This window comes from Neoarius graeffei, chromosome 7 (genome assembly GCF_027579695.1).
Source record: "Neoarius graeffei isolate fNeoGra1 chromosome 7, fNeoGra1.pri, whole genome shotgun sequence".
Lineage (NCBI taxonomy): Eukaryota > Metazoa > Chordata > Actinopteri > Siluriformes > Ariidae > Neoarius > Neoarius graeffei.
The window spans coordinates 59,826,999-59,968,674 of record NC_083575.1 but is presented as its reverse complement, the minus strand read 5'-3'; the positions used below and the strand labels follow the sequence as shown (position 1 = coordinate 59,968,674).

General features: G+C 41.1%; 4 protein-coding genes across 5 annotated transcripts; 2 read left to right on the top strand and 2 right to left on the bottom strand.

Annotated features, from left to right (window-relative positions):
- The first annotated feature begins 6,136 nt into the window (after positions 1–6,136).
- On the top strand, positions 6,137–58,627 carry cfap43 (cilia and flagella associated protein 43). Its single transcript, XM_060924972.1, has 37 exons — positions 6,137–6,183; positions 6,665–6,918; positions 8,239–8,335; positions 9,624–9,774; positions 10,270–10,423; positions 10,527–10,609; positions 10,760–10,891; positions 11,975–12,091; positions 16,059–16,139; positions 16,274–16,422; positions 16,541–16,644; positions 16,724–16,885; positions 16,986–17,149; positions 18,908–19,075; positions 19,165–19,295; positions 19,422–19,575; positions 22,374–22,475; positions 31,459–31,536; positions 33,307–33,432; positions 36,490–36,594; positions 36,774–36,890; positions 36,989–37,186; positions 37,326–37,532; positions 38,359–38,448; positions 39,353–39,433; positions 39,519–39,644; positions 40,091–40,210; positions 40,297–40,404; positions 40,635–40,721; positions 40,813–40,901; positions 47,092–47,299; positions 47,569–47,681; positions 48,366–48,525; positions 48,658–48,822; positions 50,881–50,961; positions 51,054–51,207; positions 57,420–58,627. The coding sequence occupies exons 1-37, from the start codon at positions 6,137–6,139 to the stop codon at positions 57,581–57,583; spliced, it is 4,827 nt and encodes a 1,608-aa protein (XP_060780955.1). The 3' UTR covers positions 57,584–58,627.
- LOC132889529 (uncharacterized) lies at positions 41,197–42,832 on the bottom strand. Its single transcript, XM_060926128.1, has 2 exons — positions 42,532–42,832; positions 41,197–42,405 (listed from the first exon to the last, which is right to left on the bottom strand). Exons 1-2 carry the CDS (start codon positions 42,592–42,594, stop codon positions 41,746–41,748), a joined length of 723 nt encoding a protein of 240 aa, XP_060782111.1. The 5' UTR covers positions 42,595–42,832; the 3' UTR covers positions 41,197–41,745.
- Positions 58,628–64,984: 6,357 nt separating the features above from the next.
- col17a1b (collagen, type XVII, alpha 1b) lies at positions 64,985–105,720 on the top strand. The gene is made up of 55 exons (XM_060926124.1): positions 64,985–65,147; positions 67,651–67,740; positions 68,782–68,829; positions 68,994–69,101; positions 70,270–70,524; positions 70,699–70,746; positions 71,115–71,144; positions 71,286–71,333; positions 72,774–72,920; positions 75,863–76,039; positions 76,251–76,325; positions 76,434–76,511; positions 76,698–76,850; positions 78,640–78,729; positions 78,945–78,989; positions 79,118–79,264; positions 79,533–79,706; positions 84,019–84,069; positions 84,209–84,235; positions 84,390–84,416; positions 84,515–84,577; positions 84,700–84,804; positions 85,316–85,378; positions 85,596–85,631; positions 85,722–85,775; positions 85,915–85,950; positions 86,057–86,092; positions 87,723–87,785; positions 87,973–88,008; positions 88,093–88,164; positions 88,414–88,440; positions 88,556–88,591; positions 90,134–90,169; positions 90,261–90,341; positions 90,456–90,491; positions 95,743–95,817; positions 95,925–95,990; positions 96,331–96,402; positions 96,522–96,581; positions 96,708–96,734; positions 96,831–96,887; positions 97,123–97,200; positions 97,282–97,329; positions 97,893–98,015; positions 98,129–98,236; positions 98,747–98,836; positions 98,936–99,055; positions 99,172–99,267; positions 99,430–99,570; positions 99,680–99,820; positions 101,579–101,776; positions 101,880–102,041; positions 102,599–102,679; positions 102,888–102,968; positions 105,235–105,720. The coding sequence occupies exons 2-55, from the start codon at positions 67,686–67,688 to the stop codon at positions 105,276–105,278; spliced, it is 4,431 nt and encodes a 1,476-aa protein (XP_060782107.1). The 5' UTR covers positions 64,985–65,147; positions 67,651–67,685; the 3' UTR covers positions 105,279–105,720.
- Positions 105,721–105,893: 173 nt separating this feature from the next.
- slka (STE20-like kinase a) lies at positions 105,894–138,845 on the bottom strand. 2 transcript variants are annotated; one of them, XM_060926125.1, is made up of 19 exons: positions 137,874–138,845; positions 130,206–130,370; positions 128,832–128,880; positions 127,689–127,838; positions 127,363–127,435; positions 126,973–127,167; positions 124,780–124,861; positions 124,542–124,673; positions 123,256–124,407; positions 123,044–123,174; positions 121,170–121,293; positions 118,978–119,157; positions 116,995–117,087; positions 112,265–112,394; positions 111,586–111,710; positions 109,574–109,762; positions 109,359–109,484; positions 107,971–108,084; positions 105,894–107,870 (listed from the first exon to the last, which is right to left on the bottom strand). In XM_060926125.1, the coding sequence occupies exons 1-19, from the start codon at positions 138,021–138,023 to the stop codon at positions 107,724–107,726; spliced, it is 3,507 nt and encodes a 1,168-aa protein (XP_060782108.1). In that variant the 5' UTR covers positions 138,024–138,845; the 3' UTR covers positions 105,894–107,723. The 2 variants fall into 2 exon arrangements, with proteins under 2 accessions (XP_060782108.1, XP_060782109.1); XM_060926126.1 differs by lacking the exon at positions 116,995–117,087.
- Between the last annotated feature and the right edge of the window lie 2,831 nt (positions 138,846–141,676).

Sequence of the window (141,676 nt, the reverse complement as noted above, 5' to 3'; positions counted from 1 at the left end):
CCGTGGCCGGCGAGGGCCTTTCTGTGTGGAGTTTGCATGTTCTCCCCGTGTCCACGTGGGTTTCCTCCGGGTGCTCCGGTTTCCCCCACAGTCCAAAGACATGCAGGTTAGGTTAACTGGTGATTCTAAATTGGCCGTAGGTGTGAATGTGAGTGTGAATGGTTGTCTGTGTCTATGTGTCAGCCCTGTGATGACCTGGCCACTTGTCCAGGGTGTACCCCACCTTTCGCCCGTAGTCAGCTGGGATAGGCTCCAGCTTGACTGCGACCCTGTAGAACAGGATAAAGCGGCTAGAGATGATGAGATGAAAATTTTTATTTCTTTTTCAATAATAAACTTGGCGGCACAGTGGTGTAGTGGTTAGCGCTGTCACGCCACAGCAAGAAGGTCCGGGTTCGAGCCCCGTGGCCGGCGAGGGCCTTTCTGTGCGGAGTTTGCATGTTCTCTCCGTGTCCGTGTGAGTTTCCTCCGGGTGCTCCGGTTTCCCCCACAGTCCAAAGACATGCAGGTTAGGTTAACTGGTGACTCTAAATTGACCGTAGGTGTGAATGTGGGTGTGAATGGTTGTCTGTGTCTATGTGTCAGCCCTGCGATGACCTGGCAACTTGTCCAGGGTGTACCCCGCCTTTTGCCCGTAGTCAGTTGGGATAGGCTCCAGCTTGCCTGCAACCCTGTAGAACAGGATAAAGAGGCTACAGATAATGAGATGAGATGAAAGTTTAGATATTTGATACAATCTAGAAGCAGGTGTTTGACATGGGTGGCATGGTGGTGTGGTGTTTAGCACTGTTGCATCACAGCAAGAAGGTTCTGGGTTTGAACCCAGCGGCTGGCAAGGGCCTTTCTGTGTGGAGTTTGCATGTTCTCCCCATGTCTGCGTGGGTTCGCTCTGGTTTCCCCCAAAGACATGTAGTTAGGTTAATGTGGGGCAGCCTTGGGTTGAGGTGCCCTTGAGCAAGGTACCTAACCCCTGACTGCTCTGGGTGTGGCTGCCCACTGCTCTGGGTGTGTGTTCACTGCTTCAGATGGGTTAAATGCAGAGGATGAATTTCACTGTGCTTGAAGTGTGCATGTGACAAATAAAGGTTTCTTCTTTGACACCACAAGTTGTACATTGATTGGAAGTTTTGTTTGTTTGTTTTTTAAAAGAAATTGTGTATCATTAAGTAGACATTTTCCAAATCTAAGTCTTGTAATTATCCTTTGTTTGTTTCTGTTTTTGTCAGAATATGTGATATGTGTTGTAGTCAGCTGGGATAGGCTCCAGCTTGCCTGTGACCCTGTAGAACAGGATAAAACGGCTAGAGATAATGAGATGAGATGAGGTGTTGTAATATTTGGTTCAAATTGGTAGAAGAATCTACCAGCTTGAGAATTTTCCCATCTGTCTTGCCATATTGTAAAAATAATATCTTTGATATGTTTTGTAATATCAGAAGTGGTAAAAGGGTAATGAATGTCATAATAGGTTTTATTTATTGATCTTTTGGCCAATTTATCATCCATTTCATTTCCTATAATACCCACATGAGCTGGAATCCAACAAAAAACAACCTTACCACCCGTAAGATTAAACTGACACATCAGATATCGGAAATCTAATAATATTGCAAAGATAAGATAAGATAGCCTTTTATTATCCCACAAGAGGAAATTTACATTGTTACAGCAGCAAAATATATAAAGAGAAAAAGATAAGGAGGTGAAGGAGTAGTGCAAAAGTACTAAGTATGCAAAAAAGGATATATAAGAAATAAACTACAAATTTAGAGATAAAAAATAACAAATTTGCCTAAATTAACAAGTTTGCAGATATATAGTTAACATAAATGTATTACAAAGGTGGTATTGCAAGTGTAAGTATTGCACAGGTATTATTACCAGTATTACCCAGAAAGTATTGCACAAGAAAGAACAACTTTATTCATCACACACTTGTGAAATTTCTCTCTCCATTTAACCCATCTGAAGTAGTGAACACACACATGAGCAATGAGCACACACACATACCCAGATCAGTGGGCAGCCATGCTAACAGCGCCCGGGGAGCAGTTGGGAGTTAGGTACCTCACTCAAGGGCACCTCAGCCCAAGGCCGTCCTATATTAGTCTAACCGCATGTCTTTGGACTGTGGGGGAAACCGGAGCACCCGGAGGAAACCCATGCAGACATGGGGAAAACATGCAAACTCCACACAGAAAGGCTCCTGCTGGCCACTGGGCTCGAACCCAGAACCTTCTTGCTGTGAGGCAACCGTACTAACCACTACACCACTGTGCCACCCACAAAAGGAGCATGCAGGTGAGACAGTTTGTGCATGTTCGTTCAGAAGCCACAAACAAAGGCTTCAGAGGTCTCAATGAGATAAGTAAGTCGGTATGTGAATACAGGTCATTCGGCCTGGCTCAGCTTTATCTGATCGCTGCAGAACTTTATCAGATTTGTGGCCAGCAGCTGCAGTGATCGGAGTCGCTGTGTAAACCTTCTCTAACATTACACTGACAGACACAGAGAGAGCTAATCTCCCTATCGGGCTTTAATGGCGCGCAGGAGCGACACCCAGTGCTATATTTGGTCAAGGAAAACCATACAAGGAAAACTATTGCCTCATAGCAAGAAGGTTCTGGGTTCAAGCCCAGTGGCTGACAGGGGCCTTTCTGTGTATAGTTTGTATGTTCTCCCCATGTCTGTGTGAGTTTCCTCACACAGACACGGGGAGAGAGTAAGATAAGTAAGTTGGTATATTGCAAAAGGAACACAAAAGTAGCTCCAAAAAACAAACAAACAAAAAACCTTCACCACCCTGACCTGTGGAAAAACACTTATGAACATTACTTCAATACTGGACGCTTCATCATGTCAGGAATAAAACACCACAGACGACATGCAACAGGGCGTGCTGTTATAGAAATTAATCACTAATGAAAAGCTATGAGCCAGGGTGGTGTAGTGGTTAGCACTATTACCTCATAGCAAAAAGGTTCTAGGTTCAAGCCCAGTGGCTGACAGGGGCCTTTCTGTGTACAGTTTGCATGTTCTTCCCATGTCTGTGTGAGGTTTCTCTGGGTGCTCTGGTTTACCCACAGTTCAAAGACATACAGTTAGGTTAACTGGATGCCCTTCTTGCCACAACCCTCTCAGTTCTGGGCTCTAAATTGTCCACAGGTGTGTGTGAATGGTTGTTTCCCAAGCCCAGAACTGAGAGGGTTGTGGCAGGAAGGGCATCCAGTGTAAAACTATGCTCCAATGAATATGACATGTGGATCAATAAGGTCCACATAGCAGTAACCCCACTCACATAAGTAGAAGAAGCAAGTGAGTGAGAAGCTGAGAGCCATTACCACCCCGAAGTTGGTTATTTTCCTATAACTGCAAGTCCTGAAGTGTTTTATTCCTCAGCAAAGTTTTATTTATTAAAGCAGAACATACCAATACAAAATTATGTATTTGTAGTGAGGATTGGTTCCCTTTTGAGTCTGGTTCCTCTCGAGGTTTCTTCCTCATGTCGTCTGAGGGAGTTTTTCCTTGCCACTGTCGCCACAAGCTTGCTTATTGGGGATAGATTCGGGATAAAATTAGCTTATGTTTAAAGTCATTCAAATTCTGTAAAGCTGCTTTGTGACAATGCTGATTGTTAAAAGTGCTATAGAAATAAACTTGACTTGACTTGACACTTAATGTGATTTGAAAAAAGAAAAGAAAAAAGAAAACCAAAGGCAGCTTGTCATGTTATTGAGAAACTGGAAAGCATAACTCCTCTGTCCTGAAAACTTGTGTTTGTAAACCTACTGATTGTTATGTGTGTGGACACTTGAGACTTTTCACATGAATTTGAAATAAATATCTCCAAACAGAAAGCATCACAACTGTGTGTTTTTCTTTATTAAACAAGTAAAAGATAATGTACTGCAAGCCGGTCATTATCACAAAATAAACCCAGACAGGGCGATCAGTTCAGTTGGTCGGGTTCAATGTCCGAACTGATAATCGCATCATCGGTTTTTCATTGGCTAATCAGACACAAGGTATGCTGCCACTCTTGCCAGAGCAGTTGGGGGTTACGCACCTTGCTCAAGGACACTTAAGGCAGTCCTGCTGGTCCAGGGAATCAAACCAGCAACCTTTCAGTCCCAAAGCAGTTTCTCTAACCATTAGTCCATGGCTTCCCCCTGAATCACCCTGAAGGGGTTTATTTCACGATAATGACAGGCTCACGGTACATTATTCCACTTATTACACAGCCACTTCCTAAAGAAATCAATAATTTGATGCAAAATTTAAGTCAACAAGTCAACATCTTGAACTCTTTGTCAGTGTCCCTCAGACCACTGGTGAACAATATTTGCAGTGTGGCAGGGCACATATCCTGCTGAAAGAGGCCACTGCCGTTAAGGAATACTATTGTTATGAAGTGTGTACTTGGTGTGCAACAATGTTTAGGTACCGTAGGTGATATGTGTCAAAGTAACATTCACATGAATGCCAGGACCCAATGTTTCCCAGCAGAACATTGCCAAGACCATCACATTGCTTCAGTCAGTTTGCTTTCTTCTCATAGTGCATCTCTTCCCCAGGTAATCAATGCACACACATCCACATGATGTAAAAGAAAATGTGATTTATCAGAATAGGCCACAAAAATGGTCCAGTTCTGATACTCATGTGTCCATTGTAGGCACTTGTGGCACCGGACAGGGGTTAGCTTGGGGACCGGTCTATGGCTATGCAACTTCATACACAGCAAGCTGCACTGTGTGCTCTGACCCCTTTCTGTAGCCAGGATTAACTTTTTTCAGCAGTTTGTGCTACAGTAGCTCTTCTGTAGGATTGGACCAGTCAGGCTAGCCTTCACTTCCCATGTGCATCAGTGAGCTATGACCCTGTTTCCGGTTCACCAGTTTTCCTTCCTTGGACCACGTTTGGTATGTACTAACCACCGCATACTTGTCAAAGTTGCTCAGATTCTTACGCTTGCCCATTTTTCCTGCTTTCAGCACATCAAGTTTGAGAACTGACTGTTCACTTGCTGCCTAATGTATCCCACCTCTTGACAGGTGCCACTGTAATGAGATAACCAATGTTATTCACTTAAATTCTCAGTGGTTTTAATGTAATAGCTGATCACTGTAATTAAACACTTCTGAGTGCTTTCTTCACTGACCAATTTTAGCAGTGCAGCGCGAGTCTTGCAATTATAAGGTATTCTATCAATTAATAAACAAACACTACACGAACAGGATTAAGATCATATGCATCCCACAATATATAAAAAGCTGTTTTCTGAAAGCTAGGCTGCTCTCAGCAAACTCAGATCATTTCCATCACATTAGCATTTGGTTCCCTTTTGGCTAGTTTTTTTTTTTTTTTTTTGAATTTTGCAAACCATTTCAGAACATTCTCGGGACTTTTTATTTTGTTTAACAAATTCAATTCCGCCCTGTGATGACCTGGCGACTTATCCAGGGTGTACCCTGCCTCTTGCCCATAGTCAGCTGGGATAGGCTCCAGCTTGCCTGCGACCCTGTAGGACAGGATAAGCGGCTACAGATAATGGATGGATGGATGGATGGATGGATGGAAATTCAATTCCTGAAACACTCAAGTAAACACAACGTTTAAAACACGACGTTCTCCTCCAAACTAACCGGATGTTCAGTGATCTGGGCAGCACATGGGATCCTGGGAGGCGGAAGGAGCAACCAGGCTCCAGGTTCGGGTGTGTGTGTGTGTGTGGGGGGGGTGTCCTGACTCGTCCCTGCTCTGGAGGGCTGATAGGAGCAAACAGCTCGAGTTCATGGCTCAGTTCTCACGTCAAATTGAGTCGCCTCTCTATCCACTGGCAGCCACACGCTCACTACAGGTGCAGGCTGATCATAATCATCTGTCTTCCTGCATTTATTTATTTGAATGATCAGTATGAGAGATCACATATTGGAGTTTATAATAATAATAATAATAATAATAATAATAACTTAGAGTTGTTTCAACTGTAATAGGCCATTATTGCACATAAACTCCATTAATTGGGCGCCATAGCTTGTTCCGGGTTTTTTGCACCACAGCCAATGGGATACGAGCAATGAATGCTGCTATGGCACTCTGATGTTTGGCTTCTGGTTGCCATGGAAACGAAAACATGTCGCCGGAAGGTGCAATGGACGTTTCAGAGAATATCGAAGTGAGGTTAGTAGCTGAAAAAAAAAAAAAAGTCTCCTGGTTATTTTATCGAGTTAAAAAAAACATGGCTTTAGGTCACTAACCAATTTCTATTTCCAACTGGAGCTTTTCTGACATGCTTAAGACCTTTATTAGTGGTTGGATACTGTGCTTGTGGTTGGAAGTAGCGAGCAAGGAAGGAAGAGAGAGAGAGAGAGAGAGAGGTGATGAAAGGAATAAACAACAAAACGAAATAAGAAAAAGAAACAATGTGAAACAAAGGTGAGAAAGAGAGCAAAATGCATATGTAAGGTAGTGTGAGGAAAAACAGAAAGTGAAAAAGAAGGAGGGGAAAGAACATCAAAAAAATCAGAAGAAAGGGAATAAACTGCTACAGTAAATAAGAGTCCAGATCTAGCTGTTAGACTTGAAATGTTCATGCACATTGTTTGCTTCACTCAACATTATTCATAATAGTTGTTCATTCATTTAACTTTTGTCCCACAAGGTGGGTGCAGGGGTTCACCAACAGCAAAGTTGCATTTGTGGATGAAAAAACAGCCTGTTACTGCTGTGGAAATTACATCATCTTCCTCGATGTGGAGACAAAAACGAGAAAAGTGCTTCAGAGCCCTGGTCATGGCATCGGGGCCTTCACAGCAAATGGATTTTGTAAAACTCTTGCTTTTTCTGAGCAGAAACATTTTCCATCAGTTTTCGTGTACAGATATCCTGAGCTTAGTCTGAGATGTGAGCTTAAAGGTGCGTAGGTGTTTTTTTTTTGTCATTTTATCATTCAAAAAAGACAACATGGTGGCACGGTGGTGTAGTGGTTAGCGCTGTCACCTCACAGCAAGAAGGTCCTGGGTTCGAGCCCAGTGGCCGATGGGGGCCTTTCTGTGTGGAGTTTGCATGTTCTCCCCGTGTCTGCGTGGGTTTCCTCCGGGTGCTCCGGTTTCCCCCACAGTCCAAAGACATGCAGGTTAGGTTAACTGGTGACTCTAAATTGACCGTAGGTGAGAATGTGAGTGTGAATGGTTGTTTGTCTATGTGTCAGCCCTGCAATGACCTGGTGACTTGTCCAGGGTGTACCCCACCTCTCGCCCATAGTCAGTTGGGATAGGCTTCAGCTTGCCTGCGACCCTGTAGAACAGGATAAGTGGCAACAGGTAATGGATGGATGGATGGATGGAAAAAAGACAACATTAAATCAGATGAGAGGTCAAGGTCTCCATTACAACTGCTGAGGCATCTTATCTATAAAAGTAAACTATTATGTAATAAGAGAGCACAGCTGAAACAGTTAAAACAGTTGGGTGAATTAATTAGTTAAAATGTCACTTGATTAACTTATTAATCAGCTGATATTAATATTATAATTATTATAAAATTATATACTTGTTCACCAATGAAGAACTGGATTAATACTATAATATTAGCCTACTATATTTTATGTATAAAAAATTTGGTCCTAACCAGGGTGTAGTCTTGTCTTGCACACAATGTTCCTGGGATAGACTTGTGATTGCCTGATCACACATCCATCCATTATCTCTAGCCATTATCTTATCTTGTTCTACAGGGTCGCAGGCAAGCTGGATCCTATCCCGCCTGACTATGGGTGAGAGGCGGGGTACACCCTGGACAAGTTGCCAGGTTATCGCAGGGCTGACATAGAGACAAACAACCATTCATGCCTACGGTCAATTTAGAGTCACCAGTTAACCTAACCTGCATGTCTTTGGACTGTGGGGGAAACCGGAGCACCCGGAGGAAACCCACGCAGACATGGGTAGAACATGCAAACTCCACACAGAAAGGCCGCTGGGCTCGAACCCAGGACCTTCTTGCTGTGAGGCGACAATAGTGCTAACCACTACACCACCGTGCCGCCCTGCCTGATCACACATTTTAACCTTATTTTAATAAGATATTTGACATCCTGTTCAACAATTCAGTCTTCCAAAATCATTATTTTGGAAGATTACATACCTTCAAATGTTTCTGAAATTTAAGGTTAGTGTTATACTTTATTACCATTATTACATTACATGGTTGAAGTGTTTTGTTTTTATTTTCCAGGCGCAGCTAAACTGGCTTACACAGCCCTCGCACTGAGTGACACTGCTCCATATTTAGCTAGCTGCTCATCTTTACCTGATTACACCATCACAGTATGGTACAAGCATTAGTGCTGGTTTATGTGCTATCTACCTTTATTTATATATATATATATATATATATATATATATATATATATATATATATATATATATATATATATATATATAAAACACGCATTCCATGTCTCTTGTATTTAGGCTTTTGTGTAATTTATTTGAACATTATTAGCCATTCGTCGATTTAGCCTGTGGGCAAAATAAATTTCTGAGATTTATATAAGCCTATTAGCATATTTATCACATTTTTAAAAATGCTATTCTTCTATTCCTGTGTGATTGCATGTATTTTGGCCATAGTAACGCATACATTATATGGCCAAAAGTTTATCCCCCTTAGCTGTTATAATAACCTCCTCTCTTCTGGGAATGCTTTCCAGTCGATTTTGGAGGGTGGTTGTGGGGATTTGTGCTCATTCAGTCACGAGAACATTAATGAGATCAGGCATTAACATTCAGTCAAAGTGCCAGTTCATCTTAAATTTGAGGTCAGGGCACTGTGCAGGCCACTCAGGTTTTTCTACTCCAACCTTGGCAAACCATCCCTTCAAGGACCACAATTTAGAGTAGCCAGTTGAACTAATCTGCATGTCTTTGGACTATGGGAGGAAACCCATGCAGGCATGAGGAGAATATGCAAACTCCATACAGGGCCCAGTTGGCTGCGAGGTTCAAACCCGGAACCTTCTTGCTGTGAGGCAATAATGGTAACCACTGCATCATCGTGACACGCCCTTAGCCCTACTGAAAGGAAATTGTAATCCAGCATACAAAGACAGCCTCGATAATTGTGTTCAACTTTGTGACAATACTGTGGGGAAAACTTACATATGGCGTGTCCGCAAACTTTTGGCCATATTGTGTGTGTCTTGTTTTCCTGAATAAAAACAACGATGTTTAGTTACAACTATGAATAAAATCTATCCAATTCAAAATGCAATGTGGAAACATCTTTACAAAGATAAAGGAAATGGAACATACAGCATAACCATTGCTTTATTTGTTTACATGTATGTTTAAAGGAACTTGGAAAATGGAATTTCAATTTGTAGCAATCAGCTGGCTGAAGAGGATGTCACAACCCTACTTTTCAATCCAATATGCTGCCAGCAAATTTGTGTTGTGAATCCAAAATCTCTAACAGTGTGGAATATTGAGAGAAGTAATGACTTCCATATTATGAAGCCCAGGTACATATGGTCTCTGTCCAGCAGATGTCACTTTCATTTGGTTTATAATAAAAATGTGTTTGACTTAAACCTCAATGCTTTTGAATTTGTTTGGCAGTGTTATTGCTCTCCCTGCCATCGATGGCTCTGTAGTTGAGCAGGAGGTCGACGCTTCTTACATCCCCACTGGGAAACTGACATACTCTGGCCCTCAGATGCCCCCTTCAGCTATTGCAGGGCTGATTGGTGACAGAGCAGATAACATTCTGGTACTGAATTCACTCGTAATGAAAAATTAATTTCATTTTAAACCATTTAGATTTTTCTGTTCAGATTAGTTTTATTGGTAATTGATAGGGAGAATATTCAGTTTAAATATTCAGCTGTAGTGCATGTGAATGGTAATCCTGTCACAATATAATGACATATAATAAATGACATATAATATAATGGGATGTTTCATGGATGTGTTGCAATGTTCACAATCATAGCCAGAGCTCTAGGTGGAGGTGCACATGGTTCGTAACCTGTTTTAAATCTCAGAATTTTGTGGGATTTACTTGCATTGTTTCCAAGCAATAGCATTCAAAACCTCTTCATATTGGTTCAGAAATGAGGGAGAATATTTTCCTGAACTCTGTCTCTGCATGTTTCTATAAAATGGAATCTGTATAAATAATTTCTACCAAAGTTATTTTTCAGTTTGTCTGATTCGTCTACTCGCATCACTTTATCAGGTTTTTTTTTTTTAACTGCCTCTAAAGCAAGTGAAGCCTCGACTCTGCCCAAGTGCCATCTGCTGGTCAATTTCCTCAGATCTATATGTTGGGACTAAAGAAGGCTTCCTGCTGCTAGTAAACACTGAAAGTCTCCTTGTCTCTATCCTGTACAACCCTCATATTAAGCAAAGCCCCTCAGGTAAAAAGCAAGTTTTATTGGTTCGTAAACCTGTTAAATATTGAGGTTTTTATATCTCTGTGGTCCTGGAAAAGTTTGGACATGTTTTAACCATATTTTGTAGATGGCAGTGAGAGCCTGCTGATTCAGGAAGGCACTGTTCAGACCTTGGCACTACACAGTAAAGGAGTATTCGCTACAGGACCTGTATGAGCATTTCATTTACATTCAGTATATTCAATTTTTATAAAGGCTATCTTTTGTCATTGTGTGCTCTGGACCCTTTACTTATTCTAAGGTGTGTGTCCATCTAGGACTTTGCCAAAAGTAATTATTTTTCATGATGTTTTGCCAAAGGATGGTGTTTTGAAAACCCTTCAGATTAAAGGGAACCAAGTGGAAGTAGTGGAAACATTGACTTTAGTGGAACCGGTCTCAAGTTTGTGCTTTTCTCCTGATTATGAAACATTGCTTCTGTCCTCAACCGCTGTAAGTGAAATCTGGTTTTAACTCACAAAGTGTTGGCGACTAATTCTATTTTTTAACAGACTTTGGCTTGGTGGGTAATTTGGGAATAAAACGTGACAGGGTGTGCTGTTGTAAGAAAATATGCAATGCACAACCTGCAAAGCCCTCCATCTTGTTGTTTGCCTGTTACAAAAGTCTGACACTGAAGACTCCTTCCAAAAATACTCAATAAACATGTCATTACATCAAACTTCACCACGTCAACAATTATCCTTTTTTTCTTTATGTATAACCTCCACTATAAGTTACAGTGAATGAATTGTTACCATACAACTGATAACATATTTAAAAGAGCACATTAATATAAACCTGTGATTTTTCTTGCAGCCGGAACAACTCTCAGAGCTGCGCTGTTGCAGAAAGTTAGTCAACACCTTCTGACCAATCAGTGGCAGACATGCCACATAGTCTAAGACAAATAATAAACAGGTTAAAAAATATATGTGACAAAGAAAATATATCATCATTGATAAGGTGAAGTTTTCTGTAAGGACACATTTATTTAACATTTATTGAAGAAGTCTTGGGTGTCAGCACTTTGTAACAGCAGTTTTTCTTTTAGCTGTTCTTCAGAACAGAGGATTTTCTACTTTCCTGTTTTTCATTAGTGTAGTGGATTTTTTTTCTTTATTAACTTCAAGAGAAAGAAAAAAGAGTGGTGAAGGAGCAGCCGTTGTAGCATAAGTGGTAACAGGAGCTAAATAGTTTTGGGATTGTTCCACAACATTGAATGTAACTGTAAACAGGTAATATTTTGTTCTTTAATCAGTGAAGCATATAATCACTGGCAAATTACTGTGGTATAAGAGGAATAAGAAAAACTTGGGCAAGCTGTTAGAGTAAAGCGAACAACTCTGGGGTAGTAACATCAAACTCAGTGCACTGCATCACCTCTGGTTGTTTCCTATAACAGCGTGCCTCTTTGTGATTTATTTCTTACCTAAATGTCTGGTGCTTTGCAATATTGCTCATTCAACATAATCTAAGTAAATTACAGTGTTTATAAGGTTTATAAGACCTGTTCTAAATCTTGCTGTTTTGTAGGGACGTATTTACAAGTACAATCCAGGGCTTAAAAATGACGTCGTCAAAGTTCTGGATGTGTTGTGTGGAGACTTTATCGCTGCAGCTCCAGTATACGCTGAAAAGAACCTCTGTGTGGTAAAATGATACCAGATATTTATTTACTCTCACTATATTCATAACTAGTAGAGAACAGTGATGATTATATAGGCTAAAATTGGATCTAGGCTGTCTCACATTTTTGATTATTGCAATAATCTTGATTGCAAAATTTGGTATATACAATTATTATAGACAATATGTTAATAATTCAGTAAGACATTTATTTAATTTTTTTTTCTTTTTAAAGATTACATTTTTACAAACCCAAATCAGAAAAAAGTTGGGCCGGTATGTTCAAATTGCAATTAAAACTGAAAACAATACTTTGTAAACAATCTTAGACCTGTACTGCACTCAAAACAATACAATAGCACATTATTTGATGTTTTATCTCATTAATTTTATTTTATTTTTTCAAAATAAATGCTTATTTCAATTTTGATTTTTGCAACATATTGTAAAAAAAAGTTGGGATAGTAAAGCATTTACCACTTGAGAATGTTGCCATTCCTGTGCACAGCACTTAAAAGATGTTTAGGGACTGAAGACACCAAGTGATGAAGCGTTTCAGGTGTTATTTTGTCCCGTTCTTCCTGCCAACAGGTCTTAAAGTGCATATCACGGGTAAATTCAGGAGCAAGATCAATGTAATTCTCCTATTTTATATTAAACTTTGGTCAAATATCTGTCACATTTTGCATTTTGTGCAATTTTTTTACCTTGAGTAATACCAGAAAAATTCAGTTGAAATCAAGCCATTTGAGGCAAATTGGTCTGCCTCTGAAAAAACTTGGCATTTGGATTTCCCGGCAAACATTGATTTTCGTGACGTCACATGCGGGACGCCTCCCTCTGAATCCTACTGGTTTGTTTATGAGAAAATGACCTGGTGGTTTTCTGCAAATTTCTTCAACGTTATCACATAATTATTAAAATGGTTAACAGATGTATCGTAGGAGGGTGTAGCAACATTACATTCTTCATCCAAAGGTGAAGTAACATTGCGCTCAGGTGACAATTCCATATTTCAATGCAAAATCGCTAGCTGCTAAACTTGGTCTACACAGATTGTGCACTGAAACCATGCAAGCTCTCGCAGCCTGCTGGCGCTTCCGCAGGTGACGTCACGAATCTGGCTCCAGACTCCCTTGGGATTTTTCCAGACGTGTTTTGTTATTTTATTTTTTTCTGCTGTAGACAGATGGCCTTGTGCAAAATTACCCTCCTGGATGAGTGTGCAAAGGGACATTCTTTCATATTAAAAAAAACTGAATTTGGTCCAGGATATGCACTTTAAAGTGTAAGAGCACAGGGTCGTTGTTGTCATAGTTTTCATTTCAAAATTCGTCACACGTTCTCCCTTGGAGACAGAGGGCACAGGCACCCTCTTTTTCCACAGCCATGCTTTTGTAATGTGTGTAGAATGTGGTTTTACATTGTCTTGTTGAAATATCTCTGGAAAAGATGTTGTCTTGAAGGCAGCATATGTTGCTCCAAAATCTCACTGTACTTTTCAGCATTAATGCTGCCATTACAGAAGTGTAAGTTACCTTTACCAAGTGCACTGACACAACCCCATACCATGACAGACCCTGGCCTTTGGACTTGTTGCTGGTACTGTAACGGTCTGGATGGTCCTTTTCGTCTTTGGTCTAGAGAACACAGCATCTGTTTCTTCCAAAAAACACCTGCAATACTGATTTGTCTGACCACAGTACACGTTTCCACTGTGTGATGGTCCATCCCAGATGCCTCTGAGCCCAGGGAAGTCAGCGGCACTTCTGGATACAGTTAATAAAAGGCTTCCTTTTTGCACAGTAAAGTTTTAATTGGTATTTGTGGATGTAACTCTGTATTGTAGTGCTTGACAAAGGTTTGCCAAAGTAATCCTGAGCCCATGTGGTTATATCAGCTATTGAGGTATTTCACCTGACGTCACAGGGTCACGTGACGCCCCGGTGTCCGCCATTTTGAAGGTCAAGCTAGCTAATGTCAACAACATAGTAGCTAGTATGTTACTGTAGCAATGTTTACGTTCAGTCATTTGGATGACTGTTAAAACATTTCAGTCTCAAGTTTTTCCTTTACTGTATTTACTAGTTTACTGTAATTATGATCCGGCAGCTATTTACACCGGATCCAATGTAAATAGCTGCCGGAGCGCGCTCCGGCTTGCTCCCCCTCAAATTAAGCAGCGTGCTCCGGCTTGCTCCCGGAGTGCTCTGGCCGAGGTTCCGGAGCGCGCGCCGGCTTGCTCCCCCTCAAATTAAGCAGCACGCTCCGGCTTGCTCCCGGAGTGCTCCGGCCAAGGTTCCGGAGCGCGCTCCAGCTTGCTCCCCCTCAAATTAAGCAGCACGCTCCGGCTTGCTCCCGGAGTGCTCCGGCCGAGGTTCCGGAGCGCGCTCCGGCTTGCTCCCCCTCAAATTAAGCAGCGCGCCCCGGCTTGCTCCCGGAGTGCTCCGGCCAAGGTTCCAGCGCGCGCTCCGGCTTGCTCCCCCTCAAATTAAGCAGCGCGCTCCGGCTTGCTCCCGGAGTGCGCTGCTTAATTTGAGGGGGAGCAAGCCGGAGCGCGCTCCGGCAGTTATTTACACTGGATCCGGTGTAAATAGCTGCCGGATCATAATTACAGTAAACTAGTAAATACAATAAAGGAAAAACTTGAGACTGAAAGGTTTTAACAGTCATCCAAATGACTGAACGTAAACATTGCTACAGTAACATACTAGCTACTATGTTGTTGACATTAGCTAGTGCTAACAGCTAGCTGCTAGTACACTGCTACAACACAGACACCGACCCTAATAATACAGTTCTTGGTCATTGCCTGGTAACAGCAAATTTATAACGGGCCATGTCTCAACAGACTAAGAAGTTATTTCAATGACATTTAATAACATTTTGTTTATCCTGAGGACCGAAAGTAAATGAAAATGTGAACAAACCTTAGCTGTAATAAGATGGCGACCACCGGCTCCAGGGACGACCCGCTGATGTAGGCATGTTACCCAGCCTGACACAAAATATTTGTAGGCATCCAAACTCTTATACGCTTTCAGATCAATACCTGTGTATGGCGATGGGTTTTTAATGACATAGGTATACAGATCATGTGGGCCGAAGTCAGGTAAAGACGAGGGCTTCGTGTACTTCCGTACGTCAGTAAACAATCCTAGTGGAAGCAGGTAAACGTCGTTCTCTAAGCCTGCTAACCTCAATTTTTGCAAATACCTCTCCCTCTGCTCGCCCTGTAAATGCCCTACGTCGCTGGATAGTGAAGGTGTTTTCTGCATCTCGCTCCTTTTTCTTTTATGTTTTTCGTTTGTCGCCTTCCTCGCATTCAAACTGATTCGAGCCATGACGTCCAAAATGGCAGCCTAACGATGCATCACATGACTTGGTCACGTGGGTGAAAAACCTCAATAGATGAATGATGGTTCTTGATGCCATCTGAGGGATCAGAGATCACGGGTGTTCAGCTTAGGCTTGCGCCCTTGCCCTTTGCGCACCAAAATTCCTCAATATTCCTTGAAACATTTAATGATATTATGCACCACAGAGGGTGAAATATCCAAATCCCTTCATGTATTTATTTAAGAAACATTCTTTTTAAACATTTCGATAATTTTCTCACACCTTTGTTGATAAACTGGAGATCCTCAACCCATCTTTACTCCTCAAAGTCTAGGCCTTTCCGGGATACTGATTTTGTATCCAATCATGATTACAATCCCCGGTTAACATCACCTATTTCAAATCACATCATTATTTAATTGTTTTACCTCATTACTAGCCCTAAATTGCTCCTCACTGTCACAACTTTTTTTGGAATGTGCTGCAGTTTTTATTAGCATTTTCCATACTGTCCCAACTTTTTCTGGTTTGGGGTTGTAGATTTGAAATGTGTATTTTGATGCTAATGTGGTGTGTGTGTGTGTGTGTGTGTGTGTGTGTGTGTGTGTGTGTGTGTGTGTGTGTGTGTGTGTGTGTGTGTGTGTGGCTGCAGTCACTCAGAGAGTCTGGGGAGCTGCAGCTGTGGTCACTGGAGGATGGAGATTGCATTGCATCCATCTCTCTACACACTAATGTTAGTGACATCCTTTGGTTTTATTCCTCCACCCACCAACACACCCATTATTTTCTTATTAATGGCACATATATTTTACACTAAACATCCTGTAAGTGACTTTATGTAATAAATTTCCTGTAATGTGAACACAGGTGACCTGCTTGGCATGTTGCCCAATAGCGCAGTACGTTGCTGTGGGAGCAGTAACAGGCCATGTCCTGTTCGTAGATCTGACTAGAGCACAGAAACCTCGACTGGTTCACACTGTCCATCTGTACCATGTGCCTGTAGAGCATTTAGTGTAAGTGTTGTTATTATATCTAACATTTTAACAGACTGCTTGAAGGTGCACAGATTTTTTTTTTTTCATTTAAAATTATTATTGTGTAGTCTCATTGTTTAATTTTTTTTTTCAACAGTTTCGATCAAGGGGCAAATTTCTTGATTACAGGAGCATTCGATTCACACATATTTTTGCTGGATGCAAGACCATCTAATGCATTTGAGATTATTGGATACACTGGTACATTATAGCTTAGCTATTTTATAAATGTGAGTCTGTCACTGACATACATCTCATTTACTTTTTTCATTCTTTTCAGATGCTCTGGGTGCCACTGTGAGTCTGTCCACCCAGTACCAGAAAGAAAGCAAGCAGGTGGATGTACTGGTGCTCTGTAATAGTGAGAAGAACAGGACAGATAAGGAACATAAAGAAGGGAATCTGCTCATGTTGCTGTCAGTGTCTACACAACAGCTCTCTGGTAGATTTTTCATAAAACAGCACAGTTAAAGAAACATGTAATATTTTTGTTACAGTTTATGTAAATCTCTCAGCGTTATTAAATGACTTCCTGTTCTTAGAGACAGCAAAGTGTGTGGACCCCCGTGGCCTACTGGGAGAACACGTTATCCAAACGTGTGTGTATGAGATCCTACACTCTCTTTCCTCATGTGTTCTGGATACCAAAACAATCTTTGGTTATTGTCACGAGAAGAAAGTTCTGCAAAGATTCCAACTACCACAGGTATGATGTGTAGTGCACTGAACATTTGTTAAGTAAGGGGTAATATACATTGAGTTGGTCATTATTGTGAAATTAAAAAAAAAAAAGACCCTGGTGTGAAGCAGAGAGGTCTTGAATTACCCTGAAGGGGCTTATTTCACAATTATGACCAGCTTGCTGTACATTATCCTACTTATTGTATGGCTACTTACTAAAGAAATCAATAATATGGCACAAAATATTGATATGAAAATAATTTTATTGCTTCTGCTAATTATGCGGTCCACAGCAATGGTCTTTTATACAGGAATAAGAAACAGTAGAATTGGGCAATGAGAATCAAGTATTCAACAAAGTCATGTAATAAGCAAGGAACAGCACATGACAGGACATGCTGTTGTAGGAAAATAATCAATGATGGGGTGGTGTGATATGGCCCAATGCAAAGTGGCCACACTGACTGATATATTATTTTTATCTAATGGTACATCCCAAAGTGGTTTATTCCTCTTATATCACAAATGTGCAGATGATTAAAATTTTTAGTGAATAAAGAATGATATTAATGTTAATGCTGTAGAACAGTCATGAAAAAAGGTAGTTTGCATGATCACTTTCATTATAGCAGCTGTAAACACTGATCTCTTTACTTTCTCTTGAAGTGAATAAGAGAAAAAATATATATCTTTTTTACCAAGAAACCACTAAACACAGAGTCCTCTGTCCTGAAGAATCTCTCGTGATGTACAACCTACTGACTTATACAAAAAGTATAGTGCTGACTATACACTCCTTCCATACCATAGCAAAAATTATATGTTTCTTTGTTAAATAACATGTTTTTAAATCTGTATGACTATTATTAGTCATAGATTATGTGGATGGTCCACCATACTGGTTTCTGTAAATTGTTGTTGTTGTTGCTATAGAAACAAGTGTGTTGATTTGCCTTGCAGCCTGCATTACCATCAGACCTGATGCAAAAATAAATAAATAAAACTGATTCGAGAATGTCAACAGCGCTGTGGTATACATTTATGAATACTGAATACGCATTTCCTGTTCAACACTTACTCAATACTCTATATATCCTTTATCACAACTTTATCTCAAGTATTAGCAATATACACTAAATAATAGTTGTGGACACAAACTCCAAACCTTTTCATACTTTGGGATCCTCCCGTAGAGTGAACATAAGTGTGGGATATAATGAGAGAGGGATAAAAATCTCTCTTTTGTTTCTGATTTATTTTCATACACGTTTGCATTTGTCCATCCATCCATCCATCCATCCATTATCTGTAGCCGCTTATCCTGTCCAGGGTCGCAGGCAACCCGGAGCCTATCCCAGTTGACTATGGGCGAGAGGCAGGGTACACCCTGGACAAGTCGCCAGGTTATCGCAGGGCTGACACATAGACACAGACAACCATTCACATTCACACCTACGGTCAATTTAGAGTCACCAGTTAGCCTAACCTGCATGTCTTTGGACTGTGGGGGAAACCAGAGTACCCGGAGGAAACCCACGCGGACACGGGGAGAACATGCAAACTCCACACAGAAAGGCCCCCGTCGGCCACTGGGCTCGAACCCAGGACCTTCTTGCTGTGAGGCGACAGCGCTAACCACTACACCACCATGCTGCCCACGTTTGCATTTATTTAACACATTTACATGTATCACTTTGTTGACAATGATGTAGCATTTTTTTTTATCATTTTGTCTCAAAACAAACATAGAGGTTAACACAAGTATTTCTCATCTGATTTGCAGAGTGTGGAAACATTGTCCAGTAACCAGAAAGTGGTTAGACTGAGTCCAGAGAAGGAGGTAGAGGGTCATCCTCTTGGCCCTGCATCATTGTATCTCTCTCCTCATCAGAGCTGGCTGGCATCTGTCAGCAGAGACGGGCTGCTTCTCATCCATGACATCACCACTCTGGTCATATCAGAGTTAGAACAGTTTTGCAGACTTTACACATGTTCAGTAGTGCAGTGTACTGACATCTTGCACTGATCTGTTTTGTTCAGGAGAAGTATGTGCAAAAGCAGTGCCACTCTTGGTGGTTGGGAGGAATTCGCTCTCTGTCTTTCACCCCTGACAGTCAAACTTTTATCACGACCGGCTTCCGAGATGGCTCTCTGGTCTGCAGCAGGCTCAGGTAGACATTTTTGCCATTACATAGAAACTGCAAATTGTACTAGGATTGTAAAGCTCTATTTAATTTCTGGGGGACGAAAAATAGTACATCATTTTTCTTAAAGTATGAAAATTCAAATTTGAACAGGTTAAAGATAGCTGCAGCTGCCCAGGATGACCTGTCTATGGTGGCCTCCTTTGAAGATAAAATGTCCCAAGAGAACCCCATCCTCAGTGACATGGCTGACTGGGAACTGCCATCGCAGACAACAGTGGGATTTGCATCATCACATACAGCAGAGGTATAGAACTACAGTGCTTTATTATTCAACTAATGTCTAGCATGTTGTTATTTTTGTAATTCTATGTTTCTCACTGGCTGGCATGGTGGTGTAGTGGTTAGCACTGTCGCCTCACAGCAAGAAGGTCCTGGGTTCGAGCCCAGCAGCCAACGAGGGCCTTTCTGTGTGGAGTTTGCATGTTCTCCCCGTGTCTGCGTGGGTTTCCTCCGGGTGCTCCGGTTTCCCCCACAGTCCAAAGACATGCAGGTTAGGCTAATTGGTGGCTCTAAATTGACCGTAGGTGTGAATGTGAGTGTGAATGGTTGTGTGTCTCTATGTGCCAGCCCTGTGATGATCTGTTGACTTGTCCAGGGTGTACCCTGCCTCTCGCCCATAGTCAGCTGGGATAGGCTCCAGCTTGCCTGCGACCCTGTACAGGATAAGTGGCTACAGTTAATGGATGGATGGGTGTTTCTCACTTCACTGATATTACCATGACGATGTGGCTTTTCATTAAGCTCCTTGCAAATGTATTAAATTTTGCTGGGCAACTGTCTGAAAGGCAGATATCAGAGTGGTTGACTGGTTTGGGAATTTAGTGCTGAAAGTCAAACTTTTTTTTTTTAATTCTGTTCCAGAGCAGAATCAATTACATAATATCTTGGTGAAACAAAAGAGGTTCCAGCTAGAATTGGGCCTTTTTCTGTTCCAAAAACTTCCTTTTTTCTCTTTTAAGCTTTTTGGAGATGCATGTATGCATAAGAATATAACTATTTTTCTAAAAATTAAACTAAAATGTTCTAACTAAAGGTTTTTTATCTCATCTCATTATCTCTAGCCGCTTTATCCTGTTCTACAGGGTCGCAGGCAAGCTGGAGCCTATCCCAGCTGACTACGGGCGACAGGCGGGGTACAGTGCCTTGAAAAAGTATTCATACCCCTTGAACTTTTTCACATTTTTCCACCTTACAACCACGAACTTAAAAGTTTTTTATTGAGATTTTATGTGATAGACCAACACAGAGTAGCACATAATTGTGAAGTGAAACGAAAATGATAAATGGTCTTCAAAATTTTAAACAAATAAAAATCTGAAAAATGTGGTGTGCATTAGTATTGATACCTCTAAATACAATCCAGTGCAATCATTTGCCTTCAGAAGTCATCTAATTAGTTAATAGAGTCCTGCTGTGTGTAATTTACTCTCAGCATAAATACACTTGTTCTGTGAAGGCCTCAGTGGTTTGTTAGAGAACACTGAAGAACAAACAGCATCATGAAGACCAAAGAACTCACCAGACAGGTCAGGGATAAAGTTCTGGAGAAGTTTAAAGCAGGGTTAGGTTATAAAAAAATATCCCAAGCTCTGAACATCTCAAGAAGCACTGTTCAATCCATCATTCAAAAATGGAAAAAGTATGGCACAACTGCAAACCTACCAAGACATGGCTGTCCACCTAAACTGACAGAGGTGAGCAAGGAGAGCACTGGTCAGAGAAGCAGCCAAGAGGCCCATGATCACTCTGGAGGAGCTGCAGAAATCCACAGCTCAGGTGGGAGAATCTGTGCACGGGACAACTATAAGTCGTACACTCCACAAATCTGGCCTTTTTGGAAGAGTGGCAAGAAGAAAGCCATTGTTGAAAGACAGGCATAAGAAGCCATGTAGGGGACACAGCAAACATGTGGAAGAAGGTGCTTTGGTCAGATGAGATCAAAGTTGAACTTTTTGGCCTAAATGCAAAGCGCTATGTGTGGCAGAAAACTAACACTGCTCATCACCCTGCACACACCATCCCCACTGTGAAACATGGTGGTGGCAGCATCATGCTATGGGGATGCTTTTCTTCAGCAGGGACAGGGAAGCTGGTCAGAGTTGATGGGAAGATGGATGGAGCTAAATACAGGGCAATCCTGGAAGAAAACCTGTTGGAAGCTGCAAAAGACTTGAGACTGGGAAGGAGATTCACCTTCCAGCAAGACAATGACCCTAAACATACAGCCAGAGTTAAAATGGAATGGTTTAGAATCAAAGAATATTCATGTGTTAGAATGGCCCAGTCAAAGTCCAGACCTAAATTCCATTGAGCATCTGTGGCAAGACTTGAAAATTGCTGTTCACAGACGCTCTCCATCCAATCTGGCTGAGCTTGAGCTATTTTGCAAAGAAGAATGGGCAAAAATTTCAGTGTCTAGATGTGCAAAGCTGGTAGAAACATATCACAAAAGACTTGCAGCTGTAATTGCAGCAAAAGGTGGCTTTACAAAGTATTGACGCGGGGGGGGCTGAATACTAATGCACACCACATTTTTCAGATTTTTATTTGTTTAAAATTTTGAAGACCATTTATCATTTTCGTTTCACTTCACAATTATGTGCTACTCTGTGTTGGTCGATCACATAAAATCTCAATAAAAAAACTTTCAAGTTCGTGGTTGTAAGGTGGAAAAATGTGAAAAAGTCCAAGGGGTATGAATACTTTTTCAAGGCACTGTACACCCTGGACAAGTCACCAGGTCATCACAGGGCTGACACATAGACACAGACAACCATTCACACTCACATTCACACCTACGGTCAATTTAGAGTCACCAGTTAACCTAACCTGCATGTCTTTGGACTGTGGGGGAAACCAGAGCACCCAGAGGAAACCCACGCGGACACGGGGAGAACATGCAAACTCCGCACAGAAAGGACCTCATTGGCCACGGGGCTCGAACCCGGACCTTCTTGTTGTGAGGTGACAGGGCTAACCACTACACCACCGTGCCGCCCGTTTGTTTGTTTGTTTATTTATTTATTTATTTATTTATTTTAGGTCAGTGGCAGGGGCCAAGGAACAGACAAGAATGAGGGTTATAACAGTCTGCCTTCTCCAACTCCATACAATTCCACATGGCTGGATAATAAACTAAATACTGTAAGTGTCTAATGTGAAACACATTATCAGCATTTCATACATGTCTAATAGAATAACAAAATTATATTCTGAGATCTGTGCAGAATGTTGTAATGTTGCTGTTTCTGCACAAATCACATTAAAGGAGCTTGAAATTTATGGTGACAAATGGACAAAACTGTGTTATGGTGTACATTTAGGGCTTTTTCATAATTTTTGCAGAAATTACTTTTTTTTTGTAGGTTTCAAGCGAGATGGCCTTTCGATTTAATAAAATTGGTGAAGTTTAGTTCCCTCTGAAATTTGGTCATTGTGATATATGTTTATTTCTGTAATAAATAAAAAAACATCATGCCATTCTGTGGCTGGAAAGTTATTTAATTTGAGGGGATTCCTGAGCAAATAATGTGCATGAAATTGCTCGCTTCGTGCAGTCAAGCAGACAGATGAAGTACGTGTGCGCATGTGCAGGTTTACCTTTTTCTTCTTCTTTTGGGTTTTACAGCAGCTAGTATCCACAGTGTTGCCTTACTGCCATTTACAGGTTTACCTTGACCCCACACTGACAGTTACATCATTCTGTAACTAAATGAACAGCTGATCACACCGAGGTGCTCGCTGACCACCGATATTTATTAGTTTGGTCCTGCGTTTCCTTTCCTTCGCAACATAACATGTTTTCTTCTCACTTTCCATTACTGTAGTCGGTCTTTCACATTTCATTCGCACACTCATGCCCTCCATTTTTCTCTCCTGTTTCAAATTTGTATCCCACAATGCCTTGCGCAAACAGGGAAAGCCCACCACATGATGCATGACGTAGTATCTTGAATTGGGTCATGGTGAAGCAGGAAAAAATAGCGGAGAATTTAGGGCCACTTGGCTTTAAATTCATTAATTGTTCTGTTTTTAAAAAAAAAAATTATAAAATTGGAAGTCTGTGATTTGAATTCAGCAGCTTTCAGTCCACTAAACAAAATAATTGGGTGTCAGGGAAAATTCTTTTTATGACCTACACTTGAAAAATCTGAAAGGCAGTATAGTCAGGCTGCCAAATGGCCAAAATGGGCCAAACCATACATTAAGGTATGGGTTTTTTTTTTTCGCAGATTTGGGGTGTCTGATATCTTGGGAAGCAGAATCTGAAGGATGACACCCTGTCATCATTGAGCATTTTTTTTTTCTATTTACGAAATTATAGGAGTACCCTAATGGCCCTTTTCCACTACCCTTTTTCAGCTCACTTCAGCTCGCTTCAGCTCACTTCAGCCCGACACGGCTCGCGTTTCGACTACCAAAAACCAGCACGACTCAGCTCGTTTCAGCCCTGCTTAGCCCCTAAAACTCGCACCGTTTTGGAGTGGGGCTGAAGCGAGCCAAACCGTGCCGAGTGAGGCTGGGGGCGTGAGCAGACACTCCCCTGTGCACTGATTGGTGAGGAGGCGTGTCCTCACATGCCCACACATGCCCCGCGAGCGCGCTGGGATCTGTAAACACCGTAAACCCGGAAGAAGAATAATTACGAATTACGAGAATTTCTGAAGCCTTATGCGCCTCGCCTCATCTATACGCTCTTGCCAGTATCTGTTGGCGTTGTCGGTGACAACAAGCCACAGCACCAAGACCAGCAACACTAACGACACCATGTCCTCCATGTTTATTGTTTACTATTCGGGTCGTGAGACTACCGCTTAAAAGATCACTGAATCAGTGACATACAGAGCATCGTGGACGAGTTCGCGGAGCGCAAGGCTTGTCGTATGCCCTTCAAATAATGCGCGCAGTAGGCTATTGATGTTTTATTATGAGCCATGTACAGTATGTCGCCTAATGTTTTTTTGTTTCTGAGTTACATGTTCGTTTGAAGGACTTAATGTACAAAATAACATAGTTGCACCCCGTAGTGTTGAAATTGGTAAACACAGTGCATTCAGTGAGGTTTGCACCGCCCTCCTTTTATTTCTGACTCTTCCTGTCACCGTTGCAACCTCTGAGCGCTCATTCGTATGCCCTTCAAATAATGTGCGCAGTATAGGCTATTGATGTTTTATTATGAGCCATGTACAGTATCCTAATGTTTTTTGTTTCTGAGTTACATGTTCATTTGAAGGACTTGATGTACTAAATAACATAGTTGCACCCGGTAGTGTTGAAATTGGTAAACACCGCAGTTGCGGACATTTTGTAGCCTAAAATGATGTTATGATAAGCTTTAATAAAGGGCCCGGTCATTTGCCCCGCCCCCGGCCCGGCTCTGACTTGTTCCGCCACTGTCACTGATGTCACTGTTTGCGCTGCTTAACGACATCACGTGACGTCCACCCACTTTCGCTAACTCCACCCAATGTGTCCACCCACTTCCAGCCAGCACGGTTCAGCGCGGTTGTAGTCGAAATGCAACTCCAACAGCCCCGCTCAGCTCGACTCAGCTCGACTCAGCACGGCACGGCTCAGCCGCGTTTGTAGTGGAAAAGCGGCATTAGTCCATTTTTGGTGCTCAATTTACTGTTAAAATTTCACACTCACATTCATTTGGAGATTATAACATGCCATATATTGCTTCATTGTCATATCTAAATATGTCGTGAGGGAATTACATTCATGTATAGTTCACTGATGTGTGTATTGAAAAATATACTGTATGCGACTATACATGTTATTTTGTTGTCATTTCATTGGAATAGAATACAATGAAAATGAGTAGGTTTTAGCAATTTTTGTCATCTTAAGCAAAACCACACATTTTTTTCATGAGAATTTCACCTGTACAAGATCATGCAATGACATATTTCCTTCAGACTTGGATGTATTTAATATTATCAAAAAAATTACCCTATAACCTTATGTTGTGACTCACTGTCCGTCGTCTGTCATTCAGTTGCATGGCGAGTCTATCTTTCCACAAGAATACAAAGAAAACTACTTTATGAAAGTTATAATTTAAATTTTTTTTTTACTGGGCTATAGTTATGTTCACTAGTTCAGACATATTTTGATATTTACACCATTTTGAGCCCATGACCTTATGTTGGTACTCTCATGCCTCTTTTCCACCAAATCAGTTCCAGGGCTGGTTCGGGGCCAGTGCTGGTGCTGGTTCACAACTCGTTTAACTCGCGAGCCAGCTGAGAACCAGTTTGCTTTTCCATAGCTCGCGGTGCTAAGGGAAGACACGTCATTACGTCGCTGTATACGTCAGTTACGTTGCTGTATATGTCATTACGTCGCTGTATACGTCAGTTACGTCGCTACGTTTGCATAAACCTTGGCGCGAATATCGAAGCAAAAACAACACGGAAGAAGCAGCAGCAGCAACAACAACAATAATAATAATAATGGATGACTTCGCGTTTGTACAGCTACTGCTTCTTGTCGCTTAAAAATGGCGATCTTTCGCGGTCTTGTTATTATTGTTGGTCTTAACAACTCCGCCCCCCCGCTGACGTAAGCGGTTCTTTCCTCTGGCCCAGCAGAGAGTTGGTGCTAGCCTGGAACTGGTTTTTCTGGCCCCAGAGCCAGTTCTTTGTCAGTGGAAACAGAAAACCCGGTTCCAAACTAAGCACTGGCCCCGAACCAGCCCTGGAACTGCTTTGGTGGAAAAGGGGCATCTGTCCGTCCTTAGTCATTTAGTAGAACGGTCAGCTGTTCAGCTTCACAAAGGCTCTTAGAGCCTATCGAATGGTTGTTTCAGCAATACTGAAGCCATTCACTGAGTCTGGAATCATCACATTTGAAGACTTGATTGCGAAGCTTGAAGAAACAAAGACATCAAGAACATCACGACTTTGAGTAGAACGCTTCATTATCCCAACTGAAATTGCCCACATGTATCTCCGAACAGAAAGAGAGGGTGATTGGCTCCTTCACTTGCATTGCTTAAAGAGAATGGTTCCTTATTTTTTTTGCAAGTGGGCACTGGAACTATGCCAGGTATATTATGTTTCACATCCAGGACATGGAAACATGATTGCCAGATGCCATACTGACAGCTTTTGTCAAAGGTGAGCATGTCTGTCGTCATAACAGAGGTGTCTGGAATTCTGTATTCCTTGACCAGTTTGGCGAGCAGACCTACATCAGATATGGTAAGGCAAAAGGTGGTCTTGTGGGTAAGACGCTGTCTCAAGAACAAATAGCTGGCTGGGTTCTGTCTCATCATCTGTGTAATGCCTTGTGTCTTGTTTACGGCAAGATGCAATGTGAGGATTTGGATGAGGATGAAGATGCAACGTTGATGCCCCACAAAGAGGAAGGTAGACAGAGAACTCAGCTTAACACCGCTGATAGAAATCTCATCATTGCTGAAGTACAGAAATACACCAATCCACTTCTCACTGATTCTTGTACACCTTTACACAACATTGCAAGTGGCCGTGTGGCAACTGAAAGCATAAATGCTGATAATGCCCTATACATTGGAAAGAGAATGGCATTAGAATATTCAGCTAAACTTCCAGAGGGATTTTATACTCCTCTCCACAAAGAAGTTGTCACCATGAAGGCAACAAAGAAAAGTTTGAAAGTTGATGACAGGAGCATGTATGATCTTGAAATGTTCTATGCATGGATCCTTGTTGTATCCCAAAAGAGACAAGTGAAGCTTGAGGAGTTGTTTCAGTACGAGTTAGCACCAGTTCCATCCTTGCTCTTTGATGATTACGGAAACATGCAGAGTTCAGCTAAGTCTGCACTCATGAACAAACTGGCTGGTTTCCATGATAGTCCACTTAATGCAATAGATGCTGAGATTGTTGATGGCAATGAAGCACTCTATCATGTACAGTGGCCAAAAGTAGGAACAGTAGGACAATTTGCAGAAAGTTTTTGCAATTTCATGACCCGTCCTCATGAAACATATGTGATATTTGACAAGTATCTGCCAGGATCCGTGAAATCACAGGAACGTCTTCGCCGAGCTGGTGTAAATGTGCTGAAGGAACACACACTACAGACAACACAGCTATGCCTGCAAGGGATGTTGTTATGAAAAATTCATCCATCCATCCATTATCTCTAGCCGCTTATCCTGTACAGGTCATAAGCAAGCTGGAGCCTATCCCAGCTGACTATGGGCAAGAGGCGGGGTACACCCTGGACAAGTCACCAGGTCATCGCCGGGCTGATACATAGAGACAAACAACCATTCACACTCACATCTACGCTTAATTTAGAGTCACCAATTAGCCTAATCTGCATGCCTTTGGACTGTGGGGGAAACTGGAGCACCCGGAGGAAACCCACGCAGACACGGGGAGAACATGCAAACTCCACACAAAGGCCCCTGTCGGCTGCTGGGCTCGAACCCAGGACCTTCTTGCTGTGAGGCGACAGTGCTAACCACTACACCACCGTGCCACCCCATTATGAAAAATTCCAACAATAAAAATAACCTCATCAGAATCATCTGCAGCACAACACATCACTGTGAATCTCCCCATCTGACTGATGAAAAAAATTGCTTGTTTGAACATGAAGAGGCAGATGTCAACATCATTGCCTACATGCTTCGCATCCATAACCAAAAGGGTCGCATTCTAGTGGTGTCTGATGGCACAGATATATTTGTGCTTCTCGTTTACTTCACATGGAAACACAAAGTGTCATGTCAATTATCAGTGCAAAGGTATGATCGAAAGGTCATTGACATCAAATACAACAGTTGAAAAACCTGGACCAAAATGCAAGACACTTCTACCTCTGCATGCGCTTACAGGATGTGATTCTGTGTCATACCCATTTGCAAGCTGTTTGTTGTCAAGCTGCTTCTGAATTGCGAGTTCAACCTTGACGTAATGTGTGATCCATCTTCAAACAAATCTGAAGTTTCGCAAGCTGGTACCGATGTTATGCTTCGCATCTATGGTGGTCTGATTGGAGGCAATCTCTGTACACTCAGGCATCAAATCTTTGTCAAGAAAAGAGATCCTCCAAAGCTGAAGAGTCTCCCTCCTACAACGGAATCTGCTTCAGAACACATGAAGCGTGCCTATCTTCAGACTCTTCTTTGGTGTGCAGCAGATGAACAAGGTCCTCCCCAGGAGGATATATCAAAATTTGGATGGAAAACTGATGAACGTAACATTCCCATTCCTGTGTTCGGTCCATCTGTCATTGCTCCTGCTGCACTCCAAGTTATTGCTTGCACTTGTAAATCGGCAGCACCATGTGGTAAACATTGCTGTTCTTTCAGATCTGCTGGTTTGTCATGTACTTCGTACTGTAAATGTGAAGGGGGAGAGACCTGTCACAATGAGAACACTTCTCCCCAAGCTGTTGATGATACAGACAGTTTGGATACTGAATAATATGCAATTGGTCATGTGATTTTGGTGTGATTTATGTGCAAGAATAAAACTAAGTTTTCGATTTTAAATATTCAATATCTTCCAAATAAAGGGACATAGTCATGCATCTGATTGGTCATAGACTCAATTCATATTTGACTGGCATATATCAAATAGCCTATCAATAATCCCAATAATATCAATAATCCCGATTGAGGTTTGGATATGTTTGGGTGACACGGCTGTGGAGTTCCTAACGAGATTGTTTAATAAGATCTTAGAGAATGAGAAAATGCCAAATGAATGGAGAAAGAGTGTGCTAGTCCCAATATACAAGAATAAAGGAGATGTACAGAGCTGCAGTAATTACAGAGGGATAAAATTGATGAGCCACACCATGAAGTTATGGGAAAGGGTATTGGAGGTGAGATTGAGAAGAGAGGTAGCAATCTGTGAACAGAAGTACAGGTTTATGCCAAGGAACAACATGTCGGATACAATTTTTTGCTTTAAGAATGTTAATGGAGAAGTACAGGGAAGACCAGAGAAAGCTATATTGTGTGTTTGTAGACCTGGAGAAGGCATACGATAGAGTGCTGAGAGATGAGTTATGGTATTGTATGAGAAAGAGTGGAGTGAATGAGAAGTATATTAGAGTGGTGCAAGACATGTATGAGAACAGTGAAACAGCAGTGAGGAACGACTGAGTGGTTCAAAGGTGAAGGTGGGACTTCATCAAGGATCTGCTTTGAGTCCTTTCTTGTTTGCCATAGTGATGGATAGCTTGATGGAGAAAGTGAGGCAAGAGTCACCATGGAACATGATGTTTGCAGATGATATTGTGATATGTGGTGAAAGTAGAAAGGAGGTTGAGCTGGGTTTGGAGAGATGGAGGTATGCATTCAAACGAAGAGGAATGAAGGTGAGCAGTAGCAAAAGAGAATACATGTGCATCAATGAGAATGGGGATGAGAGTGTAGTGAAGATGCAAGGAGTAGACGTAAAGATAGTTGGTCAATTCAAGTATCTGGGGTCAACTGTGCAGGAAAATGGGGGCTGCAATAGTGAGGTGAGAAAGAGAGTGCAGGCAGGGTGGAGCAGTTGGAGAAGGATTTCAGGAGTCATTTGTGATAGGAAAGTCCCAGCAAAAGTGAAAGGTAAGATGTATAAGACAGTAGTGAGACCAGCTGTGATGTACGAAAAGACAGGAGGCAAAGTTGGAGGTGGTGGAGTTGAGGATGTTATGGTTTGCAATGGGAGTGACAAGGTTGGACAGGATAAGGAACGAGCACATCAGAGGGACAGCACATGTGGAGAGCTTGGGAATTAAGCTAAGAGAGATGAGACTGAGATGGTACGGGCACATCCTGAGAAGAGATGCAGAGCATGTGGGAAGGAGAATGTTGAGGATGGAGCTGCCAGGCACATGAAAACGAAGAAGGCCAAAGAGGAGATACATGGATGTGGTCAGAGAGGACATGAAAGTGGCAGGTGTGGTAGAGAAGGTTGCAGAAGACAGGGAGCAATGGAGACGAAAGATCCGCTGTGGAGACCCCTAATCGGGAGCAGCCAAAAGAAGAAGATATCAAATAGCCTATTTTAAAAGGTATTAAATTGTTAAAGAAAACTGTTGGCATTACTAAAGTTTATCAGTACTTAAATATCGACATAAACGCATTGCTTTACGAAGACTATTTTGGACATAAAGTGCCACCTAGTGGCAAAATTGTAGATGAAATACACACACCAAGACATCTCAAAGAAAGTTCATGGTTTTCTAAACATTTTCATCTTTATTTTATGAAGAGATCATATATATTGATGGAAATATAATCAAAACTAAATTTTCGTCAGTAAAATCTACCCGTTAAAATCATCTACTAGGGTACCATACTTTAGCTGCTAATAGAAAAAAAATGCTCAAGGGTGCCAAAGTGTCATCTGTCAGATATGTGATTCTGATGCTTTTAAAAATGCATTTCTGTCAAAAAACCTTGTATATACCAAAATGTACACTTTTCCACTTGGCAGCCTGACTAGTATACCTTTCAGGTTTTATGGGACCACCCTTGCTTCACAAAAACATAGTGTTTACATCAACAAAGTTTATCTTCTGCTTGTTTTGATATGCCATTATTCACCCTGTTTCATGCATCATTTAAATACAGTGTTGACCCAATTATCAAATCTGCCATCTTCTTGGCATCATGTCAATCTTAGGTTTTGGGCCAAAATCATGACCAGACAGGTTAATTCAGCCTTTCTCAACCGGGGTGCTGTGGCACCCTGAGGTGCCATCTGGCTTAATTAGGGGTGCTGTCAAAAATTATATATTCTAACATTGAAATAAATAAAATGAATTAAAATTCCAGAAAACGATAGTTACACTAATGTAGATCATCGCCGCCTCATGCATCATCAAAATTTGTCTCATGGCCCCCTTTCCCATGTAACAACGTCACTGCCGGGGTCAGCGTATGGTCAGCATGACTGCGTATATTTTATATGGGGGTGCCTTGAGAATTTGCATACTTCTGAAGGGTGCCGTGACTGAAAAAAGGTTGAGAAACACTGGGTTAATTCATAGAATTCTTAGTAATGTCTGTCTTGCACACTTGCGATATCTACGACAAATCATGATAATCTCCAGGAAATTATGTGTATGTGTGTAGCACCATTATCACCCACTTTCCCTTCCATAAAGTCTGCTGTCTTCACAGATACTCAAAGAAGAGAGCCAGCAGTTTGCAGAGACCAGGAGGAGTCTGAAGAAGAGTGTAGAAGAACTTCGGGATACAGTAAGAACAGCACAATATAATATATACCAGTGCTGTAACCATAATCACATAGAGATCACATTTTATAAAATATGCATAATTGAGTTCCTAGATCCTCGTTTAGAGATATCATCGGTATGGTTGTGAGTTCATAAAAATAACTTCGAATTAAATTCCACTTAGGACTATAATTAACCATTTTGATCACAAAAGGATATTGTAAAGGAGACTAATTTATTTGTACACTCTCACTCAGTTTTAACCAGCTCTACTGCAATGTTCATGAAGATAGTTGTGTTTATCACTTAACCTATTAGACCCGTGTCAACTGTTTCGACCTATATTCCTTACCCGTGTAAAAACACACCTTTCCTAATAGTTTCATTTTATCCATCCATTATCTGTAGCCCCCGTGGCCGGCGAGGTCCTTTCTGTGCGGAGTTTGCATGTTCTCCCCGTGTCCGCATGGGTTTCCTCCGGATACTCCGGTTTCCCCCACAGTCCAAAGACATGCAGGTTAGGTTAACTGTTGACTCTAAATTGACCGTAGGTGTGAATGTGAGTGTGAATGGTTGTCTGTGTCTATGTGTCAGCCCTGTGATGACCTGGCGACTTGTCCAGGGTGTACCCCGCCTTTTGCCCGTAGTCAGCTGGGATAGGCTCCAGCTTGCCTGCGACCCTGTAGAACAGGATAAAGTGGCTAGAGATAATGAGATGAGATTAGATTATCTGTAGCCACTTATCCTGTACAGGGTCACAGGCAAGCTGGAGCTTATCACAGCTGACTACGGGTGAAAGGCGGGGTACACCCTGGACAAGTCGCTAGGTCATCGCAGGGCTGACACAGAGACACAGACAATCATTCACACTCACATTCACACCTACGGTCAATTTAGAGCCACCAGTTAGCCTAACCTGCATGTCTTTGGACTGTGGGGGAAACCGGAGCACCCGGAGGAAACCCACACAGACACGGGGAGAACATGCAAACTCCACACAGAAAGGCCCTTGCCGGCTGCTGGGCTCGAACCCGGACCTTCTTGCTGTGAGACGACAGTGCTAACCACTACACCACCATGCCGCTCCAGTTTCATTTTAGTTACTTAATAATTTATGATGGTTCATATAAACAATATGCAAACCTTTGAATAATAATCTGGGAGCTTAAGCAGCATAAATGATTAAGCAATTATTGATTCTAAGAAGGTTTTAGTTGTTTATACAACAATATAACAATGAGTCATACAATTATGTATTTTTGTATTTAGTTGTGCCATTTTTTGAGATTCCCTGAAAGTTTGGAGCCTCACTGTCATAACAGTAACATTTATATTTAAAGTGAATAAGAATAACTTATAACTGAGATATCGCATTGGGTGACACGGTGGTGTAGTGGTTAGCGCTGTCGCCTCACAGCAAGAAGCTTCTGGGTTCGAGCCCAGTGGCCGACGGGGGCCTTTCTGTATGGAGTTCTCCCCATGTCTGCGTGGGTTTCCTCCGGGTGCTCCGGTTTCCCCCACAGTTCAAAGACATGCATTTAGGTTAACATGGGGCGGCCTTGGCTGAAGCACCCTTGAGCAAGGTATCTAACCCTCAACTGCTCCCTGGGTGCTGAAGGATAACTGCCCACTGCTCTGGGCATGTGTGTGTGCTCATTGCTCACTTGTATGTTTGCATGCGTGTGTTCAATGCTTCAGATGGGTTAAATGCAGAGGACGAATTTCACTGTGCTTGAGTGTGCATGTGACAAATAAAGCCTTCTTCTTCTTCTTAATGCTCCCTTGTTGCCAGATCCAGGCTATGATGCAAGAGAATGAGAAGCTGCCAGACATGGAGAAGCTGGAGCAGCTGGAGTTTAACTTGGACACGGAGGAGCAGCAGAGACTACAAGCCAAGGGAGAGCAGGAGGTTACCAAGGTAAAACCAGTGTACCTTTATTTATTTATTTATTTGCTACTGTTGCGCCAAAACGGAGAAGGAGAAAGAGAGGGGGGAGGCGTGTTAGGAGAGAGAGTGAAAGATGGAAGGGAAGGAGCTTAGAATTGAGGGTAGGAACACTGAATGTGGGAACATTGACTGGCAGAGCGAGAGAGTTAGCAGGTATGATGGAAAGAAGGAAGTTGGACATTTTGTGTGTGCAGGAGACAAGGTGGACGGGAAGCAAGGCCAAGAACATTGGAGGTGGATACAAGTTCTTTTATTGTGGAGTCAATGGAAAGAGAAATGGTGTTGGTATTGTTTTGAGGGGAGAGTTGGTCAACAGTGTGATTGATGTGAAGGGGGTGTCAGAGTGATAGGCATGAAGTTGGAGATTCAAGGAGTGGTAATCAATGCTGTGTGTGTGTACGCCCCACAGGTTGGATGTGAGAACGAAGAAAAAGAGTCTTTCTGGGAAAAGATGGATGAAGTGGTAGAAAGTATACCGAAGGAGGAGCGCGTGCTGATAAGAGCAGATTTCAATGGACATGTTGGTGAGGGAAACAGAGGAGATGAGGACATGATGGGCAGATATGGTGTAAGAGGGAGAAATGTGGAAGGGCAAATGGTGGTTGATTTTTCAAAGAGGATGAATTTGGCAACAGTCAATACATACTTCAAGAAGAAAGAGCAGCACAGGGTGACGTTTAAGTGGAGGAAGATCTACACAGGTGGACTACATACTCTGCAGAAGGGGTAACCTGAAGGAGATTGGAGACTGTAAAGTGATGGCAGGGGAGAGTGTAGCTAGACAACATCGAGTGGTTGTGTGCAGGATGAGCTTGAAAGTGAAAAAGAGGAAGCGTTGAGTGGTAATGGTAAAAGGATGAGCATTGAGTGGTAATGGAAGTCTGCCAGAAGATTGGGATACTACTGCTATACTAGTAAGAGAGGCAGCAAGGAAGGTGCTAGGGTGGTCATTGGGAAGGAGGAAGGAAGACAAGGAGACATGGTGGTGGAACAAAGAAGTGCAGGAAATTATAAAAGAGAAGAGGCTAGCAAAGAAGAACTGGGACGATCAGAGAGATGAGGAAAGCAGGCGGTTATACAGAGAGATGAGACAGAAGGCAAAAAGAGTGGTAGCAAAGGTAAAAGCAGATGCATACCTTCTTGTACAAAAGACTGGAGACCAAAGAAGGAGAGAAAGACCTGTACAGATTAGCTAGGCAGAGAAACAGGGATGTACAGCAGGTAAGAGTAATGAAAGATGTGCTGACAAACAAAGAGTGTATTAAGAAGGTGGAAAGAGTACTTTGAGGATTTATTAAATGAGGAGAATCCAAGAGAGAAAAGGTCAGATTCACTGGAGACAGCAAATCAGGAAGTACAGTTGGTTAGTAAGGATGAGGTGAGGGCAGCCATGAAAAGAATGAAGACTGGGAAAGCAGTCGGACCAGATGGTATCCCAGTTGAGGTTTGGAGATGTTTGGGTGAGACGGCTGTGGAGTTCCTAATGAGATTGTTTAATAAAACCTTAGAGAATGAGAAAATGCCAAATGAATGGAGAAAGAGTGTGCTAGTCCCAGTATACAAGAATAAGGGAGATGTATAGAGCTGCAGTAATTACAGAGGGATAAAATTGATGAGCCACACCATGAAGTTATGGGAAAGGGTATTGGAGGGGAGATTGAGAAGAGAGGTGGCAATTTGTGAACAGCAGTACAGGTTTATGCCAAGGAAGAGCATGTCGGATACAATTTTTGCTTTAAGAATGTTAATGGAGAAGTACAGGGAAGGCCAGAGAAAGCTACCGTATATTGTGTGTTTGTAGACCTGGAGAAGGCATACGACAGAGTGCCAAGAGATGAGTTATGGTATTGTATGAGAAAGTGTGGAGTGAATGAGAAGTATATCAGAGTGGTGCAAGACATGTATGAGAACAGTGAAACAGCAGTGAGGTATGCAGTTGGAATGACTGAATGGTTCAAGGTGAAGGTGGGACTCCATCAAGGATCTGCTTTGAGTCCTCTCTTGTTTGCCATAGTGATGGATAGCTTGATGGACGAAGTGAAGCAAGAGTCACCATGGAACATGATGTTTGCGGATGATATTGTGATATGTGGTGAAAGTAGAAAGGAGGTTGAGCTGGGTTTGGAGAGATGGAGGTATGCATTGGAATGAAGAGGAATGAAGGTGAATAGTAGCAAAACAGAATACATGTGCATCAATGAGAATGCATCAATGAGAGTGTAGTGAAGATGCAAGGAGTAGACGTAAAGAAAGTTGGCGAATTCAAGTACCTGGGGTCAACTGCGCAGGAAAATGGGGGCTGCGATAGTGAGGTGAGAAAGAGAGTGCAGGCAGGGCGGAGCAGTTGGAGAAGGATTTCGGGAGTCATTTGTGATAGGAAAGTCCCAGCAAAAGTGAAAGGTAAGATGTGTAAGACAGTAGTGAGACCAGCTGTGATGTATGGATTGGAGACCGTACCCTTAACGAAGAGACAGGAGGCAAAGTTGGAGGTGGCGGAGTTGAGGATGTTATGGTTTGCGATGGGAGTGACAAGGTTGGACAAGATAAGGAATGAGCACATCAGAGGGACAGCACATGTGGAGACCTTGGGAATTAAGCTAAGAGAGATGAGACTGAGATGGTATGGGCACATCCTGAGAAGAGATTTTGGAAGGAGAATGTTGAGGATGGAGCTGCCAGGCACACAAAAACGAGGAAGACCAAAGAGGAGATACATGGATGTGGTGAGAGAGGACATGAAAGTAGCAGGTGTGGTAGAGAAGGTTGCAGAAGACAGGGAGCAATGGAGACGAAAGATCCGCTGTGGCGACCCCTAATCGGGAGCAGCCAAAAGAAGAAGAAGGATTATTTATTTTATTTTTTACAGCAGAAAGCCATTTTGAACAGAGTGACAACCTACTTCTCACACCAGTAGTGCTCAGTTTCAAATATTATGGATAAGGAATTATAACTGACATTTCTTATAATACATATAATATATCTTTATGGTATTACAGTTCTTACTTTGTTGTGTATGAATTATATAAGGTGAGAAAAGAGATTGAGCTTGAGAACCTGGCAAAATGTTATCTGCATGACATTCTCAAGAAAAAGTACTGGGACTCCATGACTGTGAAAGGAAAGGCCATTAAGGTAAAAGAAAAGAACAGAGCTGTTCTGTAACATTCATTTATAAGTTTACACAAGATGTCTAATAAGCTGCATGGGTACCTTCTTGGTTCTAAAAGTGAACATGTACTTGAGTATTTGAGGAAATACATTCTTGCCATTAACATTTCTGTGTGTCTTCCTATTAATAAATGCCTCCTCAGGCCTTCCACTCAGGCTATGAAGTGGATAACTTTCCCATGAAGGAACGCACAGCAAAGGAACTAGAAGAGCTTCACAGGGTAGAGGCCATCCAAAAGGTTGAACAGGCTGACACTAGTGTATGTACACAGAGACTTTAATATACAGATTCGAAAGGCTGAAGAGATTAAAACAGAAAAAGTTCATCATCTACCGTATGTCTTCTGTTGTGTCCTAGTCGCAGCAAGACATTTTGGAGAACAGCAAGACACCATTAAAGAAAGATAAAGACAGGGAGGGAAAAGGGCATGAGGTAGAGAGCGCAGCTTTAACAGGTAGTCTGAGTGCTCAGTATGGAGGCTCCAACCCTCACTTATACAACCAGTTCAGTCTGCATACAAGAGCCCAAAAGATGAACCAGATCATCCTGATACAGGTGACATCCTCAATTTTATCCTGACTGTATTTCTAAAGAATCAAAATGCTAAGAACAAATGAGTTAAACTCAAAGTTAAAAACTTGTGTAATAACATAATATATAGAGAGATTTTTATTTGAATGATTTTTAATTCTAGGATGTTATTTACAAAGTGAAAACAGCTTTTAACAACGAATTTGAGGCTGTATACAAGCAGAAAGAGCAAGAGATCAGCCGCATAAGAGACAAGAACAAGCGCATTACAGAGATTATGAGTAAGCTGGGGCTGCAGGAGACCCTGTGGGAGCCCGATCTGGCCGACAACGAGAGACCAGAGAGAGCTCTCACTGTCAGTGACTCTGAGGTAACAACATCAGTAAGGTGGTCTTGCATGTTGCTTGCAAAGTATCATTGCACGAGCATCTTATGTGTTATACAGTAGTTTTTAAACCACTGACATAGGGATGTGATGGTGATCTACTGTTTGCCTTTTCTGTTTATAAATGTATACTGTTCTAATTTCTAGCTTATGCTTATCAGCTCAATCCCGATGGATAAGCGATATAGATAATGGATGGATGATTTGATCTGCTGCTGCCAGTCAAGTTAATCACATGCACTCTTAATCTCATAAGCTTCATGTATATATCTTTTTTGTGTGTGTGTGTGAGAGAGAGAGAGAGAGAGAGAGAGTATGGACTCATAATTTATGATAGTATTTATTAATAAGTAAATAAGAACTTGGGAAATTGTGAAGTGGTCTGAAATGGTTTTGTAATTTGTTACACAACATTTATAAACAGAGTAGCTGCCTGCTATTCTCTGACCCTGAACCTGCTCTGTGAAGTTTAAAACAGTTTAAAACTGAATTTGGCTCCATGTTCTATGATTGCTAGTGAGAAATTCATGGCAAAACTTATTCTGTGTAATGTATTCCTCCCACACAGAAATGTAAAAAATGACTTTAGCAGTGAATGCTATTGTTTCAGGCACCATATCAGGGCAAGCCTTTAGAACATGTCCGTTTAGTGCTGAGGTTTGTTTGAGAAACACTCTGAGAGAAAATTCAGTTTTGAAGTAATTGGTTTATTGCTATTTTTGATATTTTAAAGCTGATTGTTATTTGAACCTTGATTTATGGCTGTTGTGAGCAGTTGGCTCAATTTCCGAGTTTCTGCGCATGTTTCTAGATTAAGGTTGAGAAATACCTGACACATGAGCAGAGGCAGAGAGAGGAGGAGCAGAGAAAGGAAGAGGAGCGGAGAAAGCTTGGAGCAAAGGTATAATGCCAAGTTTCTACACATCACTCATGGTGAAGTAAAATTAATACATTTTCTGCATTTATTATGTCAGAAGTTAACCTTTTTGGTAGTATTTCATGCACGCTATATAGCCATTGCCACTGAACACCTTTGGGATTATTTGGAACACTGACATGCCCCAGGTCTTAGCATGACATCAGTGCCTGACTGGGGTATTGGTAACTCAGTTGGTTAAGACTTCGGACCATTGATTGGAATGTCATGAGTTCAAAATCCCAGCACTGCCAAGCTGCCACTGCTGGGGCCCTGAGCAAGGCCCTTAATCCTCAACTACTCAGCTGTATAAATTAGATATATGTAAATTGCTCGGGATTAGAGCATCTGCCAAATGTCACAAATGTAAATGACCGCACTAATGCTCTTGTGGCTGAATGGGAAAATTTCCACAACCATAGTCCAACATCTAGTTAAAAGCCTTCCAAGAAGAATAGAGAATATTATAAGGGGGACTAAATCTGGAATGGGATGTTTAAAAAGCTTATACAAATGTGATGGTCAGGTGTTCACAAACTTTTGGCAATATAGTGTATGTTTCTTATAGAAATGTAGCAGGGGGTTAGGATGCCCCCTGGACGCCTTCCAGGGGAGGTTCTCTGGGCATGTCCCACCAGGAGGAGACCCTGGGGCAGACCCAGGACACACTGGAGAGATTATATCTCTCGCCTGGCCTGGGAACGCCTCGGTATTCCCCTGGGAGTGCTGATGGAGGTGGCTAGGGAGAGGGACGTTTGAGCTGCTCTGCTTAGGCTGCTACCCCTGCGACCTAGACCAGGATAAGTGGCAGAAAATGGATGGATGTGTTGTTTATTATGTCTCATGAATCTTTTAAATTATCTCTTGTGGCTCTCCATTTCCTGTATAGGAGGACAACATCAGAGAGCAAGCTTTGGATGATATGATGGGTGGAGTACTTGAGGTCAAAAAAGAGGACCTCCTGAAAATGGTATAGTGGCCAGTTTGATTATAGCATGAAACATTTAGAATGCAATTATATTAAATAGTTTAAAAATCTTTTATTTGACTTCAAGGAAGTGCCACCACCAGAGTTTATAGTTAAACCTGAGCTCCAGTGGACAGAGGAGGAAAGAAGAAGCTACAAAGAGCATGAGAGAAAAGTAAAGGAGCTCAGTGAAGAACAGGAGAAATATAGAAAGGTGTGAATTATTAGCCTTTATATTAATCTCATAAGGAATATGTAATTATGTTCTGTACATGTATGATCTGCTGAAGAACTGGATAAAAAGCTATGTTTTTGTGTTCCTCATTCTTTGCATTAGAGAAGATCTGTTCTAATTTCATTCCTAGACACGTGATCAGAAGCAGCACTGTCATGTGCACTGTTAGCCTAGTAAACTAGACCCACCCGCCTAGCGGCCAAAAATATTTTTTGCCTGCAAGTGGCAAAAATATTCACATTTAGTCTGGCTTGCCAGGCTAGTGCACTGTGGTATGATCACATCTAAGTCTAAATACTCCTTTGTCAGCAGCACAACATTTTAAGCTTCAGTTGTATACAGAGATACAATTGGGTGTTATTATACAATTATGTTAGGATACAAGGATGTTATTATATTTGATCATTTATGATTTATTTCTCCAGACCCTGGAGGCGGAGATGAAGAAACTGCAGGCGTCCATTAAAGATGCCGCCCAGGCCTTCGATGAAACACTGAGCAAGCTGTTTGAAAGGAAAGTGAAATCAGAAATGGTTTTATACCAGGCAAGTGGATACAATTTACCTCTGTTCAAAGGCATAGTATATAAGCCTTCACTACCAAGTAAGAGAGAATAAATGTTGTACTTCAGGAGGAGTTAAAGATCGCCAACCTGTTCCATTCTTTACTAATTGAGGAAGCAATACTGAACAGAGAGGAAGAGCTGAACTACAGACTGGAGAAGGCACAAACTGTTAAGGTACATTTGGTTTTGTTACATTCCTGTTGATAGTTGTCCAGTTCATTTGGGTGTAGTGTACTGTGAAAAAAAGGGTGAAATAAGTGATGCACATAGCTCATCCTGCGCCGAAGGATGAGACAAGTTGTGCGTGAAGAAACTTGTGTGGCATGTTAATTATATTGGCTATGAGGTTGTTTCCATGTCCTCTAAAATGCATTCATGTCTGACTCACTCTTTTCTGTTGGCAGAATCAAACTGGGAAAATTTTGAATAATCACAGGAAGGATGTAGAGGCTTTTCGAGAGACGTATGATAATACAGTAGCAGAAGATAAAGTAAGATCACTGTCACTACACTAATCATAAAACTACGATTGGTCCTGGTAATATATAAGATAGCCTCTGACATCTTTTGTCCTTTTGAAAGCTTCTTGACAGTGGATTTCGCAAAGAGTTTTTTGATGTCCCTGGACACATTGTTGACCAGCTGTACAAGCTTTACAAACGCAGACCCAGGTACTTTCAAAAATGGTGATACTTCAATAATAAAGATAATATCAAATAAGATAATGTTAGGGGAGGTGAAGGTGTGGTGAGATAAGGATCCACAAGCAGAACACAGACAGTAATCCAATAAAAAAAAGGTGATTTAATCCAGGGGAAAAGGGTGTGGCAAAAGGTGAACAAATGGGACAAAAACAAATGGCAAAATAGTCCAGGTAAAAAGAGACAAAAAACTTGACAAAAACACAAGGCAGACAAGGACAAAAACACTAGAGCAAAAAAACATAAACAAGAAGAAAACCCTAAGTGCAAAAACCATAAACTAGAAAAATAGCTTGAGCAAAAACCATGAAATGCAATAAAGGCACAGAAACGGCTGATATAGCAAAACGAGACGTTCTGGCAAAGTCAGGGTCTGAGAACGGCCTTTATATAGGCAGGGGTGAAAACCAGGACATGAGTTGAAGGTGAGCTGGAATTGAACTGGAAACCAGAGGTTTAAGCTGTGACACGTGGAAAGTGGGGTGAATACGTCGCATGATGAGTGGTAATGCCAGTCTGACAGAACATGGATTGATTACCTTGCTGATGAGGAAAGGTCCTAGGTACCTGGGAGCCAGCTTGCGGGAGACAGTTCTGAGTGGCAGGTGGTGTGTGGAGAGCATGACTCGTTGCCCCACCTGGTAGGTGGGCGCCTTAGAGCGGCATTTGTCAGCCTGCCTCTTGGATGCTAGGGCGGAGCAAATGAGTCTTCTCCGGGCCATTGCCCACGTCCTCCTGCAGCAGCGTATGAAGATCTGGGCTGAGGGTACGGCGACTTCCTCCTCTTGGTTGGGGAAGAGTGGTGGTTGGTAACCTAGGGAGCACTGGAAGGGTGAGAAACCTGTGGCAGATGAAGGAAGAGTGTTATGAGTGTACTCGACCCAAGGTAAGTACTTACTCCAAGAACCGGCATCCCTGGACGCCATGCACCTGAGTGCCACCTCCAAATCTTGGTTTGCCCATTCTGCCTGGCTGTTGGTTTGAGGGTGGAACCCTGAGGAGAGACTACAGGAGGCCCCAATGAGTTTGCAGAAGGCCCTCCAGAACTGCACAGTGAACTGAGGACCCCAGTCGGAGACGATGTCAGTGGGGAGTCCGTGTAGGCGGAAAATGTGAAGGATGAGTAATTCAGCGATTTCTTTAGCTGTGGGAAGCTTGGGCAGAGGGATGAAATAGACTGTCTTGGAGAAACAGTCAATAACTGAGGATGCATGTGTTGCCACCTGAGTTGGCAAGTCCTGTGACGAAGTCCAGGGCGATGTGAGACCAGGGTAAATGAGGAATTGGGAGGGGTCTTAGCAAGCCGGCAGGGGGTCAATTGGCTGTCTTGTTCTGGGCACATGTTGCAGGCTGCCACGAACTCCTGGACATCTTCCTTGATGGATGGCCACCAGAAGTGCTGTTGGACGAGCGCCAGGGTTCGAGCAGCTCCCGGGTGACAAGCTAACTTGGAGCCATGACCCCACTGCAGCACCTGGGTTCACACAGAACAGGGAGCAAACAGATGGTTAGGTGGTATGTTGCTTGAGTTACCTTCACCGGGGTCCTGCTCCAGGGCCTTCTGCACAAGCGTCTCAACCTCTAGAATGGCGGCTCCCACCAGGCAGCGTGGAGGAAGGATGGTCTTGGGTGGCTTGGACTCCTCTTGGTGGGAAGAGAACATCCTGGACAGGGCATCAGGTTTCCCATTCTTGGAGCCTGGGCGGTAGGAGAGCGTGAAGTTGAACCAGGAGAAGAAGAGACCAACGAGCTTGATGGGAATTAAGACGTCTGGCAGACTTGAGGTACTCCAGGTTCTTATGGTCGGTCCAGACTAGGAAGGGGAGGTCCGACCCCTCGAGCCAGTGCCTCCACACCTCCAAGGCTAGCTTGATGGCCAACAACTCTCTGTCGCTGATGTCGTAATTACGTTCAGCAGGGGACAGTCGGCGAGAGAAGAAGGAGCAGGGGTGGGCCTTGTTATCGCTGGCCCTCTGGGAGAGAGTGACTCCAACCCTGGACTCAGAAGCGTTGACCTCCACAATGAACTGTTTGGACAGATCGGGTATGGTGAGAATGGGTGCTGTGGTGAACTTGCGCTTGAGCATGGAGAAAGCTTTCTCTGCTTCCTCCCCCCACTTGAACTTGGTCTTAATCAAGGTCAAGGCAGTGAGAGGTCCAGCCACTGTGCTGAAGTTGCGGATGAAGCGCCTGTAGAAATTAGCGAATTCCAGGAAATGCTGGCGCTCTCATCGCGAGGATGGGGTAGGCCAGTCTGCGACTGCCTCAAGCTTGAGGGGGTCCATCTGGATCCTAGCCGGGGAGATGATGAACCCCAGAAATGAGACAGAGCTCTAGTGGAATTCACTCTTTTCCACTTTGACAAACAGCTTGTTTTCTAGCAGGCGCTGGAGGACCTGCTAGATGTGGCCCCGATGTTCCTCCAGGGAGCGAGAGAAGATCAGGATGTCATCCAGGTACACGAAAATGAAGATGTTAAGAAAGTCCCTTAGGATGTCATTGACAAGTGCCTGGAAGACTGCGGGCATGTTGGTCAGGCCGAAAGGGACCACGAGGTACTTGTAGTGGCCAGTGGTGGTGTTAAAGGCCATCTTCCACTTGTTGCCCTCCCTGATCCTGACGAGATGGTAGGCATTGCGTAAGTCCAACTTGGTGAATATCTTGGCTCCCTGGAGTAGTTCAAAGGCCGTAGACATGAGCGGTAGGGGGTAACGGTTCTTGATGGTAATGGCGTTGAGACCTCGATAGTCAATGTAGGGGCGGAGGGACTTGTCCTTTTCCACGAAGAAAAATCCCACCCCTGCTGGGGAGGAGGAAGGGTGGATGATCCCAGCTGCCAGAGACTCAGAGATGTACTTCTCCATGGCTTGCCTTTCAATGGGAGAAAGAGAGTAGAGTCACCCTTTGGGTGGCGCCGTCCCGGGCAGGAGGTTGATTCCACAGTCATAGGGTCTGTGAGGAGGGAGGGACACTGCTTGGGTCTTGCTGAAAACAAGTTTTAAGTCCACGTATTCCAGAGGCACGTGAGAGAGGTCAGGAAACTTGCTGGCTGAAGGCTGCGGTGGTTTGGCGGGAGGCAGAGCGGAATTCAGGCAGGAAGCTAGGCAGGAATGGCTCCAGCCTAGGATGGTATTATCGGCCCAGTTTAGGTGGGGGTGTGCTGAGTTAACCAGGGTAATCCTAGGATGATGGGTACGTGGGGGTTGTTCATGACATGGAGCTGGATGGTTTCAGAGTGGTTGCCAGAAATCCTCAGGATGAGTGGGGCGGTAAGGTGGGTGATGGTGGTCAAGCCGGTGCCATTGAGTGTCAGAACTGTGAGAGGGACGTCGACGGCTAGTAGCGGAATTCCCAGACGCTTGGCGGTGGTGGAGCAGATCAGGTTCCTGTCCACCCCTGAGTCAACGAGAGCCTGGAGATGGTGATGCTGGTTGTTGTGGATGACAATGACAGGGAATAACAGTCGATCAGTGGGGGGCTATTCCGAGTGTTGCCCACCAGGGCCCCTCGATTCACTGGTGGTCTCATTCCCTTTAGCGGGCAGGCTTGGCAGATGTGTCCTCGCTGACCGCAATAGAAACAGGCCCCTGTGCTCCGCTGGTGCTGTCGTTCCTCCGCTGACACCCGACCCCGGTCTACCTGCATGGGTTCGACGGACGTGGCGGGGGGTGGAGAGGAGGTGAAGCTGGGGTGGTTCTTCTCTCTCCTCTGTTGCTGGACCCAGGCATCAATGTGGTTGGCGAGGTCCATGAGGCTGGAGAGGTTCAACGGCAGTTCCCAGGATACCAATTCGTCCTTAATGGCATCAGACAAGCCGTGCAGGAATGCTTCGATCTGGGCACTCTCATTCCAACCACACGATGTCGCCAACGTCCGGAACTCGATGGCATAGTCTGAGGTAGACTGGGACCCCTGCCACATCTCCATGAGCCCTCTAGCCGTCTCCCGGCCAGACAGAGAGCAGTCGAAAGTTCACCTCATCTCCTCGGAGAAATCCTTGAAACAGGAATAAAAGGGTGCATCGGCGTCCCAGACCACTGTTCCCCACTCTCTGGCCTTGCCAGTGAGGAGCGTGATTGTATATGCTACCTGGGAGGGTTCTGTGGGGAAGGCCAGAGGTTGCAGTTCTAGGCTCAAAGGGCATTGAGACAGAAACAATCTGCAAGTACCTGGTTCTCCATCGTAGGGCTGAGGCGCTGGAAGTCTTGGTTCACGGAGAAGAGCAGTGGCAGGAGCTGAAGTAGGAGACGGCTGGGCAGGGGTAGGCACGGCTTGATAGCACTGCATCTGTGTGGTGAGGAGGTTGAGTGAGTTGGACAGGGTGGCAAGGTTCTGGGTGATCTGCTGGAGGTCTTGTTGATGGGTCCCGAGGAGAGTCCCTTGCTGCTGGATGGCCGTTCTCAGACGGGTGAGTTCTGCTGGATCCATGATGGCCGGAATGTACTGTTAGGGGAGATGGAGGTGTGGTGAGATAAGGATCCACAAGCAGAACACAGACAGTAATCCAAAAAAAAGGTGATTTAATCCAGGGAAAAAGGGCATGGCAAAAAGGTGAACAAACAGGACAAAAACAAATGGCAAAATAGTCCAGGTAAAAAGAGACAAAAAACTTGACAAAAACACAAGGCAGACAAGGACAAAAATGCTAGAGCAAAAAACCATAAACAAGAAGAAAACCCTAAGTGCAAAAACCATAAACTGAAAAAATAGCTTAAGCAAAAACCATGAAATGCAATAAAGGCACAGAAACGGCTGGAATAGCAAAACGAGATGTTCTGGCAAAGTCAGGTTCTGAGAACGGCCTTTATACAGGCAGGGGTGAAAACCAGGAAGTGAGTTGAAGGTGAGCTGGAATTCCCATCCCGGATCCGGATCCGCGTTGGCGTGGGAGATCCATAATCTGCGGAGTAGATGTCCGGGGCGGAGCATGACAGATAAAATGTTACTGATCCAATTTTTTTTTTTGCCATTTGCTAAAGACAATACAAATAACAGTGAGAAGATTTGGTAAAATAAATAAATGATAGGTGTGTCCAGACTTTTGGCTGATACTGATCTGTTGCCATGGAGGTGGCATCTGATGGTGGTTTTGGAGACTTGGAAACCCCAAACTTTTACGTTATCTTGTAATTCACCAACAATGATTTTTGAGGATTTTTTTTGCCTCTAATCATCCTCTTCACTCTACATGGGGCAAAATAAACTTTGGTCCTCTTCCAGGCAAATTTGTAACAGTTCCAGTTGGTGTCCACTTTTTATTATTGCCCTAACAGTAGAAATGAACATTTTCAGGCGAGTAGCTTTTTTTTTTTTCCATAACCATTCCCTGACTTATCAACACACTTCTCCCTCATTTGGTTTGTGTGTTCTCTTATCTTTCCCATGCTGATGAATGACTAAGGGAATTTGGCCTCTGTGTCACCTCCTATGTGTTCCACAGTTAATCAGGAAGTCATGGATTACAGCTTGAAAGTTCTTATACACTCCAAAACTTTTTAAAAAAATGTACAATTTAAATGGGAAACATGCTTCAGTTACATTGTGTTCACTATAATTTCCAGGGATGCAAATAGTACTGACACGTGTTTTTATTGAAAGTAATTATTTCCTGCGGAAGGATTTGTTTATCTTTTGAATAAATTTATTTCAGTTAAAAGTTGGATTTTTCCTCATTTTTTCAGTGTGAAATGAAGCTACTTCACCAAAAGGTGGATTTTTTTCTAACCCTTTTTTACTAACTTTTTACAAGGGGTGCCAGTAATTGGTGTGTGTGTGTGATAAAATACAAATGTTCTTATAAATGTACCTATGCAAAAATGCTACTGAAACAATGGATACATCTGACTTATGTACTGTAGATGGGGAAAGTGGTAAAAAAAATCCCACAATGAGGAAAAACAGTCATTTTCCCATCTACATCATGTGAAAGCCTACAATTGAGTACAAATCCCCCCCAAAAAAAGAGAGAAATAACTGTGCAAGGTGCATGCAAAACCAATCACAAATGTCCTTCAAATGGAGAGCAATGCAGGCAGGCAGCAACTGAGTGGTGCTGGAAGTCGAATCTTCTATGATATTGCCTCAGATGTGACTATAGAGTCATTTGACTACCATGAGGTTGAGTGAGGTCAGAGTAACAGCAGAAAGTGTTCCTTCTCAGAATCCAGATTATAAGGACCCAGACAGGCAAGACAGGCTCGTTTAAGGACTCTCTTATGATGAGTCGAGCAGCAGCAGAAGGACTCTCGCAGATTATGAAGGCCATGGAGGAGTTAGATGCACCACAGAACATGCCAGAGGGTCTGGACCCAGCCATGTGGGAGAGATTCTGTTTGGCCAGGAGGACCAAAGTGGAGAGTGAGCAGAAGGTGAGAAAATTATCTCAATGATGGCTACTAAAGTGCACAAGTTTACTGAGAATGCCTCCTGTGAAAAAAATTCTTCCTAAGGAAGTGATTGTCTAGATTTATAAATCTGCCATCAATTTGACTCCTCCATAATTTCTGTAAATATAGTAATTTTATTATCCACTCTTATGAAATGACACAGTTAACTGATAATAATGGAACATTGCAGTGATCCAAAACATCCCGCTCAGACAAATAAGCATGTTCTGTATGTTCACTTTTTGTGTTAGGTAAAAATGAAGGCACTGACATTAGCAGAAATGCAGACATTTCTACAGAAGAGGACAGACGAAGTGGAGAATGCACAAATGGAAATCAAGAACCTTGTTGATCATCTTAATTAGTAAGAAATGAATTTTTGTGATTTTTTAAATGATATTAGCATCATGCTGAGAAACGTTCAAAGCACGGACATTTCTATGTTATGTAGGAACAAGGTTAAAATGGTGCTACATTCATCCATCCATCCATTATCTGTAGCCGCTTATCTTGTTCTACAGGGTCACAGGCAAGCTGGAGCCTATCCCAGCTGACTATGGGCGAAAGGCGGGGTACACCCTGGACAAGTCGCCAGGTTATCGCAGGGCTGACACATAGACACAAACAACCATTCACACTCACATTCACACCTACGATCAATTTAAAGCTGCCAATTAGCCTAACCTGCATGTCTTTGGACTGTGGGGAAAACCGGAGCACCCAGAAGAAACCCACGCAGATACGGGGAGAACATGCAAACTCCACACAGAAAGGCCCTCATTGGCCGCTGGGTTCAAACCCAAGACCTTCTTGCTGTGAAGCAACAGTGCTAACCACTACACCACCCTGACGCCCTAGTGCTACATCATGATGTAATATTGTCATAAAAAGCAGCAACAAAAAGGGGCTTTATAAATATTCTTTAGTAATATTTCAAGGAAATATTCACTTATTTATTCATCATCATGTTGTAAAACATTTGCGAATATTTCAGAACTACAGTTTTTATACTTGTATTATTGTTTACTTAACATTAAATTTCCTTCAGCCTCCGAGAAGAGAAGAAGAGGTTCTGCCTCAACGTTATGGTACAGATCCTGTTAAAACAAGGCCAGGTTGAGGTGGAGACTGGAGACTTTACTGCAGACTATTCAGACTCTTTGTTGCTCCACCGCAGTGTTGTGGAGGACCTGAACAAAACCATTAGGGTACTGAGACTATTACACTCTTCCCTTGTCCTGCTGTTTATACTTATTGACATTTCATTTCTTGAGAACCTGTACAGAACCATAGTGCGATACAGTGTGCAAATAATGTGGAACACAAAACTTCTCTTCTAGGTTTTAGGAGAGCAGAAGATCGCCATCATGGTGGAGTGCAAAGACTTTCATAAAGGAATTATTCAGCAGGAATGGGAGCATAAGAGGATGAGTAGACAGATTGAAGATCTCAAAAACAAAGTCAGAGATATTCAGATGCTGCATGTGTCTCAGGAGCTCCAAGAGGTAAAGCCTGAATGTGCTTATGTTGATGGTATTTTACAGAACTATGCATTGTGTGGCTGTTCTTGAATGAAAAGTTTCCCTGCCTCAGTAATGCATTTGTAAAACTCTTTACTATGAAATGCAAAGCTGCAGCTGACACCCTTCCCTGAGGCAGAAGTGCAAATTAATTTTTTTGTATAGTGTGGTGTCAGAACATTTAACCACAAAATATGTTATTACTTGAATTGAGACTGAGGGTTGGGAAATATGTAAGGAATAAAACAAGATAGGATGTGCTGCTGGTGGCACGGTGGTGTAGTGATTAGCGCTGTTGCCTCACAGCAAGAAGGTCCGGGTTCGAGCCCCGTGGCCGGCGAGGGCCTTTCTGTGCGGAGTTTGCATGTTCTCCCCGTGTTCGCGTGGGTTTCCTCCGGATACTCCGGTTTCCCCCACAGTCCAAAGACATGCAGGTTAGGTTAACTGGTGACTCTAAATTGACCGTAGGTGTGAATGGTTGTCTGTGTCTATGTGTCAGCCCTGCGATGACCTGGCGACTTGTCCAGGGTGTACCCCGCCTTTCGCCCGTAGTCAGCTGGGATAGGCTCCAGCTTGCCTGTGACCCTGTAGAACAGGATAAAACGACTAGAGATAATGAGATGAGATGAGAATGTGCTGCTATAGGATAATAATCACATGGCAGGGTGGTGGGATGCGGCACTATGTTCAAAACAAAACAAAATTTAGTTAATTATTTTCCCATAAAAGCACATCACAAAGTGAGATAATTACTAACAAGCCTAGCTTTTATTCATTAAAGAATGACATCATACTTTTCTCAGTTTATAGTTACATTCAGAGTTGGGGTACATTGAAGAAACAAGTTAGTTCCTGTTATCACGTACATTATAACAGCTATAAATAGTCATCCTCTCACCAGCCTCTACTTTTCTCTCTGTCTTGAAGTTAATACAACGAAATAAAAATTCACAGCTTGTCATGTTACTGAGTAACTGAAAATGTACTGACTGGTACAAAGCACTGACACCTAAAACTCCTTTATAAATGTTAAATAAACATCTCTTTACAGTCTCTTCACCATATCAACGATTATAGATTTTTTTAAACAGTAACAATGTTTGTTATTTTTTAATTCATTTAATGGGCCTCATTTATCAATCTTTTATAAAATCATATGTAAATGTTTATATAAGCCAAACCAAACAAAAATTTTCTACCGGCTTTACAAAAGTTTCAGAAACGCTGAAGTGCTTCATACTATCCTGAGTATGTTGATCATCTGTAAAGTGCAAAGTGCATTCCTGACAGTTAATTTGGATTTAGTAATGCTCATATCATCGATTCATATCCTGTTTGATAAATGAGGCCCATTATGAGGTTTAAATTACGTAGCACAACCACCATACAAGCCTCTCTGAAATAACCAGTGTAAAAACCATAACATACACTACGTGGCTAAAACCTTATAGACACCTGACCATCACACCTATATGCGGGTTTTCCTCAAACTGTTGCCACAAAGGTGTAAGCACAACCTGTTCCTGTAATCTGTAACATCAAACACGTTCCAGAATGACAATGCCTCTGTGCACAAAGCAAGGTCCATGAAGACATGGTTTGCCAAGAATGATGTGGAAGAACTCAAGTGGTCTGCACAGTGTCCTGACCTTAACCCTGCTGAACACCTTGGGGGATGAATTAGAATGCAGACTGCATCCCAGGCCACCTCACTTGACATCAGTGCCCAATTTCACTAATGCTCCTGTGGCCGAATGAACAAATCCCCTCAGCCATGTTCCAAAATCTAGTAGAAAGCCTTCCCAGAAGAGTGGAGGTTAAATCTGGAATGGGATGTTCAAAAAGTACATAAGGGTGTGATGTTCAAGTGTCCCAAAACTTTTGGCCATATAGCGTATTAGAGTGAGTGCATTAAGATAACCTGTGATTTGCCTTGCAGCTGGCATTCCTTCAGATTTTTGCTTTTATAGAAAAATACCTTAAAAAAAGACAACTCATATATTGAATGTGTAGACATGTAATGACACTGAGTATGTAATTAAGTACTTGACAGAGACAGACCATGACAACAGAATGTCCAACAAGGTGTTTGCTCTGGAGAAGACAATAACGTTAGAAGAGAAGGTAATCAAGTCATTCTTTTGAATGAGTTCAAATCAAAATGAATCCATAAATGTTCTTGCTAGTGCATGAGTCATCTGCTGTTTTTTGTCTAGACTTATATGAAGAATGTACAGAGCTGTAAGAAGCTGATAAAGGGTCTGAACAGACAAATTGAGGTGAAGAATGGGAATAATGCAGCTTTAGATCTGCAGTTGACCAACATGCAAGTAACTGTCGCAGAAGGAAGTAATATCTATGAGACCACAGGTATCTGGCTTTTTTTTTTTTAATGAAAACCCTAAAATATTAAGAGAGTAGCTTTAATTATAAACCCAAATGCATTCTGTGCAAATCCAAGCCTTTTTATGTAAAGAACAGCTGTATTTATTCTACTGGTTTGAATGAGGGTGGCACGGTGGTGTAGTGGTTAGCACTGTCACCTCACAGCAAGAAGGTCCTGGGTTCAAGCCCCATGGCCGGCGAGGGCCTTTCTGTGCAGAGTTTGCATGTTCTCCCCGTGTCCGCGTGGGTTTCCTCTGGGTGCTCCGGTTTCCCCCCACAGTCCAAAGACATGCAGGTTAGGTTAACTGGTGACTCTAAATTGACCGTAGGTGTGAGTGTGAATGGTTGTCTGTGTCTATGTGTCAGCCCTGCGATAACCTGGCGACTTGTCCAGGGTGTATCCCGCCTTTCGCCTGTAGTCAGCTGGGATAGGCTCCAGCTTGCCTGCAACCCTGTAGGACAGGATAAGCGGCTAGAGATAATGGATGGATGGTTTGAATGAATATATTGTAGATTCATACAACATTTTAAGAAAGGAAAAGCAAATTATTATTATTATTATTATTATTATTATTATTATTATTATTATCCATCCATTATCTGTAGCCGCTTATCCTTCTACAGGGTCGCAGGCAGGGTCGCAGATAGGATTTTTGAACTGGGGGGGACTGAGCTGTCAGCAAATGATTCTATTTTGTGTATATATATATATATATATATATATATATATATATATATATATATATATATATACACACTACCGTTCAAAAGTTTGGGGTCACTTTGAAATGTCCTTATTTTTGAAAGAAAAGCACTGTTCTTTTCAATGAAGATCACTTTAAACTAATCAGAAATCCACTCTATCCATTGCTAATGTGGTAAATGACTATTCTAGCTGCAAATGTCTGGTTTTTGGTGCAATATCTCCATAGGTGTATAGAGGCCCATTTCCAGCAACTCTCACTCCAGTGTTCTAATGGTACAATGTGTTTGCTCATTGCCTCAGAAGGCTAATGGATGATTAGAAAACCCTTGTACAATCATGTTAGCACAGCTGAAAACAGTTGAGCTCTTTAGAGAAGCTATAAAACTGACCTTCCTTTGAGCAGATTGAGTTTCTGGAGCATCACATTTGTGGGGTCGATTAAATGCTCAAAATGGCCAGAAAAATGTCTTGACTATATTTTCTATTCATTTTACAACTTATGGTGGGAAATAAAAGTGTGACTTTTCATGGAAAACACAAAATTGTCTGGGTGACCCCAAACTTTTGAACGGTAGTGTATATACATGTTATTTCACCTCCCTCACTGCCATCACCAGGAACTACCTGCAGGCCAGGACAATGATAACATTTTAACATAGCCTATGGAAATCCAAAGTTTACACATTATCATCACGCACAGAAATTGCAAAACTGCAAAACTAGTTTTAAAACCGCTAAGTTCCAACTGTTAAACATAGCGAGAGGCTGGGCTACGTGTGTGTGTGTAAAGTGTAAACCAGTGCATCCTGACTTTCTAACTATGCCTGTGTGTTGCGTGAGCGGCAGTCAGTCAACAACTCTTCGCAAAGTTTCCTTATGAAACAATATGCTCGCTGAAATTATGGCAGGGAACGCCAGATTAAACATTAAAACTGCCTTCTGAGCACTGTATCTACAGGCTACCACCGAAAGAAGGAGGCTACCAGAAAGGCATCTCTACTCCGTACGATTTTACTTTCACTACGACATTACTTTGAACAGACTATCAAAAAATTGCAAGGTGATATGATAAAGTAAGGCACAGTTTACTCACAGTCGTTTTTTTTTTTTTTTTTAAAACGATGCAATCGTTTTCTGCCTTTTGGCACCCTTCATTATGCCGTGTTGGGGTCCTGAACTAGGAGGAGCTGTCCCCGATATGCCTGTCAAACTTGTTGTGGGTAACCATAGCAACCAAGCTCGAGCTCGCAACCCGTGCAGTCTGCGTAGTTGCAACAGTGAGTACTGCTGTGCACCTCAATAAACCGAATGGTAATTAGTCTTTTGATTTTTCCATGAGGTTTGCCTTATGCAAAGAAAGACAGCATAAACGTTTTTTCCTCCCTATAAGTGGGGGGACCGAACGAGGTGAATTTAAATCTGGGTGGGACGAATCCCCCCCGTCCCCCCCTCTATCTGCGCCCGTGGCAGGCAAGCTGGAGCCTATCCCAGCTGACTACGGGCGAAAGGCGGGGTACACCCTGGACAAGTCGCCAGGTCATCGCAGGGCTAACATATAGACACAGACAACCATTCACACTCACATTCACACCTACGGTCAATTTAGAGTCACCAGTTAACCTAACCTGCATGTCTTTGGACTGTGGGGGAAACCAGAGCACCCGGAGGAAACCCATGCGGACACGGGGAGAACATGCAAACTCCGCACAGAAAGGCCCTCGCTAGTCGCTGGGCTTGAACCCAGGACCTTCTTGCAGTGAGGCAACAGTGCTATACCACCGTGCCGCCTATTATTATTATTATTATTATTATTATTATAATAATACTTTAGTATAAATACGGAGGTGAGTATAGAAAATTGTGCGCTGATTGGTCAAGAAATTTGGATTATTTATCGATAATCACTTCAAGAGACTCGGCAAAATGGCAGCCGATTGCTTTGTCACGGTAAGTGAGGAAAAATTAGAAATTATGAAAGAAAATCTGTTCCTAAAAGCACTTAAGTTGCTACGAAATTTGATCTAAAACTATTCAAAGGTAAGGTGGAATTATGACTTATTTTATCAATTTCAAAACAAACTGCAAGTCGGCATAGATAAGTGACACAAATCTGTGCGCATTACATCTGCATGCCACGTTGAAGATTGAAACAAATAATTTTTTAAATACGATTTTTAATTTAAAAAAAAATCACTGGTGTATTTATGCTAAAACAATTATCTGCCTCAAGCTCAGGCTCAGTATTATTATATTATTTACCAATATTCACCTCGCCTTTGGCGGATAATTGTGAAATATAACCAAACATATGTGGACACCTGACCATCACACCCCTATGTGCTTATTTTTATTTGTTCCAAAACCATGGGCATTGATATAGTGTTGGTACCTCCTTTGTTGCTATAAAAGCTTCCACTCTTCTGCAAAGGCTTCCATTAGATTTTGTTACTTGGCTCTGGAAATTTGCCCATTCAGCCACAAGTAGACCTGGAGCACAGTCATGCTGACTGTGTTCATCTCAGAGGTGTTCAGTGGGGTTGAGTGGGTTCTGTGCAGATCACTTTGAGTTCTTCAACTCCAGCCTTGGCAAACTATGTCTTTATGGACCTTGCATTGTCTACAGCAGCTTTATCACTGTGGTTCTTAATTCCAGTGAAAGAAATTCTTAATGCTACAGCATATATAGACATCCTATACATTTGTGGGCTTCCAACTTTGTGGCAACAATTTGGGGAAGAGCCACATATGTGTGTGATGGTCAGTTGTCCACAAACGTTTGGCCATATAATCTATTTAAATTAAAAGGTAGACTGCCTTTCGGATTTTTCAAGTTTAAGTCAGAAAAATAATTTTCCCTGACACCCAATTATTTTTGTTTAGTGAACCGAAAGCTACTGAATTTGAATCACAGACTTCCAATTTTATTACGTTTTTTAAAATAGAACAATTAATGAATTAAAGGCCATATGGCCCTAAATTCTCCACTATTTTTGTATATTTTTGCCTGCTTCAACATGTCCCAGTTCAAGATACTACATCATGCATCATGTGGTGGGCTTTCCCCATTTGTGCAAGGCATTGTGGGATACATATTTGAAACAGGAGAGGAAAATGGAGGACACAAATGAAACGTGGAAGACCGACTACAGTAACAGAAAGCGAGAAGAAAAGATGTTATGCAGTGTTGGGAGTAACGCGTTACAAAAGTAACGAATTACTGTAATGCATTGCTTTTTGCGGTAACGCGGTAATGTAAGGCATTACAGAAAAAAATGTGGTAATATTTTACTCGGTACAAATGTCAGTAACGCGCATTACAATGCATTTTTAACCTGGAATGAAGTGGTGGGGTTTTTTTTTCCTTCATACAAATTCGCCAAAATCACCGCGAGATCAGCAGAGGTGAAATGTCCGTTCAAAATGTTTCACTTCCTTTTCCTTTAGGCTAGTCAGACAGAAGAGAGAGATGAGTGAGCCTGCAGCTGATCTAACGTCGGATAGCACATTCTCCAGATGGGCACACGCCCAATACTTTAAGTTTGTGAAAAATAAGGATGTGAAGAACATCGTAGTCAAATGCACTTTGTGTGCTAAACCTAAAGAACTGTCCACTTCCCGAAATAGCACCAGTAATTTAACTAAACATTTACAGAGGTGCCATAGTAACATGAAGTTAGCAAGGAAGCAAGCGGAGGATGAGAGTGGCGATAAAATCACAAAGCAGCCAAAATTAACGTTCTGCCGCTCTGAGATGCTCCTTCAGCCTCAGGAGGTTCGGAGACTTGTGGCGGAGTATGTTGTTGAAGATATGCTGACAGTTTGTTTACATTTTTGTCCTGTATAACTGAGGTTTTTTTTTCTGGTCAGAAGTCAGACTAAAAAGTGATTGAGCTGCCTTTCCTTCGAGGGCTAATAGGCCTAAGCACTTCAATATCATTAAAAGCATTTTGATTTTGTTATTTCTAATTCCGTTTTTCGAAATGTGACTGGGTAGCCTCATATAGCTAATAGTCATTGTCTAGCCATGATTTAAAAGGCTTGTGTGTTTTTTTTCAGGCCAGTTTTATTGTAGGCTACGATTTGACATTTTTGTTAAATTTCTGAAATGATGGAGTCATATCCCTTAGGGCTAATCTTTTTTTTTTTTTTTATGAAGCATAAACTATGCTTAATGCTGTAAACTTGAAAACAATAAAGGCATAGAAATGCTAATTTTGTATCCTGTCATATCTTTAGACATTACAATACAGTTCAATTAATGTTAATATGAATAGGCCTAAAGTTACAGTATTTCTATCACAATTTGCCAGACTTTGACCTTTTGTCTGTTCTTGCGATGATTGTTCCTTGTATTGTGCCATGAGCCATCACTGTGGCTATTATATTCTAGTGTTTTTAACCATAAGCCTAGCTCAGTCAGATACCACATCACCTTCCACTGGATGTGTGATGAGCTAATTGAGCGTCTTGAGCTACATTTAGATTGCCAAATCCATACTTCCACTTATTTTGGTGAGAGTAACTTAAAAGTAATGCAATAGTAGTGTAATGCCTTACATTTTAAATACAGTAATATTGTAATGTAACTCATTACTTTAAAATGACAGTAACAAGTAATAAATAATGCAAAACAGTTTTGAAGTAACTTGCCCAACACTGATGTTATGTTGCGAAGGAAAGGAAACGCAGAACCAAACTAATAAATATTGGCAGGCAGTGAGCACCTCGGTGTGATCAGCTGTTCGTTTAGCAACAAAATGATGTAACTGTCAGTGTTGGGTCAAGGTAAACCTGCGCATGTGCACACAGACTTCCTCTGTTTGCTTGACTGGGCGAAGCGAGCGATTTCATGCACATCATTTGTTTGGGAATCCCCTCAAATTAAATAACTTCCCAGCCACAGAATTGCCTGACATTTTGTGAAATATTACAGAAATAAACATATATCACAATGACCAAGGGGCGGCACGGTGGTGTAGTGGTTAGCGCTGTCGCCTCACAGCAAGAAGGTCCTGGGTTCGAGCCCCGGGGCCGGCGAGGGCCTTTCTGTGCGGAGTTTGCATGTTCTCCCCGTGTCTGCGTGGGTTTCCTCCGGGTGCTCCGGTTTCCCCCACAGTCCAAAGACATGCAGGTTAGGTTAACTGGTGACTCTAAATTGACCGTAGGTGTGAATGTGAGTGTGAATGGTTGTCTGTGTCTATATGTCAGCCCTGTGATGACCTGGCGACTTGTCCAGGGTGTACCCCGCCTTTCGCCCATAGTCAGCTGGGATAGGCTCCAGCTTGCCTGCGACCCTGTAGAAGGATAAAGCGGCTAGAGATAATGAGATGAGATGAGATGACAATGACCAAATTTCAGAGGGAACCAAATTTCACCGATTTTACAAAATCGAAAGGCTGTCTCTCTTTAAAACGTAAATAACATTTAAATTCAATACAATTGACAGTATCTGTGAACAATAATTCTAATTACAACTTTACTGTTTCTTCAGCAATAGAGGAGAATCAAGAGTATGAAGCTAAGCAACGCTATCAAAATATCCTGAAGAGGAAGAATCTTGTGGACTTGGCCAAAGCACAGGATATGGACTTAGTCATACTGAGCGCTGAGTTGGAACGCATGCGAATGAAGACATTTCCTGCTCTTTCTCAATAGAAACATATCCGGTACAGAACTTTGAACACAAAATCCTGTTCAACACTATTCACATTTATATTTAAATCCATGAGAAAGGCACTTAAAAATTCAAACATGAAATGAGCAAAATGTGTAACAAAGTGTAAAAATGTAGGATAAATCTGTTGCAGGTTACCCTGGTTTGTCTCTTTGGTTCCATATGTAATCTTATAAAGCTATTTTTTAGAAAGAAAGCACAACTTTATTCATCACACACTTGTGAAATTCGTCTCTGCATTTAACCCATCTGAAGCAGTGAACACACACATGCGAGCAATGAGCACACACACATACCCAGAGCAGTGGGAAGCCATGCTAACAGCGCCTGGGGAGCAGTTTGGGGTTAGGTGCCTCGCTCAAGGGCACCTCAGCCCAAGGCCGTCCCATATTAACCTAACCTGCATGTCTTTGGACTGTGGGGGAAACCGGAGCACCCAGAGGAAACCCACACAGACACGGGGAGAACATCCAAAGTCCACACAGAGAGGCTCCCGCCGGCCACTGGGCTCGAACCCAGAACCTTCTTGCTGTGAGGCAACAGTGCTAACCACTTACGGTACACCACCGTGCTGCCCAAAGCTAGTTTGAGACATGTTATAGTTAAATAATCGAATACAGGGTGGTGTGATGCTTTACATTTTTTAATCAAATAACTTGTTGCTGTGGGATAAGAGGAATAAAACAATTAAGACCATGTTGTTATAGGAAAATAATCAACTTCAGGGTAGTAACAATCACACAATCAGACCACTCGATCACTTATTGTCTTATAGCAGGGTTGTAGAGTCGTGACCAGTACTTGGAGAAGCAGACATTAGAACTAACACCATTTTCAATGATGATAATAGCATAATTACAGTATCACATAAACCTAATCCGAGATTTATTTTACGCACATACATCGTCAAGAGTCAAAAAGTGACTGGATTTAAATAGTGAGCCATAGACCAGTTTGCCCTGCATTGTCTTAATGCTGATACTATTGTATTTAAAGTTCATTAAACTCTTTTCTCTTCTGCTAAACACTTACACATGTGGGTAGAAATTGTTAAATGTTCAAAAATCATTTCCCAGAACCAGAGAACCATTGGTTTCCAGATAACCAGCCAAGTTATCTGTTAATATGATAGCTACTGCTTTTCTGTATCTTCTCCAGGCACAAATAAGAGCAGGGATTAACATTACAACATGCCTTAACTTGTGTGTCAGATATTCACTGCCTGGAGGTTTTATAGTGCTTATGGTTTCTTTCAGTATTAGCTAGTATTAGAAAAATGCTTTTTTTTTTGCACTGCTGCTTGAGGTACAAACATTTACCCCACATATGAATGCGTCTATAGGATATAGGAAAACACCTATATGGTAATATCAGAATAAGCACTTATGCTAAGCATATCTTTATTTAACTTGTGTAACAGTGCAGTGACAGAACACTGTTCCTCTTGCTGTATTGTGAGTGCAGTCTCTCTGAATTTCTCTGTCAAGTGAAAGCAAAGTTCTTTGGTGTCTGATTATAGCAGCAGGTTGGTGTACACAATAGCCGAGATACAATATCAAACCAATGCCCCAAACATAATGAATGCTGGGTGTGTCTTCAGCTCCATAGACAGGACTTTGAAGCAGATAAAAAAGGATTTTTAAGGATTGTAGTGGACACTGAAAGGAAAGTTAAACATCGATGTGAAACAGTTTGTAATATTTTTTTCCTAAGTTTTACAGCAAGTGAAGTATAATCCCCTCGTAGTGACCATCCTTAACCTTTATGAAGTCAGATTTAATAAAGAAGTAATTATGATAGGAAGTTTTGTCAGGTATGGCAACTTTTCTGCCAAGATTCATGTCGAGACTTTTATTTTTCTTCTGCTGCTGTTCAAGTATTTACTTGCTCTCAGGAGGTTCTTCTGTTGTTAGCTGCACTTTTGTGAATCATCTACTGACTCCATGTAGCAGCAAACACAACAAATCTGATCTCTCAGTGCTTTTACACGTGACGAGGTGGAGCTTCGGCTCTTTCTGAGTCATGTGCATTCTGTCTAGTAGGTGTAGATGGGTGGGTGTAGGTGATGATGGGAAAGTGTCTGACTACAGAGGAACACTACTGACATTGCCTTGTGTATGATGTGTTTACCTGGTTGCCATTATAAATATAATCCTGAAGCTGTTTTCAGATATGATGATTAATGTTGGGGCAAGCAAGTTCTGATTAATCATTTTTACCTTCTGAGTCATCATTTTACCTTCTATCTAAATCCATTTCTCCCAAAAGGGATGCATCCAGTAAAAATGTGTTCTTTTATATCTGAAAAGAATAAGCCAGGGCAGTTTTTTGTTACAGGAAAATAATTAATGATGTGGTGGGTAATGTGGCCCAGTGCAAAGCAGAGTTACTGTTACCACACTAAAGTCGATTCATTTCCTTATAACTATTTATGCTCCAAAGTGTTTTTTTTTTCCTTTTATGCCACAGCAATTTACCATGGATTACAATGGGATTTTTTAAATGAATAAATGACTCATTGTACATTTCAAGTTACAGTTACTACCGCACAGGGAAAATGACTGAGCAATTTTTCCGGAGTTGAAAGTATTTTCCTCAAAAATAGTTAATTTTCTCTATTTTGAGTTTAGAGAATAAAATTTGGAGTTGGAGTGGGAGCAAAATTACAGAGTAATTCTGTAACAGAGGAGCAGAGTTGGTTGTGGCTCTGAACTGAGTAAAATAGTACAAGAGTTCATTTCAAGACACTGAATAGAGTCAAATACCAACACAAAGAGTAAAATATTAACAACGAATTGAAGAGAATTGACTCTGGAAAAACAGCTCTATCAAAAGGGTAACTTTTAGTCTTTTTAGAGAAGGACCAAATGTTATCTGGTGTAGAGGAAAATTTTCTTCAATTTGAGTAAAATTTTCTGTGTGATTTTTAGTTAGTTACTGTTGTGGAATGTCTATGAAAGAAGTTAGATCTCACTTATTTTATATTTTATATCACTTATTTTATGGCATCCATCAACAGTTGATCCTTTATCTTACTTACTTACTTACTTACTTACTTACTTACTTACTTACTTACTTACTTACTTACTTAATCTTTAACTCCTATCTGCTGTTGCAGACATTGAGCGGTTAAGGCCTTAGCCAACCATATCAAAATCCAATTCTCTTTTAATGGAATAAATGGATATTTTACCAGTCTCATTTTTCTCTCTCTTGAAGTTAATGAGACAAGAAATACAGCTGTTTACCTTCTTGTTATCAACACCTGTAACCAAGAAGTAGTCCTGAAGCCTTCTGTCCTGAAGACTCTGTCGTGTCTCAAAACCTTCATGTTATCCTGACTTTGACAAAGCACTGACACTGTGAACTCCTTCTAAAAATATGAAACAAATATCTCCTTACACGCACATTATCATAGTAACAATTAGCATCCTTTTAAAATCATATTTATGTGAAGTTTCCACCATTCAAGTCCATGTGAAATTGTTACTATAGAAATGATAACACACAGTACCAGTCAAAGGTTTGGAAACACCTTCTAATTCAATGTTTTTTTTTTTTTATTAAGACACTTCATGTCTTAAAGTAATGATGGATGTCATTTCTCTTTACTTAGTTGAGTGGTTCTTGACATAATATGGATCACTACAGTTGTGGAATATTTACTGTATTTTTATTATTTATTATTTACTGTTTTATCTCAAACGCATTAAGAAGGCAAAAAATTGCACTAATTAACTTTTGACGAGGCACACCTCTTACTTGAAAAGCATTCCAGGTGACTACCTCATGAAGCTGGTTAAGATAATGCCAATAGTGCGCAAAGCGTCATCAAGGTAAAAGCTGGCTACTTTGAAGAATCTAAAATATGAAACATATTTTGTTTTTTTAACACTTTTTTGTTTACCACAGACTTCCATATACACTATATTGCCAAAAGTATTCGCTCACCTGCCTTGACTCACATATGAGCTTAAGTGACATCCCATTCCTAATCCATAGGGTTCAATATGACGTCGGTCCACCCTTTGCAGCTAGAACAGCTTCAACTCTTCTGGGAAGGCTGTCCACAAGGTTTAGGAGTGTGTTTATGGGAATTTTTGACCATTCTTCCAGAAGCGCATTTGTGAGGTCACACACTGATGTTGGACGAGAAGGCCTGGCTCTCAGTCTCCGCTCTAATTCATCCCAAAGGTGTTCTATCGGGTTGAGGTCAGGACTCTGTGCAGGCCAGTCAAGTTCATCCACACCAGACTCTGTCATCCATGTCTTTATGGACCTTGCTTTGTGCACTGGTGTACAGTCATGTTGGAAGAGGAAGGGGCCAGCTCCAAACTGTAAAAACAGTCTGTGTGCCTAGCTGCTTGATTTTATACACCTGTGGCCATGGAAGTGATTGGAACACCTGATTCCGATAATTTGGATGGGTGAGCAAATACTTTTGGTAATGTAGTGTATGTTCCATGTGTTATTTCATAGTTTTGGTGTCTTCAGTATTGTTTTACAATGTAGAAAACAGTCAAAATACAGAAAACCCTGTGAATGAATAAGTTTGTCCAAACTTTTGACTGGTACTGTATTAATGCACTGCAAGTGCATTAAAGTGCATATCCTGGACCAATTTAGTGTTTTTTTATATGAAAGTATGTCCCTTTACACACTCATCCAGAAGGGTAATTTTGCACAAGGCCATCTGTCTACAGCAGAAAAAAATAAAATAAAACGTGTCTGGAAAAATCCCAAGGGAGTCTGGAACCAGATTCGTGATGTCACCTGCGGATCCGCCAGCAGGCTTGCATGGTTTCAGTGCACAGCCTGTGTAGACCAAGTTTAGCAGCTAGCGATTTTGCATTGAAATATGGAATTGTCACCTGAGCGCAATGTTACTTCACCTTTGGATGAAGAATATAATGAGATGTCAGAATTGGGGCTTCATCTGTTTGGATTTGATGATGATTCAAGTAGTGAAGACGACGGAGACAACACCGGGGATGTAAATAATACAGTGGTGGAAAGGCTGCCGTGTTGTTATTATTATTATTATTATTATTATTATTATTATTATTATTATTATTATTTGGGCATTCTAACAGATGGAACTGCGTCTTTTTTCAGATCATGTTGCTTCTTGAAGCCCATTTCCCACTGCAAATAGTTCTCAAAGTCGTCAGGCTTTATGAAGTGAACCCCGCATATGATGCTGTGGTCTGTTGCATGTTGCCAGTTTTTCTGGGTGTCTCGCACGAAGTGCTCCCATTTCTCTCTCATTGTCCGGTCTTTTGGAAAACGATGAGTACTAATCCCATCAAGATTGGTGTTGCTACACCCTCCTACGATACATCTGTTAATCATTTTAATAATTATGCGATAACGTTAAAGAAATTTGCAGAAAACCACCAAGTCATTTTCTCATAAACAAACCAACGCTGACATGACATTCAGAGGGAGGCGTCCCGCACACGACATCACGAAAATCAATGTTTGCCGGGAAATCCAAATGCCAATTTTTTTTCAGAGGCGGACGAATTCGCCTCAGATGGCTTGATTTCAACTGAATTTTTCTGGTATTGCGCAAGGTAAAAAAAAAGTTGCAGAGAATGCAGAATGTTACAGATATTTGACCAAAGTTTAATATAAAATAAGAGAATTACATTGATCTTGCTCCTAAATATACCCAAGATGTGCCCTTTAATATATAAACCTGTGATTTGAATTATAGCTGGAACTGCCATCAGTGTTGCTGTTATAAAAAATTGGTAAACACTTTCTGACCAATAAGATTAGAGACTTCAACAGCACTGTGGTATAATGTACAATAAAATACACATTAATGTTGAGACGTTATGGTTCATATTTTTATCTTATATCTTAGTCCCTTTAGTCAAAACAAGATGCAGGCAGTAAAAATCTGTTCTCTGCTCTGTGGAAGCGTGTCAGCCAACCTGAGGGTGTAGAGTGAATTCATCTTAGGTTACCGTCGCTTAAAGTGACTTACCAGAGTCAAATTAAATACATGAAATAAAAAGCAGTAAGATGAAATATAAATCATGTTTGTCTGAAAATAATTATATTTTATATGTCATGATCATCATCACTGCTGAACCCAATCCGGGCTTGAGGTGAACCATATTTGGTTGACTTGGCCAGAATTGCAGCAGTATGGTAGCCAGTTCCTTTCTGCACACTCACACCTATCGGCAATTTAGAGTAGCCAGTTAATCTAACTGCATGTATTTGGACTGTGGGGAAAACCAGAGCAAACTCCATACAGAAAGGTCCCCATCAGCCATTCAAACCCACAACTTTCTTGCTGTGAGGAGACTGTGCTAACCACTACACCGCCATGCCAAACCCCATCCATCCATCCATCCATTATCTGTAGCCGCTTATCCTGTCCTACAGGGTCGCAGGCAAGCTAGAGCCTATCCCAGCTGACTACGGGCGAAAGGCGGGGTACACCCTGGACAAGTCGCCAGGTCATCGCAGGGCACAGACAACCATTCACACTCACATTCACACCTACGCTCAATTTAGAGCCACCAGTTAGCCTAACCTGCATGTCTTTGGACTGTGGGGGAAACCGGAGCACCCGGAGAAAACCCACACGGACACGGGAAGAACATGCAAACTCCACACAGAAAGGCCCTCGTCGGCCACTGGGCTCAAACCCAGCACCTTCTTGCTGTGAGGCGACAGTGCTAACCACTACACCGCCATGCCAATCCTCATATTTAATGATAATATCACTAATAATATCAACAAAATGTCGATCACATCATTAGGCACTTGTTGTATGACAGTGTTTAAATCAGAATCTTGCAGTATGCACATTATTTGTTCTTTAATTCCTATTGTACAGTTCACAAGTCGAGGACTATATGCTGAGACAATGTGAGATAGACCTTAAATCACTGCACTTTGGTTACACTCCATTTGTGAACAGTTTGCTCAGACTGATGGACTTATCAATATGTGCAAATCCCTAAATTAATGTAACGACACATGTTATCATTGTACTGGAATATGACAATGAAAACTTATTGAAAATCAAAGCATTTCACTAACGTAAGTAAAAAAAGGTTTGTTTTGTCCTAGTTTATCTGTTTACTCAAACTAAATAAACCATAAAATTTAATATGTGGATCTCACCAAAGCAAGGTGCTGAGACATATAATATATTGAGCTCTAACTCTCTCATCTGAACATGCCCAGAGCCAATGTTTCATATGATTACAAAGGCTGAAATTGCAACTCCCCGAGGTATTGTTATTTTTTAAAGTTTGCCAGTCTGTGTGTGCGCCTGCCAAACACTTGGGAGTGGCTCAGAGTAAAACCCAGCCCAAGCGTCCTGTAGAGGCTTGTTGGTGAAAGTGGGAAGAAGATTTAAAGAAAGTTCTTGATGGAATAAAGATAAATACTGCATATCTGTGTGGCAGGAGTGAACTTCACACATCACCACTGACTCCTATCTGGGCTTCTTAAGGAACATTTTCCATTTATTTGTGCAAAATCAAAATTTTCTCCTGAGTTTCACTTGGATTTTAGGTAAAGTACTGCATGTTTGTTTACTTTTATTTGCATTAGTAAAACAAAAAAAATCCTAAATGAAAAGCACAATGCAAAAATGTATTTGTGTATAAAGTACAACTGGTATGATGAAACATCAGATAAGGTTTACAACTTTTTGTGGCTGTGTACCTGTTATTGAAATCCAAGAACAGTCAAAGCTTTGCGAATCTCTGGATTAGATCTACAACTGCAAATCCAGTTGAAAAGTATGTTTTAATGTGCAGACGGATAGGTAAAGTTACAGCGGCACCAGCTTTACGGTTGTTGAAAGCATCTCTGGCTGGATGATATTACTGTGTATATTCAGTAAGGAAATGAACGTGTAATGAGTAAGTGTTGTGTGTGCAAGATATTTTTCTTATCTAATCTTTTTTTAAAAGTTATTGCAAAAGATCATTATTAATGTGAATGTTTTGGGGTTACTTCCATAGTTTTGGAATTACTTCCATAACTGGTAAAAGCTAGCAAGACTGAAATTCACCGTATAATTTGGTGATATACTGTTTTGTTCTGAGAATTTAGCTTGTTAGGGTTCAAATTCTGTGTACATTTTTTCATTCATGAGAGAATAAAAACACCTGTGAGACTATGAGACTATATGTGATGGCAGGTGGTGCAGTGGGTGTGGGCAGTGCAATGTAAAGGCAGTACTTTCAGAAGTCTTTTGTTTTCTTTCATGCTATTGTGCACATGGTTGGACCAGTGCCTTTAAAATGTCTTCTACTCTACTTCTGAGTATTATTAAGCAACAACAAAAAGATAATGTATAAATCTGAGACTGTGAAAAGAGGATTTGTGTTCTTAAAACCTGTTCTTGAATGAAACATGGGACCTTCTTCCTTTTATTTTCAAGAATTCAGACTCATATTGCACATGTACCTATTATTTTAATAGATTGAAATTTCATTCTCTGTGAGATCCAGAAGTGACATCTGTTGGTCTTTTCTTGATATTATTAATCGAATAGATGTGTAGATGTGAATAGTTGTGGATGGGTGAAATTCTCATTTCGTGCAATATGTGTGTGTGAAAGTCCCTACAACAGCCATGTTATGTTTGCTGTTTATCATCAGTTTATTATCAGATTTTCTGCCAGAGTGAATACTACTCAATGGCAAATAAGTGCTGCAGTGGATTTACAATATAGTATTATGTATTCCACTGTTGTGTACGTTTATTAATCCTATGTATACAAGAAGAAGACAACTTAAAATCAAAATCAGTACACAGTATGAGCTGTGAACAAAATGATGGGAAGGTATTATTATTATTATTATTATTATTATTATTATGGAACATAAAACATGGATTTTCTGAAACTGACTTTCTGACACAGCCTGTATGATACTTCAATATGGACAGTTAGCATAAATCTTTTTTTTTTTATCCTAATTAACATGGAATGCAGTGGTGGAATGTAACTAAGTACTAAAGTACTGTATATAAGTACAAATTCAATGTACTTGTACTTTACTTGATTATTACCATTTTATGCAACTTTATACTTCTACTCCACTATATTACACAGGCAAATATTGTACTTTTTACTCCACTTCTACACTTTTCTGACAGTTTTAGCTATGTTTAAGATTAAACTTTTTCCTACCCTTCCTGTCCAGTGAAAACCATGTATCTCCAAATGTGGTGATTTTGAACTTGAATGTTTGTGAGAAACTGAAGGACTAAGTATTCCTTTATGGATTGAGGCAATTTTCCTACTTTTTAAGCTAATAAACTATTTAAAAATCTTCTTGAATTAGCTGGGAAATCGTCGTCGTTGTCACTACCGAACCATGTTTGGTTGTACTTGGCCGGAATTGCAGCAGTAGGGTGGCCAGTTCCTTTCTGCACACTCACATATTCACACTTTTAGGCAATTTAGAGTAGCCAGTTAAACTAACTGCATGTTATTGAACTGTCGGGGAAACCAGGGCATCCAGAGGAAACCCACGCAGACATGGAGAGAAGATGCAAACTCCACATAGAAAAGCCCCTGCTGGCCACTGGGCTTAAACCCAGAACCTTCTTGCTGTGAGGCGACAGTGCTAACCACTACACCACGGTGCCGCCCAGTTGGAAAATGCATTGTCACGAAGCTGAAGACAGCTGTTTTTCTGAGCTCATGAAAAGTTGACTTTTTAGAGATACATGGTTCCCACAGGACAGCAACGCTACAAATATATGGACTATCATCATCAGATCTTATAGAATATGATACATTACTGTATATTAAACTACCCAACAGTATAAAAAGTAGTTAAAATTTGCTCAACCAAAAACTACAGCAGTAAAATGTAACATATACATTAATGCAGCAGAAATATTAATCCAAAAACGTCATATATAACAATAGAACACTGACAAGGACCATTTTTCTGCAGAATGAATACATTTACTTTTGATAATTTAAGTAAATTTTGCTGATAATACTTACATAGGTATTACTACTTACAATGTGGTATTACTACTTTTACTGAAGTAAAGGATCTGAATACTTCTTCCACCACTAATGGAATGGATGTCTTGCTGAGGCAAACAGACGATTCAGGAGGAAGTTTTGGAGAGAAAGGTAAGGAAAGCTAAATACAAACATCCAAAAACACATACCGGTACATGTCAACCTTTGGTCAATCAAACCTGTATAACCAACCTCCAAAATCCATATTTCCCTTATAAAATCCTTATAAGATGCAAATTAAAATAATTTACCTAAAATTTCAATGATAATTAACAATGATATATCCAAGTTACTTTTTATTCAATATTAATAACAATAAACCTTCAGAATGAATACAAAGCTCCAATGTTTGACAAAAACACAAAGTGTCACTCTAATGTTCTGAATTGTACTCCATGACAGCTTTTTTAGCACTCCGCACCAATACCTCACTAGGCTGCATGTCACAGCAAGTGTCTGTGTTGATCTTGCCGGAGTGCCCATTCAGAATCTTTTCAGTCGCTAGTGAAAGTCGCTCAGGTGGAAATGTGCTTTTCAAACAAAATGTTACTTCCTGGCTGGCGGGATTCTTGCAATGCGGTGTGCGCATGATCAAAAGTGGAACGAAGTCTCGCTACCACAAGATAACGCGCGGTTTCATAAGACTCTTTACTGGTTGTCTGTGGTGTACAGTACGTTTGTAAATGTTATGTGCTCTTTTATCATCGTGGGAATTGATTATAGTTCTAAATAAATATTGAAGTTTTTTTAAAGAATCCGTATAACTTTATTTGTACGCCCGTATACTACGTTTATTGAATCAAATCCGTATAAAATACGGACATTCCGTATAGGTTGACATGTATGAAAACACATCACAGAGCATGCTGCTAAATAATAGTAGGCCGATGCCGTATGGGCCAGTATTGTTTGACATGTAGTTCGAGACCAGTTTCTCCTTTTATTTGCTCCCTGAGGACGCTGCAGTCTTCATGTTTGTTTGTCAGTAAATGAGTTGTCCATCTTGTGGTGGTGTAGTTTCACTGCATTACACTTATAACAAATGAGCCCACTGATCATTTAATTAATTTAGCTTTAATGCTAATGTGTTCAATGTCGAACTGAAATTAAAACTAAAACCAGAAAGCACTTACTATACTGTTGTGCCTACAGTTACAACTGAAACAATTCCAACAACCAGACTTACATCATTACCACCAAGTAAGTAACATCATTTATTTTGCTACCCACTGATCTGATGATGCCCCCACCCCACCCAACCCAAAAATATTTTTGTAATAAGCAGTTTTGATAACTGTGTGTACAGAAACAGTGCTCACAGAGACAGTGTATAGTAAAGTTTGTGTGTTTTCTTTCTCCATCAGAGGGCTTCAGTGGATCTAGCAGTAAGAGCATGAGTAACAGCTCTTGGGGAAACAGCTTTGAGAAGAATATTCTAAACCATAACAGCAGCACCTCCTACTTCACATCCTGTAAGACTTTTCAGTAGTCTTTTCCAGTTTTAAATGAACACTTACTCTGACTAAAATAACACACTGAAGGAGATGACTCACTACTGAGGGTGTTTATTCACCATTATTTATATATACACTCACTGGCCACTTTAATAGGAACTTGTTCTTGATTGTAAGATTCCTGTTCTTGGCTGGCAGGAGTGGAACCCAATGTGGTCTTCTGCTATTGCATGCTGAGATGCTCTTCTGCTCACCACGGTTGTAAAGCATGATTATATGAGTCACTATATCCTTCCTGGCAGCTCGAACCAATCTGGCCATTTTCCTCTGATCTCCTGTATCAACAAGAGATTTCCACACACAGAACTGTCGCTCACTCAATGTTTTTTTTGTTTTTCACACCATCCTGTATAAACTCTAGAGACTGTTGTGTGTGAAAACCCCAGGAGATCAGCAGTTTCTGAAATACTCAAATCAGTCTATCTGGCACCAACACCCATGCCACAGTGAAAGTCACAGAGATCACAATTTTTCCCATTCTGATGTTTGAAGTGAACATTAACTGAAGCTCATGTATGATCATATGCATTGTGCTGATGTCAAGGGACTGTCTGATTAGATAACTGCATAAAACAGCAGGTGTATGGGTGTACCTAATAAAGTGGCCGGGGTGTGTGTGTGTGTGTATATATATATATATAGTGTGTGTGGGTGTACATATATAACATATGGAGCATCTCATTTATAGGTTTTTCTGTACTTTGACTATTTTCCACATTGTAGAACAATACTGGAGACATCAAAAGTATAAAATAACAGATGGAACATATATGGAATTATGTATACAGTAACATACAAGTGAATTTACTAGAGAACTAATGTAGAGTCCCATCAAAATCTGAGAATGTACAATAAATAAGTCCTCATGTACAAAGATTTGGGTAATTGTTGGAACACTGGTCTATTTTTTTTCTATTTGCAGCAGAGAAAATTTTTTTATTTTGCACTATCTAGTTAATTTCTTAGTATTAGCTAATGCGATTAATAATTGCATTCAGTGTTAAAGTGTTCAACACTATACCATAGATAATATAGATTACAAATCCTATAGTCTATAGAGTATTATATACTGGAAGAATGTTTGGCATGTAGATTAGGTTTGAAGTGAATTTCCCCTCTCCATCAGCCTCAGTGGGTGTGAACGCAGGAGGATCAGGATCAGACTATGCCTTTTGTCTGGGAGATGACTCCACTGGGAACAGCAGGAGTGGAGGGGGACGTTGGGGCAGTACAGGATTTGAAAGTCTACCTGGAAAAGACTCTGGTTCGAAGAGCAGGTCCAGCTCCTCAGGTGGCTTGAGAAAGACTCACGGTTCATCCTCCTCCCACTCCCCCTTATTATTAGAGAGAAAATCTACCAGTCACTCAGGAGGTTATGATGGTGAGTGTAGCAAATTAAATTACACAGTGTATAATCCTGTTGATATGTGGATTAAATTTACACAAAACCATGAGGGGGATTAATTGTTTTCATTTTTCAGTACACAACAGAGATGAATAAAAAAAAGTTTACTTTACCTTTATTTGACAGTAAGCCTGTTATTTTTATCCACAGGAAGTTCAAGTGCAAACTCATCACCAGAGCTGACGAGGAAGGACTATGGTTAGAAGGCATTTATGAGTAATATGTATTTGAACAATTAATAAATCATTAGTACGGGCACACCTAGATTGCTGTAAAACCCTCAGTAAAGGCCTGGGTTAGACTACAAAGGAGATTCAGATCCATTGTGTATAGTACAAGCTTTATAGCCAGTGATTCATGTGAAAATAACTGAGTGTGTTCTCACTGGGAAAAGAAGATAGTACTATTTAGATATCTTCTGTTGCTACAGTACGTTATATACCAGCCAGACCGGCGCTAACATAGTCATGTAATAAGCTTTATGGCCAGTGCTAAAATAAATGAATGAATGAATGAATGAATTTCATGCTTGAAATAGCTTTAAAATTGTCAAGTCTTTTCCATAGGCTCATCTAGAGGAAGATCTCAAACCAGAGGTAATTCTTCCTGAATATGCAACCACCATTACTGAATATCTTAGGCTAAATTTAGTTACCTCTACCTCTACACATAGGGACAAAAAGAAATGAATGTAATTTTCTGCCTGATCTTAATCCAATTATTGTCTTTTTCAATAGAGAGTGAAATCAGGGTCAGATTACAGAGTGCATCTCCATCAACCAAATGTAAGTTTGTTTCCAAAATGTACTTGTTTTCATTCAAGTTACGAAAAGTTTTTTGACTCTTCTTTGTCAATTTTGATTGCTAAAGATAAAACATGTGCCACAATTATTGGCACCCCTGGACATAATAGTGAACACATTATAACTGAAGCATGTTTTCCATTTAAATTGTATATGTTTGAGTTGACTGGAGTTTGTAGGAACTTTCAAGCTGTAATCCATGACTTCCTGATTTACTGGGGTACAAATATGAGGTGACACAGCGGTCAAATTCCCTTAGTCATCCATCAGCATGGGAAAGGTAACAGAACACACAAACCAAATGGGGGTGAAGTGTGTTGATCTTCATAAGGCAGGGAATGGTTATAAAATATAGCTACTCACCTGAAAATGTCCATTTCTACTGTTAGGGCAATAATAATAATAATAATAATAATAATAATAATAATAATAATAATAATAATAATAATAATAATAATAATAAAAAGTGGGCATGAACTGTAACTGTGACAAACTTGCCTGGAAGAGGACCCAAGTTTATTTTGCCCCTTCATACAGTCAGGGTAAGAGAGGCAAAAAATCCTCAAGGATCATTGTTGGTGAATTACAAGGAAAAGTAAAATTTGGGGCTTTTCAAGTCTCCAAAACCACTATCAGATGCCACCTCCATGCCAACAGATTATTTGGAAGGTATGTCAGATAAAAGCCTTTTCTGTCAGTTAACCACAAACTGAAACACCTGAAGTTTGTGAAACACTACAACAACATTGGCTGGAAACATGTTCTATGGTCTGATGGAACAAAAATGGAGCTTTCTGGCAATAAACACTCAAGGTGGTTTTGATGTAAAAAGAAGGATGGCTATAATGAAAAGAACCCGATTCCAGCTGTAAAATATGGTGGAGGTTCTGTGATGTTGTGGGGATGTTTTTCCTCCAAAAGCACTGGAAACCTTGTTAGGGTACATGGCATCACGGGCTCCATGAAATACCAGGACATTTTAAATCAAAATCTGTCTGTCTCTGTCAGAAAACTAAAACTGGGTTGTCACTGGATCTTCCAGCAGGACAATGATTCAAAGCATATGTCCAAATCAACACAGAAACGGTTAGCTGACCACAGAGGATAGATAGATAGATAGATAGATAGATAGATAGATAGATAGATAGATAGATAGATAGATAGATAGATAGATAGATAGATAGATAGATAGATAGATATGCTCCATTCTATCCTGTAGCACTGCAATTCTAGAGCCCTACTGTTATGAAGACTTTCATATTTATTTGTACATTTTTTAATATAGTTTTCTTTGGAAAAGGTCTCAGTTTCTTAAAAACTGCAAAAGTAAAACTCACAGTGTGTAATGGGATCCACAATTAGTTATTTTAGAAGTCATTGACAGGAATATGAAGGAAATTGTTTCACACTGTGTTGCTGCAGGGACAGAGCTGGATGATGTGAAGAAATTAGTGAAGACTGGACGATCATCAAGTGTCAGCCCCACCCGCTCCACAGCCTCCTCCACCCTACCTGTTCCACGCAAAGCCAAAGTCGAGACCAAAATCATTAAACAAGGCTCTCAGACTGGTATATTATCACACATGGCTTCAATTGACACCCACAGCATGCCTTAGAGGAAAAATAAATACACAAGACAATACACAATAATTAGATTTGGGAGAAAAAAAACCTTTATCTTGCAGTAGTATATTTAGTTCCCCGGACCTGCGTTATGATCTTAAAGATATCCCAGTCCATCCAACTGATGTCTGATGTGCTGCGTCAGGTGTTCATTAGTTTAGGAATGAGTGGTGAAACACCTTTCATCAGTTGGTCACTTGACCTGACTAAACAAGTAATCCAAAATTATCTGGAAATTTTATATATATATATATATATATATATATATATATATATATATATATATATATATATATATATATGAGAGAGAGAGTGAGAGAGAGTGGATATAAAAAGTGTACACACTTCTTTAAAATGATAGGTTTTTCTGATGTAAAAAAAAGTGAGACTACAATAAATACCGTAATTTCAAAACTTTTCCCACCTTTAATGTGACCTACAATGTGTACAATTCAATTGAAAAACAAACAAATCTGTTAGGGGGAAAAACATAAAAATAAAAAAAAAAGTACAATAAGCTGGTTGCATAAGTGTGCACACCCTTAAACCAATACTTTGCTGAAGCACCTTTTGATTTAATTACAGCGTTCAGTCTTTTTGGGTTCACACCTGCCATCAATTAAATTTAAATTTTGATTTAAATATCTGATACTCCCTATTAGTCAGACAGAACTGAGGAAGCCTTTTGGACGAGAGGTGAAACGTTTTCAAGAATCTTCAAGCAAGTCCAGTTGCCCATTTCTACCACCCACAGTTTACTATGACCTGGATGATTGAGAATCTTCACAGACACGACTCTGATTAACCCCAAATAAAGTTCAGACATTTACTCAGTTGCATCCTCCAGCAAAAGTCAGCATTCACAGAGAGTTTACAAAGCATCAGAGGGATCCCATTGTTGAAAGGTATCAATCAGGAGAAGGGTACAAAAACATTTCCACAGCATTAGATATACCATGAAGCACAGTGAAGACAGTCATCAAGAAGTGGAGAAAATATGGGACCACAGTGACATTACCAAGAACTGGACGTCCCTCCAAAATTGATGAAAAGACAAAACGAAAACTGGTCAGGGAGGCTGCTGAGAGGCCTGCAGTAACATTGAAGGTGCTGCAGGAATTTCTGGCAAGTACTGGTTGTGTACTACATGTGACAACAATCTCCCGTATTCTCCATATGTCTGGACTATGAGGTAGGGTCAAAGAAAAACATCCAGGCCTGGCTAAATTTTGAAAAAAAAAAATACATCAACTCTCCCAAAGGCATGTGGGAAAATGTGTTGTGGTCTGATGAAACCAAGGTTTAACTTTTTGGCCACAATTCCAAAAGGTATGTTTGGCGCAAAAACAACACTGCGCATCACCAAAAGAACACCATACCCACGGTGAAGCATGGTGGTGGCAGCATCATGTTTTAGAGTTGTTTTTCTTCAGCTGGAACAGAGGCTTTAGGCAAGGTGGAGGGAATTATGAACAGCTCTAAATACCAGTCAATTCTGGCCCAAGACCTTCAGGTGTCTGCTAGAAAGTTGAAGATGAAGAGGAATTTCATCTTTCAGCATGACAATGACCCCAAAAAAGTTTTGGAATGGTCCAGCCAGAGCCCAGACCTAAATTCAATTGAAAAATCTGTGGGGTGACCTGAAGAGGCCTGTGCACAAGAGATGCCCTCGCAATCTGATAGATTTGGAGCACTTTTGCAAGGAAGAGTGGGCAAATATTGCCAAGTCTACATGTGGCAGACTCCTACCCAAAAAGACTGAATGCTGTAATTAAATCAAAAGGTGCTTCAACAAAGTATTCGTTTAAGAGTGTGCAAACTTATGCAACCAGCTTATTGTATGTTTTTTTATTTTTTATGTTTTCCCCCCAACAGATTTGTTTGTTTTTCAATTGAATTGTACAGGTCAAATTAAAGGTGGGAAAAGTTTTTAAATTATTTATCGTGGTCTCATTTTTTTACATCAGAAAAACCTATCATTTTAACGGGGTGTGTACACTTATTATATCCACTGTAGATAGATAGATAGATAGATAGATAGATAGATAGATAGATAGATAGATAGATAGATAGATAGATAGATATTTTCCACCACGTAGCTATCAGTTCTATTTAATTTTATTGGTAGAGTACTTTTAACAAAAAAACAATGTCACAAAGTACCTTTATAGGAATCCATCCGGGTGTAGAGAAGTAACAGTGGGGGGAAAAATTGAGATGACATGAGAAAGAAATCAGAAAGTCAAGTCAAAGTCCCTCTCACGCCAGAATCTGGTTTTCCCAGGCAGTCTCCTGTCCCAGTACTAACCAGCTCTTTGAGGCGTATGGGTGTGGCACCGATCTTCGTTTCAATAGCCCTCGACCTCTCGCCTATACAGCTAGGGTTACAGTGGGGGGCTAGTTCTCTGGTAACCATGAGAGTTTGACTTCCCTACTCGCATCTGTATTGCAGTGTGCCTTGCCAGATGGTAGTAGGTACCATTTTTATGATGGTCTTTGGTATGACCCGACCACAAGTAGAACTCGCGATCTCCCAATCGAGAGCTGAACACGCTAACCGCTAGGCCAACTCGCGGTCAAAATGAGAAAGGGACATCAGAATATTCCAGTTTATCAAAACTCTCTGCCTATAAATCCCCAGATTTGGAACTTTACCTCACAGAAAAGCTATTTAACAAAATGTCTGAATGAACAAATAGGTTTTCAACATAAAGTTTGAGCTTGTGTGTGAGTCATGAAAACTTTGTAGGACTTTGTAGGAAATGTAGCTTTCATTATACTAGGTACTGATACCCTGAACCTACAGACTATCCAATCATACATTGTTTTAAGTTAAAGATGCTTATCCTATATTATACACCTTATATCATAAACCTTGTATTTTTCAGTTTCAGGGCAGTATGACACCACTATTCTGGACTCAGCACTAAAGTCGTATACATGGACCAGCTCCACACTGCCCTCTAATGCTTCCAGCACTACTGGTTTTGTATATCCAAGCAGCACCAATAACATGTCACCGGGATCTTCTCTTTTAAACACCACTTCACCTTCATCACTGTCAGGTCAGCAGGAGTTACAGCAGTCTTCTTTATGTTTAATGCTTTCTGACAGCAGGTGGCATCAAAAACACAAAAACCTCATATCAAACCCATTTCCACTTCCAGGATTCCTGCAATGTAAAATACCAAAATTAGAAATACTGCTAATACATAACCAATTTCTTCTAGCACAATATAAGTAACATGGATAAAAATATTTTTTTTTTCATCACAGTGTATGGCTTCCAGAATAATCTTGCTACACCATCTAGTACACTTCTCACATCAAATACAGTTAACACACATTCAGGTATGGCAATACAATCAGTATCCTGTCATAAGCAGCTGTTATTAAAAGACAATATACATACAAACAGCATTTAGCACCTCTAATGAGTTGGGTTTATGTGTTCTACAGGATACGGTGTGCAGAAAAACATTTCTCAGAACACAACTAGCTCTGGTCTTGTTAGTACAGGAGTGTCTACTTCTACAGGTATTCATAATACTTACTATTTATTGATCATTCTTAGACTAGATGTTTTTCACTTAAAGTACACATACTGTAGATAGATAGATAGATAGATAGATAGATAGATAGATAGATAGATAGATAGATAGACAGACAGACAGACAGACAGACTTTGGACCTGGTGCATGATGAACCTTTTCCTCTATTTAGGTACAACTACACGCTGTGTTAATGATGACTTGCCACGAAAATATATTATACTTGAAAAGGAGAATATTCCTACAAAAAAGGACACAGAAGTCCTCATTCTGTCCAAAGACAGTGGGAAGCAGTTCTCCAGCTGCACATCGTATGGAAAAGGAGGTAAATGTGGGGACTTCAAGGACTTGGGTTTGTATATTCAAAGAGTTATAAAGAATTAATTTAACTGTGCCACTGTAAATTCAGGAAATGAGTACAAGTGTGACTTGATAAATATTTTAATGAATACAATGCTGTATTTTTGCAAAGAGACAAGCACATCAATAATTTGGTTGGCGAGAAGCCAATTTTTCCTCATTTCACCCAGTTGGTATGTTCTTAGGCATAATTGAATGCATCTGCACAGATGTGGGTGGATCAGCACAATAGTGGGAGTAACATCAAAAATCTGCTGACCCACATTGGTCCAAAATTAAACATTACTTCCTTTCAAGACCCTCTCTTACTGGAAATGCAAAGCTAAAATTGTATTTAACTGTAGGCATGAGATTTCAATTCCTATACCATTTTATACAGCCCACTTTTGTTAATATTCACTTTGTATGTCGCCCCACTGGCTTCTTCAGCCCCACTACTAACTAAATACTGAATTATTTTACCTGATACGAATTAGAGCAAGGAATTAGATGTTGCTGCTAAATGTAAATTAAATCACTGAAGAATTGTGAACAAGTCATCATATAATTGACCCTTTAAACTCTCAGGACATGGTTAGGTCCAGACTTAACATTCCTTATTCCATCCATCCATCCATCCATTATCCATAACTGCTTATCCTGTGCAGGGTCGCAGGCAAGCTGGAGCCTATCCCAGCTGACTATGGGTGAGAGGCGGGGTACACCCTGGACAAGTCACCAGACCAGTCGCAGGGCTGACACATAGACACACAACCATTCACACTCACATTCACACCTACGGTCAATTTAGAACCACCAATTAGCCTAACCTGCATGTCTTTGGACTGTGGGGGAAACCGGGGCATGTAGCGAAAACCCACGCAGACACAGGGAGAACATGCAAACTCCACACAGAAAGGCCCCCATCGGCCACTGGGCTTGAACCCAGAACCTTCTTGCTGTGAGGCAACTCCTTATTCCTCTAACACCTATTAGTATTACTGTATTTGCTGAGAAATATGTTGTAAGGTAAATAATAATAATAATAATAATAATAATAATAATAATAATAATGAAGAAGAAGAAAAAGAAGCTTTCACACCAAAATTGTTACTATTATAAAGATATAATCAAATTATATGCCATGTGTTGATTTGATTAGATATTGCCTCGGTGTGTCTAACTACAGGGCGGCATGGTGGTGTAGTGGTTAGCACTGTCGCCTCACAGCAAGAAGGTCCTGGGTTCGAGCCCAGTGGCCGATGAGGGCCTTTCTGTGCGGAGTTTGCATGTTCTCCCCGTGTCCGCGTGGGTTTCCTCCGGGTGCTCCGGTTTCCCCCACAGTCCAAAGACATGCAGGTTAGGTTAACTGGTGACTCTAAATTGACCATAGGTGTGCGTGTGAATGGTTGTCTGTGTCTATGTGTCAGCCCTGTGATGACCTGGCGACTTGTCCAGGGTGTACCCCGCCTTTCGCCCATAGTCAGCTGGGATAGGCTCCAGCTTGCCTGTAACCCTGTACAGGATAAGCGGTTACAGATAATGGATGGATGGATGTCTAACTACATCCCATGATAATGTATTCATCCTAACCCCATCCTCTGTGCCAGCTTTCTGACTGTGCAATACTCACAAAAATGCATAGAATACTTAATAGCACAATGTTATCTTTATCTTTATGCTTGTACCATGATCATGAAAATGGGGGCCTCATGTCAAATGCTATATACTAATGTAATCACTAATGTGGTCACACCGAATGCTTTTCTTTAAAGGGTCTGTTTCGGATGTCTCGCTGAAGAAGGAGACTGTGGCAAGCAGCTACACTGAGACGACTCCTGTCAAATTATGTTCAAGCTCCTACTGTAAGCATTTCATTTCAACCTGTCTAACAGTAATGCCTTTATTTAACTGACATGTTTCCATTTTGAAATATTTTTCAATGATTACAGTTACTGTAAGTCTACTCTTAGACAGTACTGTGAGGAAAGAGTATGCTTGATAAGATGTATTGCATGGTGACATTTAATTTAAAAAATTACATAAAAAAGCAAGTTTTTTCCATTTTTACATTTTAAAGATGGATCTTCATCAGTCCCTACCAAAGATAAGGCCACATATGCAGGTAATGTCTCTCTTCTATGAGTTCTTAATTACTTTTAAAAAAAAAAGGCTGTTATAAAAACACACTAAATTGTATGAGGATGTGTTGCTTGAAAGACTCTTGTATTTTTTTTGTCTGTATCTTGTTAGAGATCTATAAGGAGAAGAATGATGGAAAAGGAGGAGGCGGCTGCTTCGGCTGTGGTCCGAGCTGGTGCTCCTGGTGGAAGTGGCTGCTTGGATTGCTGCTTAGTCTTCTGCTGCTCCTCGGCCTCCTTTCTGGACTCATCGCTCTCTGTATGCTACTTCATTATCACGGAGGCTTTGCCTGTCTTTCATCTTTAGTTCTCCTATGTTAGATTCCTGTCCACAACATTCTCCATATTTGTATTCATAAAATATCACCTGTGATGTTTTCTTAGTATGAGCAGGGTTTTTTTTCTTTGTCAAAACAGTAATGCTCCAGTACTTATCAGAATTGCACTCAATATATTTATTTGTATTTAGAAATTAAGATGACCCAACTAATAATCAGTGCTTCACATTGCTTTTTTTTCCTTTAAAGCGGAGGAGGTGAAGAAACTGAAAGCGCAAGTGGATGCACTTCAAGCCAACAGCGCTCATGCTCAAAGACTGACTGGAAATTACGGGAACACACTGAACCTGGAATCCACTACGGCCCTGCAGAAACAAATACAACTTCTCCTGGAAAATGAGCTGCAGTCTGAGACATTCCGAGGTACCAGAACACACACACACACACACACACACACACACACACACACACACACGTGCGTACACGCACACACATTGGTATCCAAAGTATACACTTTTATGAAGCATCATTTAGTCACATAAAAGTGGCGAGTGTTAAAAAACTAGTGTTTAAAAATTCACGCCAGCTGTGTGACGTAACACCAGAGAAAACCACCCAAAGTCAAAAATAACATCACTCAATAAAAATAACAAATTTATTGAAATAAAAGTCAGCAATATCAATGCTGTTAGAATACCAGTCATACTATCAATTCTTCACTTTACGCAAGGTCAGAACTCCTCTCACAATCATTTGCTGCACTTTGACATTGACTCTCTCTCTCTCTCATTCACTTTCTCACACATCTACACACATTTTGATATGCTCAAAAAATAATCTCAGCATTATCAAAAGATACAATAACACAGAAGGCAGATTACTTAATTTATCCAAGATATGTTGATATTCTGAAAATCAACGTGGCAGAGATTGCATTTTGCAATGAAACTAATTTTTCCAGACCAATGTGTTTGATTGTAATGTCTATCATACACAATTAGCATTCAGTTCCACTAATAAAAACACAAGAAGTAAAAATTTGAAAGAGTTTAACAGGCTTTGGCTCCCCAAAACTCCCAGTTCAGTATCTTGGTCTGGAAGTTGTAGCCTGTCAATTAGAAGAGCTACAACTGAATTTGTAATATTCTCCTGAGAACCAACCCATAGACTTGTGTCCTCTGTAGTTGACATTTGTTTTACGTGCACACCCTCTTACTCTTTCAAGCTATTCACTTGAATCCTGGTGTCTTGTAAAGAGTACATCCTGGGCTTTCCAATGATATACAGTATCATGTGACTAGGAGGGTTGCTGGGGAAATTCCTAGTAAGGAAATCACAACAAAAGAGAAATTGAGATACACATTTTTTTCTTGGTTCCTAGGAGGATATGTACATCCTTAGATGAGTTGAATTTTTGTCATAGATAGGATCAATATTTCTTTAACTATCAATATGACTCTGGGTAAAAGAAGATTATTTTTTTGTTGGAAAATCAAGATGTAGTGGGAACTTGATATGCTTGGTGGACTTAGGGAGTGACTCTCATGGGATCAGAAAGCTTTAAACAGAGGTTAAGCTTCAGGTGTAGTGTATGCTTGACTTTCTATTCTTGGGTTTCACGTGATGTCACATCCGCCTCATTAGTTATTCAAAACTTTAGCTGGTGGTCTACCAAAGCTCAGTTGACAAAGCATTTGTACAAAGAAGGTGCATTGCTCGCATGAAAAATGCCTTACGCTTGCATTATTTTAGGTTGTTCGAATCGATCAAACCATGAAACTGATAAAAGTTTCTTCAGGGTTCCCCATGAACTAATAAAAAAGGGTGAACAAACATGGGATTTCACAAAAAGACGTCGAGAAAGGTGGCTTTTGAACCTCTCACTGAAATCGAAGGGAGCCGAGTCGAAACATGCTTGAGTTTGCAGTGATCACTTCGTGAAAGGTTTGTATCTCCCTCTCAGCTATGTCGTTAGTGTTTTCCAAGTACTTTTCTTGCTATGTGTCATTATTTTACAGTGCTTTTTTAGTCACGAAGCGCTAAAGTCCTCAGCTGTTTCTTTGTTTACTCCTCACAAAGTCCATATGCATGAAGGTTGCGACAAAATTCTTACCCAGCCATACATTTACAATGCACTGTGATCACTTCTCCATCTTGTTTAACTAAGATCCAGGTCTTTAAAGGGGTTTCTGATGATCTTTGTGAATGATTTACCTGAGAGATAAGAGCAAACACAAGTGAGAATCAAGCGAACTGTTGTTTGTTTACACTTCAACTTGCAGCGCTTCGTTGTAAAGATGTGAACAAAAAGCTTAAAAACCCATACTTACACAGGCAAAAACAATACAGGATTCATTCGGCAGTGACTTGATACCGAGGTCCTTTACCCAGCCACATACAAAAAAATTGTAAGCCTCCATACTCTTCCACGTTTTCATCTGTTTTGTGGTGTAGAAGGATGTCTGCAACACCAGATAGTTCAAGATGTCGGGGAACTCAACTGAAGGGTAGTTTTCGAGATCGTATGACAAATCCTTCTTTCCCAGACTGTAGGGGTCGATTCCATTGCACATAACAATTTTCTGAATATATCTAAAGCGAGCAGTGGCTTCTAGGTTACAAGCATACTCTGATAAGTTATCGCTAGTTGTTTGCACTATGGCAGCCATTTTGGTTTGCTTGACCACCAGCTGTTTTACCAGAAGTGAAATCACTAAGAAAAGTCACATGACTGAAACCCAATAATTTAGGAGCTTGAATGAGTGAGATGTGGTCGCTCATAATGCAGGAGCTTTGGAGAGCTAATGGAGTGCAAGTTGAGAGAGGCTGAGATGAACAAGGAAGTGGTTGATGTGAATGAGGGGGTTAGGATCTGTGAAAAGAGTGAGATGTGTGAGGTAGGGGCTGGTATGAATGGGGAGGAGATTATGAAAAGATATGAACAGAAATCTGGAAATATATGAGACATATCCATTATATATTATACAGACACGAGTGTGTTACTGGGAAATACGCCACTCGTATTTTTCATACGAGCTACATCCGGGACATGGATAACTAAATCCATGACATAAATCTCTATATGTCACTTGTGAGGAAATCGATGAATTGTTTTGATAAATTTAGGTACTTTTTGTTTGTGAATGTGTCTATATACCATAATAAAAAGAAAATCACACGTTGGACTGAAGATATGAAGTTTATCTTCTTGTGTTGAAAAACTCACATTTTTCATACAAAATACATTGCGGATCTGAGTGACATATTTCCTGATAGTTCGTTCCAATGACATCACTCCCAGTGTTTTCCCACTGACTGGATGTGTGTTGTCAAAATGGTGAACCAGTTCAAAATTAAAATTATTTTGATTAACTTGCGTTTCTTTTTTGCTTGTTTGTTTTGCTTTTTTGTGGATGTGTCCATATAATATAAAGAACATTACATGCTGGTGCGAAGATATGAAGTTTATCTTCTCATGTTGAAAATATTTTCATTCATTCACTTCACTCACTTGTGATATGATGATTCACCACTCAAAGATAAACGTCATATCTACACGCAACCATGTACGTAATATCCTCTATAAGTAACATATCCATTATAACACTCCTTTCAGGAGTTTGTATGGATCCACACTATCGATAAGAGTAATTGTATCCACATATCATTGCCTGGCATTCCACTGGAGTTTGTTGTGATATAACTCCTTCTCCTTTGATCAAGGCCCTATCATGCAAAAAAGCCTGTCATGTGTAGTCAAGTGATCAATAAGAATTTAGAGGAAGAAGGTGGAACAAGCTAGAAAGAAGGTGGAGTTTTCTCCCATTCTTCTCAACCTTCTCCCAAACTGCCCAAACTTACTTTTTATTTTACTTTTTATTTTACAAACATCTGAATATTTTTTCTAACCATTTCGTGATGATGATGATGATGATGGTGGTGGTGGTGATGATGATGACTGTTGTTGTTGGTGGTGGTGTTAGCGTTAATGTTAGTGTTGTAGCACTTGAGATCGATCTTGGTCTCGAGATCACTTTTTGAAGGTCTCTGTCTCATCTCAGAATTGACCATATTTTTACTTGGTCTTGTCAAGATCACAACTGTGAAGATATCATTAAATTGTCTGTGCATTTTCTGGTTTATTTGTTAACATCATTACTGAAATTGGATGTAAAAATTTCCTGCTTCAAATGCAACCAATAACATGACTCATTGCTAATTGGAAATTTTGTGTTATTTTATAACAGCTGTCACCCCTCCTCCTCCGTTTTCACACTTACTGGTCTGGTCTTGGTCTTGACTCGGCCTCGCCCTGCCTTGGTCTTGGTCTTGACTTGGTCTCAACCCCTCAGAGTCTTGGTCTTGTTTTGGTCTCGATCCACTTTGGTCTTGGTCATGACTTGATTTCAGTTCAAGTGGTTTTGACTACAACACAAGTTGTTGTTGTTGTTGTTGTTGTTGTTGCTGTTGTTGTTGTTGTTGTTGTTGAATATTAATATCATTCAAAGTACTGGTGATAACATTATACAACTTCAAAACAGTGTCATTAGATTAATTTTGATGAACATATATTGAAACCGTTTTGTGAAAGCATGCTACATTCTTGGGCAAAATAAAATATTATATGATACCTTTTTAAATGTGTTTTTAAAATTATATTTACCTCAAACAATGTAAAATCACATGCATAAAAAGTGCCTCATGTAAGAATCTGCATTATTCTCTCTTTTTGTAGCTCAACTTGCTTCCTCAATCAAAGGAGAAAGAGGACTGCCAGGGCCTAAAGGTAAGGCACAGCAGCATGTCTCAATAATCCATCCTGCAGTATAGTTATCTACACTGCATGTGCGCCTCGTACATATGATAAAATTTTTTTTTAGTTTGTCGTTCTCTTGTAAAATCTTTAAATATGATATCATTTGCAGGTGACACTGGAGCTCCAGGATCCAAAGGTCTGTAGAAATGTGGGCTTATTGTAGGCTTCTTCTGTACTGTAACAAATCAGTAGATGAATTCACAGAGATGATTCAAGTGATTCAGTTTTATAGTGTGTGTGCTGACAAGCAGTATGTGCACCATGACTAAAATTATTTAAATGCTTTTCAGGGGACAGTGGTTTCCCAGGGCTACCAGGTAGGAAATGTATTAAAATAGGAATTGTTCAAATTTAATAATTGTTGTCATTTCATAAATGTCTGTCATGGCATCTAATCTGGTCATGCAATATATAGGTTCTCCAGGAACAATGGGACACCCAGGACCTGAAGGACCAAAAGGACAGAAAGGAAGTGCAGGTCTGCTCTCTATGTTCTCAAGAAATAAATCCTACTGGTCATATCATCCCTTGTATTGAATCACTGTACTGACTCTGATATTTAGAAGGTTGATTTAAAGCATTTTACTCTGGACTTTGCAGGTGAACATGGTGCAGAGGGGCCACCAGGACTCAGGGGCCGAGATGGGGCACCAGGACCGCGGGGAGATCCAGGTCCTGCAGGCATTGGAATAAAGGGTGAAAGAGGTCAGATTCCTTGTGTATCAGTAATTTGGGGTGCTTTTATACTTGCATTATTTTTGCAGATCCAAGTCCATTTACACAGAGAGTTTGGTCCAGTTAGAACTGTTTCATGATCTGCTTGTGGAGGAACAAATCTGTTTTCACCTGAAAACAGTGGTTTGGGGTTCACTTTAGTTGAACTCAGGTGTGGATCGCACCTTGTGTAAAAGTCACCCTGGGCAGTGATTAATGCGATTGGTTCGACTCATCATATTTAGAAGAAATGTCGATGTTTCGCAATGGCAGTAAAAGGCTACCTCTTGCCCCAGCTGAGCTCAGACCTGTACAAGGGAACAGATTTGTGTATCCAAAAATAAAAAAGGCTCTTCGAGTAAACATATATTTGTTTGCTGTTTTCTGTTATAGCGCAGTCATTAAGTCTTTTGGCAGTGACACTCTGTTGACTCTTTTGTATTCGAGTGCATTTGGATTTAACAAAATTTAAAGTGAATTGTTTAATTTTTGTTTCTTTCAGGCTCTCCAGGCTCTCCAGGAGCTCATGGCTCTCCTGGTCCAGCTGGTCCATCGGGTCCAAAAGGTTTATTTCAATTTTATATAGCATGGTGGCACACTGATACTTAACTGGCATACGCTTATTCATTATTCATTATACTTATTCTTTTATGGGTTTCCTTATGATATTATAAAATGAATAATATGCTACAGTCAATAAGCATTTGTCTTCATACGCAATATGTCTCAATAAAGTCAAATGGATTTTATTAATTATATGAATAATCACATTTGTTCTTCAGGTTCAGCAGGTGTTAATGGTCTCTTGGGCGCAAGAGGTATATACTGTATATAATTTAAAGCTGTTTCAGTCATCATACTGAGATTTAAAAGAATAAAAATGATGAGCTTTATTTCGGCCTGCTCAGGTGAACCTGGTCCTCAAGGTTTCAGAGGAGAACCAGGCCCTTCAGGACCTAAAGGTAAACTACATGGCTGTGATCTAGTTTTAATTTAAGTTTAATTAGATTGATCAGGTCAATTTAATCAAATAAAATCAATTATATACTGGCCAATTACTGACAGATAAACATAATTTGATTCGTCTTTATTTTCTGCTAGGGGACAGAGGACTTCCTGGATCACAAGGAATTAAGGGTCTGTATATAATCATATTTCTACAATTTGTACAATGTATACAATAACACTGATAATTCAAATTGAATGTCTTTTAATGTATGCATGGATATTTGTTTTATTATAGGTGATCATGGTGAAAAGGGAGATCCTGGTGTACCAGGTGTGTGTTTGTGTCCGAATAGACTGACTTTCAAGAAAATAGTATATTTTCCACTCTGCTTAAAGGAGATACGCAGAACCTTTATTTTTAAATACATTTCTGAGTGGATAGGATCTCCATCCTTGAATCTTGTATGCTGCATAAATGGGAATAAAAAAAAATATATATATATATTTTTTTTTTGAGAGTAAAATCGACCGCAAAGTTGGCATTTGAGCTGCCCCGCTGAGCCAGCCAGCCCTGAGTGCATGACGTCACAGCGGTAACCGGTTTTAAGGCCGAGGCCTTTGACAGCTATAGACCAAAGCCAGACTTGGCAGGTGAGAGTGGTTGCAATGGCCTCTTCATTTGGATTTATTGGAGATTCTTCCGATTCCTCAGATAGTAATACATCTGACTGTGATAGTCCTGAAATTGGAGTGTGTGCACATGCTACTGCTATACACGTAGAACCATATCAGTTCGAACCATCAGAAAGTGAAACCGATAGTAACACGTCGGCCACGGAGGCCCCCACCTTACAAAATAAAGCCAGAGAACAAAGCCGTCTAGAGAATTGGATGGAATTGAACTGACAGTCTCATGTGACTCTCATTAAAACAGGATAGGTCCTATAACTTATGCAACATACGTGTACATGCATGCATTTTCACTGATAAAACGTAAAAGGCTAATTAAATAATCAGATCAACTGAGACAATCACATTCTGAAGCAAATTAAATAATCTTATACTGGTAACTTAAATACACAATACAAGTTACATGTATTAATCTAAATGCAGGTAAACAACGAGTGTTGTTGTGATATAACCAAATGAGAGTCGCATCTTACCCGTCTGTGTTCTCGCTTCTTGAAGGCCGATCTTGTGGCTGATTGTTTTGAAACAATCTGACTTTCAGTTCTTCATTCAGCTCTTTGTTCATTCACTTCTTCCACGTAAAGGTGAGATATTGCTGCTGAGGCAAGCATATCCAACGGAGAAATCTGACGACTGGTCCACGCATTCTCCATTTTCTCCATACTGAGTACTCTGCCATTATTGCTCGGCTCACACTCCGGGACAACTGGTGCAACTGAACTTTCTTTCCTTTTCTTGTAGTTTTCTTTTCCTTTAATTGTTGGTACTGCACCCTCTTTCAATACAGGCCTATAGCCAATGCTCCTCAACAGATCAGAGGTTTCATACGAGTCATCAGTAAAATGTGCCCATGAATTTCTCATAAAACGCATCCAAATCTTTGCAGTTTGAACATTCTTGGGCCATGAATGCAACATAAATCCACCTTCTGTCATGTTGCTGCACCTGCCAGCAACACATCTACGTGGCATGGCGATAAATTAGCTCAAAATGGAAGCTCGAAGTTGCAGTCAGCTCTGTGTTTTAGTATAGCGGAAATGGCGATGAGACCGATAGTCTTCCTGCTGTGACGTCACAGATGTCAAGGTCATTCACTCAGACCGCTACCTATATGAATCATTTTAATCATAAAAATTACTATATTAGATTTATTGTTAACACTTAAAACTATTCCTATGCCATTCTTGAGGTCTCAAGGCATTTATAAACAAAAAGTGAGGCCATGGTTTTGCGTATCTTCTTTGAGCTCATGTGACATTTTTTTCCTCCAGGTTTCCCAGGGGCTCCAGGAAAACAAGGACTCAGTGGTGAGAAAGGAGCCAAAGGATCGACAGGTGAGCAACAGACAAACCATAACTGCACTGCTGTACATGGCAAATTATTTGTCTGTAAATTTATGCCGTTGTTGTGGATTAATCCTACTATACTTTTGCTAAATGTTTGTTTACTCAAGTAAAACCATGTTTATATAGACTCTCAAAGCAGCATGCAGTATTTATTAATATATTTTTACTCTATTAGGGGCTTCAGGTGTAGATGGTGAAAAGGGCCAAAGAGGTGAGTGACATACCAGCAAATTACAATTGAAACAGTCAAACAACAAACTCCATCATATTCATTTTCTTTTATTATAAACTCAAGGTGACCAAGGTCCAATTGGGATGCCAGGAATCAGAGGCCCAGCTGGACCACCTGGTGATACTGGACCTCAAGGTATTACATTACAGAAGTGCACACATTGTCTCTCTCTGTCTTTCACTGTCAATGAGTCTTTATCATTGAATTTTTTTTTTTTTTTTTCATTTAAAATGTGTTGTCTTATTGGGCAGGTCATTTTTGGTGTAACAAAAGCAAACAACTAATAGTAGATATTAGTAGGACCCTTTCACTGAAATTAGCAATTAACATTCAGAATAATTTTGATTTTGGTTTAAATGGTTTCTAAAATCATTCTTTTATTAGGAGCTCCAGGTCTTCAAGGGCCTCCAGGTAATTCAGTGCATTACAATCATTTTTAATTAGCATTTTTGTTTCATGAATATTATCACTTATCATCTTAAAATGTGGATCCAAACTGTTTATGACAGTATTCTCCTTCCTGTAGGCATTGCAGGACTTCCTGGACAACCTGGAGTTAAAGGTTTGTATTGATGCATTTAAACCGATCAGTCATAAAATTAAAAACACTGAGAGGTGAAGTGAATAACATTGATTATCTCATTACAAAGGCACCTGTCAAGGGGTGGGATATATTAGGCAGCAAGAGAACAGTCAGTTTTGAAGTTGAAGTGTTGGAAGCAGGAAAAATGGGCAAGCATAAGGATCTGAGCGACTTTGACAAGGGCCAAATTGTGATGGCTAGATGACTGGGTCTGGGTATCTCTAAAATGGCACACCTTGTGGGGTGTTCATGGTATGTAGTGGTTAGTACCTACCAAAAGTGGTCCAAGGAAGGACAACCAGTGAACTGGCGACAGGGTCATGGGTGTCAAAGGCTCATTGATTTGCATGGGGCACGAAGGCTAGCCCATATGGTCCAATCCCACAGAAGAGCTACTGTAGCACAAACTGCTGAAAAAGTTAATGCTGACACCTTTCTGTTTTAGCCATCCATCCTCCGTAACTGTTTATCCTGTGCAGGGTCGCAGGCAAGCTGAAGCCTATCCCAGCTGACTATGGGCGAGAGGCGGGATACACCCTGACCAAGTCACCAGATCATCGCAGGACTGACACATAGACAAACACTCACATTTACACCTACGGTCAATTTAGAGCCACCAATTAGCCTAACCTGCATGTCTTTGGACTGTGGGGGAAACCGGAGCACCCGGAGGAAACCCACGCAGACACGGGGAGAACATGCAAACTCCACACAGAAAGGCCCTCGCCGGCCACTGGGCTCAAACCCAGGACTTTCTTGCTGTGAGGCGACAGCGCTAACCACTACACCAGCGTGCTGCCCCTGTTTTAGATGACATTAACTTTTTCAGCAGTTTGTGCTGAAACTGTTCTCTTACTGCCTAATATTTGCATAATATCCAAACAAGTGCTATTGTAATGAGATAATCAATGTTATTCACTTCACCTGTTAGTGTTCATAATGTTATGGTTGATCGGTGTATACCTTCATACTACACATGTCTCATTCATCTCATCTCATTATCTCTAGCCGCTTTATCCTTCTACAGGGTCGCAGGCAAGCTGGAGCCTATCCCAGCTGACTACGGGCGAAAGGCGGGGTACACCCTGGACAAGTCGCCAGGTCATCACAGGGCTGACACATAGACACAGACAACCATTCACACTCACATTCACACCTACGGTCAATTTAGGGTCACCAGTTAACTTAACCTGCATGTCTTTGGACTGTGGGGGAAACCGGAGCACCCGGAGGAAACCCACGCGGACACGGGGAGAACATGCAAACTCCGCACAGAAAGGCCCTCGCCGGCCCCGGGGCTCGAACCCGGACCTTCTTGCTGTGAGGCGACAGCGCTAACCACTACACCACCGTGCCGCCCATACTACACATGTAATGAACAAAACAGATTTTATCGTTCTGTCCCTTTTTACATGTTTACGCTATCACAAATTGTGCACTGCATTTGTATGTCACATTTGTGCTTCACTTACTTGTTTCAAACGATGTCATGGGTGTCCTAAATCTTAAAATGGTTTACAGGTGAACGTGGTGAATCTGGCAGAGTTATCAATGCAGGTAAAGCCTTAACCTTATTCTGTCATATGCTTGATTTATATTTTTATACATTTAAGACTGATTCTACAATTTACATAATTTCAATCTGCAGCAGGCTCCAACTCTGTGGCCATTCCTGGACCACCAGGGTCACCTGGACCACCTGGACCTGCTGGACCTCCAGGATTGTCAGGTGGGCCACAGAACACACTTTCTCTCTGCTGGATTCTAATATTTATTTACAGTACATTATGTGATTCAAAACCATTCATTAATTGCATTAATCCAATATTTTCCATGACTATAGGCCCTATCGGTCCTGCTGGAATTCCTGGCCAGTCAGGTAAATCACCGTTTTCTGGATTAGTATCTAGTACAGAAGTTGGTTTGTAATGTTTACAGCCATATATAGGGGATATGAGTAGTTTCAAATTAGAGTTTACATTTTTCTGCCCTGAAATTAGTGCCATCTTTAGCAGGAGCAAAACTGCTCAGCTTTGCCCCTTTTCCTTAACAGGCAAGGGTACATGTGGAATAAATGTAATTGTATTTCATTTTGTTTTCTTTCATTTTCTTTCATTATTATTTTATCTATTTCATTTCACTGTATTTCAATACATTTTACTACTTTAAAGACAGTGGTACACCTACATACCCATCCATATATCCCTGCAAAACCTTACCTACACAAAAAGAGAGTAAGAAGTAAGACATTATGGTAGAAAATGGTTCTTCTCACATCCTTCAGTGTACCGTGTATCACCTGCCTACAACAGGGACGGATTCAGACCAATGCAATTGATCCACATACATCAGTCAGAAATATGTGCATCACTTGGGATCGTTCATGGGATGTTTGTTTACTTTACCGCCAGCCGGCTACATGAGCTATAGCCACGCTCAACCAACAGACCAATGGTTCAGGATCTGACCACCTCTGGCAAGCGGTGATGCTTACCTGACCTAATTTCCTGTATTCCCCCGATGCTTTGTATACCATGACCTGAGACAAAGAATCTTGGTCAAACCAATAAAATGCTTCAGAAAGAGGTCATTCTACCACTAGCTTGATCATGCAACAACAGCAGAACAATCAGTGACAATGAAAACATCCATCCATCCATTATCTGTAGCCGCTTATCCTGGCCTATAGGGTCGCAGACAAGCTGGAGCCTATCCCAGCTGACTATGGGCGAGAGGCGGAGTACACTGTGGACAAGTCGCCAGGTTATTGCAGGGCTGACACACATAGACAACCATTCATACTCACACCTACGGTCAATTTAGAACCACCAGTTAGCCTAACCTGCATATCTTTGGACTGTGGGAGAAACCGGAACACCCGGAGGAAACCCACGCAGACATGGGGAGAACATGCAAACTCCACACCGAAAGGCCCTCGTCAGCCGCTGGGTTCAAACCCAGGAACTTCTTGCCGTGAGGCGACAGTGCTAACCACTACATCACTGTGCCGCCCAGCAATGAAAACAATGAAATTAGAATTTGAAACAAGGGAAACTTAGAACATTTTTCATCAAGAAAGACAAGAAACAGTAAGCTACAGTGGTGCTTGAAAGTTTGTGAACCCTTTAGAATTTTCTATATTTCTGCATAAATATGACCTAAAACATCATCAGATTTTCACACAAGTCCTAAAAGTAGATTAGATTAGATTAGATTAGATTAGATTAGATTAGATTAGATTAGATTAGATTAGATTAGATTAGATTAGATAAAACTTTATTGATCCCTTTGGGTGGGTTCCCTCAGGGAAATTAAGATTCCAGCAGCATCATTACAGATAAACAGAGAAAAGAAATAGAGAAAACTTCTTGATAAATTTAAATAAATTAAGTATTTACATATACAAATATATAAAAAGAATAAGATATGGGGAAGAGGGGAAGGGGGAAGGTGGGGAGAAGGGGGGCGGCGGTAGGAGAGATATTGTACTTTATATTGCACATTGTCCAGTATTGCTTATTGTTAGGCTAGGCTACTACTGCTCCTTCCCGTCCTCTGTTCTCCTGTTACCCCCCCCCCCCCCCCCCCCCCCCAGAGAGGAGTTGTACAGTCTGATGGCGTGAGGGACAAAGGAGTTTTTGAGTCTGTTTGTCCTGCACTTGGGAAGGAGCATTCTGTCACTGAACAGGCTCCTCTGGTTGCTGATGACGGTGTGCAGAGGGTGACTGGCATCTTCCATGATGTTCAATAGTTTGTCCATAGACCTCTTCTCTGCCACCATCACCAGAGAGTCCAGCTTCATGCCGACCACAGAGCCGGCCCGCCTGATCAGTTTGTCCAGCCTGGATGTGTCCTTTTTGGATGTGCTGCCCCCCCACCACACCACAGTGTAAAACAGGACACTGGCGACCACAGACTGATAGAACATCCACAGGAGTTTCCTGCAGATGTTAAAGGACTGCAGCATCCTAAGGAAGTATAGCCTGCTGTGTCCCTTCCTGTATAAGTGTTTGGTGTTGCAAGTCCAGTCCAGCTTGCTGTCCAGCTGCAGCCCGAGGTACTTGTAGGAATCCACAGCCTCCACCTTGACTCCCTCGATCAGAACTGGTCATGACCTTGGTCTGGACCTCCCAAAGTCAATGACCAGCTCCTTGGTCTTCGAGGTGTTGAGCTGCAGATGGTTCCTGTTGCACCACACAGCAAAGTCCCTCACCAGGCTCCTATACTCCTCTCTGTCGTCACTGATACACCCAACGATGGCTGTGTCATCAGCAAACTTCTGAATGTGACACAGCTCTGAGTTGTAGCAGAAGTCCACGGTGTACAGGGTGAAGAGAAGAGGGGCCAGTACCGTGCCCTGGGGTGCTCTGGTGCTGCTAATCACAGTGTCAGACGTGATGTCCTTCAGCCTGACGTACTGCAGCCTGTCAGTGAGGTAGCTGGAGATCCAGGTGACCAGGCAGGGGTCCACTCGCATCCTGTTCAGTTTGTCGTGAAGCAGTAGGGGCTGGATGGTGTTGAAGGCACTCGAGAATTCCAAGAAGAGGATCCTCACTGTGCCATTTCCCTTATCCAGATGCGAGTGGGCCCGGTGTAGCAGGTAGAGGATGGCGTCTTCCACACCGACACCTGCCCGGTACACAAACTGCAGACAGTCCTGGGCATGTTGTACCTGGGGACTGAGGAGGCTAAGGAAGAGCCGCTCCAATGTCTTCATCAGATGTGAAGTGAGTGCCACCGGTTGGAAGTCGTTCAGCTTGCTGGGCCAATTCTTTTTGGGAACTGGAACGATACATGATGTCTTCCAGAGGGTGGGCACTCTCCCCAGCTGCAGGCTAAGGTTGAAGATGCGTTGGAGTGGTTCACCCAGTTCAGCAGCACAGGTCTTCAGTAGTCGGGGACACACCTTGTCCGGGCCTGCTGCTTTCCTGGGGTGAAGCTTCCTCAGTTGACCTCTGACCTGGTCTGAAGTAATGCATGGAGGAGTCTGTGTTGAGGTGGGGGAGGAGGGGGCTGCTGTGATGACTGGGGGGCGGTGTGTTGAGGGAAGAAGGAGAACCCAGTTAAACAAATGAGACAAAAATATTATACTTGGTCATTTATTTATTGAGGAAACTGATCCAATTTTACATATCTGTGAGTGGCAAAAGTATGTGAACCTCTAGGATTAGCAGTTAATTTGAAGGTGAAATTAGAGTCAGGTGTTTTCAATCAATGGGATGACAATCAGGTGTGAGTGGGCACCCTGTTTTATTTAAATAACAGGGATCTATCAAAGTCTGATCTTCACAACACATGTTTGTGGAAGTGTATCACGGCACAAACAAAGGAGATTTCTGAGGACCTCAGAAAAAGCGTTGTTGATGCTCATCAGGCTGGAAAAGGTTACAAAACCATCTCTAAAGAGTTTGGACTCCACCAGTCCACAGTCAGACAGATTGTGTACAAATGGAGGAAATTCAAGACCATTGTTACCCTCCCCAGGAGTGGTCGACCAACAAAGATCACTCCAAGAGCAAGGCGTGTAATAGTCGGCGAAGTCACAAAGGGCCCCAGGGTAACTTCTAAGCAACTGAAGGCCTCTCTCACATTGGCTAATGTTAATGTTCATGAGTCCACCATCAGGAGAACACTGAACAACAATGGTGTGCATGACAGGGTTGCAAGGAGAAAGCCATTGCTCTCCAAAAAGAACATTGCTGCTCGTCTGCAGTTTGCTAAAGATCACGTGGACAAGCCAGAAGGCTATTGGAAAAATGTTTTGTGGACGGATGAGACTGAAATAGAACTTTTTGGTTTAAATGAGAAGCGTCATGTTTGAAGAAAGGAAAACACTGCATTCCAGCATAAGAACCTTATGTCATCTGTGAAACATGGTGGTGGTAGTATCATGGTTTGGGCCTGTTTTGCTGCATCTGGGTCAGGACGGCTTGCCATCATTGATGGAACAATGAATTCTGAATTATACCAGTGAATTCTAAAGGAAAATGTCAGGACATCTGTCCATGAACTGAATCTCAAGAGAAGGTGGGTCATGCAGCAAGACAACGACCCTAAGCACACAAGTCGTTCTACCAAAGAATAGTTAAAGATGAATAAAGTTAATATTTTGGAATGGCCAAGTCAAAGTCCTGACCTTAATCCAATAAAAATGTTGTGGAAGGACCTGAAGCGAACAATTTATGTGAGGAAGCCCACCAACATCCCAGAGTTGAAGCTGTTCTGTATGGAGGAATGGGCTAAAATTCCTCCAAGTCGGTGTGCAGTACTGATCAACAGTTACCGTAAATGTTTAGTTGCAGTTATTGCTGCAGAAGGGGGTCACACCAGATACTGAAAGCAAAGGTTCACATACTTTTGCCACTCACAGATATGTAATACTGGATCATTTTCCTCAATAAATAAATGACCAAGTATAATATTTTTGTCTCATTTGTTTAACTGGGTTCTCTTTATCTACTTTTAGGACTTGTGTGAAAATCTGATGATGTTTTAGGTCATATTTATGCAGAAATATAGAAAATTCTAAAGGGTTCACAAACTTTCAAGCACCACTGTATATAACAGTTCATAATATTAGTATTACAAATGCCTAGCTAATAATGATATGTATTTTGATGTGTCTCTTGATCACATTGATAAAGGGACAAAGTTTCACACTTACGAAAAGAAGACTTACCCAGGCCAAGCATTCTTGCCTGGGTAAGCGGGCTGATTTATCTCCATGGACATACATACTTAGAACATACATTCTTCGATGGAAGTATGATGTGTTGCTCCATTAATGTACCGTACCTAGATCAACGTTAATGAAAGGATGTCCCTTGTAAATAATAAACATTGATAAAAACACTGGTGTAAGTGTTGGTACATATAATATTCAGCGGGCTCGTAATATCTCAATTGATAACCCCATGGTGTGTTGACTTGATAATGTATATTAGCATATCTTAAAAACAAAAATCCATAGCGATCTGGTAAAATTAGTGAAAATATTTTTGCAAGTGTACATCTGTCAGATTCTTGGGCTGGATCCGTCCCTGCCTACAAAGCCTTTTTTCCTGGGTGAATATTGACAAAGGTCATCTTACCAACCATTATTTCATCTGCTCATCCATTTGTCTGTGCAGGTCCTAAAGGTGATAAAGGTGATAAGGGTGATCAAGGAGTGCCTGGGATCACAGTGGAAAGCTCAAAGAATGAAAGTAAGGAACGCTTTAAAAATTGATTTATAAAGAACATGATGTATTACTCTGAGAGGAATACTAACTTTTGCATGGTTTACCTCTTTTTGAACACTTCGGTTCTTTAGATGCTGCTCAAGTTATTCAGGGACCACCTGGACCACCTGGTCCCCCAGGGTCTCCTGGAGCTCCAGGTATATGATCATCATCAGTGAATGCAAGATGACAAAGAAGTGCACTTTGATCATTATGGTTTTCTTGTTGGTATATAACCATACCAACCATAGATATGCCTGACACATCATGGTTCTCTAGAGGCAGTATTATGGTAAAATATGCAGAGTGAAATTGCCAAATATTTACAATCATGTAGATCTACAAGTTGTAGAACATTGAAAATCCATGTGACTTTAGAGATTGTGACATGACGAGTTGCTCCATAAGTCCTGAGGGGAAAAAGATCCTTGAAATGAGACATTATCTGTGCTGTTATTATCCATTCCTTTACCTCATACTTTCAGTGCTGTTTTGTAGGATATGGCGCACCGGGCCCAAGAGGAGAGAAAGGAGCAACGGGAGAGCCAGGGAGCTTTGTGCCCAACTCAGGTCAGTTTTACTGCTGTTTAGTCAGATTATGGAAATGTGGTACTAATTTCTGAAGTGTATCCTAAATACTGTAATGTTTTAATGCATTTCTGACATTTGCATTCATAAAACCACTACAGGAACATTTTTCGCCGGACCACCAGGACCACCTGGACCTGCAGGTCCTAAAGGAGACACAGGTGAATTGTTTGTTGATTGAGACTGTACGTAATAAACTCTTATGGTTTCTTTCTTTGGATTTTTGATGGTTCTAGCTTTCTAAGGGCATTCTAACATTTAATCATAACATTTTATCACTGTTTTAGGACCACAAGGACCTAGAGGATTCCAGGGTATGTAGCCTTCTTTGCATCATCAGCAGTGGACAGAAATGTCCCTTGCTCAGTCATGAGCTTACACCATTCTTGTTTGTTGTTTGACCTCTGTAGGTGATCCAGGTCAGCCCGGCCTACCTGGAAGACCAGGGGGTTCAGGAGATGTCAGAGGTAAGTTCAGAACAGTTTATTTCAGTTATTAGTGCTAATCCTTAGCTATGTAGATCCATTATTTCATTTGGACATAATGCTGTCACCCATAACTAACAACCCCCAATCGGTGTTTTCTTGTTACTGTTTATAATCATGACCTATGTGGATTATCACTGTTGCAGACTTATACAGATTTTTATTATTTCAATTATTGCGTATGTATGTCTAAATGCATGCATGTGATATTTTATAGTCGCTGAATATAGTAGAACTCAAGGTCCCCCTGGGCCACCTGGACCTCCAGGGCCACCAGGTCAACCAGGCGCTAAAGGTGACATATATTCAAACTTTTATAATTGTGTGAACATAAGAGAAGATCATTGCTAACCTGCTGGCACTTTGTGATTCTCAGGGGACAGTGGAATTCCAGGTGCTCCAGGGATCCCAGGAACATCAAGAGGTAAAATCTTTACTATAAATAATAATATTGTAGTACTTGAGCTTGGTCTTGTTCTCGAGACCACTTTTGAGGGTTTTGGTCACATCTCAGAATCAACCGCATTTTTACTCTGTCTTGTCTTGGGCTCAGACATAGAGGACTCGGGATTTTATTTCAAGACCGGTCAAGACCACAACTGTAGAGATATCACTAAATTGCCTATGCATTTTCTGATTTATTTGTTAACATTATATTGAAACTGGATGCAAAACTTCCTGCTTCAAATGCAGCCAATAACATGACTCATTGCTAATTTGAAATTTTGTGTTACATTATAAGGGTTGTCACCCCTCCCTGCCCCCTTTACACTTATTGGTCTGTTCTTGGACTTGACTTGGTCTCAAGCCCTCAAAGTCTTGGTCTTGTCTTTGGTCTTGATACACTCTGGTCTTGGTCATGACTTGGTCACAGTTTAGGTAGTCTTGACTACAACACTAGTAAATAAGCTTGACAAAACTCAGCTTTACAGTACTCAGATTTTGGGTATTGCTTGCCATAACTGTAGAATTGTGTTCTCTGGCTAGGTTCAGGTTCTGTCGGGGTTCCGGGGCAGCCTGGACCCCCAGGACCTCCTGGACCACCTGGCTCTCCTGGACACTCTGGATCTACAGCAGACTATCGCCGTTTCATTATTGACTACATGCAGAGTAAGAGAGACAGCCCAAATTCCTATGTGAATGTTACATTTGGAGGATATGTTCTGTACTATATGTACAATGTGGACTATATTTTATGTTAACGAACTGTGGTTGTCCTTCAGGTGACAGAATGAGGCAGCATTTGTCTGGTATCCAAGGGCCTCCTGGTCCTCCGGGGGCCTCAGTGTCTGTTGAGGAGGTGGCAGCTCGCGTTATTGCATACATTCAGCGTAAGTCCAGAACCTCTCCGCACTCTCACATGAGACTTCAGAAAAACATATTTAAAGCCTTTATGGTGTGTGTTTTTTATTCATTGTTTTCAATCTCCAAAAAATACCCTAGAGTTGAAAAAGCATGTTTTGGGTTGATTTTTTTTGTTGTTGTTTTTAACTGTAATGTTTTGTATATTTATTGAAATTTAAAAAAATAAGTATCACTTATGCAAGTATGCAGAAATTTTCACTTATGGTAAAATCTGGACATGATTTGGAAAGTTACAACTCTGTCTGAACTCTGTATATTTACATCAAAGATAAGCCATGAGGTCAAAGGAACTCCTAAGCATTGATCTGAATAACTTGGAAGAGACATGAAAATTTGTTTTAGCCAAACTCTCTAATTAAAATAATATAGCTTGAGAGGTTTTGCAGAGAGAATGGCAGAAGATCCCCAAAGTGTCTGCATAATTATGCAAATATTATATTCTGCTTTTTTATAATAATAAAAAAAACTTGTTCTAGGCTCTGGATTGAGTGGCTCCCCTGGTCCTCAAGGTCCTCCTGGCCCTGCTGGCTCTGTATCTGTTAGTGACATCATTGCATTATTACAAAGTGAGTATTTTGTATCAGGTTCTGTGTCTAGGTCATATACTGTACCAAAGTAAAACTGCATGTAATGATCATGACCGTATCATAACTGTATTTGCTCAGGAGATGATGTTCGGCGGTATGTAATCGGCCCTCCAGGACCACCTGGCCCTTCAGGAAGTGTAAATCTAGCCAACTTTGACACACAGGAAGTGGCAAACTATGTTCTGAGAATAATGAATGGTATGTCAAAGGATCAAAAAACACTTAACTGAAACTGTCCTGAGTTGTCCCTAAGGTCCACTTTTCAATAATTAACATTCAGTTAAATATTAGAAAAAGTTTCTCTTTGTGTTTAGACCGAGGAATGATAAACAGACCTGGACCTCCTGGTCCTCCTGGCCCACCTGGCCAACCAGGCTCCACCTACAGTGACATCACTGCTTTGATTAAGAGTAAGTCTGGATTTTTGTCGACCATGCTCATGATTCTGTAGTGTGTAATCGTAATATTTGTTTACAACTTGGTGTTGATCTCTATTCAATTACTCAATTATTAGTATTTTTCTTTCACATTAGTTGTTCTAATTTACATTTCAATCATATCTCCCGCTGAAGGTTCAGGACTTAGAGCAGGTCTTCAAGGTCCTCCTGGTCCTCCAGGAAGACAGGGTCTACCTGGTCCAGTTGGTCCTCCAGGAGTCCCAGGTTCTTCAAGCTCAGGATACAGACTTGAAGAGATCCAGGCCTACATACAAAGTGAGTTCCTCCGTTTACTGACCTTTTGCACTTGAAAAATATAAACATGTAATAGTCATGCAAACTTGAAAAATACTTTGTTTGTTTATTTGATTTATTTAAATTCCAGATTCTGGTTTACGGGGTGCCCCCGGCCCACCCGGCCCTCCAGGACCTCAGGGGCCTGCAGGGGACTCTAGGGCACTTATATCCTATGACAGAGGCAGTCAGAGAGCATCCATCCGTGCCGAGCTTCAGGAGTATCTCAGTAGTGAGTTCATCAGCTGCCAAATAGTCAGCTTATGATCATTGTTCTTGGGTAGTATATAATATTAAATAATTATGAAGTGCGAAAGTAAATGATCTGTCAGTATTAACACTGACAAACCTTTCAATAAGTAAAGCATACATCAATGACTGTCGCTTTATATAAGATTCAATTTACACCTGAATATTCAGTGTGGCTCATACCTAAGATTTGCACTTGCATTTATACTTGCGATCAATGTGTCTCTGATGAGCCAGATTGAAAGCTAACTGTTCTATCAGGTGTAATATGCAAATCACCACAAAACAACCAACTTCCTCTTGTTACAGTACTTGTTTCCAGGTAAAGTTAACACAATTCTAGGTAGTTCTAGCCAGTTTAAAATTTGAGACAAAGTAAAGGTAAAACTAGCATAAAGTGCTTTACAAAGGTGTTGCATCTTTGGAACTGTACTTGAAGGATGAACAACACCAGGTCCTATCAGGATAGACATTTTTCACCACAGGATTAAGGTGATCAGTCAGCTCTAACTTTGTATTGAGATACAGCAGTGTGTCCCTCTAACTGGAATTGGAAAAATAGAACCAAACCATGCCATAGCATAACAGAGCCACTGGTTTGTCTTTTAATGTGTCACCAGTCTGTAAATCTACATAAATATGGAAGAATCCATTATGTTTTTATTGCATGGCTTTCCCCAAAGTGTGGATACGTGTCGTTCCACCACGCTGTGCGACGTCAGCGTTACGCTGTCACTTGTGCGCGTGCACAAACTCAATATCATAAATTGAACAATGCAAAGTATTTTCCACACCTAAATATATTCTATTCCCCTCTGAAAATGAGTAACAACTATAGAAATAGGAAGATATTGTAATATATAGGTCTTGACTATCCTTGTACTCAACCCAGAAGTGAAAATAAAGGGTTTCACTATGTGCACTGACTGCCATTCGCAACCATACATAAAACCACGTTCTTGGCACTGGTCACTAGATGGCACTGTTGCGTGATTTGACCTTGATTCTGTCCCTGGCATCCTGGAATTGGAAAATGAAGAGGCATGCTATGAAGTGTTTTCATTTCAAATCTAATTTTGCCCCTTGCATATTTGACAAGGTAAAAATCAGCAAATTTAATAATATTGAATTGTGCCTAAATCAGCCCTAGATGCCACCAGAATGCACCATTTGAAGTCACTAATTTCAAAATTTTCCTGGGAAGTATGCCCCTGGACCCCCCCTCGCACCTTCAACCCTTATGGGCTGGGCATCAGTAGCACTGCTCTGATATTTTTTTTTTTTTCTGGGAAAATCTCTGTATTGACAGTGACAATAATAAATGTAGGAGGAAAAACTGTCACAAAAGAGCTATAAAAGTACCTTAGCTATTTGTGATCAATTATGCTAGAGGTAATTATCTACTAACCTAGTAGCAGTACAAGTTGACCAGCTAGTCAGCACTGTATATTCAAGCTACGCTGCAAAAATAACAATCTGCATGAGTTGACTGAGCCAGCTAGTTCATTCTTTACTGGATATAATCCTAACGCTCAAGATGCATGAAACAACCCAGTGGCATAATAGACTCAAGATACTAGTGGTAGAATCTTGAAAACACTGTCAAGGGTTTCGTCAGTTCAATCATGTGAGGTTCATTCAGGTTCATAATTATATCAGTGTAATAGCATTGGCATAACTTTGCAAGGCTTGACTTCTCAAACTACTTGAATGACTAAATTCTCTGCATGCAACTTTTCAGGTGAAGCTATGCGGCGGTACACCTCAGGTCTTCCCGGACCCCCTGGTCCTCCAGGACCCCGTGGTGAAAAAGGGGACCGTGGTGATTCTGGATACAGTACAGGAGGTGGTTACTACTATGCCACTGACCATAATGGAGTCAGATTGGCTGAAGCAGACTATTCCAATGTTGCTCTGAGAGTCACTGACTACATTCAGAGTGCGTGAAGTCAACTTGTCCTTCAAAGAATTCGCAGTACAAGTCTGAATTCTGCATCACTGTATCATTTCTCAATGAACTAATCCTTTCACTTTCCCACCAGGTCAGGGTCTACTGCAGGAAATGAATGATAATTATTGGAGATCTCGTTCCATGGGAGTCCAAGGCCCTCCTGGTCCTCCTGGTCCACCTGGCCACCCTGGATACAGCCGTGTTTTTGCTACCTATGGGAACATCACTACAGATCTCATGGATTTCTTCAGAGGTGAGCATGTTTACTGTAATAGACACTTTACGATTGAAGTTGTCAGGTCAAATAAGACCACACATATACGTAAACATGAGACGTTTTATGTGACAGGGATCCTGAGTAGCATAACAGAAAACTACAGGAGTCCAGTCATGGGTGTCTGTGACTTTCAAAGAGGGTAGTTAGCGCTTTCCTCAGAGTAGGTTATGCTACTTTGTGATGTAGTGTGAGTAACAGTCCGCAAAGATGTGGCGGCCAGCTTCACGTGCCTCAGAGGAAGCACGTTAGCCCAAAGCCCAGTTGGTGACTGTCATGTGATAGGAAAGAGCTAACTAGAAGAAAAACCCTGCCTGAAACTACAAAGATTTTAACTGAATTTTTCACAATATGTATTAATGTGCACCAAGGAAGGAGACTCTAGTCTCCATGTTCTGCTTGCATAATCTACTATATGCACTGGATTGAATACTTTGAAGAAAGAAAGGCAAAAAAAGCCCAGCACATATTGTAAACCTGTCTGCATCTATTGTCCATTTAGTACAGTGTTCTTAAACTATCTTTTATTTTTCCAGTACATGGTACTATTCCAGGTCCACCTGGTAGACAAGGGCAAAAGGGAGAAAAAGGATACCCTGGACCCAAAGGAGAAAAAGGTACATCTAAATATGTTTCTCCTAGCTTTAGGCACACTCAGAGACCAGACAAATGAATCAATCAATCCAGCCACTCCCCCACTGGGACACAGACTGCCCTGTTTATCATTTACAGGAATTCTGTTAAAGTCAGTTAATATACATGTAACTACTCAGGAGGTGAGATATGATTGATTTAGGGAATTTTACTGTTATTTATAATTCACAGGGGAGATGGGAAGACAAGGAATACCTGGTGTTCAGGGACCAAGAGGTCCAGAAGGACTAAGGGGACAAAAGGGAGAGAAAGGTGAAGTATAATTTTTGTAGCTGCAACAGCATTTCAGTCAAATATGCATGTACCCCTGGTTCAAAATGATGTCATGGTCCTTGACTCACAACTAATGCCATCCCATAACATTTGGTAATACACTTGCAATGAGATATTACTTTGCTTCAAACTCAGACACGACCAAAATAAATGATCTCATCTCATCTCACTATCTCTAGCCGCTTTATCCTGTTCTACAGGGTCGCAGGCAAGCTGGAGCCTATCCCAGCTGACTACGGGCGAAAGGCGGGGTACACCCTGGACAAGTCGCCAGGTCATCACAGGGCTGACACATAGACACAGACTCACATTCACACTCACATTCACACCTACGGTCAATTTAGAGTCACCAGTTAACCTAACCTGCATGTCTTTGGACTGTGGGGGAAACCGGAGCACCCGGAGGAAACCCACGCGGACACGGGGAGAACATGCAAACTCCACACAGAAAGGCCCTCGCCGGCCACGGGGCTCAAACCCGGACCTTCTTGCTGTGAGGCGACAGTGCTAACCACTACACCACCGTGCCGCCCCAAAATAAGTGATATTACAGTAAAAAATATTTTTCATCAAAATTTTCTGGAGTTGCTGAAGAGTTAAATGGTTTGATCCCTGCTGTTATGAATTATTGTTCTCTCCAGTGGGAAACATTGTTTTGGATAAAGGCATTGGCTTAAATTGGCTTATTATCACAAAAGATGGTCGTTATGGTTGGAAATAAATTAATTGTATATCGCAAGATACACTGTATAATGAAGTGTACACTACATGGCCAAAAATTTGTGGACACCTGACCATCAGTCATATGTGGTTCTTCCCTAAACTTGTGCCACGAAGTTGTATGCTGTCGCATTAAGATTTTCCTTCACTACGTAGAACTAAGGGGCCCAAATCAGTCATTATGACACATCATTACATCTTCATGCACAAAATATTCCAGTTTGTCATCATTATTTCCAAAAAAAAAAAAAAATCCCCAACAACAAAAACATATTCCTACTAAATAGTGTTTACATGCATAATGAAAATGAATATTCCGCCAGTATTCCCATGGTGGGGCAGTGGTTAATGCGGTCACCTCACAGCAAGGTTCTGGTTTCAAACCTCACTACTGACAGAGGCCTATTTGTATGGAGTTTGCATGTTCTCGCCGTGTCTGTGTGGGTTTCCTCTGGTTTCCCCCCACAGTTCAAAAGACACACAGATTAGGTAAAATACCCAGCTACTGGTGTCGCACCAGCCAGTACATACTGGGGAGGGTTGTGTCAGGAAGGGCAGCTGATGTATAACCTATGCAGAACAGATTCGCTGTGGCGACCCCTAATGGGAGCAGCCGAAAGATGATCGTTCCCATTTACATGTAGCCTGATTAACATAAATCATCCCCATGTTGGTTTGTGTACAATACACAGAGCTGACCATAAACGGGAAAGGGGCTGTTTGTCACAAAACTGCTGTAAATACCCCACAATTGAGATGCACAACCTGAACATGTCCACAGAATGCTCCTAAAACCCGAATCATGTTGACAGCTCACATCAGAAATGGCCAAATTCAGAATACCTAAAACAGAATATGCGGTTTACATGACCCATATTAAATTCCGAATCTTGTCATATTTAGAATAATAGTGGAATATTAACATGCATGTAAAACATACTGTCTGTGCACAAAGCAAGGGCCGTAAAAACCATGGGTTGCCACAGTTGGAGTGGAAAAATTTGAGTGGCCTGTACAGAACCCTGACCTCAACCCCAACAACTACATTTGTTTTTGCTGTATACTGGGGGGGGGTTTGTGTTTTTTTTTTAATGTACATGGCTCTGCTCAGGCGGCACGGTGGTGTAGTGGTTAGCGCTGTCGCCTCACAGCAAGAAGGTCCTGGGTTCGAGCCCCGGGGCCGGCGAGGGCCTTTCTGTGTGGAGTTTGCATGTTCTCCCCGTGTCCGCGTGGGTTTCCTCCGGGTGCTCCGGTTTCCCCCACAGTCCAAAGACATGCAGGTTAGGTTAACTGGTGACTCTAAATTGACCGTAGGTGTGAATGTGAGTGTGAATGGTTGTCTGTGTCTATGTGTCAGCCCTGTGATGACCTGGCGACTTGTCCAGGGTGTACCCCGCCTTTCGCCCGTAGTCAGCTGGGATAGGCTCCAGCTTGCCTGCGACCCTGTAGAAGGATAAAGCGGCTAGAGATGAGATGAGATGGCTCTGCTCATTTTGATCTCCCCCCACATTTCCATTTTACACAGGTGAATTCCAGATTGTTCGTCGGAGGAGGAGTCTTGGCGTGTAAAGGCTTACGTTGCTGCTTTGGTCAACAAAATTCTCCCTCTGTGCATGGTGACTTTCATCTATAGCAAAGCATGTGACCTGTATCTTAGCCAAAGTCTGTTCAGCAGGCCTGATGTGGTGCAGTTTCTCAAATACACATTACATAACATTTAGCATGGTACTGTGTTTAATCCATAATACCCATATTTTTCAGCCTTCCTAATTACAGATAAAAACATTTTGTACATTTCATAATGTTTGTTGCTTACACGCTTCAGTGACAATAGTCTCCAGCACTTTTTGAATTGTGTAGCTTAAAATGTTCTTGCACTCAATTTGGCACAACAGCGCTAACTTTCACTGGACTTCGTTTCAAACTGTTTTTTTTTTTAAATTTGAAAGTTTAACATGAACTAAATTTGGAACTTGTTTACCAAATGTAATAAAATATTCCATGATCTCGATATTTAGCAGTTGATGCTGTGCTGCAATTATCCTCCACTCACTGCCATTTGCTGATTATGAAATAGGTGAAATTGCATGCCTTAAAACTGGTATAATTAACTCATGGATAATAACCAGTAAACGAGAAAGGAATGCATGTAAACATTTACACACAAAAGAAATGGATAAAATAGAAAATACAATGGTAAGATTTTATTTACAGCATAACACCAGCTATTCGGTATACCAGCCAAATGAACTGTAAAAATGCTTCAGACATACCAACAAAGTGCCACAAGGTTTAAATTTCACTGTCCAGTCAAATAAAATCCCCAGAACAACTTTTCTAGCGCAGTGGCAAATATCCTGATATGTGATGAATCATATGCAGCTCTAGGGACTCAAAGCCTCTACTAGTACAACAGGACTTCGAGAGTAAAGTCCATAGAGCTCCAGTTCTCAAGTCAAATCCAGCATTCAGGATTTCAGCATGCAAGGAGTAGTATGGACACATATGCCAACATTGTACAAGTTGTACAGAAAATATGTATTCTGACCAAAAAAAAAAAAGCAAGCTACATCTGCTAAAAGAACAGTTTCTCAGGGCAGATGTGCTCCTACTGCTGGGAGTCTGGTACCAACTACTGGTTGCACACAGAGCATGCTGGGAATTCATTCTGTCATCACTTTCCCCCCCCCGTCACTAAGCACTAACTCCTCTAAAGCAGCCTGCCTGATCCCTAAATGTGAGCAGCTGTGTCAAGGCTGCATGACATGTCATTTGAAATGATACAGGATTAGTCCACATATGCATGAACCACACAGCAGAATTTATGCACTAGTGTCATTCTTGCATGACAGAAACAGATACAAAGAAATAGTTCCCCCCCAAAAAAAAGCATCTTGCCAATGGAAGGCAATGAACAGTCTCTCACTGCTGTACATCCAAATGCCAAAGTCATCCCCATCATCAAAAAGATCAAACGAACCACAGTAAACAGAGTAATATGTGCAAGTTTACAATTTGTATAATTAATTCTTCATAAAGAAAGCACTGGACGTAACACAAAGGTAATTATATGAACATTCACCCTCTTCTTCCTTTCTCAAACAGCAAAACATTACATTCTCAGTTAACCTGCAACCTCAAGTTTGTTTTTGAGGCTATAACACAAGTAACATTTGTATATTTAGAAAAATTGCAAAGCTGCAAGTTTAGACAGGTTTAATATTACGCACATATGTGAAGATGCTGCTGATCCTTTACAAAATCTAGTAGAACTTGTACAATATTATGGTTTTATATCAGTATACACAGGAAGAAAAAGAAAAATAAAAAAAGGTAGGCCTCATTTACTTCTTACCGTCTCTCAGTTCAGGTTGTTCCAAGTTCTAAATGTTTATTATAGTGGTGTTATGATGGGCCATAAAAATGCATTTGCTGAAACAATAAGAGACTGTAGACTCCAAAAAGATGGAAAACAGTGAAGAAAAAAAAAAATGATCCAAGACTAAAGAAAACGCAGCTCGATTTGATACAAGGCATACATCTGCACATCTCACACACACACACACACACACACACAACTGTTGGTCTTCTACAGTTTCAGAGATTCAGGGTATACTTTATCAATTTACACCATAATCGTAGCAGAAATCATATTTCATAGACCTTGTATAGACTTTAGTCATCTGATGCTTGCTTCCAAGAAACAATTTCTCCAAGACAAAAGTGTAACTGTGTCTAACCTCTGCTAGTGCCATAGCCATGCAAAGCTCCCAGCAGATTAAAGAAAAAGAAATAAAATATTAATCCATTGGATTCATAGTTTAACAGTGGGTAATTTACTAATTAACTCATTTTCCATTTGCTGAAATGCTGTTTAGTCCTTTCCATATTCAGCTGAACATCATTCAATTCAATCCAATGTTCCTCGTGTCACATACAGTGGACGTTCAGACAGAAGGAGCACCAGGCTGATGTTGCACCTACAGAGCCTTCCATTGCCTCGTATGATGTGGGTTACGAACCAGAGGAATGGACACTAGGAATAGGGTAGAATTTAGAAACTCTGCTTTGGGCAGTGGGGTTCAGGCATTCCGACTCGCCACTCATTTTAAAGAAGACCTCCTGTTCTTGAATCTTCCGAGTGAACTCTTCTTCTAGAGCCTGGAGGACACATGGAAAAGTACCACATGCTCAAAGGTTTAATAATGGATCCCCCCCCAGCATCTGAACAAACAATTGTAAATCTCTAGTTGTGCAGTACCTTCTTCCTGGGACGAAGTTTCTCTCTCCAGTCTTTAAGCTCTTGACCGTGCTCCTCATCCAGCTCCTTCAGCTTCTGAGTCTCATGCTCAATTAGCACATGGCACTTCTCATTCTATGTTTACAAATTAAAGAATCAGTTTAATTATTTTGAATGTCCATACTGGGATACACAGCTCAGGACTTGTAAGGTTATTTTAATAAATGAGTCTACTTGTGAGGGCGGCACGGTGGTGTAGTGGTTAGCGCTGTCGCCTCACAGCAAGAAGGTCCGGGTTCGAGCCCCGTGGCCGGCGAGGGCCTTTCTGTGCGGAGTTTGCATGTTCTCCCCGTGTCCGCGTGGGTTTCCTCCGGGTGCTCCGGTTTCCCCCACAGTCCAAAGACATGCAGGTTAGGTTAACTGGTGACTCTAAATTGACCGTAGGTGTGAATGTGAGTGTGAATGGTTGTCTGTGTCTATGTGTCAGCCCTGTGATGACCTGGCAACTTGTCCAGGGTGTACCCCGCCTTTCACCCGTAGCCAGCTGGGATAGGCTCCAGCTTGCCTGCGACCCTGTAGAAGGATAAAGCGGCTAGAGATAATGAGATGAGATGAGTCTACTTGTAAAATAAGGGGGGGATCTAACTTTGGAAATAATTAAATGGCAACAATTTACATTAGAAAGAAAAGGTTTTGTTAAATATTATATTATTTTAGATCTATATACACAACCTATGTAAAAGGAATACAATTAACTTTGTTCTAACACATTTAGGAACTTTATGTTGGATTGCAAAAACAAACTTTAAAATATTGGTTTTGTTCAGGGTAAATGAAGATTTTTTTTGTTTGTTTGTTTCAAAACTTGCAGTATTCATGCACCAAATACTAAAAAAACCCTCACTTCCAGGTATTTAGAAAATAACGAATAACATGTTCTCACAAAGCATGCCTATACTGAATGCCTTGACAGCTGCTGCTACTCCAACACTATGTCCTATCAGCAAGCACAGCAGGCGACAGGTACAATTCTTTTTTTTTTTTTTAATGGATGCCCTGTTTCTATTCTGAGCTGAGCTGTAGTGTCACACCTCAAAAATTTATGATGAAACACTCATCCAGACGGAAGAGAACCTACATGACCCTTCCTCCAAATGACAGAAGCATATTAACAGAAGTGAGGCAAGCACTTCCATCCAAAAAAAAAAAAAACACACACACACACACACACACACTGTAGCTCTATAAAAGCCTATAAGCAATATGTAAAAAATAAACAGCAATATATTAATTCAGATGCAAAACATTACATCATAACGTATATCAAATGTAATTTGTTTAAATGTACACCCAGTTACTGTTTTAGTTGCCTCCAAAGCATGTATTTGAATGGGTCTGTGTGTGTGGACCTGTAGCTGCTGAAGCTCTCTGATGTTGGAGTCACACTGAAGCTGAAGGTCTCTCATTTGGTTCTCATGCTTCTGGTGCTGATGAAGTCGCTCGTTCTTCTGTCTCTTCTCCTCCTGTGCAGCAAACTACCCCGAAAACCAGTGTGAGAACATGCACTAGTCCTGTGTACTTTACAGACAAATTGGTATCTTTCAATTCCTTCTTTGTCTATTACCTGTTTAATTTTCTCTCGGTCCTGCTCCGGAGTTCCTGTGCCAGTGATGCGCAGACTTTTCTTAAACATGGCCATACGAGTCTTCGCGTCACTGCGCTGGATCTTCGGTAGTCGGCCTCTCTCCTGAGCCTGCCTGTTCTTCATCTCTTCTATCAGGCGCTGGTTATAACCCTGCATCTGCTCCATCTCCTATTAGGGCACATACAGAAAACACAAGCAATACACAAAGCATTAGCAGGCACGACACTAGGCGTGAAATTATATTTCATTTACTCAATCCTGATGTTGGATGGTTGTGAGATTAACAAAAGGTCATAAATTCATTGTTTATGGGACTCGGCTAGCCAACTGCAATGCTGGCAGTTAAAATATTCCAGACAATTTGTAGCAATTTAAATAATCTGACAAGGGTTTGCCATACAGATAAAATTCATTTATACAAACAGGCAAAAGCACAAGGCTTCTCACAGAACTGTGCTAGAGTCTCTGCAAGGTAAACACAACCTAGCTTCAACTTTATATACCTTGTAGGTCTGCAAGATGCTCAGTACTCATCTATAAAATTGTCATGTGAACAATTAAATTTTGCACTTCAAGCATGCGCATTGCTTTTATTAAACTGATATTTTCCACTGTACACTTAAGAGGCACAACCTTAACTCAATACGCAAGTTAATTTATTTCCTGTTATCTGAGGTAGTAAATTATTCTCCATTTTATCATCAGGCCTATGCAATGGATAATTATTAGCATCAATAACGCTCAAAATTAGGATGCATTTCTTTATTTTATTTCCATATGATAAACAACTTTCGTGTAGTGTTGGGTCCTGACTTGATGTCCAACGTAAAATGTGAGCCCTGAAGCAAAACCAGCTGAGAACCACTGTTGTAGAGGATTACCCTAATGCATCCAAAAGGTGCTAGTATTACCCCCCCTTATCTAATATATAATTTTAAAACATTTTAATTTTTGTAGTCATTTTCATGTAGCGTAAATACACCTTTATGAAAACAAGCTAGAGCAACTAGAACAAGATACCACCAGAAAAAAAAAAAAGTTGGGGGTGGGGTGGGGGGAGAGACAGAGATACACGACATACCGGTACCACACGCCGTTCCTTGCTGTGTAGGAAAACACTATGGCGTTTGTAATTTATGCACCCTTGTTTGTGGGAGGTGGCTGTTCTTCTGAACCGTGAGGGCTGCTATCTGCAGTTTCTGACTGCAAAAATCAACTTCAAATGGAGGTGTAGACTTGTGTATGGCGAGTGTTATTTCTTACTGAGGTGTCAACCAAAAGATACTAAAGTGCAATATACTCACTCTATAATTTCACATTCTACTTCAAATAAATCAGATGCTGAACAGGTCGTGCCAAACAGCTGAAATATTAAATACATAGTGCCTATAACATGCTAGAGTTGTTTAGGAACATAATTTTCAAAAAAAAAAAAAAAATCACAAATTAAAATATGCAAGATATCCATCTTGCGTAACATTTCAAAAGAATCACTTCTCTGGTGATTGTTTCCAATTTGAGTCACATTCCTTCTTGTAATTCCTGATCGAAATCAAATTAGCCTTTGCTGGAAAGACCACCAGTGTCACCATCAATATTAATTTCGTCATCACTTTAAATCACTCATAAGAAAATCACAGCTACCTGTTCCACCTTAAAACACATGTGGTTGTTTACTAGAAGATGCCATCTTCAATCTGCTTCACCACCAATTCACCTCAGTTGATGTGGGCATTATTCATTCATACTGGCAGACAAGGAGAACCAATCACCAACCCCTTCTCTTGGGATTTGGATTGACTATGGTACAGTGAGGACTGTGACAAGCATTTTATTTTGTAGTACAATATTTTATTGATAAACACTATGTCGTTGTTCCCAGAGGAATGATTTTTAAAATGGTCTGGTACCAAAGGGTTAAGTAATACCCATCAGAATGACATTCATATTAAAAATTCATAAAATTTGTATTGTCTGCTTTATTCACGCACCTTGTCATGTCTCTTTAGCAGCTGGTGCCTCTGCATGAAGTACTGATCTTTCAGCTGCTGCTTCAGCAATTGGTGCTTCTCCTGCAGGTGGCGCTCCTCCAATTCCCACATGGCGGCCTCACGCGCTGTATGCAAGAAGATATTTCAGAGAGAGAGAGAGAGAGAGAGAGAGAGAGAGAGAGAGAGAGATGAAATGATAAATAGACCAAAAATCAACAGAAATAGAATAGACACACAACAGTTTCAGCCAGAAAAGAAAGCAGGCAGTGTATAAGTCCAAACATGTCAATAAATAGTCACTGCATCATGCTTCTGGCAGTGCCTGACTCACTGCAAAGAACCACTTGCCAAGCCATGTCTCTCACAAACGCTGGTCTTTATGAAGTTCTAAACATTCTAATGGACAAACAGGGACGGACAAACTGATACTTTTTATATTAGTTGATTGATTAGTTTAGTTTTATTGACCCTAATGTAATATTGATTTTTTTTTTTTACCAAACAGAACGTTAAAAGTAAAATGTGGCAAGATGTAATATGCATGCGCTGACCTGAGGAGATACTGTTACTGCCCCGTTACCACTTTGCTGCACAAATCTGATCTCATTGTGCTATTGGCAGCTTTACATATACAATATACTTGCAATTTTCAACAGCCGATTAGTCAAAAATGTCTGACCTCTCATAAGCTGCTGCTTATGGTTGAGGCAATCTCGCTCGATGGTGGCGATCTCTAGTTTGTGCTGCTGGATGATTTTCTTCAGAGCGCCGTCCAGCTCCTGCTGTTGCTTCTGCAGAAACTCCTGTTCCTGTGGTAAGGATTGAATAAGAGGCAGGAGGGAATGAAAAGACGGACAGACAACAGCATTAATTAGTACCTTAAACTTCAGAATGGCTACACAGCCAATAGCAAACTATCACAAAAACATTTCACACAAAAAACAGGTAAAAACACCAGCACAGACCGTAGTACTGTTTGAAAAAGCATGGAGAAAAGAGGCCAAACAAAATTACTAACAGTAATAAATGTCTTGTAGCAAGACAACATTTACATCTCATGAAAAAAAAAAGTCCAATATGGATGAATGGAGCAGAAGAAACAAGTACATATTGTACAAGTTATAACCAGGGCTCGGGGGCAAAATGTTTTCAGAAATTAACTGGTTTGCTCTGACCGCATCCAATATTTTAACATTTCCATTCTTGTGTTCCGACCCCAAAACAATGCTGTTTAACTGATTACTACAAAAATACACTGAATGTTACTTCTACACAGGTTGTATGTATGCCCAGTACAATAGTAGGTTTGGAAAGCTATTCGATCCAGCAGTTGTGCTTGCATTGACAAGGTCAGATCCACGCTCATGAAATTTTACTCTATGCTCCAACATCTCATCTCATTATCTCTAGCTGCTTTATCCTTCTACAGGGTCGCAGGCAAGCTGGAGCCTATCCCAGCTGACTACGGGCGAAAGGCGGGGTACACCCTGGACAAGTCGCCAGGTCATCACAGAGCTGACACATAGACACAGACAACCATTCACACTCACGGTCAATTTAGAGTCACCAGTTAACCTAACCTGCATGTCTTTGGACTGTGGGGGAAACCGGAGCACCCGGAGGAAACCCACGCAGACACGGGGAGAACATGCAAACTCCACACAGAAAGGCCCTCGCCGGCCCCGGGGCTCGAACCCAGGACCTTCTTGCTGTGAGGCGACAGTGCTAACCACTACACCACCGTGCCACCCTGCTCCAACATATAGCTATGAAATGGCCCATAACAATTTAAGAGATAGTTATTAAAAGAAGGCAAAATGCAAATGTTATACCTTCTTAATAGGTGATTTGGCTGCTTGTGTGTCAAGTGGAGAAGCCATGGCCTAATGGTTAGGGAAGCAGCTTTGGGACCAAAAGGCCACCGGTTCAATTCCCTAGACCAGCAATAATAGCTGAAGTGCCCTTGAACAAAGCACCCAACCAACTGCTCCCCAGGATGCTCTGGGTATGTGCATCTCTCTGGATAAGAGCATCTGCTAAACACCATTAACTTTAAGGTAAAAGCTCATTATGGTAAAGTATGCATTTATGTTGAAAATACTGCATAGCTCATGTAAAATGATACACTGAATGAAATCGTGCAAAACATGACGTGGATTCAAAATATTCCAAAGTCTGTAGGCGAGACATAAATAAGCTTGTGGATAACACAGGCCAGGGGGGAAAGGAAAAGGAAAAAAAAAAAAAAAAAAAAACACCACTAACCAGACATTTTAAACTAATGTTTCTGCTCCAGAACAAATAAGGGTGACTTGTGTTTTTGTTCCTCGGAACGGTTCAGAGCCCTGGTTAAAACAAGTATACACAGCATTTTTTGCGTCTTAAAATACTATTCTCAATAAATCATTTACATTACTCATTTATCTAAACTCTTCAAATACTACATTGCAAAGTACATATTACCACAATAAGAGAATGTTTTAGCATCGTTACCCTACGATACAAGTCCTACTGTAGTAGCCACAGTGATGATCAGCTTTTCCATTTGTGAACACAGAGCCCAGTGGCACAGATAAAAAACAGTGAGCGTGAAGTATACAGGAACTTGAGTACATTTGAAGTAAATAACAGAGCACAGTATGTTATGTTCAGAGAGAGACACTGCACCATAACGCAACAGTGACAGCACTCCAAAAAAACAAGAGCACCACCCAGCTCACATGTGCCATCTCCATCCTAATGGAATACCAAAAGTGCCAGTAGTCAGAATTCATGCGCAAGCGTGCAACATTCCTTGCTTAACGCAAACCAGTTATGTTGTTTAGGGTGTGGAGCACTGTGCTTTCTGTCAGAGTAACAATACGATTGCTCATTACTTACTTAAATGGAACCATCACTACAAAAAGGGAATACATTATATAATACGAATATATATATCTTTCCAAATATTACAACAAAGCCACGTCAGTGGACGTATGTAGATTTGTAGTAGACTATACATCCATTATCCAGTTAAATAAACTGTGTTCTTGAGCAAGACACTTCAATGTTTGGTGGTATGCAGGCACATATGAGCAGGGGGGGTTGGACAGGGAGAAGAAGGGGCAAAACTTACATCCTGCATCTGAGCGTTGAACAGAGCACATGAGGACAACTGAAAAGACTGTATCATAACCTGGGCCACACCCTGTGGAGCGAAACACAGTGCACTCTACCACGTCAGGGACAAGTCACTCACACACCTGTGGCATGTTACCACCGTCCAAAACCCACACACGCATACTTTCAGATCCTCTCACACACTTTCCCAGCTGCTGGTGGCTTAAGGTTCTGGATTAAGAATATAAGACCGTCAGGCAAACAAAAAGCAGTAAACAGATCCTCAAGGCTAACAGGAAAGGGAGAAAAAAAAGACTTGTTAAGCAGTGAATGAGTCTGAAAGTCAGCAGATGACTTCCAGGTTGTTCCTTCAATAATTCCGTTTCCTTCGCATGCTTGTGGATTTGAAGCAAAAGAGCAACAGTAGTAATATTTAGCAAGTACAAATTAGTCTGTTAAAGCCTCGTCAGTTGAACTCGGACATCCATTTGCTCCAAGAAGAGAGAAAAGATGAGGATTTCTACAGTATCAGCTTAACACTCTGCATATGGAAACAAGCTCTGTTGATGGTTTAGTTGCTTTATGTCCTAGGCTGCATGCATTTCATGTCTGTTACACCTTCTGGCTCTCTCTCTCCCCGTTATGCTGTCATAGCTAGTCTTGCAGAAGTTCCTGCTTGCACTCACTGTATACAGTCAACCATGACAGGACAAAAGCATACCTAATCCAAAAAAAAAACCCACTCCTCACTCTCAACACACAGACACCCTAAAGATGGCTGTGGATGTTCTTCCTTGGATAGACTGCAATTGCTAAGAACAGTTTATACTCAGGTCTCAATCACTGAACAGTTGATAACTTCAGTTTCATACAATAGACTTAAAGTTAAAACTCAATGATATTCCTAAGTTCCTTTAACATGATTAGCACTACTTAACTATATGGTTAGTGTGATCTTTTCAATATCTGGTGTCACACAGAAGAATATGGGGGCCCTTCTGAGGCTACATCCACACGACAACGAGATTTTTTTTTTTTTTTTTTTAAATATCGCGTCCACATGGGCAACGGATCAGTAAAATTTCAGGTTCATATGGCAACGCAACGCTTGCTGAAAACGATGCAATACACATGCCACACCTCTACGTGCGCTGTAAGACGGTCCCATCGGAGACACCAGAACAATAGAAGTAGACGCATGTGCATAAACCCCTTCTTCTGTAGCATCAGCCACATAAAGTTTTGATTATTAATCAGTAGCGTAAAACAAAAGATGCGGAAAGAGGAATGAATGGGGGTAGATGGAAGCCGGTACGCCAACATTCTGATATCCTCCAGAATTCTTTAATGGTCCGGAATAAATTGAATGCTACACGTTGATGGATTACTTTGTTCTTCTACGCCCTTTTTGAGGAATGTATTGTCAGACTTAAACCAACATCTGAAGAGGTGAGATCGCTCCTTTTTTTCCCCCCATTTTTGCTGGTGGGATTGTTTTTGGAAAGCGCACGAACGGTGCGCGGTTTGGTACTACTTCCGCAGTGTTTGGACTAAAGACTCTGCCCTAAGGGCTATTCTCTCACTCACTCACTCACTCTCTCTCTCTCTCTCTCACTTTGCACCATTACACAATAAATATTTCACAGTGAAAATATTTTGTAAGCGGGTTTCATGAACCAAGTTATAGGATTTGTTGACAACTTGCATCGAGTTCGTTACACTTCTACCCGGCGTGAAGCACTGAGAGTCATGTGGTTGTGACGTCATCGTAAACAAATCCATTCTACTCATCCAGACGACTTCGCAACGGCGCCGTTGCCAGATTTTTCCACTCTGGGACCCGTTCTCAAAAGATTTAGTTTTAGGGCACCCAAAACGCCGGTGCCGTGTGGACGCCAGGCCGAAACGATAAACAATTTTATCAGATTCACCTGAACCTGTTGCCGTGTGGACAGGGCCCGAGTCCTCTCAAGGATTCTTCCTCTTGTTGCCTCGAAGTTTTCCCTTGCCAGTGGCCATTGTTAAAAGCATTATACAAATAAAACTGAACCGAAGCTTTGTTCTAGGTTTAAAAAATGGGAACAAATTTTTAAAAAAATGCAAGCTAGTGAGCTAAATAACCACCAAAACAAGGAACAGTATATGGTTGACTATTGTTTGTTATGCCCTTGGTAACCACTGAAATCTCAAAGGAAGTTACCTTTCAAATCTTACCATTTGCTGGAATCAAAAGCATGTTCTGTGCTGCCTGTGTAAGAATGGCTGTGTCCATGTAAAAACACATGTAATGAGCATGTGATGAGTCTTTACCTCTTCATGCTGAATAACAACGAGGTCTTCCTTTAAGCGTTTCATAAGCTCTTTTCTCATGTGTTTGGGGGACATGCTGATCTCCTGTTTGACCTACAGTGTACGAGTATGCAGATGGTTGGGAATTTCAATGGGTTGAGGATTGAGCACAGCTGATATTATGTATTAGTGACAGAAAGTCATGCAATAATAAGTTTACCAGTGCGATGATTAGTACTACTGAAGTGATAACCAGAATCAAGCAGCTCATGGATGATTTATATTTGAATGGAGATGCCCCAGAAACATTAAGAGCCAGTTCTGTGACTGGCAAGTTGATTCTGTTAATGAGAAATGGATTAGATACCAGCGCATGTATAAATCAGACACCATGGTAGAAGTCAGATGAGCAGCAGAAACAGAATAAATGAAGTTTTAAGAAGAGAAGGTTTTGTATGTATTGATTAACCATTACCCTGACTATGTTATTGAAAATACTCCTTATCTAAATCTCTAAAATGATGCACACTGCAAAAGAATCAAAATTGTATTAATCATGAATACACGAAAGGAAAGCAGTGTGGTACCCAGTACTCTCTAGCTGTGAAGGTAGCCAATTGAGTCCTTTTGCATCTGGAATCTGAACCAAAATTATTCTACAACAGAACCAGTCAGGTATCACAAAAAAAGGGTCCTGAGGTCATGATATCGCATTTACTCACTGATTGAAAATGGGCAGCTACAAAATGTGAAATACGGTAGCATGTTACTGGATTTGTGGGCAGAATATAGCAATGTTACAGAATTCATTTTCCCCAAATACACAATTTTAAAAACACAGTGTAGTGAGCACCATGCTAGAGATTATACATTGTAAACCAAAAAAAAAAAAAAAAAAACACATTATCTATTAGAATTATATCAAAGTAGCAGAGGGGAAAAAGTATTTTACTATGAAACCATGAACCAGTTGAAGCCCTCCACCACAGCACCAATTCCCACACCTTGCACATTCACACAAATCTACATCATTAGTAATAATTTATACATGAATAAATATGTACAAAACATTAATAAATATGCAAACGTTAACATACATCAGCATTTAAAACTTGACAGAATGTAGGTGCCTAAAGCCTAAATCATCTTTTACACTGTTACAATAATCCATAAATATGAAATACCACCCAATCTGAACACAGTGCATTTTACTGCCATATCTGAGTGAATAAAGAATGGGCATGCAGATGGAAAAGTTGTTAAAATATCAGCTTAACAGTGCACAGCACCAGCACTTAGATAAAACCTAAGGCTTAAATTTTATTCATGTCTATTTAACAATTTTAGCATCATGCCAAGGCTACAGTGGAAAAATTAAATAAATAAGGAGCATGCATGACCCAGATGTAAAACCAATGTAAACGCTATAATAAAAGCACCTTTAAAATATTCAGATAAAGGCAGGCATCTTTTTCAGAAAGCAAAAGGAAAAGGGAGGGGGGAACCCTACTTTCCCTTGAGATGACGACCATGAAGAAACAAGCATGCAGAAAAATAAACGTTATAAGAAAAACACTGGAGTAGTTAAATTCAAAACCGAGGAACAGTTTATTTTAACAGCTTAAAGTAAAAGTGCACCGTCAAAGCAGAACACAGCCAAAATGTAAAATGTGTTGACTACAGCGAAGCAGCAGTTTGTGTTGGCTGAATATAGTAAAAACACAAAGGCAAACAATGTACAAAATGACCTTGAAGACAGTTTCAAGAGCATCTGTAAGAAGCACGCCCATCTGAACCAAAGCTGCAAGTCAACATTTATTGCAGAAAGATCCCATGTATGCAGCTTTTGAGAGTCTCACACACAAGTAAAGAATGAAGAAAAAGCCGATATGCAGCACAGCACAGCCCCTCCACCATACTAAAGCAGACCGATATGGCAATTTTTATCATAACTATACTTGACATGCTTGGAGCACTAAAATAGGACTGCTCTCCCCTTCTTACCTCTTTCTTGCGATTCTTTAGCATGTTCTGGAACTTTGAGAGCTCCTTGTCTTGCTCAGATTTGATCCTCTTAGCTTCATCCCTCAGACGATTGGTGTGGTCTTGTTCCATGCGCTCAACAGTCTGCTTCTGTTGCTTCTCTAGGTTCTCCACCTCCTGGTCATATTGACGCTTTTTTCCCTAAGACACACAAGCAGAGAGAGAGACAGAAAGAAGAAAAAGAGTGAGAGGTACACTAAACTGATAAAAGCCAGTAACCTGAGCTCTCCGAATTGTGCCTCTGAGAAACTATGAGATGACTGTATCAGAGGTCACCAGAGTCTGCACTGACAAATGAAAGAAGTTTGGGTTTTTTTTGGGAGGGGGGCCCTCAGTGAAGCACCTTCACTTCTCTGAGGTCTTTTGATGCATGTCTCATCTCATCATCTCTAGCCGCTTTATCCTTCTACAGGGTCGCAGGCAAGCTGGAGCCTATCCCAGCTGACTACGGGTGAAAGGCGGGGTACACCCTGGACAAGTCGCCAGGTCATCACAGGGCTGACACATAGACACAGACAACCATTCACACTCACACCTACGGTCAATTTAGAGTCACCAGTTAACCTAACCTGCATGTCTTTGGACTGTGGGGGAAACCGGAGCACCCGGAGGAAACCCACGCGGACACGGGGAGAACATGCAAACTCCACACAGAAAGGCCCTCGCCGGCCCCGGGGCTCGAACCCAGGACCTTCTTGCTGTGAGGCGACAGCGCTAACCACTACACCACCGTGCCGCCCCTTTTGATGCATGTTTTCAAGAAAAAAAAATATATTTCCATTAATTGCTGTCTCTCTCACACACACACCTGCAGTGGCTTGTCCTGCTTCTCCAACTATAAAAGGGAAAAACACTAAAAATGCTATGGATTTCCACAATTTTATCTTAATGATCCTGTTGCAGTTGCAGATCCTGCAGAAGCTGGAGAGACAGAGAGTGGGTTTATATCTGGTAAAGGAACTCAAGAAGGAATTTTTCAACTTGAGAACCGTGTGAGAGATATCTTTGCTCATCTCACAATGTGTATGGGTGTTTTATAAATTACTAAAAGGAGTTTGACTGGTTAGACCATACAAAACTGAGGCAGTGCCTTGAAGCTATTGGAATGAAAGGAAAAGATCCAAGATTGATTAGAAATTTTTATTGGAAGCAAAGGGCATGTATAAGAATGCAGAATAGTCTATCAGAAGAAATACTTATAAAGAGGGGAGTGCATCAAGGCTGTGTCTCATCTCCTTGTTTGTTCAACTTGTACACAGAACTGATCTTCAGAAGCACTGAAAATTTTGGAGGAATTAATATTGATGGTACAACTATAAATAATCTTAGATATGCAGATGACGCTGTGTTATTGGCAAAAAAAAAAAAAAAAGTTAATAAGATGGGCAAAGACCTTGGTATGAAAAACACAAACAAAACTAAGATGATGATGATCAGTTTAAAAAAAAAAAAAAAAAAAAAGGTAGATAATCCTAAAGTAGACATACAGACAGATGGAACCACAATTGAGCAAGCAGAGAAGTGTGTGTACCTGGGTCAACTCATAACCGCAGATGCCAAATGTGATAAAGAAATAGCAAGGAGAATATAAATAGCAAGAGATGTCTTTAACAAAATGCAGGCAACCCTTATTTCACATACCGTAGAATTGGCTTAGAAACAAGAAAGATTATTGAAGCGTTCTGTTTGGTCTATACTTTTATATGGAGCCGAAACATGGACAGTAAATAACCAAATGCAAAGACAACTTGAGGCCTTTGAGATGTGGGCTTACAGACGTATGAAAAAGATTTCTTGAACTGAAAAAGTAACAAACGAGGATGTGCTGAAGAGGGTAGGTACTAAGCAAATGCTTCTGAACGTAATTAAAGAGAGAAAACTCAAGTACTTTGGTCATATAGTTAGCCATGACAGCCTCCATCATACTCTAGTGGAAGGCCAGATAAACAGCAGGAGAGGTTGAGGCCGGCCCAGAATATCACGGGTTACGAACATCAGGGAATGGACTGGCATGACTTACACAGAGGCAATACGAAAAGCACAAAACCAGAAGCAATGGCATTTCATCACATCCCACCCTCGACCAGAGGAAGGAACGTGAAGATGATCCTGCTGCAAACAAACTAACACGTAAAGACAATGAAGGCACTAACCGTCATCTCCTGCTCAAAGCGTCGGAACAGTTGTTCTTTCTGCTGCTGGAGCTTATTGCTGAGTTGTTGATGGGCTCTTTGTTCCTCCTTCTGTAGCAGCCTCAGCTCACGCAGCTCCTGACGCCTACAGCAGGACCATACACGACATCATTTCACTTAACACAACACTAAAATACAAGATTTGAAAATGGCATCTTATGAGCACTTTCACACCTATTAGTCTGTTTACCAAGAAAGAAAGATACTCTTGGTTTGTTTCCTATTGAGTCTGGTATGTTTTTACAGAACACATAATTGAACAAACCACCAAAAAAAAAAGTTAAATTAAAAAACCCCACACCACACACCCCTTTGCCTGAGGGGCATGTACAACCCCGATTCCAAAAAAAGTTGGGACAAAGTATAAATTATAAATAAAAACGGAATGCAATAATTTACAAATCTCAAAAACTGATATTGTATTCACAATAGAACATAGACAACATATCAAATGTCGAAAGTGAGACATTTTGAAATTTCATGCCAAATATTGGCTCATTTAAAATTTCATGACAGCAACACATCTCAAAAAAAGTTGGGACAGGGGCAATAAGAGGCTGGAAAAGTTAAAGGTACAAAAAAGGAACAGCTGGAGGACCAAACTGCAACTCATTAGGTCAATTGGCAATAGGTCATTAACATGACTGGGTATAAAAAGAGCATCTTGGAGCGGCAGCAGCTCTCAGAAGTAAAGATGGGAAGAGGATCACCAAGCCCCCTAATTCTGCGCCGACAAATAGTGGAGCAATATCAGAAAGGAGTTCGACAGTGTAAAATTGCAGAGTTTGAACATATCATCATCTACAGTGCAGATCATCATCAAAAGATTCAGAGAATCTGGAAGAATCTCTGTGCGTAAGGGTCAAGGCCGGAAAACCATACTGGGTGCCCGTGATCTTCGGGTCCTTAGATGGCACTGCATCACATACAGGCATGCTTCTGTATTGGAAATCACAAAATGGGCTCAGGAATATTTCCAGAGAACATTATCTGTGAACACAATTCACCGTGCCATCCGCCGTTGCCAGCTAAAACTCTATAGTTCAAAGAAGAAGCCGTATCTAAACATGATCCAGAAGCGCAGACGTCTTCTCTGGGCCAAGGCTCATTTAAAATGGACTGTGGCAAAGTGGAAAACTGTTCTGTGGTCAGACGAATCAAAATGTGAAGTTCTTTATGGAAATCAGGGACGCCGTGTCATTCGGACTAAAGAGGAGAAGGACGACCCAAGTTGTTATCAGCGCTCAGTTCAGAAGCCTGCATCTCTGATGGTATGGGGTTGCATTAGTGCGTGTGGCATGGGCAGCTTACACATCTGGAAAGACACCATCAATGCTGAAAGGTATATCCAGGTTCTAGAGCAACATATGCTCCCATCCAGACGACGTCTCTTTCAGGGAAGACCTTGCATTTTCCAACATGACAATGCCAAACCACACACTGCATCAATTCCAGCATCATGGCTGCGTAGAAGAAGGGTCCGGGTACTGAACTGGCCAGCCTGCAGTCCAGATCTTTCACCCATAGAAAACATTTGGCGCATCATAAAACGGAAGATACAACAAAAAAAGACCCAAGACAGTTGAGCAACTAGAATCCTACATTAGACAAGAATGGGTTAACATTCCTATCCCTAAACTTGAGCAACTTGCAATTTTGAAACTTCCACATCATTGCATTCCGTTTTTATTTACAATTTGTACCTTGTCCCAACTTTTTTGGAATCGGGGTTGTAGTTAATGTGAATTAAAAACTAAAAAAAAAAAAATGCAAATAAAAAAAAAAAAATCCCAGATGCTTAATAAACCATGATAAAAAGGCACTTAAAATATTACCTTAAAAACCGCAGTTCCTCATTCTTGGTGTCATTATCAGTAACGATCTTTGAAGTGGTGACACTGACCTCCACCCCATCCACCATAAACTTGCGTGTCTTTTTCAGAGTCTTCTTCTGGTATTTGGCATCCTGCGTAAGTACAACCTCATGAACATGAGCCAATTTCATAAAAGGTGAATAATCTATCAGGGCACATTGTGATATTCTTACCTGTACAGAAATAGATCCCTCCTTACTTCTGGATAGGAAGCTGGAGATAGACAGGTTCATGTCAATGCTGTTAGTATCTGCTGCAGAGCTGCTTCCCGAATCAGAATCCTTCTCAATATCGGGTTTAATTGCCACAGCTCTACTCCGGTCTACCTCATTCTCTGTAGCTGCTTCAGGGGATGCAGACTGCTCATGATTTGTTTCTGTGGTTTTCTTTGACATATGGTCTACCTCATCCTTCTCTCCATTAATGATAACAGGTGACACATCCACAGAGGTCTTACTTTCATTCATTATTTTCTCCGTCTCAGCAGGAATCTCTTTCACAACTGTATTGGTCACTGACTCAGTGTTGTTCTCCTCTTGTATAGACTCCTGAGCATCTACTTCAGCTTTAGGTCGGTCCTCTTCAGCTTCTAGTTGTATCTTCTTTTCTTCCACTTCCTCTTTAGGCATGTCAACACCAGTTTCTTCTCCCACTTTATCCTGCTGCACATCCTCTTCCTTCTTTTCGGTCTCTCCTTCAGTCTCAACCAAGTTCTCCGTCTTTTCTGCGTCATCCATGCACACTTCACCCTGCTCAGTAACAGCTTCTTCAGGCAGATTGTGCTGTGGTTCGGTTATTTCTACAGGCCCAGTACATTCCTGTACTAAGAGTTTTGGCTTCATTTCCTCCTCCAGCTGCTGATCGTTTTGTTCATCTGCCATTTTCTTTTCCTCACAGCTCTCAGTAGGTTCAGTCGTCCTAATCTGCTCTTCCTCCTCCTCTCCAGTCTCTTCACTGACAGTCACGGTCTTCTGAACAGCATCTTTCTGGGTCTCTGGAACTTCAGGAATCTTCTCCTCAGCAGGGCATTCTGAAGTCTGGGTTTCTTCTTGGCTTGACACGCTCTTGTCTCCAGCATGCGAGTCTCTAGGACTGAGGTCTGCCACTGCAGCTGCCTCCATGTGCTCTCCCTCAGCATGGTCAGGCTCGGAGGAATCCAGAGCCACAGCTGAGCTCCTCTTACTGTCCTCAGCTGTTTCGGGTTTTGCCTGTGGCTCAGCTTTCTCAGTGACCGATTCCAGCATAGACGCATTCTCAGAAAGCTTCTCGTCCTCTGTGCTGCCAGTGCTGATTTCAGATAGTGCACGCTTATGTCCCCGCACATCCTACATGCACAAAGAAATGATAAAATTGTTGTGAATAGTATTATGCATAAGACACAAAGCATGAAATGCATAAAACAAAATGGACACCAGAGCATATGGACCATAACTGTTTACTAATTAACAAATACACATACCAGGGGTGTGTCGGTCTCATCGTCGTCTTCTTCTTCCTTGCCTTCTTCAATCTCCTCAAACACTTCTGCTTTAGCCTCAGCAACCAGTTCACGGACAGGTTTGTTGTCAGTTACGCTTAAAACAAATGGATGCTGAAATAAAATAATATAAGCCATTAAAATACGTGGGAAAAACTTTATTCCCCCCCACACACACTTTATTATGTAGAGGCCTTTTCATGCTTTATGGATGGGTCACCTGCAGGAGTTGTGTTGCGCTCCATCTATGGTCTACATTTTTATCCAGAGCTTTCTTCAGGAAATCACTGAACTCGGAAGACCTGTTCAGTCCAGCAAGAAATCAAATGAAAATGCATGTTTGAACTAAAGAAACCTGAATGTTTCATGACTCAGATTTAGAACACGTCAATCACTTGAGCTCTGTTCACTTTTAGGCTACCCATATGGAGATGCTCTGGGTGGGCGATTGCTAAACTGATTCATCATTACTCATTTCAGCTGCCTGCAGCCTGCACACATCATTATGTCAAAGATTTATGGGCTCTTTATGTGTATTAAAAACAACCCCACACCCAAACACCCGTTCACTCAAAACAAGTGAATGTTATAGTTTTTGCTTGTTTGTTTGGTTTTTGGTACCACTACTTGTTTGCTAATGCACCACTGACATTTCTATGTTCAAATTGTATTCTGCCTCACTTATAGTTGACCAGGGATGAGAATGAAAATTATTTAAAAAGTCTGAAAAAACCAATGGCCCAGGGGGGACGGGGCCCATGGGTTCCAGGGGCTAATGATTTTTGGCTATTATTTTTTTTTTTTACCCCAAAACCATTAAATTTTATCAGCAAAAAGTTGCAATGTATTTGGAAATAAATTCCCCTTCTTGGTGGACTACCAGGTGAAAATGATTAATATGGTGCAAGAGACTTGTTTTTAATCAATTCACATTTGATGATTTCAAAAAATCAATGCACCAGTATTATATTTCTGCATTTTTGCTATTCATGTCTTTGAATACTCTAATCCTTTACAATGAAGTGCAAACCAGAAAAAAGTTCCGTCATATAATTCTCTGAAGCTTTCTTCTGATGTTATCATGGTAGCAGGAGCTCTTGCATATTAAGCAGGCAACATTCAACATCACTCATCACTTCCCTTTCAACTGTTGTGTGTACTAACTAGGTTTTATCTAGACAGGATGTTGTGTAATGTAATGCATATACCATACGGTCAATTTGAAGATCGAGATGGTGATTTTGAGTTAAAGAACAGGCATGTACAATGGGCATTACAAATTGGAAAATTTTTTTTACATCAAAAACTATAAGTTCATCTCGGCCTAAAAAAATGTGGGCAGACGCGCCCGCGCGGCACATGCCAGCAATTCCCCCCAGTCCCCCTATGAAATGAGCAATAAGTAGGAGAGTTATACACGGTATCATACCTAAAATTTTATCAGAAATATAGATATGATACTATGATTCTCCCCAACATGCTACATTAGACAAGCTAACCTCATTTATAAAAAGATACACACTTATATATGACGTGTATTTGATATACATGATGTATATTCATACATTGTTACTTTACGGAAATCTTCAATAAGTTTGGTCTTTTCATGACAGCCTGTTGTAGACCTAAATATAATGCACATGAAATGACACTCCTCACCTCAACATGTCCTTTACAATCATTTAAGCCACCATGGGCAATGCTGAAACCACTGCTGCAAACAGTACATCGCGCAAAACTCATTATTTTCTACCCTTATTAGACAGGGAGATTCTTTTGTGTAATCTGAGCTGAAGTGGGTTTTGTACTTTCGTTTTTTGGGGCGCGCGCTCTCTCTCTGCTATGCCGGTCGGTCCTCGAGAAAAGGGATAAAAGCCCACCCACACTGAAAGCTGATTGGCTTATTTTGCTGAGTAACCCAATCAGGATGCTCTTTGTCTGGCATGCGCTACATGAACAGGCACACAGGCAGTGTTGCCACATTGGGTGGTTTTAAGTGCATTTTGGAAGGTTTTGAACATATTTTGGGATGGAAAACGTCAGCAATATCTGGCAACACTGCACACAGTCTCCCTCGCGCGCACACATTCTAAGATGCGTGATGCAGACCTTAACGTTGCGCGCGCACGCTCTTGCTCGCTTCTATCAATATGCAGGAGACTCCCGGAAGTTCTGGGAGACTTGGGATGTCTGCGTTATAAGGTGACCACAGATCGTTAATCATACACACACACACGAAAATTTCTCAACGGATTTACATCGATCTCAAAAACGATCATTTTGGTCTGAAAAAGTCGGAAATCCGCCGATCGGCGGAAAATTCTCATCCCTGGTTGACTAAATTTGTCTGGCAATTGAATACATGTAAAACAAACACATAATAAAAATCATAGCTGTGATTCTGCAGCCATACCATCGAGAGGGCTGCAGGAGTGTAGGGGGCTCAGACTTTGCTATTTTGAGCAGGACTCTCATAGGGTTCATCTCGTGATTGGGCGGCTCAATCTGTGCCAGCTCGATCAGCGTGATCCCAAGGGACCAGATGTCCGCTTTGTAGTCATATGGTCTGTCTTTTGATGTCTCACACATCACCACTTCAGGGGCCATCCTACAGACGCCAGAGGGGTGAAACAAAAAGATTAAAGTAGGGGAAAGAGAATGTAAAAGAACAGAAAAAAAAAACTCTTTGGTATGGAATTAGTTGTCTGTTTTTGTGTCTTTGGCATTACCACTCCCGTCTGTTTAAAACAAACCATATAAAACAATATACTTGTCTTGGAGTTTTCTCGAGCAGATAACTAACCAGTAAGGAGTTCCAATGAAAGAGTCTCTTCTTTGTAGAGTCCTAGTGTTTTTTGCAGACACTCCAAAGTCAGCTAAATGGAGACATTGACCCAGATTAGAGATACATGTTTGATGACTGGTAAACTGGAGGCAACAAGACTTAAAGAAGCCTTTCAGAAGCTGCTGCTGTATTACATTTTACAATCATTGTTCAATGAATATTGCAGCCTTGATGCAGTCATACTTTATATACAAATTAATAATATATGCTCAGTGGAACCCCAATCAAAGTGTACACAGATGGGAAGGAGAGAAAACAAAAGGGAAAAAAAAAAAAACCCTCACCCAACTTGACATCACCATCTGAAGAAAACAGAATGTTTCCAGCTTTCAGGTCTCTGTGGATAATCTTATTCTCATGAAGATACACCAGTGCATCTAGGGTCTGTTTACACACCACACGGATCTGTGGCTCTGTCAGTGGCCGCTCCAGCTCTGGACAAATGACCACAAAAACATACATTTTATTTTATGCAGTTCTATATAAAACTTTACATACTTATTAAAAAAAAGGGTTATAGAATATTATTTAAGGAATTCATTAAGGTTCCTGGAAAATAATTAATGATCTTGCCATTTCTGACATTTAACCTAATTTACCAACTGAAGTCATGCCGCCTCCTAGGCTGAAGTGGCTATACGAATTGAATAAGAGTCGTCTCCCCCCCCCCTTTGTTTTGAATTTGCAACCTCAATTTTTTGACTACAAAAAAAACTTCTGCAGAAAAATAAGGCACTATTTAGTTGAATGATACTTTATACTAGTCTGTTGCCCTTGAATAGCTGATAACGCTGCACCTTGTGAAGGAGCTGTGGCCGAGTCCCTGATAAGAGGGTTACTGAGGTCTACACTAACACACTAAATCAAGCGGTCTAATTCTACCGCTCAAACCAAGTCATTTTCAAGAGACCCATACCTCGTCATGAATAGCACCTACAAGTGTTTCAGTTTCAGTGAAAGATGAAGGCAGAGGGACATGAAAAACATAACACCATAAGAGAAAAAGCTGTGTGTTTAACTAGTTGTACAATCTAAACAGAGAAATGACTTAAAACTAAGAACAGGATCCATTAAACATGTGGCTAATTGTGACCGCTACTTGTGCCTCTCAGAAGCATTGCAATCTGTCTTTCCATTTTTCAAGCATCCTCTACTTCCAAAACATTTAGTGGAAAAACTCTGCATGAGGATTTAGGAACACATCCAAATAATACAGCAGAAAAAGGCTGAATTGCAGTAACCACTCCTTGAAACTGGAGCTGCAATAATTATATACTTGGACCTTCCTTGAAAAGTAAGTGTACCCTACTGTGTGGTAGTGAGGTTCAGCGGAATGTAGCAAAATTTATTAGAAAGAAATTTTTAATGATTCAACAGTTCTGAAATCTCTCTTTACCCTGGGATGAAACAAAGAAAATAAAACTCACCCAACATGACAGCATCAACTGCACCTCCTGCACAAAACTCAATAAGTATCTATAAAACAGACAGATAGAAGGGGCAGAAAGAAACTTGATTACAAACTCAATTGTTTTAAAGGATACGTCCTAGAACAATTAATTCATCCAATCAGGGAAAATGTAAGAATGGGCGGAGAAAAAAAACAAAACCCAAAACACTACACATACTATAAAGCTTTTGGTAAAACGGATGCTCACAATCAACTGATTTTGACCCCAGACCAAATTTAATCCCAGACATAGTCAGAGAAAATGGCTAGATTTCAATCTAAATTTAATGCATTCCAAAATCTAACAAATTCAGACAGATCAGGTCCTCTGGTGATTAACTGTGACAGCGACTATTCAATTATGCACCATTATGAGGAATTGCAGTCACTGGCAAGGTATAAAATTGCAAACTTTGGTAAAAGCTTTGTAATTTAAACCACCATGTCATTCTACCGAGGGCCTTCAAAATGGTATGCACAAAATCAATATAAACTGTGTATTATGTTCTTTTAGTACGAACCACAATGAAGAGGAAAGGGAGAGAAATGCCGGCCTGATTGCGACAAAACTACAATTTACAGATCAGTTAAATATTGTTTATTTCTTGCTCGATGCCTATATACAGTCAAACTAATGATTGGCCAGCATACAGATTCTGCTCATGGTTTTATTAATATTTTAAATCTCTCTCACAGACACTCCATACTATATTTAAAGCTTTTAACAGCCGAGTGACTTGAAATCCTTCTCCCAGTTAAGTAAAAATGAGCGTTCATGGGTGTCGTGCATTAATCCCCTCTGATTAGTCTGCAGAAGCGAACTGGACTAGTGTATAATTAATTCATAAACACTTTCTTTGCTCATTTGTAATGGTATATTATCCTCCCATACACTGTGCATAGAGTGGGCGCCATATGAAACTGCCTGCACCTAATTGCTTTGGGAGTTCTGTAGCAGAATTCACTTTTTTTATTTATTTATTTAAATAAATAAATAAATAAATAAATAAAACCCACACATGGAGAGAACAGAATAAAACAAACTGAAAAGCCATCACCCATTAAGAGCAAATTAAGCAGCTATGTGCAAAGTGTTTTACAAACTGCAAATTCAGGAAAGAGAAGTATACAGCATTGATTACTTATTGACTGAGGGCTTCTGTATAATGAAAGCTGCTGTAAAGTTCTTGACTCATATCACACAACCTGTAGCAACATGGCTTTTCACTTCCTCCACATCTTGAAGCATGTGCATATTTGAGTATATCTACATTAAGATACACAGCTCACACAACCTGCACATAACTAATTAAGCCTGTTTAAGTGATCGAAAATAGGAGAAGCTACTTGCCCATAACTTGCTCTCAAAGTAGAATGCGTCAAGCAGTTTGACTATATATGGATGGTCACATGAAGCAAGGATATCTATCTCAACCATGTAGTCTTCCAGCTCCTCCTCTGTCTTGGTGTCGATCACTTTAGCAGCTGCAAGGATGCCTGTTTGCTTGTTCTGAGCCTGAAACAAAATACATGCGAGATGATTCAATACACATCAAAAGTAATAATAATAATAATAATAATCATAGGTTCAATTTATATAGCGCCTTTCTAAAAACCCAAGGTTGCTTTACAATTATAGACAGAAGAAAAAACTAGACAGGGACACACTAACGAGTGCAAACCCCGCCTTTTCCCTATTAAAATACATTGGGCGAAAATTTCGAAGTTCTGCCATGACCTTGACCTTTGACCTCCAAAATTTAATGGTTTCCTTCCTGGGTGATTGGCAACACATGTACAAAATTTGGTCCAAATCGATCCATTGGTTCTTGAGATATCTTGCAGACACACAGACAGACAGACAGACAGATACACACACACAGACTGACGCAGGTGAAAATAATAACCCCTCCGACTACTGTCGGCGGGGTTAAAAAGTGGTCCAAAAACATGCAAATAACCTAAATATGCCAAGTCACAACTGTATATGAGATTTAAACGGAAGAAAGGAGAAGTCGTCTTTAAGAACAAAAACCATGGTAATTAAAAGAAAGCTTCAAACTTTGAGGACATAATAGCATCTAGATCTTAGGTACTACAAATATTTTATGCATTATACTGCAGTATAGGTGTACGTGTAAAGTTATTTAACATTACATTTTGCTACCGACTCAAACTCACCAGCTGATTAACCCTGTTTGGTTGCTTATTTATTTAGTCCTTTATTTACTGCCATGTTCATATTTCTATTTAACATTTAGAAATGAATGCGACTAAGGAAGGAGTATTTGATTCAAAGATTTATCTATCTGTAGCCCTATTATTACTTCAGTTATTGTCTGAGTTGAAGGCGTATGGTCAGTTCACTTTTTATCCTTTACGCACTTTATAACATGCAAAACATCAAATGGGAAAATTTGCTTCGTCTGACCTACATTAATACATATACAAATCTTATCTAATCAACTGATCTTTATATTTAATCATCATGTAGTGTTGATTCCAGTAGCAATAAAATCCAGACAGCCACATTAACATATAATTAAGTTGAATTTAAAAAAAAAAGTGTGTCATCAGAAAAAATTAAATGCTGCCCTAATGTATATAGTTTTGCTGATTAAGCTTTCTAACAGTGTGGAAAATATTGCGCTCAAATATGGAGTGAATCAGAACTCCGATTTGGAGTTTAACCCTCAGAGGACAAGGGCTACTTTACACACTTTGATATCTAAGTTTACAGTCTTACGGGTGAAGTTTTATGATTTTTTTTTGACACAAGGTTGATAATGCACACAAACCTGTTGCTGAATGACCACACACAACGGAACAGGTTCTACTACCCAAAAAAAAAAAAAAAAAAACACACACACACACAAAGGGAGGAGATGGAGAAACACCCATACTGCACCAGTCAAGCATTTGGACACACCTACTCATTCATAGGTTGTTCTGCATTTTGACCATTTTCTACATTGCAGAAGACATCAAAACTATGAAATAACAGACAGGATTATGTGGTAAACAAAAAAAGAGCTTTTTTTTTTTTAAATGTTTCATATTTTAGATTCTTCAAAGTAGCCAGCATTTACCTTGACACTTTGCACTGAAGCTGGCATTATCTTAACCAGCTTCATGAGGGAGTCACCTGGAATGCTTTTCAATTAACCGGGTGTGCCTCGTCAAAAAAAAAAAAAAAAAAAAGTTATTTCAAGAACTACTCAAGTACATAAAGACAAATGACAGTTCATCATTACTTTAAGACAGAAAATGTCTTAAGGAATTAAAAAAAAACAAACAAAAAAACCCCCCCACTGAATTATAAGGTGTCCAAACGTTTGACTGGTAGTGTACATACATGCAGGCTAAACTATAAAGCTATGAATGCATTTCAAATTGTGATCCCCCCCCCGGCTCTCTGACAAGTGTATTTTATAGTATGTCTCTACCTCAAATTATTCCTAAATTAATATCAATACGAAGGACATGATCTTTCATGGTGCGACTGCCATCACAGACCTTGCGGCATGGAGTAAACAACCCATCTACGCTTAAAAAGGATCATATTTACCGACACTTAAACCTACTAGGTATCAAAATACAGGCAAAGATAAAATCACAGACCTCTGAAGGTTAAATCTGAATAGCTAATAACATTTCCTTACATTAGAACACTTAAATCGCCAAATTACAAGGGTTAAACATGCAATGAACCCCAAACCAGCTGTTAGTTTGAATTTGCAAATAAGTGTGTCTAAGTGCTGCAGGCTTAAAATAGCTTCAATCTTCAAAAAAGCAAAACAAAAAAAAAAAAAAAGAGGAAACCCAATGGAGTTACCTCATCAAGAGGTGTGGCACAAACTGTTTGAGACAGCACTAGGAACCTCACTGTACACGAGCACAGATTAATCGTGTATGCTCATCTAAAGACTCATTTCACTACAGTCAAATTAAGTTTCATTTCAGATTCAGTTCATGTCCAGTCTCTGATAAAGAGTGTGTACCGTTAAAGCAGTGTGTTATAGCTCATCTATTTTAAGTCAGCAATGGGAGGAGTGACGATTCCAATCACTAGTTCCTACACAGCTGGAAGTTGCGAGCCTGTTTTGGAAAGAGCTTCAAGTGTAATGTTTATGGATACGGGAGGGGAACGAAACAGAACAGTGGAGGGAGAAAACAAACAAGTGTGTGTGTGTGGCTCAGACTTTCTATTTACACAAAGCTTTACATCATACCCTCTCACACTGCTTTTCTTTGTACTAGGCAACACCTCTCCTTTCTGTAATCTGTGAGGAAACGGATACAGCTTTTACACAACTTAAAAGGGAGCTGACCCAACATGACATTCTCAAAGCTACAGCAGCCTGCAAACAGCACGTCTGATACAGATCTGCTGATCTTCTGAACATGATTACAACAAAGATAGTTTTTACACTGCTGCTGCAATTTTAGGCCATAGTTTCCACTTAACATAAAGACACAAATGTTAAACATCTGACTATGATAAATACAGTACCATATTGACATTGAAACGCAGTTTCACCTAGCCTAGTTCAGAGCCTACTCAAAACCTGGTGTTTGCACTGAGGGTGGGAATATTATAAGGAAAAGTCCTCTGGTGTGACACATGCTCTCAGTATTCTTCCACACCCATCCATCTCACTCTGTTCTGATGTAGAGTATGGGAAGGGACACTTGCTGAGAGCCTCTGCCACAAACCCGTCTGCTGAATCATTATGTGCCCGTTTATACTTCATATCACATTTATATGAAAATGCAACGTTAATCAGTATTTGACCACCAGCTCGTTTGGCGACTAAAATATAATTGGTTAACAAATTGTACAGAGAATTAAAGTCTGAAACTCTTCCTTCACGCACTCATTCAGTCAACATTTACTACATTGAACAGAAGTATTCAACTATAAATTTGTTGTTGAAAAAAGGCCCGGGGGCGACACGGTGGTGTAGTGGTTAGCGCTGTCGCCTCACAGCAAGAAGGTCCGGGTTCGAGCCCCGGGGCCGGCGAGGGCCTTTCTGTGCGGAGTTTGCATGTTCTCCCTGTGTCCGCGTGGGTTTCCTCCGGGTGCTCCGGTTTCCCCCACAGTCCAAAGACATGGAGGTTAGGTTAACTGGTGACTCTAAATTGACCGTAGGTGTGAATGTGAGTGTGAATGGTTGTCTGTGTCTATGTGTCAGCCCTGTGATGACCTGGCGACTTGTCCAGGGTGTACCCCGCCTGTCGCCCGTAGTCAGCTGGGATAGGCTCCAGCTTGCCTGCGACCCTGTAGAAGGATAAAGCGGCTACAGATAATGAGATGAGATGAAAAAAGTCCCAATTACACCAAATTCCTTGTTTAGAAAGGTCCAGATAAGTAACAAACAGATTGATCTTCTGCACAAGCTACAATGGCTGATGTTTAGAGTCTCTGAGCAATGACTAGTACTCAGTTATACCTGCATAAATACTTTCTCAGGTCCATACCTAGTTCATGGTCTTCCAGTTCACAACCCCTGATATACAGTGTTCTATATGAAGGCAACAGTGAGGAAGACACTGGGCTGAACTCACACTACACTTACTACCAAGCGCACCAGAAAGAACATCACAAATCACCATTACTTAAAAATAAAATCACCTAGTAACCAGAAACCCCAAAAAATACACAAGTATTCAAAATGACTATCAGTATTAAATACATTATTAAAGGTGGGGTATGAGATTTTTTTCAGGAGTATTTTTTACCATATTGCTTGAAAAGCTCCTCACACCCATGTTGCAAGCAGTACAATAGAAGGTTTGACCCAAAAACGAAATATTTTAATCCAGTCTACAGTGTAAAATAAAGGAAAAACGCCATCCAATCCTATCGAGGTACCACCTCAAAATGATTGGATACTGACACGTCAATCAGACTGAAACCCAGGAGCAGCCCGGCCCTTCTGTGTGTGAGAGAGAGAGAGAGAGAGCAGCCCCTCCCCCAACCCGCGCACTGAGCAGGGAGAGACAGAAATGCACAGAAAAAGGTCCCTCCAAACAACAGGGATTTACACGAAAACGGAAGGAGATATTCACAAAATTCTTTCACAGTGAGCGCCACAAGGCTCTCCTGAACACACTGATGTATTTTTTTTGTCTGTAGTGTAAAAAATGAGGTCACTAGAGCAAGTTAAAGACGAGTGACTTTTCAGCCACGTTTATAATGGGAGTCTATGGGGTGCGCGCCTGCCCTCTCCTCACTTTCAGGCTTCTCATTCAAAAACTGCAAGTCCTATCGTGTAGGTAGACACATTGTGTGAATCAGGACAAGTGTGGCTATTACTTTTGAGAAAATTGTGTGTGTGGAGTGAAAATTGGGGCTGAAAACACAGTTTAAATGAGAAAGTTTGAGCTATTTTTTCCAAGCTCTCTACACTCTAACTTAACGAGACGCGGGGGGTGGGAGCATGGTGAGGGCGGGCTTGTTTTTCAAAATACGGCTTGCGGGAACTGTTATTCCAAAATCTCGTACCCCACCTTTAAGTACCTGTTGGGTTTAGAGACGGTTAAGCAACACACAGTCACATGCTATAGTATCCATCCCGACAACTACATTTCAAGTTAAGAAAAAACTCTGTTGGGGAGCAGTATGTAATCAGCTGTCGACTAGATTTATAGTGCATTATAGATAATACAGCACGCTATGCAGTCAATAGGATTTCCACTTAGAATTCAGACATCACTGCAAAACATTGCACTATTTGGTGAATAGGGATCAGAGTCAGACAAATTTCACCTTCTTTTGGTCATTATACCAAAAACGTGAACTGGATAGCATCTTAAGAAAACCCTTTCAACCATATGACAAATGTATTATGCCCTCCATGACAGGGCAAAATAACAAAATCATGCTGACTATGTGCTTGAGAAGCCATCAATGAGAGTATCGACTTGCATTAACAGTTTTGAACTTAAGACTAACCTCAGCAAAATCAATCATCTATGTTCACATTTTGACCAATCAATTAGTGAGCATTATTTTACCCATTATCATGCAGCCCACTTGTTTTTCACTTGAATGCATATGGTTAGTTCATTTATTTTTTTAATCTAAACACTTTACAGCATATGCTCAGCAGGCAAAATGTTTGTAGGAAAGCTTGCTTCCTCTGATCTACTTGAATTCATATCTACATTTTATCCCCTCAATTTACATTTAGCTGGAATCAAACAGTTTGGTGATTAAGTGCTCCAATAGTGTGCAAAATGTGTTAACTGGGCAGTGAACATAGTCAGTGATCACACTCAGGTGGGCAGCACGGTGATGCAAACTTTGTGTGTTCTCGTGGGTGCTCCGGTTTCCCCGACAGTCCAAAGACATGTGGTTAGGTTAACATGGGGCTGAAGTGCCCTTGAGTAAGGCACCGAACCCCCAGCTGCTCCCCGGGCACTGTAGCATAGCTGCCCAGTGCTCTGGATAGGTGTGTGCGCTCATTGCTCACTTATGTCTGTGCATGCATGTGTTCACTGATTCAGATGGGTTACATGCAGAAGACGAATCTCACTGTGCTCAAGTGTGCACGTGACAAAGGCTGCTTCTTCTGAACCACAAACCGTTCACTAGTTTGAATTTACAAATAACCTCTCTTGTGCTACAGGCTTAAAATAGCATCAGCGGTCAAAAATACAGATGAAGAAAAAAACAAAAACAAGAGGTGTGGCACAAACCTGTGTGGTCTTTATGCCCTTTTGACCACAAGTTCATCTGTACCACGCATCATATTCCAGATCCAACTGTTTTGTCTCATAGTACAGTTAAACCCTTGTCAATAGTCTTTTGTGCCTTACACGTATAATACGGGAATGCTGGCAGCCTATTACATTAATGAATGCAGGAGTCATTAATACCAGTCCTGGAGAGCCAGACTCTAGCTTCGCTGCTGATTTCAAAAGACACACAGCTCCTAATTTATCATTACGATACAAATATCAGAGGGCTGCATCTGTGATGGACATCCTGCTTTCAGAAAGCTTTTGTCACCAGATTGTGCACAATGTCATCTTTGACGATCTGAATCAAATCCAATCACACCATCAGACTGGTCCATCCCTGGTGATTTAAAAAAAATAAAATCCCCGGACCAAACTGCACATCTCAGTGTATATTTTACATTCAAGGAAATGTGCCTTCCTTGTATATAATTTACAGTGCACAATTAGGACATTAATAGACCGCTGTACATTTAAAAAGTTTCGTTCAGCACAAGGACCTTCCCCCAGGTAAAAGATTACAGGGATCACTGCAGCGACAAGGAAAAGTGCAGCGTGGTACCTTCATTTCCGAGAGTGTACATAACATACCTACCAAACCTGCTAAGGAACCTAACGTGTTGAATCAGATGCCTGATCAGCATTACAGTATTCGGAAGAAAAAAAAAACTGTCACATGCACACTTCAAGCACAGTGAAATTCATCCTCTGCATTTAACCCATCTGAAGCAGTGAACACACGCGCACACGCACAGACCCAGAGCAGTGGGCAGCCACACTAGAGCGCCCGGGGAGCAATCAGGGGTTCGGTACCTTGCTCAAGGGCACGTCAGCCCAAGGCCGCCCCACGTTAACCTAACTGCATGTCTTTGGACTGTGGGGGAAACCGGAGCACCCGGAGGAAACCCATGCAGACACGGGTATGCAAATTCCACACAGAAAGGCCCTCGCCGGCCGCTGGGTTCGAATCCGGAACCTTCTTGCTGTGAGGTGACCGTGCTAACCACTACACCACCGAACTACTCTGGACTCTGTTCCTCCAGGACTGGATCCCTGCACAAGGCTGGCATATCATCCAAGATTACAAAAGAAGCTTGTACACTCCTCCATAAATTCTGTACAAAAGTGTGTGTTGAGTCAGAATGATTAACAGACAGAGACAAAGACAAACGTCATGGAGAGCTGAGCAGCCTGACCCAACAAGCAGTCATGTGAAAAACGACTAGGTGGTGTCTGTCTCTATAGATGAACCCAAAAACAACAACATCTTTACCTTGTAGACCTTTCCAAAGGCTCCATCTCCGAGCTCTCCTACAATCTCCCACACTTCCTCCGGATTCACGTCTCTATGAACGTGTTCGTACTGTTTCTTCTTTTTGTCGATGCCAAGCTTAAATATCTTCCGCAGGTTGAAAAACGACATCTTTGCCGCTCAAGAACCTGCTAATTAATAATAATAATAATAATAATAATAAAACTAACTCTGGCAGCTAGTAACCTTAATTCAACCAAGTTTGCTAACTAGCTAGCTAACTCTTGAACGCATTAATTATACTGCAGATAAAAGTACAAGATAGAGTTCGCTCTACTTTACGTTGGAGGTGTCGGAAATTACTAGACTACTGAGAACTGAGCAATTTTGAGAAACTTTGTAGGTTATATCCATAAACATGTCCATAACGGTACTGGAGAATCCAGCCGTAGATACAAAATAGTAGTCCCTCCTTCGGCTAGCGCCAGCTTCTGTTTATGTTCTCGGGTTTAGCACCAAAATGAGAGCTTGGTCCTTCATCAAGAAAATCCACTTTCACAAGAAATTTCGCTTCACTTCGTCGGACAATACGTGAAAATCAATAAAACTGTTTACTTATCCAGCAAATATAGAGTCCAAATAGAAGAGAACGGATGCTGAAGTGTAAACTCGGCGGAAAGCTGCTAGCTAACAGTCAGTCCACACAAACAAACGGTCACGGCCCAGCCGCGCTGCCCCTCTCTCTCTCTCCCTCTCGCCTGGTTAAAGAAAGAAAATAAAATAGGCCTAAAACAAGAGCCCGCACTATTTTACCCTACTACCAGACACATCACATTACTCGGCCCGGCAGAACAGGGTGTTGTGTCGAGTCGATCCCCCGTCCTGACTGGCAGGAAAGCTCATTCTGCTCAAGTGGAACTTCTACAAAAAGATGAGGCGCTGTCGCTGGATGGAGAAGGCGCGTGCACAGCGACCGAAGATGAAGAAAGAGTCTGCGCATGCGCACTGCAGCCAGCCGGTGACACATTCACTGAACAGGAACTAGAAGTGCAGCAGTAATGTTGTAGGGGGGAACAGTAATGTGACACAACCGGTTAACTGAAAAAAATAAGAAAATGTAAAATAAAATAACATAAAACCTTTTATTCAAACGGAATATCACCACCACTATTATTAGTAGTAGTAACCCCAAGCCTGCATTCTTGATCATGATATCTCATCTCATTCTCATCTCATTATCTCTAGCCGCTTTATCCTTCTACAGGGTTACAGGCAAGCTGGAGCCTATCCCAGCTGACTACGGGTGAAAGGCGGGGTACACCCTGGACAAGTCGCCAGGCCATCACAGGGCTGACACATAGACACAGACAACCATTCACACCCACATTCACACCTACGGTCAATTTAGAGTCACCAGTTAACCTAACCTGCATGCCTTTGGACCGTGGGGGAAACCGGAGCACCCGGAGGAAACCCACGCACCCACGGAGGAGAACATGCAAACTCCACACAGAAAGGCCCTCGCCGGCCACAGGGCTCAAACCCGGACCTTCTTGCTGTGAAGTGACAGCGCTAACCATATATATCCAGCATTCTCTCTCTCATATATACTAGTCTAGTATATATATATATACAGCATTCTCATCTCATCTCATTATCTCTAGCCGCTTTATCCTTCTACAGGGTCGCAGGCAAGCTGGAGCCTATCCCAGCTGACTACGGGCGAAAGGCGGGGTACACCCTGGACAAGTCACCAGGTCATCACAGGGCTGACACATAGACACAGACAACCATTCACACTCACACCTACGGTCAATTTAGAGCCACCAGTTAACCTAACCTGCATGTCTTTGGACTGTGGGGGAAACCGGAGCACCCGGAGGAAACCCACGCGGACACGGGGAGAACATGCAAACTCCACACAGAAAGGCCCTTGCCGGCCACGGGGCTCGAACCCGGACCTTCTTGCTGTGAGGTGACAGCGCTAACCATATATATCCAGCATTCTCTCTCTCATATATACTAGTCTAGTATATATATATCCAGCATTCTCATCTCATCTCATTATCTCTAGCCGCTTTATCCTTCTACAGGGTCGCAGGCAAGCTGGAGCCTATCCCAGCTGACTACGGGCGAAAGGCGGGGTACACCCTGGACAAGTTGCCAGGTCATCACAGGGCTGACACATAGACACAGACAACCATTCACACTCACATTCACACCTACGGTCAATTTAGAGTCACCAGTTAACCTAACCTGCATGTCTTTGGACTGTGGGGGAAACCGGAGCACCCGGAGGAAACCCACGCAGACACGGGGAGAACATGCAAACTCCACACAGAAAGGCCCTTGCCGGCCACAGGGCTCGAACCCGGACCTTCTTGCTGTGAGGTGACAGCACTAACCATATATATCCAGCATTCTCTCTCTCATATATACTAGTCTAGTATATATATCCAGCATTCTCTCTCTAAATATATATGGTATATCCAGCATATTCTCTCTCTCTCTCTCTCTCTCTCTCAGGGCAGCACGGTGGTGTAGTGGTTAGCGCTGTCGCCTCACAGCAAGAAAGTCTGGGTTCGAGCCCCGTAGCCGGCGAGGGTCTTTCTGTGTGGAGTTTGCATGTTGTCCGCGTGGGCAGGGCCGGCTCTAGGTCTTTGGCTGCCCTAGGCGAGATTGAGTTTTGGCGCCCCCCCCCAAGAAAAAAAACCCTCTAATAACATCTAAATAACACTTTAATCTAATCACTCTATTCTATTACTATTAAACAATGTACAGTGCATGGACAATAAACAAGAAGTCATTTTTATCTTTTTCATTATTGTTATTATTGTTATCATTATTCACATAAAGTGTCACAAAGTAAAATGACCACACAAATTCAATACATATCTCCATATAATGGGCAAAAACTCTTCCGCACCCTGTTCAAAGTGTAGTGCATGGACAATAAACAAGAAATTATTTTTTGCTATTAAAAGTTAAGTCATCTCTGAAGAATTAACAAATTAAATGAATAAAAAATTCTACAATTCTAAATTGTGCAAACTTAAGCACCCTGTTAGGACATCAATGGGCTGTATTTTCAAACAAAAGTGCTATTATGGGTACTTTGTTATTGAAGTAACATTACAATGGGACTCGTCTGGTCTTCCTAATGGCAAATTCCTTGATATGATATTTCTCTTGAGACCTCTTGGTTGATGCTCATCAGAGCAAGCCCATTCAGACGTTCTTGACTCATTGTTGACCTTAAGTATGTCTTCAGCAGTTTTAATTTTGAAAAGCTTCTTTCAGCAGAAGCTACTGTCACAGGTAGTGTAACACAGCAGAGGTAAGGAGCGCGTATTTCTACATCCCCAGCCGCATCAGAGGTGTTGTAAAAAAGGTTTTCAACCTTTCATGAGCCAGGGTGCACTTTTTTCAATGAAAAAATCTCAAGGCACATCACCAATAGAAAATGTTGACTGAAACTAAAACGCTGTTGCCAATATTTACAATATACAGTCATTCTATAATTTTCCACGGTACACTTGGTGATCTCTCACGGCACACTAGTGTTCCGCGGTACTAGAGTTCGGCAGCACAGTGGTTGAAAACACTGCACACCACTGATGCACTTGGTAACATCTCCATTCAATAACTCCATCCCTCCTTTTTGGTGGGGTTTTGGTCGCCCTTGGCGCCCCTGGGCACACTTTGCACTCTAGGCAATTGCCTAGGTCGGCTATAGCAATTGCCGGCGCTGCGCGTGGGTTTCCTCTGGGTGCTCCGGTTTCCCCCACAGTCCAAAGACATGCAGGTTAGGTTAACTGGTGACT

Excerpts from the sequence above, each read along its gene's own strand:
- cfap43 (XM_060924972.1), top strand. The coding sequence starts at position 6,137 with ATGTCGCCGGAAGGTGCAATGGACGTTTCAGAGAATATCGAAGTGAG. Across the intron at positions 16,886-16,985 it reads GTCTACACAACAGCTCTCTG|AGACAGCAAAGTGTGTGGAC; the intron begins GTAGATTTTTCA and ends TCCTGTTCTTAG. Across the intron at positions 47,300-47,568 it reads AAGTGGAGAGTGAGCAGAAG|GTAAAAATGAAGGCACTGAC; the intron begins GTGAGAAAATTA and ends TTTTTGTGTTAG.
- LOC132889529 (XM_060926128.1), bottom strand. The coding sequence starts at position 42,594 with ATGTTCTCTTCCCACCAAGAGGAGTCCAAGCCACCCAAGACCATCCTT. Across the intron at positions 42,406-42,531 it reads TCCTTCCTCCACGCTGCCTG|GTGCTGCAGTGGGGTCATGG; the intron begins GTGGGAGCCGCC and ends GTGTGAACCCAG.
- col17a1b (XM_060926124.1), top strand. The coding sequence starts at position 67,686 with ATGGATGTCTTGCTGAGGCAAACAGACGATTCAGGAGGAAGTTTTGGA. Across the intron at positions 79,707-84,018 it reads GCAGTCTGAGACATTCCGAG|CTCAACTTGCTTCCTCAATC; the intron begins GTACCAGAACAC and ends CTCTTTTTGTAG. Across the intron at positions 99,571-99,679 it reads GATCCAGGCCTACATACAAA|ATTCTGGTTTACGGGGTGCC; the intron begins GTGAGTTCCTCC and ends TTTAAATTCCAG.
- slka (XM_060926125.1), bottom strand. The coding sequence starts at position 138,023 with ATGTCGTTTTTCAACCTGCGGAAGATATTTAAGCTTGGCATCGACAAA. Across the intron at positions 127,839-128,831 it reads AGTTGATGCTGTCATGTTGG|AGCTGGAGCGGCCACTGACA; the intron begins GTGAGTTTTATT and ends TCATTTGTCCAG. Across the intron at positions 107,871-107,970 it reads AACTTCGTCCCAGGAAGAAG|GCTCTAGAAGAAGAGTTCAC; the intron begins GTACTGCACAAC and ends TGTGTCCTCCAG.